The sequence below is a fragment of the Protomyctophum bolini genome (genome assembly GCF_963924005.1).
Source record: "Protomyctophum bolini genome assembly, chromosome: 4".
Classification (NCBI taxonomy): domain Eukaryota; kingdom Metazoa; phylum Chordata; class Actinopteri; order Myctophiformes; family Myctophidae; genus Protomyctophum; species Protomyctophum bolini.
The window spans coordinates 35,486,847-35,631,025 of NC_137865.1; the positions used below are offsets into that span (position 1 = coordinate 35,486,847).

The 144,179-nt window shown below is 42.3% G+C and overlaps 9 protein-coding genes across 14 annotated transcripts in view; 5 read left to right on the plus strand and 4 right to left on the minus strand.

The window, feature by feature from the left end:
• Positions 1 to 10,156: 10,156 nt before the first annotated feature.
• On the plus strand, positions 10,157 to 27,189 carry stra6 (signaling receptor and transporter of retinol STRA6; the record flags this gene model as incomplete). The annotated part of the gene is made up of 17 exons (XM_080762189.1): positions 10,157 to 10,224; positions 11,843 to 11,909; positions 13,208 to 13,290; positions 13,430 to 13,563; positions 14,699 to 14,865; positions 16,514 to 16,639; positions 18,083 to 18,150; positions 19,153 to 19,229; positions 19,333 to 19,394; positions 19,663 to 19,825; positions 20,216 to 20,291; positions 22,113 to 22,246; positions 22,756 to 22,873; positions 23,209 to 23,310; positions 23,566 to 23,729; positions 24,962 to 25,099; positions 26,966 to 27,189. The coding sequence occupies 17 exons, from the start codon at positions 10,157 to 10,159 to the stop codon at positions 27,187 to 27,189; spliced, it is 1,971 nt and encodes a 656-aa protein (XP_080618315.1).
• A 2,099-nt stretch (positions 27,190 to 29,288) lies between these two features.
• islr2 (immunoglobulin superfamily containing leucine-rich repeat 2) lies at positions 29,289 to 31,642 on the minus strand (the record flags this gene model as incomplete). The annotated part of the gene is made up of 1 exon (XM_080761887.1): positions 29,289 to 31,642. One exon carries the CDS (start codon positions 31,640 to 31,642, stop codon positions 29,459 to 29,461), a length of 2,184 nt encoding a protein of 727 aa, XP_080618013.1. The 3' UTR covers positions 29,289 to 29,458.
• Positions 31,643 to 39,266: 7,624 nt separating this feature from the next.
• Positions 39,267 to 58,418, minus strand: sema7a (semaphorin 7A (JohnMiltonHagen blood group)). Its single transcript, XM_080761888.1, has 14 exons — positions 58,166 to 58,418; positions 56,437 to 56,576; positions 54,026 to 54,067; positions 53,832 to 53,927; positions 53,407 to 53,509; positions 53,104 to 53,214; positions 52,735 to 52,877; positions 49,371 to 49,552; positions 48,704 to 48,812; positions 46,932 to 47,127; positions 45,212 to 45,324; positions 44,390 to 44,535; positions 42,742 to 42,812; positions 39,267 to 42,641 (listed from the first exon to the last, which is right to left on the minus strand). Exons 1-14 carry the CDS (start codon positions 58,293 to 58,295, stop codon positions 42,211 to 42,213), a joined length of 2,013 nt encoding a protein of 670 aa, XP_080618014.1. The 5' UTR covers positions 58,296 to 58,418; the 3' UTR covers positions 39,267 to 42,210.
• A 1,912-nt stretch (positions 58,419 to 60,330) lies between these two features.
• commd4 (COMM domain containing 4) lies at positions 60,331 to 66,497 on the plus strand. Its single transcript, XM_080761916.1, has 8 exons — positions 60,331 to 60,384; positions 60,637 to 60,708; positions 60,830 to 60,895; positions 62,702 to 62,741; positions 62,987 to 63,106; positions 64,250 to 64,330; positions 64,559 to 64,735; positions 65,001 to 66,497. Exons 1-8 carry the CDS (start codon positions 60,382 to 60,384, stop codon positions 65,039 to 65,041), a joined length of 600 nt encoding a protein of 199 aa, XP_080618042.1. The 5' UTR covers positions 60,331 to 60,381; the 3' UTR covers positions 65,042 to 66,497.
• A 118-nt stretch (positions 66,498 to 66,615) lies between these two features.
• On the plus strand, positions 66,616 to 72,475 carry neil1 (nei-like DNA glycosylase 1). Of its 4 annotated transcripts, none has more exons than XM_080761902.1 (11): positions 66,616 to 66,703; positions 67,621 to 67,836; positions 68,272 to 68,545; positions 69,070 to 69,189; positions 69,707 to 69,818; positions 69,934 to 70,030; positions 70,931 to 71,052; positions 71,399 to 71,426; positions 71,517 to 71,587; positions 71,695 to 71,890; positions 72,026 to 72,475. In XM_080761902.1, the coding sequence occupies exons 2-11, from the start codon at positions 67,644 to 67,646 to the stop codon at positions 72,070 to 72,072; spliced, it is 1,260 nt and encodes a 419-aa protein (XP_080618028.1). In that variant the 5' UTR covers positions 66,616 to 66,703; positions 67,621 to 67,643; the 3' UTR covers positions 72,073 to 72,475. The 4 variants fall into 4 exon arrangements, with proteins under 4 accessions (XP_080618028.1, XP_080618025.1, XP_080618026.1 ...); XM_080761899.1 differs by lacking the exon at positions 66,616 to 66,703 and adding an exon at positions 67,038 to 67,127; XM_080761900.1 differs by lacking the exon at positions 66,616 to 66,703 and adding an exon at positions 67,057 to 67,131.
• Positions 72,476 to 72,599: 124 nt separating this feature from the next.
• Positions 72,600 to 99,149, minus strand: man2c1 (mannosidase, alpha, class 2C, member 1). Its single transcript, XM_080761884.1, has 26 exons — positions 98,960 to 99,149; positions 98,445 to 98,570; positions 97,984 to 98,107; positions 97,194 to 97,264; positions 89,594 to 89,771; positions 83,029 to 83,218; positions 82,813 to 82,919; positions 82,517 to 82,627; positions 81,880 to 81,972; positions 81,425 to 81,541; positions 81,244 to 81,339; positions 80,998 to 81,143; positions 80,386 to 80,509; positions 79,738 to 79,859; positions 79,214 to 79,299; positions 78,294 to 78,449; positions 77,836 to 77,915; positions 76,857 to 76,951; positions 76,272 to 76,376; positions 75,876 to 76,032; positions 75,182 to 75,325; positions 74,879 to 74,988; positions 74,652 to 74,731; positions 73,652 to 73,794; positions 72,884 to 72,987; positions 72,600 to 72,769 (listed from the first exon to the last, which is right to left on the minus strand). Exons 1-26 carry the CDS (start codon positions 99,070 to 99,072, stop codon positions 72,658 to 72,660), a joined length of 3,090 nt encoding a protein of 1,029 aa, XP_080618010.1. The 5' UTR covers positions 99,073 to 99,149; the 3' UTR covers positions 72,600 to 72,657.
• Positions 99,150 to 116,540: 17,391 nt separating this feature from the next.
• Positions 116,541 to 131,416, minus strand: ca12 (carbonic anhydrase XII). Its single transcript, XM_080761898.1, has 9 exons — positions 131,285 to 131,416; positions 130,508 to 130,528; positions 126,502 to 126,681; positions 124,016 to 124,158; positions 121,329 to 121,424; positions 121,164 to 121,227; positions 120,621 to 120,778; positions 118,187 to 118,313; positions 116,541 to 117,442 (listed from the first exon to the last, which is right to left on the minus strand). The coding sequence occupies exons 1-9, from the start codon at positions 131,346 to 131,348 to the stop codon at positions 116,742 to 116,744; spliced, it is 1,554 nt and encodes a 517-aa protein (XP_080618024.1). The 5' UTR covers positions 131,349 to 131,416; the 3' UTR covers positions 116,541 to 116,741.
• Positions 131,417 to 133,494: 2,078 nt separating this feature from the next.
• LOC308314334 (inter-alpha-trypsin inhibitor) overlaps positions 133,495 to 144,179 on the plus strand; it is a 114,061-nt gene continuing 103,376 nt past the window's right edge. The window contains exons 1-6 of one of the 2 annotated variants that reach the window (XR_013963959.1): positions 133,495 to 133,613; positions 135,421 to 135,612; positions 136,862 to 137,038; positions 137,277 to 137,321; positions 138,477 to 138,555; positions 138,731 to 139,127. Coding sequence is in view for 1 of the 2 variants with exons in the window: in XM_080761915.1 (XP_080618041.1) it covers positions 133,547 to 133,613; positions 135,421 to 135,612; positions 136,862 to 137,038; positions 137,277 to 137,321; positions 138,477 to 138,555; positions 138,731 to 138,821 (651 nt within the window). In the remaining variant the exon portion in view is untranslated. Of the gene's footprint in view, positions 133,614 to 135,420; positions 135,613 to 136,861; positions 137,039 to 137,276; positions 137,322 to 138,476; positions 138,556 to 138,730; positions 139,767 to 144,179 lie in introns of those variants that run through there. The other variant, XM_080761915.1, reaches the window with a different exon arrangement.
• Positions 141,474 to 144,179, plus strand: part of usp3 (ubiquitin specific peptidase 3) — a 22,119-nt gene continuing 19,413 nt past the window's right edge. For both annotated transcript variants that reach the window (XM_080761889.1, XM_080761890.1), the window contains exon 1: positions 141,474 to 141,852. In XM_080761889.1, coding sequence (XP_080618015.1) covers positions 141,759 to 141,852 — 94 coding nt within the window. In that variant the 5' untranslated portion in view covers positions 141,474 to 141,758. The remainder of the gene's footprint in view (positions 141,853 to 144,179) is intronic.

A 144,179-nucleotide genomic window follows, 5' to 3' on the forward strand; every position in this document is an offset into this window, starting at 1 on the left:
TAAGGAAATTAAGAACACTTTATATTCATCAAAGTTGGTGTTGTTGATTTATATATTGTCAGTTACTTGCATGAGAGGGGGGAGAGGTGGTGGAGCTAGTCGCTTTAGCAGACAGTTTGAGAGGGGGAGAGGTGGTGGAGTTAGCTGTTTTAGCAGACAGTTTAAGAGTCCAATGGAGCTAAGAAGAGGTTTGTCCAAAGCACATTTTACAGTACGGAAAAGTACAGTACAGTACAGTACAGTACAGTACAGTACAGTACAGTACAGTACAGTACAGTACAGTACAGTACAGTACAGTACAGTACACTGGCCACCTGGATGGCGTGGCGCGGCGCTAGAGTGAGCCCGGCCAAAGGCCGGTCGAATTCTAGTTCTCTTTATTCACAGTAACTGAGCTACTACTATGGGGCGGTGTTGTGAGTTTTCTCCATGCTGTCTGAATGGCAGCCTCTGGTGGACAGTTCCCATTCTTTGCATCCCCAATGAGACACATGTGCCATCACACCACTTAACTCATTAGCCAATGACAGTCCGGGTATGCCATATAACCAGTCACTCACTACACAGTCCTCACTCAGTTTCCAGCTTTCACATGCAGCTCTCACTGAGTCTACTCTTCAACTCAACTCCAACCCAGGCAGCCATGCGTACTTGAACTATAAACCATGGCTCATGGCTTAATGGAGAAATAAAACTGCCATTCTGTTGAAACTTACTTTGGTGTCACAAATCCTCTCTCTGACCGGAGAAACTTGGGTGATCAGCTCATATCCAACCATGGCAGATACAAACAAATAATATTTAATAATTAATATAGGTGAAAGGAAAACATTTGCTTCTATACCATATGAAATAAAGTGAAATACTATTAAGATTGCATGGAAAATGCTTCTGAACATTAATGACACCGTAAATCTAAATCGTTGTATTGATGAACTAAAAGCAATTGGTTTTGATAGCATCTGTTCGTGGATGACTCTGCTCTGCTTGTCCAAGTCACGTCATGCTGGATTCTATGGAATCCAAATGACTTAAATCAGACTGATAACTTTAATCTATGAGATTGGCAATTTTTGCTGCATTACTTGTGCCATATTGTCAAGTACAATTTCAACTTAGATAAACATAAATCAAAACTGTCCATATCGGCCGACCTGCGGATGGCCGATATTAGGTAATATTGGATAACCGTGGGTGAAATAATGCACAAAATATCAGGGTACAGTATAGAATCCCATGTGCTTCCCTGCGCTGCTCGCGGTTGGCAGATGATGCGGTTAATATAATTAAGATTATATAATTAATGCGGTTGAATAACGGGCGGATAATGAATTTGTGGTTGCGGGTGACAAACTCCATCCGCAGGTCTCTAGTCCATATTAATCAATGTGTGAGACAGGTGTACAGTATACTATCCAGTAAGATGAATGCAAATATACACAATGGACAGAATTCTTGCACACTGTAAGTGTAAGGCCAGTCTACAGTGTAGCTCCAGTTGTCGACAGAGATAAGCAGTTCTTGTCAGGTTAATGTCCATGTTTTCCAGAACGAACATGCACATATCTATAGGTTACGAATGTATTTAAGTAATACGAGCGAAGTGACTCCAATTAGTTGTAAATGAGTGTTACAAGGCTCATTGATTATGAGTGACACAGGCAGCATGGAAGACGACGGCAAGGGAAGATTACCACAGTAATTACTCCCATTAGACCAGAAGGCCCACATCTGGGATGATTGATGTAACTTCAACAAACATGAATAACACAACTTCAAATGTAAAAATTGCCTGTTGGAAGTTCTCAGTTCAGCTTTTAGTTATCCACATTAACCTTGGCATCCCTATTTGTTGTGAGCTTGTAGCTATTTTTATTTTTTTTAAATAGCTTGTGTATGGTTTCAATGCAAGTAGTAATGAAGAAACTGAAAATATGGTAAACCTTAATACAAATATAGTATGGCACTGCAATGTGCAAAACCCACATTGCGCTCACTGTAGCTAAAACAAATGATCTGTCGTCAAGCATGCAGAATAGAGGAGGATTTAACGTACTCACTTTCTTGTATGGAAAGGGCTCTGGAGTTTGGGTGAGAGAGAACTGGTTGCATGTGGCTGTGTTATGGGTGTACTGGTCTGGAGTTGAGGACACGTTGCCCTCTGGACTGGATGGAAGGTTTACACTGGAGTGCTCCGTCTCAATGCCAACAGTAGGAAGCTAAAGACGGGAGAAGAGTATAAGCAACAGTTCATAACACCAAAAATATACACTCATTCAACATTTATAGAACCGCCTCTCCTTGATATAATATCTTGGCCTAAACTTTCAGAGAGCATAATAGCAAAAACATTTTATTATGTGTGAACTTTTGTACCATATTAAAGCAACAAACTACCGTACCTGCTCCAATTGTGTTTGAGGTAGGTATCGTGTGGATGTCTTAGTGCACGTTGGTGTGGAACAATCTGACCCCAAACTCGGTGCAGGTCCAGGAGGTCCCTCAGCGGTTGCTTTAAAGAGATTGTGACATAGAAAAAGGTTTTCTGAGCTCAATTGCACCCCAAAAAAATCTGAACTTTTAAGTCGATTTTCTGTGGACTGTGAGGACTGTGAATCCCGAATTTTCCAGCAGATTTTTGCCTTTTTTCATTGCAGCTCAAAAGGCTTCGAAACACACAGAGAAAAACCCCAGACCACAGCAAATACACTGAATGTTCAAAGTTCGGGTTGTGTGGGTGTAATTGAGATCATAAAACCTAAAAGAAAAACATAAAAAATATTATAAATTAATGTCACGAAACCTTTACTATGGACGCCTCCCGAGAGTGGAGCCACATGGGTAGCACAGCGAGGGTCCCTTGAGAAGGGTCTGGCCTCATGGAAGGACACAGTGTACGCCAGCCGACCACAGTGCATGGACAGATAGTCATTGTGCACGCGCAGCAGCGCCATCACTCCACTGTACTGGTACAGCTCTTCGGCCTGACCGACAAACAGGTTGATGCGTGGGGTGTTGGTTCGTGGGTAGATGGCAAAGAATCCCTCGCCAGCTTTGGTACCGTGCCCTGCCGTGTTGTCTGACTCTCTCACGCGCAATGCCTCGACCTTTAGACGAACGTCGTGGTCTTGGTCGTTCTTACAGAAACCTGCCGGACCGGAGGAAAACACGTTGGTCAGACTAAATCGCACAAAAGGCATCTTTGGGCAGGTTAGTCATTTCATTGTTATTCATCTTTTTTAGTCGCAGGGCTGTGAGGAAAAGAAAACATAATTTTAACCAATCTGTATGACAGCATGGTATGTTATAACTTGCACATCTGCAGTGGTTGGAGGTGGTCTCCATACTCTTCCGTTGAGAAATGTAGACCCTAGTGTTAAGTAGGACTGCCTGAAGTTCATAAGTGAATACATCTTCTGGCCTCCCACACTGGAGATCCAGGTTCAAATCCCAGATGGGACGATGAAATGTACAGATTTCATTTCATTCTTCAATAAAACAAAAATAGTGTGAAGTGAGGGGCGCTCTTATCATCATCATACATCACATTCTGTTCAGCATCACATTCAGCCACAAAGCACAAACGCACAAAGCTGGGCCACTCGAATCATCACAAAATTTGTAAATGTGGTACTGAGCGCTCTGGTGGGCGCCCTATGCCCTGCCTCGACATGGTAAAGAGGATTAAAGTAAGTAAGTCAGCTCCCAACAAGCCAAATTACGTCATGATGACGTCATCCAGTGACGTTCAGGACTAGGCCAGATCACAGCCCATATGGGGATGATCTTTATGTCATTTCCAGGACATCTTCACCATAATATAGTTATATAATATAGCTTATTCTGGGCCTGATCTGGCCTCGATCGGACTCTGAATCTCTGATTCATCCAGGCATGTCCATCTTAGTGGGCAGAATTTATGTTGGTTGAAATCAGGTGATATTCTGGACCATATCTGACTAGTATAATGTGTTATTCTCCATACCTTTGGGTAAAGTGAAGACAAATCTATTGTTGATGCAGGTGCAGACCTCATTGGGTCCGGTCTGCTCGATGGGGTCTGTGCGTCCACAGTTGGTCTGGAGGACGTGTCCATCGCTGACTCGAAGCTGGACACCCTCGCCACAGTCGCCCAGCAGGGGGTTCTCCACAGTGAGGACCAGAACATACCGGCCCACGCGATTGAACTGGACATTCACCACTTCAAATTCAAAGTCAAGCTCCGTCTCCTCTACCTTCATGCGACTCCTCAGCATTTTAACAAAGCGTGTGTGTGTGTGTTTGTGTCGGGTGGGGGGGGATTTGCGATAAGTGAAATATGTCGGAATAAGGGGCCGATATGACTGCAAGTGTTCTCTGTTCACAGAGTTTGTTTATGTTGCTGTGAGCTACCACAGTGCCAATCCCTCTTTCAGATGAAATGTCAACATTGATGAGCGGCACCAATGACTGCCTTGGCTATAAAGGTTGACAAATAGTATCAATAGCCTATACTGTGTTTTGGATCTAACGTGTGTGTGTGTGTGTGTGTGTGTGTGTGTGTGTGTGTGTGTGTGTGTGTGTGTGTGTGTGTGTGTGTGATACTGTATAAACCTAGTAGGTAAGGTTACTATAATACTTAGTTAAATTATAATGTTAATATTCAAAAGTATCATAGATCCTGGGCTTAAATGAAGAAGACAGGTGCATCTTGTAATACTGTTAATTCATAGATAAGGGTCACAGATCCTGGACTTAAATTAAACTAGACTACATTCCTAAGTGTCTCCTCCCCCCCCCCCCCCCCACACACACACACACACACGCACACACACACACACACACACACACAATCTGCATGCACCAGCAGTTTTTATGGTGCTGGAGGCTGGAATAAGAAGATAGAGGCAGGTCAAAGTCCCACACATTGCAAACTAGCTGGGGTGTTCTGATCAGATAATACAAAGCCATGTTTGTTGCTGACAATTTTTGTTTTGTTTATGTATTGTCCGTTTCCAAAGTGGGTGTTTACTGTTTACACACAGTAAACACACATACACCACCACGCGCATTATTGGCCTACTTCATAAAACAAGAGAATTTCTAACCTGTGATAAAGAGTTCGAGACGACAGACGAGATCGAGAGGTTCCTCCAAGGCATGAGGTAGGCTGTTTTTCCTGTCAGAACTTTTATGGAATCCGTGAGGAAGGGGGGAAATGTAGGCTTTAAGTATACTATACTTCATGTTGTCCAGATGTCCTGTACAAGCAGCCTACTATACAACATGTACATGTACTGTATAGTAGCCTATACACCAGTGGTTCTCAAACTTTTTCACGTCAAGGACCCCCAAATTGACATTTATTAGCCTGTGGACCCCCATTTGTATGGGTCTATAGGAGTCACTTTCAACCGTTTTCATTTCAAGGACCCCCATGCAGTTTGACATGCATTAACCTATGGACTCCCATTCCAAAGGCATTTTATTTATGGGACCCCATTTATATTGTAAAATCAATGTTAATTTTTAACTCTGAGTTACAGACCCATATAAGGGTCCATTTGGTTCCTATACTATCATTCAGCTGCAGGAGACCCCCTGGAACTCCCTCTAGAGGGCGTTATTCCATGGGGTCCCCTGCAGCTTGGGTCCCCTGCACCTTACAAGGATTTATGTCCGCGTTCTATCATTTCAATACGAAAACAAAGAAATGGGTCAGCCCGGTCCGGTTCGGATTGGGCTGACCCAGGGGGGTCCGAGAGGGGCTACAAACACACGTGTTGGTCGGTGAGTTGCTCAATCATTGGAACGTTTAAAAAATATATGTTCAACTGAAAAGACTTTCCGTCGATTTACTCCAGTTTTTGTTCCTATTTAGAAGTCAAAAGAAAATGCTTAACTATAACGTCGAAATGATCCGAGTATTATTATGAGCGTAACGTTCAGCCAAAAGCATTTATAGAATGATTTGAATGAATGGTAGCTACTCAGCACCGCCAGCGACTCTGCATTTGCATGATCGGGCCAAACCAAAATGACAGCAGGTCCTGTATGACGTTCCACCGACGGGACAACAGAACAGAGACATAATCTAAACATTGGTTGGAGTTCCCTTTGATACTCACCTGCTGCGTTCTTGTGTGTGTGTGTGTGTGTGTGTGTGTGTGTGTGTGTGTGGGCCGAGTGGTTGAAAAGCTCCATTGTCGTAGCCAGGACAGATCCATTTCAACTTCAAAGGCCTGCATTTAGCATATCATGTCGCTATAAAACCTTAACCAAGTAGATCACGTTCCCCCATAGATAATGACAACGTTTGGTTGCTTGCAGCAGAACGCTTTCAATCCCCATGGTCAGGGCATAGACTGTAAAAAATATGGACAAAGCGTTCCCCGGGTCTAACGTGAACGTAAAATGAAGCCTGAAATCCCTTGCACTGTAAGTCGCCATCTTTTGAGCCCAGTTTGGCCATTGGCTGGCCCAGACAACGAGGCGGGACTTCCCCCCTTCTTCTTCGTTGGTTTTTATTTTGACTCGAGTGGGTGGGGAATCCCGTTCATGAACTGTAACGGTAGCCACGCCCCTCAGAACATGCGCGACTTTATGGTCATTTCTTTTATAAATGGGGCCATCATTTTCCAAAAAGAATATTATGACATTAGAAATGAGACTTTAAACTAGTGACTGGAAGCGAAAAGTATTCATGACCATGTTTATTAAGGTAATACAGTCTAGGTGAAGTTGGGCCCAAATACATGGACTTCTATGGGGCTATGGGTTTTTTTGAGCCCAATGATAGCGCCACAACAGGCCATTATATGAACTTTCATTTCCTTAGTGGCTTCACAAAAAATCTGTCTGACTGACTGCCCCCCTGGGTCAGGGACATAAATAATCCTAGCTAGCTAAACACAACATTGAATCGTTCCAAATATCCAGTGGTTCCCAAAGTGGCGTCCGGGACCCCTAGAGGTCCTTGAGAGAGTTCCAGCGGGGTCCTCTCCCCAGCTAAATGATATATAGAAACCAAATGGACCCATATGGGTCTGTAACTCGGAGAGTGTAGGCCTACTACAAATGGAACCAAATGTACTCACCAGAGTTAAATTAACTTAAATGCCATGAAATGGGGGCCTGTACTCCGTAGCGTAATGCAGGTCAAACCTGCAGGTCCTTGAAATGAAGAGAATCACTGCTAGTGCCATAAAATTAAAATTCTTCTCTTATGGGGGTCCTTGGCATATTTTCTAATGGGGGTCCGCTAATGAGTGTCAATTTGGGGGTCCTTGACCCCCAAAGTGTTGCTTGATCAAGTGGATGATCAATTGGATAGACTGATGCTGCTGGAGCAGCATCAGTCTTTCTTTACCACAGTTTGGAACAGCAGTGGTTCTCAAACTTTTTCATGTCAGGGAAAAGTATTTGGCTGTGGACCCCCATCTGAAAGATGTTAGGACCCCATACAAGGCTTCTCTTATCATCGTCTTATCGTATATGACGTAAAATTGTCCATTCATTGTCAATGGGAATTTAATGTTTGTATAGGACAAAGTTTGTGAACATGCCGTAAAAGCTGGATATAGGAGGGACAAGCACCCCTCAAAAATATATTCAAACATTCAAAGAATGTCAAGATTGTTTTGAAAATGATGACCCTGGTTGATACTTTGAGAACGTACCACCATAATAATCCATAATATAACTCTGAGAGTGTACAAATGAAACCAAATGAACTCGTTAGGGACCATTTGGTTCCAGTTGTACACTCTCAGGGTTACAGCCACATCAGTGTCCATTTGGTTCCTATTCTTCCTAACTATATCCATCATTTGTCTGGGGACCCCCTGGAACCCACTCAAGGACCCCTGGGAGTCCCCAGACCTCTGTTGGTCCCCAGGCCTTGTTGTTAAAATGTATGATGGCAGCCAGTAGGCTATAGTGTTTAGATTTGTAAGTATGTCAATAATCCAATTAAGAGTAGGCAGCCTACGTTCTATTATGACAAGGAACGTGCTTCATACATTTACTTTCAAGTAAATGTATCTCATCTAACCACCAGCAGCAATGTCAAAACCTGATACAAGGGAACTGACTGGCAGTGGTACAATCAAACTGCCGTCGTCCATGATGTAATTATAAGTCTTCAAAGCATTCTTTGTTCATCGACCCCAATATTTTTGCAAGGCCACCTTTTCTTTTCTTTGGGAACACATTCGATTTGGGGGGCTCAAGATAGTGTTTTCTCAGGAGTTTTAGAAGTAGGATTTTTTGTTTCCTTTTTTTTTCTTTCTTTAACAAACTCTTGACTTTAATCCCATCATAATGAGTGTAAACTGACATGGAGGCCGGATTGCAAAAGGTGTGTGTGTGTGTGTGTGTGTGTGTGTGTGTGTGTGTGTGTGTGTGTGTGTGTGTGTGTGTGTGTGTGTGTGTGTGTGTGTGTGTGTGTGTGCGGGCATGCGTGCGTTCGTCTCTCTGTGCGTGCGTGCATCTCTCTGTGCGTGCGTCTCTCTTCGTGCGTGCGTGCGTTCGTTATGTTTATGCACTGTCAAATAGGTCTACATCGATTCTAAGGTAACGATACACTTGTATAGACAACATACCCTTTGCTCATATACTGTGCACAAATGTAATTACATAAATCTCGGTGGTTGAACAAAAAATGCATTTTGAGGACCTTTGCGTGCACGCTGTGCGGCCCCCCACAAACAATCACTACAGTTGTGGCCCCCGGCCTAATCTAGTTGAATACCCCTGCCGTAGGACCTGATCTGGAGTTTTTGGGTCTGACCCTTGACTTCAACTTTCCTCTATAAAGCACCCATACAGGGTCAAGTTCTCCCTTGACTGGGTGCTCATATGAAATGTCTAGATTTTGCATTCTTTAAAGGTGATTTTGCATTCATGCATCTGTGTGCATCATCATATTGTTAATCTACTTGTTGTGAATGCATTTCATTTATTCTTTGAGCATTCCGTTGAAAATATGGGTTTGTTTTGTGTACTGTATATGGCCCTCAATTATGATGCTGTAAATCGATGTTATTTTACATTGATCAAATCTATGGGCTTAAATAAGTCTGTGTCTGAGTGTTAAAACAATGTTGTCTAGGATGAACCTGTCAAGATCTAATTCTTGATAAAAAAATTATTTGCCACCATTCCCCAAACATCCACACATTTAAGATGACACACCAACAAAGTTAGAAAAGTTTTTGAAGCATTTGAAGCTAATCCTAAAATATATACACACACACACCACAAGCTTGTTATCTTAATTGTTTTATCAGCTGAAAACAAAGTACTGCGCTGATTTCACTCTTCCTTGATCGTTATCGAGATGAAGGTGCAGAGTTACATAGTTATGGATACATACTGTGTGTGTCTACATATTCATTATGATCTCATCTGCATTGCAGAGGCGTGGAGTTTGGTTCCACAATGCAGGAGGTGGGACACATTTAGGCTCTGCAGTGGCAACCTTTCGTAGAGATAACCATGCTAGGAACAACCATAGAATTTCCCTGTTGTCACTGATCTGATTGGCTGTCCCTGTCCCGTCCAGGCAGCAACCCACACCATCCTAGCTGGGGGGAGGGGGGTTATAAGTCTAAAACACCTCGCCCCCCTCTCACCACCAGCCACAGGTCCAAATAACTTTACATCTAATCCCTGGGTGTAAAGCTTCAGGTGGCCCAGCAGATTGGCTACTACAAACACTGAATATTTCTCTCTCTCTCTCTCTCTCTCTCTCTCTCTCTCTCTCTCTCTCTCTCTCCAGTGTGGTTGTAATCCTCATCTGAAAAAGTTGGGCCCTGAAGTGTGTGTGTGTGTGTGTGTGTGTGTGTGTGAGAGAGAGAGAGAGAGAGGGGGTGGCACGCTGCAGCCAGGACTTGTCACATCACTCTCAGCTCCGCAGTGGGACCAGGGCCACCTGAATACAGCCTGAGAGCCAGGAGAGTGAGAGAGAGAGCTGAGGGAGAGGAGACCAGACACCAGACAGGGGGGACAAAGACAACCACCACCACCACACGAGGCACTTGTAGCTCAACTTGGGAGAAAGGTTTTCCCCCTTCCTTCCTTCAGGAAGACCACACCACTTGAAGAGTTTGGGGGACCACCGGTGAACAGTGTCTTATTCTCGTCATAAGGATCTGTTTGAATTAGAGACTGCACGATGGGGGACACTATAAAAGACTATGAGTACCCCGATCTAGAGCCATACCCACCCAGAGTTCAGATTGAGTAAGTATACACATACACTTTAACCATGTTCGCTTTCTTAGTTTGATGAGGATGTTTGTGTGTTCTGCCTTTGATCTCCTTCCCTAATCCCTATTTACTTAAGTGGCATACATATTCAAGCACTCATAAAAGTTTGTATGACCTCTACACAGTGGATTGAATATAGCTGCAAGGCTAAAGCCCAAGACCGCCAACCATGAGACATAAGCGGTACACAGTGTATGCAGTGTGTAGACGTAACAGTGCTTGTTAAATCTGCTGTTATGTCTTAACATTTGTAGTGGGATAATGGATTTACAGAGGGATGAAGGGGCAAACCAGTACTGTAGCATATACAGTACCTATTCATACTATGGGATCAACGATATATTGTATTTGAAACTACAACTAAGCCAAACTATTCAATATGGATGTATTCAAAGGCCATTCTTATTTACGACTGGAATGCTTTTTTTTGTCAGAAATGAAATCATTTTGTTAACAGAAATGCAGTACTAAACTAGATATTAGTCCAGATAATTAAAAAAAGGCCAGTGAACAATGTCCAGTATTACATTCCCTTGGATAACATACTGTAATTCAGGGCTGCTGGGCCCATCCCACAACACAAACAGCCAGACAGACACCATGAAGGGTTTCCACTGTAAGTCTTCCTGGATCCATCTAGTCTGCCTCTCTCTGCTATAAGAAAAAGCTTGGTGCTCCAATTTCATTGGCTTGAAAAGGGGGTCAGATATGATAATGGGGAGATTATGACAACGTTTTAAACACATCAAGTTATTATCAGGCACATCGTTCGTGGCACCGGTTAACATTTACATTTTACTGCTGCACCTCCTTCCTATAGCCAGAATGTTCAATATGTCCTGAGAATTCCGAGATTATATGATGCTCTGAATTATACAGAGCTGTAAATGTGCTAAATGGCTCAGGTTGCTGCCATAGTGTGTTCTATCGTTCGGAGTGCCAAGTTATGAATGAACCCAATGTTTGGACAGCTAAGACACTGCTGTGAAAAATGTAATGACATCCATGCAAGAAGCTGCCAACTACACACGCCCATAGGCTACATAGGGTAAGAAGAAAAAGGCACCATGCGTTGGTGCATGTCACACAACAATAGACTTTGTCGAACAACTGTATATCATGAGACTTGTAATTACTATCCCACCAGCATGCTTTCCAACTCCTCTGGTGTATGTATGGGAAGTTGGGAACATGAGTGTACAGTCTGTACACACATTTGTTGTTTTCCTGTGTCACGTTGAAACCAATCTGGTTTAAATACAAATCTCTGCTATACAAAGAGAGAGAGAGAGAGAGCTATACAAAGCCAGTGGCAAAGTTTCCAGTTGGAAGTGAGTGGTTCACAGAGGAGTGGGTTTGTGTTCCATGAGCCATGTGCCTTGTAGCTACACTCAAGCAGCTTATCATTGTTTGGTGCATAGTTTCATTATATATTCCACTGTTAGGTTATTAGTTTACGTATGATTCATGATGACTATTTTTATGTATTTTATGTATTGCCAAGTTTTTGTTCTTGAATACTGTAAATTAAGAGCGTCTGCTAAATGTTGAAATTGTAAATTGGTGGTTTTTCTTCTTTCTTTTTCTCCAGAGAAATTCTACCTTGTGACCCCACTGCCAATGACAGGCTCTACCATATATGTATCTCGGCAATATCTGTGAGTCCCTTCTCGTATTGTTAGCCCGGATTTGGCTGTCCTGTCACCCTCTGTCATTTATTCATGGTGTGTGTGTGTGTGTGTGTGTGTGTGTGTGTGTGTGTGTGGTAGCCTACCAAGCCATGTCATTCTAATGTTAATCATGTCGTCATCGTGATTAGATTTTGATTTAGATTAGGTTAGATTTTATCATTGAGATAATGAAATACATGACTGTAACACTCCTTTTCTTTGTTTAATTACTTGATATAATCCGGATTATATAGAGAAAATAATGTGCAGTCGCTCCGTGCATAAACTAATTCTGAACAAAGTGACCTGCTGTGGAGTGTTGGCAAAGTAGTCAAAGCAAAAAATTGTCGAACTCAGCTAATATTTCATACAATAAAGCCCATTGCCTTCAACAATAGACAGTATGCTGCACATACCAGTAGTATGTTATGTCAATGTGCTTGTTTAGCTATATATATAGCTAAATAAATACTGAAACCAGATATAATCATTAGGGAAGGTGCATGCATGTACTATGTGTACTATATGTAAAATCTTAATTCTGACTTTCCAGCCATTCAGTTGCAAAAAAAAGAAGATGTTTGAGCTATATAGTAGTACAGCCAATGTGAAAAACGCAGTGAAAAACTGTCGGTTTAAAAAGATTCTTTGTAATTGGCCCATGTCATTGCATGGGTATTTCTCCAGCAGTGTGTTTCCTAAACTGATTTATGTCAATCATTCAGATCGGATCCAAGGAGAGCTCTCTAATGAAGAGAATCAGGGTTTAGTCTTCTGTGGCATGACCTCCCCTCCCTTTGTTTTGGGCCTGAACCAGTCTTATGCCTAATTTATGCTTTGTCATATGAAGGCATGCTGAAAATAGCCCATGCACAAGCTCACAAGTCGCATTATTGTGACCTTGTAGATTGGCTAGTTTCAGCGTTTCTGTGACACCATTGTACGATGAAACACAAATCCGTCTTGAGCCAGACTGAACCCTGGAGTGTGTTAACTTCACTATACTACGCAGGGTACTTTGTTCTGGGGCAGAAGGCGGCTATATAGGGCCAGTCAATCTAAGCTAAAAAGGGGCCTGACCCAAAATCATAATTGTTCAAGGTTTTGTATGATCCTTAGTTGGGGTTGAACGTTGGGCTACCATTGACAACCTATATAAGCATTAGTTTTGCACGAAAAACACAAGTCCAAATGTGATGATGACCTCATCACATTTGTGATGGTGGCTATGGCTGTTTTTAGCCGAAGGAGTGTTGGGTTTAACCGAGGTATCTCTTGTGTTCTAGCTCGTAGTCATGCTGGTCCTAGCGATCTTAGCCAGACGCATGAAGCTGTCAGATGGACAGAAAGGATTTCCAGGTTTACTTAGGTGAGGCGGTGTCTTAATTTCCACCTATTTTTCTCCAAAATTCACTTTGATCAGTTGTGCTCTATAATAAAAATGTCTATCGAATGTGTAGTTGGTAGTATGTATACTCTAAATACTTGATGTTGCTTTGAATCCTCAGTCCTGTAAACTTTTTGGACCATACCCAGCACAAGGGCCTGGCAGTAGCGGTGTTTGGAGTTCTCTTCTGCAAACTGTGTGGCCTAGTGATGTCACCAAACCCCCTCCCTTTCATCACAGACTCCCAGAACAAACGTGAGGAGGTCATCTTTGTTCTTTTTGAGTGATGCTAGTCACTCCTATAGACAGCTATGTGTGTTCCTGTGTCTGTCCCTGTGTTTGTGTTTCTCTGTCTGTCCGAGTACGGAAATAGCATTTGTGCAGCCTAAAGCCCAAACCACACCAAAGGGTCGGGTTGGGACAAAACATTTTTTTCAGGTAGACCACACCAATGCAACTCATTGAGGTGCGGGTCTGATCTTTTTTTTTGTACATTCTTGCCATAAGCAACCTTTCACAGCATGAGGAAATCCCCCTTATCTTGTATTTCTTTTAGCTTGCATTACCTTGCGTTATTGGTTATTGTTTATTAGCTTAAACCTTATTTAGTTGTAATGGTGTAAACAGTAATAGTTTTGTGTTTTAATTTTATGATGGTGTATACTTAATGTAAAATGTAAAGCTTTTCACGGACCACCCAAGTCTGGGAAACGTTGCTCATTTTGTGAGACACTGTTCAATAAAATGTATCATATGAATGTGATTCACCACCGGCCCCTTTTGAAGAGGTGGGCATGAGTCCAAAAGCAATGTTTGGTTGACAGCAGACTGAACAATACACTATATATCAGGTGCCACACACTGATCCATCATTACAAGAGCCGTATAAGCAACTGGTCTTACTTAAAGAATATTTTGTTTCTATTATACTTACTGTTGTAGGGCCTGGACTGTTTGACTGGACCTTCTTTCAATCATTTTTTCCCTCTTTTTTTTCCCAGACTGGACTATTTATTTAGTTTATTCTGAAATTAAATTGCATACAATCTCCAAACTGTGAAAACAGTGTTCTCAATAGTCAGAGATATGACTGTTACATAGCGTTTGAACTATAGTCTACATTTTTACTCGCGACCCATAAAAACGTGTCCATGACCCATATATGGGTCCCGAGTCCCGACACACATTTATTTTTAAAAGGTGTCTCCAGTTGTGTGTGTGTGTGTGTGTGTGTGTGTGTGTGGGTGGCGGTGGTGGGAGGGGAGTAATAAGTATATTTGGATGTGAAGTGAAGTGGATAATAGTCTACAGATTCCAAGCAGTACTTAATATATTAGATGTGTACACACATTACTCTGATTCCTAACACATTCCTCTGTTGTATTTGCAGAGAATTGGATGATTCTGGCTGTGATATACTACCCCGTGCTCTACTACCCTCTCCTGGCATGTGGCACCTTACGTAATAAAGTTGGCTATGTCCTTGGTAGCCTGTTATCGTGGACGCATTTCATTGTACTGGTCTGGCAAAAAATCGACTGCCCAAAGACACCTCAGGTAAGCATGGTTTGCATTATTTTGTGTAACAGATTACTCGCATATCGCACTCGGTAGCTGTAGGGCGATAATGTGTGCTTTATGGGAGTGGAGTCCCGGGCTCCCCCAGAGTTGGTGTCGAAGTGTCCTTGTCTTGAGCAATTGCTCCCTGCAAGTTGGTGCTGCCATCGGTGTGTGAATGGGTGAATGTAATGCACAATCTATAAAGCGCTTTGGATAAAAGCGCTATATAAATGCACCATTTGTATGTACCACATACTATATAGTGCATTAACTCTTAGAGTAAAATGTTTCAGCCTCTTTAATGTAAGTGCCGATTCATACTCCTATTTTAGAGCCGAATAAAAGTCGGTTCGGCGCTGTAGAGCCTACAATGTGACGTCATTTTGGGTTCGGGGGGCGGGTACCGTCCTAAAGTCGCCTCTTCGGTGCTACTGAAATTTTCTGACGAGCCGAAATCATTTCGGCACTACAGCGCCAAAACAGCGGTAAAATAGGAGTATGAATCGGCCCTAACACTGACAGTTTCCTGTCAGCATACTCCCCCTGTTTAGAGGGCTACCTAGCTCTCTGAAGTCTCTGTAGTGTCTCATTTTGTCCCGCCTTCAGGGATTATTGCAAAGACAACCGCCGGTTTGTTCTCGTCTGGACACCCGTTGACGCGAGACCAAAGCCGGGTCTGTGTGATATGCGGGAGATGTGATCATAATAGAAGAGTGCAAGGCTGTCTGTATGGATTCACGGTCACATGATTTCATCTTCACAGCTCACGTCTTCTAGCTTAGCTGCCCTTAGACTTTGCACAGGTGCTGTATTGTGTGGATGTTTTAAGCCGTGAATGCTCATGACTGACTTGAAACAATCGGCTCTGTAGTTTTGTCTTAATAGAGGGGGTTTGTCACAGTTAATCTCTTTAGTGTCTTTTCAGTGAAAGCCTTGTCGTTGTGCCATGGTCTTCTCCTGGTGCTAAACCCCCTGGGGCACCCTGTTGGTCCTACTTTTGTACTGATGGGCAGTGGTGTACTTATTAAGTGAAAGTATACTATAAATACTGCAATATAGAAATACTTTGTTACAAGTAGAAGTCCGGAATCCAAAATGTACTTGAGTACAAAATGTTAAACAGCAAGGAGTATGGTGCAGAAGGAGAGGCCAACTGAAAAAAATCTGAATATTTTTCTCTCGTTATATCAATGAAAATGCGCTAGCAACCCGTCGGTTGGATTAGTTATGACGTTCCCACACGTCGTACGGTCTAAATGGGTTAATGATTTCATCTGCTTCTCTCCCTGGCGATTAAGAAATTGCTCAATGATGAGAACCACGTGGGAATGGCATGGGTCGGTCCAGTGTGGATCTCGGACTTCCTGTGGCCATTGTCTTAAGACGTCAGTCGTTGACTCCAATGTGACTCCAATTTTGTGCAACGTTTAAGCCTGATCAGAGCCCCCATTGACTTCCATTATAAAATAGTTAAATATATTCAATAGGGGAAAAGGTACTTCTGTGGCCTACAGGCAGCATGCATACAAAGTTTGGCAGTGATTGGGCCAGTGGCGGCTTGCAAGATTAGCTTCGTGGACTGACACAGACAGACAGACGGACACTCTCATAGATGGATGAAGATTTCCTATATTTCTCTTTGCAGATCCACAAATACTACTCGCTTTTCTCCAGTCTGCCTCAGATAGCCTGCCTAGCATTCCTTAGCTTCCAATATCCACTGGCTTTATTCAAGGGCTTGAAGGGCACAGAGGACAACTCTGGCAAAGAGGTGAGTGTTTGAGTTGAGTGTATGCTTGTTTGTCGAGAAGAGAAAAGGAGGAACCCATGTACTATACATGCACAATTGCACAATTGTTAATTTTGCTACCTTTGATATTAAAAATCACACCTGAGTGAGGGGCGCTCTTAAACCATTTAGGACAAAAATTGCCGATTTGCTCGTCTACATATGACGTAAATTCTCTATTCATTGTTAATGGCATTTAATGTTTGTGTTATGACAACAATCTACACTAATAGCTGAATATAGCCCCTCAAAAAATGATAAGTGGTTATTCTTGGGCAAGTTATAGTCGTACAATGAATAGCGAAAATCCTTGCCTTGTGAGCTTGTAGATCTGCCATTTTTGAAGATTTCGAGGGGGGGGGCATAATGTCATGCCCAAAATGGGAATAAAAGTTGTTAAAATGCACTGACTCGTAAAGAAAATAATGAAAAGGCACAACAATTCTTGTCTGATTCTGTGCACATGAGAAACCGTCATAAGCAGCCAGTTAAGCACTAAGCTTACCGTGCTGGTGTGCTCACACCAGCTAGGCAGAAGGAGAGTGAGCTCCAGAGCAGCATACCAGGCAGTGGCCTAATCATTTTAAGCAGATTTCATGTAATTGGTTTACGTTATGCACCCGACCAGATTACAAAAAAAAGGTTATGTTGTTTTCACTCTTATGTAGGCACAATGCAGTGTTTATTTCATGCTAATCTCTGCATGGTTGTGACAAAACTGTGGTGAGGCGATTTTTGTCTCGTATGGGAATGGGATTGATTCATACCCTGCCCCTGCTCACTCACAGCTGAAGACATAATCCTTACACCACCAGCCTTACGATGTTCACATTTTGGCAACTCATTCAACAATGAGTAAATTATGAAATGCTAACCCTTTTTTTTATGACCAGACCAGATTATCATCACACCACAGAGCATACAGTGTTTTACACGTTGTAAGCCATAGTTTTACATAAACACCTCACACACGTCCTCCAATACCATGATGCCTCCATGATTTTTACTATTTTTAAAAACATTAAAATTGTCTACATCAACACGTGAGCTTGTAGCTTGAGCTTGAACTATTCAAAAATGTGTTTCAATATAGTAAAAAAAGGCAAAGAATTTTAGGGATAAGGGGTTTAGCACTGACGAAAATAGGGCCCAAAATGTTTATTCCATAAGCCTATTTCAGAACAAATATTTGAGACGAAAATAAACCGCTTTAGCCTGATTTAAACTTTGTCGTATGACATTGTCGTGCGCTGAAAATAGCCAACGTACAAGCTCACAACACGTCACATCCGCATGCGCTGTGAGCTTGTAGGTCTATTCTCGTCGTGTGACAACGTTATACGAAAACGAGCATACATTTAAGCATTATGACATCCCAGCAGTCTGAACTAGCCTTTACTGTTCCTATTGTTTCTTATTTGCTAGGATCTAAACAGCAGCTACTATAAAGACTACGTGAAAACAATCCTTAAGAAGAAGCCAGTTAACATCAGGTGAGAATACATTTTCAGATGGATTGTTGTCACACATTACATTACACCAACACTGTCCATGGTGAAACACATCTTGAGGTTCATCAAACTTGTTCTAATGGTCAGCTACTATTTAACTAGGCCAAGTTATGTCAGTAAACCGCACTTTAAAAAAATATATAGTTTGATTAATATTTGTAAGTGTACTAGGTCACCAAACAAAGCGCAGGGAAGACATTTCTAATAGACATAGACACTCCGTGACACTGTTATAGGAGCAGGGGTTTCCCATATACAGGGAACTATCCACTGTTCAGATACAATCAACAAGGGTTTCCACATGATTGCCTGCATAATAATGCAAATAAAATGAAATCCACTTGACTTAAACCAGTCACTTGCCAGTTACCACTGGAAAAGAGGAAAGTGGTGTTATCTAAAAAGAAAAGAACGATCGATATATTAATATATTGAGTGTATGTACTGTATATATATATCAGAAAAGTATTTTTTAAATCAAACTGTATGTACTGTATATTTTCGCATAATTATATGAATACTAGTATTATTATATTACAAAAGCCCAGTCAGATGGTTGGTTGATTTTTTAGGTTTCTTTGACAGTAGTGGGAATGTCTTTGTGCAGACCAATAATTAATGCATTAGTCTGCACGTCTAACACTCATGAATGGATCTTGCAGCAGATTGTCCCTGGAATGCAAATAGCCTGTCAGTGATGCAAACGCCATTGAAAATTAATTTCCTGATGCCATCATGGTGAATGGGTGCTAGGAAAGACATTGTTTCCATCCTGCTTTTGGGGGTTACCTGGGCGTGCAACATATTGAGTAGACATGGGGGGGGGGGATGGAAATAGATTAGGATGTCCAAAGGAATATGGGAGGAAGCTCTTGTATCCTGTTGAGTGCCTTACTCTCAATCATCATAGATCCAGTGAAATGTGAGATGAAGCTTATGTTTTAACCATAAACCAGTATAAGTAATTAAGTATTTCCTCCTCAGGTCTAGCACAGAGAAACCTACACTTGCTGAGAGGATAAAGGATGCAGTGAAGCCCTATATTTATACACCAGAAGAGGGTGAATATGTCTCCTGTGTATTTTCTTTATTTTCTTTACATTAGCTGATGATGGTTTATTTGTCACCTTCCAAATCTCACACACAACTTGTTTTACCCACCAGTTTTCCGGTTTCCACTGAAGTTGGCAATATCTGCTGTTGTGTCATTTATCGCTGTATACCAGGTAGTAACATAATCTATTATTGTAGATTAGATTGTGAAGTTTAGTGGTACTGTAAACTGAAATAGTTGGAATACGTAATATCAGTGTCTTGTAATCCCATGTGACATGGGCCACTTGTGTGGTATGACATTAAATCATTCATCCATCCATACATACATCCATTCATATAGCATAATCCACACGTATGCACTGTTTCCTGTAGTAAAGGAGAAGAAAGAGTATGCAGTTGTCATACACATTCAAACTAAAATGAACGTCCCTCTCTTAGATGGCGCTCCTGCTGCTTTTGGCAGTGGTGCCAACCCTCCAGATCGCCCGCATGGGAGTCACAGAAGAAATTGCCTACTTGCTTCAAGGTTTTAGGATCAATCTGTCTCCAGACAATGCGGAAGTGGTCCGGATAGTGGTCCACTATATGTGGTGTGTGGAAGGTGAGTGGATGCCGGGAATCGAGCCATTCATCGATGGGGATGTACACAGCTCGTATTGATCACTTACTGAATTAATTGGAATTTCTGTTACTTCGGTGGTAATATCACATCCGAGTCCAGTTTCACTTGCCGTCTCAGACAAGCTGTCTCCGCGGGCATTTCCCCAGTACAATTATCAGACCATGCTGATTAATAACCCATATTTTCTTTAAACAAGGTCAAAGGCAAGCTGGATTAGTTGAGCTCAGCAATACGGGCCACTGATTCACATCATGCTTTGTTCACATAGGATGGACTCTTGGTCAGCAGAAACAGATTTCTGCTGATTGAGCTGAATGTCAATAACTGAGTAAACAGCCTATGTGGTGTTCTGTCGTATTGTTTTCGCAGTGTGTTATATCTCCGCCATGACCCTGGCCTGCCTAGTGAACCTGGCTATGCTCATGCGATCCATGGTTCTGCATCGGTAAGTTTCACAATAAAAGCCTTCATCTGCCTATTGCCCCCAGGCAGATTAAGTCTGCGGCTAACCAACCAGGACCCAGTATGCAAATATGGGGCGTAATAAATATTCTGCTGGTTGGGTTTGTGGGCTATGAGCTGACCACCCAAGTATCCCCGGTCAGAGAGAGTATGTGACACCAAGGTATACCTATTCTCAACAAGGTCAGGTTTATTATCTCCTTAATCCATGGTTTCTACAAGCAAGATATAAGAAATGGAATACATAGCTATAGCATGACAATAAAGTAGATCAAATATAGTTCAGAATATGGCAACAGAATGGGTACGTATCAACAGGTAGACTGGGCATTTATACATATGTGAACAATCATAGTAGGCAAGGTGAACATAGCATAGAATACATTAATTCAATACAGAACATAAAGGCTTACTTTGGTCAAGTACACATGGCTGGAGTAATGGGTAGACTCAGTGAGGTCTGCAGGTGCTGCATGTTGCCTGTGTGAAGGCTGGAGACTGAGTGAGGAGTGTGGTGTGAGTTGCTGGTTATATGTGGCACACCTAGACTGTGATTGGCTAATGAGTTGAGTGGTGTAATGGCAAACACATGTGTGATTGTGGATGCAGGGAAAGGGGAGTGTCCACCAGAGGCTGCCAGTAAGACAGCATGCAGATAATTCACAACAGGGCGGGACATTGCAGAAAACAAATCTAAAAACTGAGAGGGACGAGACTAATATCCACGCAATGATATTAGTATCGCTATGCGAGGCTACAATAGAACAGTATGACTGCCTCTATACTCTTTCTATATTCTTTTTTGTAGTAAATCCTATAGATAGTGTGGCAAAAAGAAATACCCTGTGTCTTCTGTGTATTTAGAGCCAGGAAAGGGTCACCAGCATCTGATGTCATTGGGCGTACCTTTATATGCAGTTTGCACACTAAGTACACAGAAGACAAATTTTGTGCCTTACTAGTCTCATCAGAACAAAATGGAGTTACCGGTAGGTCCAAAATCGGTAAAGGTTCCATTTAATACTGTATCTCTCTTTGAGTAATGACACAGATTGCAGTTAATGTCACGCAAAGAGTTGCATACTGTAATTACCCAGAGAAGAACATTGACTGCAGGAAGAATGTAAATGGTTATGTAAATGGTTATTTAATTTGTTACCCTAATGATGCCTTATTGAAAGGAATTAGTTTCTTAATTGAGTATTCAGTTGAGTTGCCATTTATACTTGTTCCTTCTTAATTTGTCACCTAATTGTGCTAGCCTGGCACTGCCAGACTGATCATGTGGGATCACTCACACATGCCCCACGTTGGACGTGATCCCGTTATGATCAGTCTACTGTAGCAGGATTTACAGGCATTCACATTTGTTTTTCTCATGATCGGCCGATACCGATACAACCAATACTGATCTTGTGCGTAATGGGCAAATTTGAACATTTCCAAAATTATTATGTCAAACCCCCATATCAAAATTGTTCCTGTGTGTGTGGGGAGTAAGTTGTTTAGGCCTGTCACAAAGATGCAAAATGATATATCTGATTTTACTTTTATACCACTTAAATGGTGTAAAAGGTTTCTCCAGATAGGGTGGGATGCACAGTGCACACACAGGTTAGGTTAGGGTTTGAAGTAGATTGTCGGTCTAATTGGACCAATAGTATGTCGGAAGTTCGGAACTAAAGCCTGTACACGATAGGGTAAATCACCGTTCGACTCATTTGGAGTGAATATCGGCCGATCATCGATCTGTGGCTAATCTACAGTCTAATCTACAGTCATAGTAATGTTGATGTTCCCCCAGGTCAAACCTGAGGAGCCTGTACAGAGGAGACATCTATAACGTGTACAACTGCCAGAGGAGTATCAGGCCGTCCCGCCCTGCTCTGGTCTGCTGGATGGGATACACCAGCTTCACGGCAGCACACTTCTGCTTCGGTACTTGTGACTTAAAACACAATCTGTGCTGAAACGAGAAAATCTCGTTAATAGCTACTGTACCCCACTGTGCCAAAATGAGATTAGATTAAAATTGGATTAAAACATAAATAAAATATTTATATAATATTATATAAAAGATTTTTTTAAATTATTGAATGTGATTTCTTTTTTTCATCCGACGTGCACACGCCCGTGCTTATTTGCTGTTTTTCTGCTCTATCCCAGTCAATCTGGGATGTTTTGGACCTTAGAAAACCTGAAAACAAGCTAAACTAATGATGCTACCACCGCAGGTTGCTAATATTGTATCCATAGGAGACCATAACAGCTATGGATTGCTGCACTTCCTGGTTAGTCAGATGGCTGCTCCTCTTCTTTGTTTTTTCACTGATTTCTCTGACACTGGTGCCACATTTTCCCTAGAGGGTGCTTGTAATGTGTTAACAGGGGGGGTTCATGTACTCATGTATTCAAGGGCTGGAACTGAAAGTTGGTCTCCCCTACAGGCATGATCATCCAGACCATGGTGTTCTTTCTCTGTCTACTGATCGCTGTCTTCTCCATCATCATGCCCATCTTGCATGGACAGAATCTTATGCTCTTGAAGATGCTGTGGAGCATGTGGTGGGTGCTCGAGCACACTCATCTTTGCTTGTCAACATTCTGCATGGCTAAGACCCTCATTTACAATCTAATAAGTCTGGACTGAATTGCGTTTTGTCTGACCTGGTGTGCATTGAAGTGTGCAGGCCTACTAATTGATGCTGCTTGTGATATCTTGACTGTTGTTTTTCTGAACCCACAGCCTTGCTAATTTCAATATCTAAACTCCATTCTATAATATCCTCTGCTCAGTAACCACTGTGGCCTCTCATATTATCTTCTCATTATGGAATTTGTGTTTTGGAGTAACCTTTTCTTCTCACCATTGATGTGTGATTGTGTATCTGTTGTCTCAGGCCCTTCTGGTTGATGCTGCTTTTAGCAGTATTGATTCAACACATCTCTGCCAGGTTTTGCTTCATTAAAAAGACAGCAGGCACACGCGATCTAGACAACAGGTAAAACTGCTACTGTACTGTACTGGATCTTTTAAATTCAGTTTTATGATGCTTTTATTGAAGTATACTATTTTTGTAAGCTTTTGTAAATAGGTGACTGCACCGTCGAAAGGATGGCTGGGTGGGAATGATCATCAGTAGGTTGACTCAAAGAGATGATTAACTTTTGGGTTTCAAAGGTTACGGTTACCGATTATGCTTAATCGTAAGAGGGTGTTGCGGAGCGAATGTGAGTCTAACCTGAATTATTTGCAGGGGAGTGCTGTTTCTACTGACCTACCTGCTGTTTCCGGTCAATGTTCTGATTGGGGTGCTGCTGGGAGTATGGCGCATGGTCATCACAGCACTGTTCAACATCGTCCATTTGGGCCGCACAGATATCAGTCTGATGAACCGCAATGTGGAGGTATTTGACCCAGGTGAGCACATATCCGTCTGAACCGCCCCAGTGAGCTAGCTGTTGTGTCACCTGTGTGGCCACACAATAATTGTTTGGCCACACACTTGCCAAAAGAACAGTTGGAACATGGAAATGGCTTTTATAGCTTTCTTCAGCTTTCTTGTATAGCTGTGTGGCCCGCATTCTCACCCTGAGAATCGAGCGTCAATGTTTTTTTCCCCGATCACGTGATCCAAACGTGTGACGTGTCACAGATGTCCTACGGAAACCATGTATGTCTTAAAAGTTATCAAAAAACGGCGAATAAAACAAAAGTTGCGAATGTCGTGATCCGCAGGGAGAGATCTTTTTATCAATTAGTCAGGAATGTCGTGATCTGCAGGGTATGTGTTAATATAAGTCAGAAGAAGCAGGCTTCACACCGCTTGGCAGACACAGGTGTTCTCAAAAATATATTTTTTGAGGGGTGCGTAAACACAAACATTGAAGATAAAAGTGTGCAAACACAAACATTGAAGACAGTGAGGACACAAATTGTGATTGGCCGGAATGAGATGATGCATGATGATGTATGATGATAAAAGCGCCCCTCACTTCACTTTATTTTTTTATAAAGAACTGTTTGGTTCCATTTTGAACCTTTGAGAATACTGTGAGATAGTATATCACCATATACAGTAGAAATGTTTTTGAATGCTTCACCATCACCATATAGTAATGCTTAAGTGTGCATCTCATGATGGATTCCAGTGCCTAATTAATGGATTTTAGTTTTCTTTATCATAAAGAATTACATGTAGATATTGACCTGAAGTATACAGGTCAGAACACTATTTCACCTACAGTATGTTTATTTTTCCACCTTGTTAATTATCTGTATTTTATCTCCATTGCTGCAGATACAATGCTTTCAGATCATCGTGCAAAGCAAAGCACTTTACTATAAATGTATGTTTCTCTAATGAGCCCACTTAGAGGCCAGAAATCACATCCACTTTAACAGACTATAGAAGCTTGTTAAAACAAACCCTTTATGATCTCTATACAATACAGTACAATACATACGTGCACAACGATTACAAAAATGGTTGCAGCTATGAGACATCTTTTGTTTGGGAAAGGAAGAGATGAGATTGAAAAAACAATCATGGCTATTAGGTGTGATTGCCTCTGAGGCAGGCCTGGGTGAAATCCCCTCGTGCTTATTGCTTTTGCCCAGTCAGTGATTCCCCACCCTCTGTGTTTCCGCAGCCTACCGCTGTTATGCTCATTATCTGAAGATTGAGGTGAGCCAGTCTCATCCTGTGATGAAGGCCTTCTGTGGGATGCTGCTCCAGTGTGCCGGCCAGGGGGGCAACGCTGCACTTAGCGGGCGGGACGCAGAGGAAGGTTAGTACGCCTAGGTAGATGTACTGTACAGTAGGAATTATACATTTATAATAGAAATGTATACATCTCCATAATTACAGGTTTGTAAAGACTGTAGAATTGTAAATGTTTTTATTAGATTAGTCAATGGAATCAACCAAAAGTATTTGGGGAAAAAAGGAAAGTGTGTGTGTGTGTGTGTGTGTGTGTGTGTGTGTGTGTGTGTGTGTGTGTGTGTGTGTGTGTGTGTGTGTGTGTGTGGGTGTGGGTGGAGGGGGGGTTATACTGCATAATCTTTATTCAAATAACAGGGCTGTGACACCTTTAATTTCTCCTGAGGTGTTAAGAATTCAAACAGACTGACAGGTCACTCAATACATAATAAGATCATGAACACTGTCTTTGCACGTAGAGAAGGAATGGGATTTCAGTGGCTGTGATTTAATTAGTCTGTGAAAATTGAGTCTTCATATGGAATCATTTACAATCCTACTGCTGGCCTCAATCAGACCTGTCTTTGACTAATGGGCCATCCTTATGGTGATGGCTGTATTTAGAGCTCAGCCACTGTGAAAGGCAGTGTTATTTTTACGTAGAAGTGCTTGTTTTTGTATAGGCTTACAACATGTCACAATTGTAGATCGGCTATTTTCAGTGAAGAGATTTGGCTTAGGCTAGATGGAGAAGGGGGGTTATGTGGTTAATGTACAGAGGGAAACAATCGTGATTTGCTAATTGGTAGCCTACTCTAGATAAGTCTTGTGGGTCAACGTGGTTGTTGAATTCCATGATAAGGGCATTCCATGTGAGGGTAAATGGCCACGGTGTCACTAGATGATGTATGGTCACTGGAGGCTCTACCACATAGAGGGATTTGCAAATGCTTTAGTATTCACACAGCATAGTGGAAACCAGCTGCCTGTAATAGGCCTGGAATAAAATAAAATAAAGAAACCAATTGGTGTTATTACTTGTTTGCAACTTTGCATCTAAAGAACAATGCATTGATTATCAGTAATCTCTTGAATTATGAAGATCGGGCATAGAATAGCTGATTCCAGATTAGCTTCTTGAGTCTAATTGACCGTTTCATATTCATGTGGCACACAGGGCTTAAGCTTTCAGTGTGTCTAATGGCAAGAAAACCCATTCTGGGCGGGAACCCCTTTTGGTGTTCTAACCCTTCTGGACGAGAACTCCTCTTGGGGTTCTTTACAGTATTCAAAAATGTTTGACGCTATATAAATATCTGAATTTTTCCAGAAAACTTAGGTTAGGATTTAGAATCATTTTTAGAATCGGCCTCAGTCCAAAATGGGTTAATTAATATGCTCCAAACCACACTGAGGATTATAATGGGATTGCTTCATCTTATTACTCTGTGAAGTAACTGCTGTACCCTTCCTTATCTACAACACTCTCCTTAGATAAGGAAAGACTATTTATATGAACTCTGGTATTCTAGGGCCAATATTTGGCAAGAATTGCAGATCTACAAGCTCAAGATACATTGTGTTGCGACGTGTTTTGAGCTTGGATCGGCTAGTTTCATCAAATGTTTGCATGGTGTAGAGAGAAAGGAAATCACTTGTGTGAAGTTAGGGGCACTCTTATCATCATACATCACATTCCGGCCAATCACTTTTGGCGTAAAATCATCGCTGGGCATAGGAGGGGCTAGCGCCCCTCAAAAAGGAGGGGGCCCAGTATAGACCCCTAGGGGACTCTGGTCAACTATGTAGTGGTTTTAATGTGCTGATCATGAGACTATAGATTTTGGTATTGCCATGATTGCTAACTCACACAGCCCTCGTTATGAAGTCTTGTGACGTGAATGTGTCTGCCAGAAAGACCTCAGTGCTGACGTGGCATTCTGAACGTTCTTAGGGATCCAGCTGGTCCAAAAGGAGAAGAAGCTGAACAAAGTGTCCCACGCTAAGAGGGCTCGTGGACACTGGCAGCTCCTGTACACCCTGGTCAGCAACCCGTCGCTGGTGGGCACCAGGAAGCACTTCCAGCAGCGCCACTGCACCACAGAGAGCATTCTCAACGGGAGCCTCACCAAGAAGGAGGCAGGAAGCAAGGAGACGGAGGCTGCAGTCAGTGACTGAACCTGACGCTGACACACCTCCTCCGGCTGTTAAGGATTGTGTCTCTCGCGAGCAAAGGCTCTCCCGGTTTATGTTTTTTTTTGACAAATGAGTCTGACATATATCAATTGTCTGGCACATTTGTAGCTCGGTGCCTCAATAGAGTCCAATTTACTGTGCATTTACTGCATGCGATATCTATCCTGTGCAGCCTATATCCAACCAAGTGTTGCATTGCATTGTGTATGATAGCCAGGAGCTCTAGTCCAGCAGGCAGGCTGGTGTGGCACTGAACTGTCTAACCATTTCCGTGAGGTTAGATTGTGACTATTTATGAATGTACAGAATGTAATGTTTGACTGTTTTTGTGAGAATTGCTATTAAATGTTTCACTTATTCTGTGTAATTGACTTTAAACAACCTGAACCAGACAAATAAAGCCCATGGCGTTGTTTTATTTGTAGGACTTTATCTTCCAAAAAGAGAGAGAGAGAGAGAGAGAGAGAGAGAGAAAAAGGTGTGTGGTTTCTTTCTTGTTTAGTTGTGAAAATGAATGCCAAGCATCCACACAGGATCCTCTTAATTGTGTTATATCCACATGTCATGGTTTATTTCTACATTTCAGTCCTTTTGGGTGAAACATATGAATGTTGTAGTAATTCTATGAAAATAAGACTTAAAATATATTTTCAATTAAAATGATTGTATAAATTCCCATTGCCTACTCTCGTTTGATTTCTGTTCTCCAAATGTGGCAACTGTGTGACGACGGCTTTCAAGTGACATTTGATTGGACAAAAATAATATTGTGATTGAACAACGTATACTAATCGTCGTGATTAACAATGTAACGATTGCAAATGAATGCATCGATGCGTCTAAAAATATATAAAAACGTAATTGTGTAGGCATTATCATAAACTAAGAATAAACCAAGCCAGTAATTTAGGATATGATTTAGTCTAATTATAGGGTAGGCTCTCTTATTGTATTTAATTTAAAACAAACCACCATTTGCACAAACGAATGTTTGCACAAACGAATGTTTGTGCAAAACGATATGTTGCGTTTAACATATAGGCTATCAAAGCAGCGTCTGTGGCTCTCATACTCAGCCCTTTTGTGTGAATTGTGCAGTAATGTAACAAGCCAATTCCAACAACTAGGCTGTAGCCTTTGTCATAAACATAGCCTACATTTAATTGACCGATGAACAATGAGAAATAAAAACTTCACCTTTAGGCCTACCTGTTTTATTAATTCCACGTACATAAAATTATATAAAAAATCTTGAAAGCTCACGTTCAGTTGATCACAAAAACTGACTATACATAAAATTACAGGACAGTGAAGCCTCCTTTCTTGATACTTCATAGACTTTTTACAATAGTAAAAAAAAACAATCCACATGGCTATATAAGCTACATCACATTAAGATCTAAAGACTACACTAATAAACCACGTGAAAATGTGACATGCCATGGACAAATCTCCGAAAGAGAAAAGACACTTTCAGAATAATTGTAAAAAGCGAAATCAGGCCTGGGCCTATATAGCAAGCACCCGTTGAGCTGAGAGGTTAAAGTCACACATTTTAAAGCCCTACATTACATTTAACAACAGCTGGTAATAAATTGACCTGGTATTCCTCAAAGCACCGGCACAGCACATTCCGTTAAACAAGTAAAAGTGTGTCTTGTCTTTTCTTATAATTTCTTTCTTTCTTCGGATATACGGGGCATTGGGAACGGACGGACCGACAGGCTGCAATGCGCTGTCCAGCATCACAGCCTCCTGAAACTGACACGGTGTTATCATTGATATACCAAGACCCACACAACAGGCAACAACATATAGGATGTTTTCTCGGTTAGAAAAAACAACCCAACAACGTAGAAACCTGTGCTTAAATTGATATTTTGAGGGTTTGATAAAAATGTATAAACGTGCTTTAATAAACCGGTTGTTTTGAGGTCTGACAAAACATGTAGAAAGCTGTGCTTACGGTAAATAAGGCTACATCTTGAGGAATGTCACCAGGTTTGATCTATAACATGTCTCACAGTCTCTCTACAAAGAAACATTTCCGAATCCCCGTCATTGCCGGAGTATATAGGCCTATATAGGCTACCTTCTGACTTGAGGTAACACAATTAGGCTTGTTTATCCTTTTTTTTCTCGCAGGAATACCTTTTTAAAAGTGTGTAATAATGAGAAATGTTGGCTATTTAAAAGTATTATACAATAACGATATGATCCACGCGCGCCGACGTACGTCAAACTCGATCGTTCAGCGACTCGGGTGCTTGTAGTTGCCGTTGATCTCCTCAGATATGTTCACCGCCTCGGCTCCCAGCGGTAACCTGTCGCTGTACTCTGAGCCCATCTCGAACTCCTCGTTGTTGGTTTTCGATGAAGAACTGGGGATGGCTTCCGTTTCAACGCTGCCCTCTATCTCTCCCTCCTCATCCTCGTCTTCCTCTCCCTCGGCCAGCCGTCCTACCCCCTCCCCCTCCTCTCCCAGCTCACTGGGGTTGAAAGTTTTTTCAGACTCCACAAAAGACGCCCTATGATCCCCAAAATCCCCGGCCATTTGTTTCTCCAGCTGATCCGGATTCTGGGCCTTCATGAACAGCTTGTACGTCTTTCCCTGATACTTGTACAACAAATGGCAGCAGGTGGCCCCCAGCAAGGGAACGGTGGCCAACGCCAGCAAGAAAGTGCTGACGACCACGATGATCAGCAGAGAGGGGATTCTCTTTCTGGTCGTGAAGACAACCTGAACTTGGCAATCCTGCCCCCCGTAGGTGAAACAGAGGGTGTAATTGGTGCCGGGCTGCAGACCATGAAAGCGATAGGCATTCACTCCCTCTTCTATCTTGGACCACTGCACCCTAGAGTGTCCATTGCCCGTGTCAACACAGAGATACAGCATATCTATGGGTGCTTCTTTCTTTGGTGTGGTTTGTATTAACTTGAACAGCTCCTTGTACACCGTTTCCAGGTTTTGTTGGCTTTGCGTGTGACTGATGTGGAGGTTATCCTTGCTACTTGGAAGCTTGAGTGGATTGAGTTGCACTTTAGCTTCCGTTTCTGACACCTCCAGTGCGATGACGCCAAAGTCAAATGTGTACTGCTTGAGGTTGTTCACGCTTTGGTTAAACGCGTGGTTGGAGATGTATTCATTTCCATCGTTGACGCCACAGCTGCTGGGTGAGTTGTCTGCAGGTGACCCGTCACCGGCCTGCCCTGTGGCATTGTGTTTGCCCAGTGAACCAGTACCGATCTTGAGCTTGTCTTCAGACTTAATGACATTGTTTTTGGAGGTTTTGGGCCCCACAGGCTTGTGAACCGATGGGGTAATGTCAGACTTGTGAACTGATGGGTTAATCTCTGCCGTATCCAGTATTGAGTTGGTGGCATGTTTCTGGGTACCAGCCAGTGCTACTTTGACACTACCATTCGCCCTCCCTACTTCGTTGACCGCAGAGCAGCTATAGTTTCCATCTTCCTTTTTGCTCATACGAGGAATAATTAGGGTGCCATTTTGAAAGACAAGGAATCGACCATTGGTGGTTTTGTCATTGATGGGTGCATCACTTCTCTCGGTAATAAAAGGCAAGGTGAACAGAATTTCTTCATTTCCCGTTTTGACTTCCCAAGTGACTTCAGGTCGCGGCGCTCCGTTGGTCTCACAGTTCAATGTGACCATGGATCCCTCATAGAGCTCAGTGTTCTCAATGTTAGGCTGGTAGGTTATAGTGGCAACAGGAACCTTGCATTCCAGTCTAGTCTTGGTAACCATGGCACCCTTCAGCTGCTCCGGGGCCTCACACAGAATGGATTCCTGGTCAGGAACGGAGATCTTGGTTGTCGTAATCCAATCTCTCAGCCACTGAAGGTTGCAGGAGCAGGTGAACGGATTGTTAAATATCTGAAGGTGAGACATGGAGGAGAGGGCGTCGAATGTGCCCTGCACAATGACGGTGAACCTGTTGTTGTTGATGCGCAGGGACCTCAGTTCTGTGAGAGTGGAAAAGGCATCTTTGGGCAGGTTAGTCATTTCATTGTTGTTCATCTTTAGGAGTTGCAGGGCCGTGAGGTTGTACAGGTCCTCCCATGGAAAATCGACAATGTTGTTGTGGCTCAAATCCAGATTGCGCAGCTGGATCAGCGGAGCCAAGGTGTCCCTTTCCACGGTGACTATCTGATTGTGGGCCATCCAGAGAGAAGTCGTCTGGGTGACACTGATGAAGGTTTTGGCTTTTAGAAATGTGATCTTGTTGGCAGAAAGACTGAAGGTGGTCACGTTGGGGGGGAAGCCTGTGGTGGGAACCACCAGCAGGTCTTTGTAAGCACAGTCAGCAAACTGGTGGGAATATTTATCCGTGCAGACACATGGAGAAGGGCAGCAATGGACAACGCCAACCATAGTAGTCCACAAGGCAAGGAGCTGCAGAATCCTTGACGCCATTTTCAGCACCTGCAAGATGATTGCAACACAAAGATAGATGGGTTGTTGTCAGCCATGTCATGTGCTTTGTCAAGGGTTCATAGACATAGTCCACAGTGTTCAAATGGACTATGAATTGTGAACTTAACATTTCTGTCAATGGAAATATGTATCAGTGAGGACATGCAACAGCAAGATATGCAGTTTGATGCAATGCCATGTTATACAAACAAAACGGTCTATACTGTAACATGAGGACAACTGTTGTTGTTATTGCCTATCAGGTCATTTCAATGTAAGTGTCCTGGTGGGATACATTTCAAATGAATACCGAATTGACAATGTGTTGTGTCTTTGGTGCTTGTATGACTGGCACAAACACACACACACACGCACGCACGCACACACACACACACACACACACACACACACACACACACACACACACACACAGTGTGTGGTTGGTATATATATATATATATATATATATATATATATACATATATAATACAGGTTTTAACGACTTTGCAATGCGGAAATACAGCAATAGGTTATAATTTAGAGTCAGCAATTCTAAACTGCGCTTGTTGCCAGCGCGCGCCGCGCCGGACGCTGTCCGTGGTACTAGGGCTAGGTATAGTCTATACTGAAATCGCTGGGTTTGCAGGTACAAAAACTAATCTGTGATATTTTACATAAGAAAATCCTAACAGAGTCCAGCCTATAACATACTAAACATAGCCTATAAATGCAGTAAATAATTTGATGATTTATTTTTCTTCTGAGCAATATAGACTTCCTAAATTGCGACTAAATTGAAATTTACCCCCTTAAAAGATGATCTGATTAGGCATGGTTGTCATAACATAACTCCATAATAATTACCTAGACATATTGAATTGTCTTACCTGTCCAATGTCAATTTCCAATCCCGGTGCTTTTAAGAAAATCACTCTCTTGGGGCACAACAAAGTCGTCTGAAATAAAAGTTCAAGTTTAATGGTCGAAAAAGATTATGTCCTCGAATAATTTCAGTCCTTTTGCGCGACTTTTGAGCACCACGACAGTGCTGGTGATGATGGGCGGTGGAGGAAACATTTTTCTCCGGTGGGTAAAAAAAAAACCTGTGCAATCCGACGCCTCTTTTCCTGTCTCCATCCACTGCGCGTTCACGCGTCTGCGGAGCAGCTGAGAGTGGAGTGGAGGGATTGTGCACGCGCAGCCTCTCCCATCTCACTCACTCAACTCACTATTAAAGATACAGAAGCTCTGAGTCTGGGCTGCTCTGCTCTCCAGTCTCCACCCTCAAAGAAAATTCATAATTCGCAACCCCTTGTGTTTTATTTATTACAATGTCGACCTAATCTTTGATCTCATTCGCTTTGGGAGCTTTAAGAAAGAAAAAAAAATGTTTTTGTTGGATCCATTCCATCCGACCGAGTGTTTTCCAACGTCATGTGGCAAATATTTGAAGTTTCTGTGAGGAGTAGTCTGTTATCTTTTGATGCACAAAGACTTGCAGCCATAAGATAAATTAAGTGGAACCCGGTGAGATGAAATTTGACCGGGCGCATATAATGACTTTAGGCTGAGCATTTGGACATACTTTTAAAATGCAACGAAATTGGATGATATTTGGTTATTGTGTTTTAGACTAAAGATTCAGAAAAGGGCTTGGTTTGGTAACTTGGATTCATTATCAGCTAGGATAAACTTCAGTCAATGAGCAGAGGATGTCGATGGCTTTCATATTGTTTCATAAAAGAAAAATACTATAACTTGTCAGTGATTTTATTTAATTAGTCTGCATCCTAAAAACAAACCTTCACAAACTGCAGTCTTCCCTTCTCATTTTTTTTTACTCTGTAATAATACTATAGCTATTTATAAAAAATAACTTCATATAGGCTGTTGCGTTGAAGTGGGAACCAACTAAACTAATAACTATTAACCTCAATCTTCTGTTGAAATACTGCCATCATCTGGTAGGCCGACATACCCACAATCTCTCTATCTGTGCGTGTGTGTGTGTGTGTGTGTGTGTGTGTGTGTGTGTGTGTGTGTGTGTGTGTGTGTGTGTGTCTTGCAGCGCACTATGCTTGTCCTCGTATGACTTGCATAGCCACAGCCCAGTTGTGTGTTCTAATAGCAAAAGTGCATAGACTACAGAGTAATAATGCCCAATGAATCTCTCTCTCTCCAAATGTGAACTATAGAATAAAGATAGCCAACATTACAAATATAGTAGGCAAAAACGAATACAGTAGGCAATACAGACAAGTAGAGATACTACATTTAAATTAAATACAAATTGCAATGTGTTTTGCAATTTTAGTTTAACTGATTAAGTGATCATTGAAATGCTCGTTTGATATTCTTTTAAATCTCTCGCTCTCTCTCTTTAAATTATATTGGGCGAGAGTGACATCTACAGTACATAGCATGCAATTACACTGCTTACACGTAGGAAAGGCATATGCTGCTGTTGTAATTAATGTTCTAGATGTCAAAGCAATCTCTAGTAATAATGTGATTATTATTTTAGCAGCCTATACTAAAACAGGATACAGAGGCCCAGGTGAGGTGAGGATCAGCTGGCTCCTATTGCCAAAATCATAGGTTTAATGAAAGATTCAGGGAGTCTTCTATCCATGCAGCAGTCACTATAGGCTTGTTAATGAATGCTGCAATATTCTTCAAATTATTCATTGCATCTGGCAATTACTTATGCGTATTGATGAGTGTTTACTATATACTGTTAACATATTGTTTGCACATTTATTGTATTGTTAGTATTTTTATAGAACCTGTTGACTTGTTCCAATGGAACATGCAATGCATGTTCATATATTTCAATGATTCTGCCTGGTGGTCTTTGTTGTGTATATTAAATGTCTTTATTAAATGTGGCAAAGTAGTTTCTCCTTTGAGGATCAATAAACGTCATTCAAGAACAAAACATCAGGTTCAGGGTTTTGTTTCAGTACCAAGAAAGTTTTGGGTTGCTTCCAACGTTCTTTCCTTTCAAAGTAGAAGGACAAGCACAAGGGAAACCAACAGGAAACAACTGTAGCCTACTAGAACTACAGAAAAACCCCCCAAAACATCATAGGTTCTCAAGGACTGTTGCACATATTATGCTGCAGACAAGAATGGCATGGTCATGGTTCAGAGCCAAGATTGTAAACTACGCAGTGGTGCCATCAAGACATTGATTTCTCAGTGCTGCTGATAGTGAGGAAGTGGTTAATGAAATTTCAAAAGAAATGCCACTTGAAGGGGAAAAAGAAGACCATAATGGTGGGGGGTATAATTAACCACATGGTGAGATCAGACCAATGACATTCTTTAGATCTGATGTTGACTGCTTTGAGTTCTTTGGATGGCATATCTCTGCTGTCGGGAAGAAACCACCTAACTCCAAAATGTTCATTTTTCAGGAAATGAAAAATATAAAATTTTCAGGAAATTAAGAAAACCTTATATTTTGAAAACAAAGCAATACTGCCTCATCAAAGTTGGTGTTGTGACTTTATATATTGTAGACAGTTTGAGGGTCAAATGGAGTTAAGTTTTGTCCAAAGCGTTTTTTTACTACTTTCCATTGGTTCAATATTTTCTAAACAACACACAGACATAAAGGGTGTTCAATAGCACTGGTTTATGATTTATGCATAAATACTTATGCATACATATATTTATTTATGATTTACTAAACTAAATATGTCGATATTTGACTCAACAAATGATCAGTTTTTTGTGCGCATAGTTTACAATACCCTGATTTTGTGTCGTTTTATGTTGTTTTTCGTTTGGTTTCGTTAGTTTTCTTTTTTATTCTCTGTCAATTGTTTTGTATTCTATGTTTAGAGTATATATTGCTGTCTTTAGGACCCTCTCGAAAACTTGATACTGTATCTCAATATCTCAATAAAATAGTCTTTGTTCCTTTTATTCTCTCTCTCTCTCTCTCAGAAATCTTAGACTACTAAACTGTCTGTTATTTATTTTGTTTATAATTTTGGTGTCAGCATGTTGGCACTGGAAATAGGCCTACTCTGTGTTCTTTCAATAATCCCATAAGGGACGGGCTGTGTCTGTCGAGGCACTCACACACGAAAATACAATTATTCAGCCATTGATTCATTCATTCATAGAGCTTGGGTCAAATTTCACTCTGTCTTGCCTGACCTGGGTCACTACAGCAAATGACTCATGGAGAGTCAGCATGACCACATACAGAATCATCAACTTCCTGTCACTGACTATAGGCAACTGTTACACACCGTTAACACAACCCATATATCTTCACTACTAGCTTAGCTCTGGTCCATAGCGTTAAGGGCTTCTCTAACGCTATGGACCAGAGCTAGTACTAGCTTAAGGCTGACTCAGCCTCCATTTGACTCAACTGATGAGCTGGTATGTATGGTGTGGGTGGAGGTCAAGACATACTTTGGTGATGTGTTCACTATGTCACACGTTGCCATGCTGAGAGACCAGGGGAGCATACATAGTTAACATACTACAAGTATGTGGCCTTATTGCCTTACTGTAACCTAAACAGTTTGGGAGAAAAACGTGTTATACAACTCCATTTTGCTACTTTCGGGAGAAACCAAACCTAAAAGTAAAGGAAAAATCACACCCTTGTGAAGTGAGTGTAACATTTTCCATTAATTGTTAATGGGAATTTAACATGATCAAGGAACTAAACTACCCCGGTCTTATAGACCTGTCATTGAGTTGGAAGATGGTGAAAATCTATTCAGTTTCATTCCAAATTGTTCATAATTACAGTTATGGATCACATTGAGGAGCCTATGAATCACATACAGCATAGTTGTTGAGGAAAATAGACCACATTGGAAACAAGCCCTCAGGGTTTTTTGTGTTATCCTTTTAGCATTATTGTATAGCCTAATAACTGTATCTCTGTACTTTTTGCAACTGTTAATAAAGTCACTCACCAACAGGAAGCTCATGAATTTAAAATACAAATCAATGTCATCTACTGTAAGCTTATTATGACAAAAGATTCTCAGTATTAAAAACAAAATAGATGAGCTAAACCCTATGGCAACCAAAAAGTGCAGTTTTTACTTATAGCAACTCACCATGACACATCTGTTTTTACTGATCAACATCACCCCGATCACTGATTGGTCTAGATGTTGGGTGGGAGGTCCCCTTAAGGCAGGGATGTCAAACTCAAATACACAGTGGGCCAAAATAAAGAAATTGGTACAAGTCGAGGGCCGGACTGTGTTTCAACACACATTTTTGGGGAGAGGGGTAGCTGAAAGTTGACCACAAGTGATATACTTTCACTGCTGATCAATAGTGAAGAGAAGACGCATGCTTGCGCATGGCCTTGAGTTTGACATATATGCCTTAAGGGCTATTCATCATACTCCAGTTTTAGGTGGTAACGGTGGTTAGTAAAATCAGGGAGATGTGTGGGGGTGAGCGGTGAGTCTCTTATCACCGCGGCATGATATAATGTTGTAGTTTTCGGTGGTCACCTTATCACCTAAAGTATGAGTATGAAGGCCTTTAGTTGGTTGCACATCTGAACCGGAGGGAGTATGATGGCCTCGACTCACCGTTTAGGACTTTAGCTGATAAGGCTATGGCCCACACTTGAGTATGAATGGGCCTTTATACTGCTACATTCCATTGCGTTATGCCTGAAAGTCTATAAGCTTGAAATAAACTATGATGTTTGCAGTTTTGACTGTGCAGATTGGAGATTTCGGCCTTTTTACACTCATGTATTTGACTTAAAAATACACTTACATGGCCTGGGCCGGCCGAGCGGTCCATGCAGGCACCTAGGCTGGTAATCCGGGTTCGAGTTCGAGGCCCGATCCCGACGACCTTTGCTGCGTGTCTTACCCCCCCCCCCCATCTCTCTCCTCCCCTTTCCTATCAAACTACTGTTAATCTATCAATACAGGCAAAAGGCCCGAAAAAAAAAACACTTACATGACTTACTTACACTTACATATATTCTTTAAACCCCCGGGGGTCTATTAAAGGTCCCGTCTACACCAAATCTCTTTGTTAAAAAATAGCCGATCTACAAGCTCAACATGACACGTTGTGAGCTTGTAGTTCAGCTATGTTTTGCCAAATATTCACAAGGGTTCATAATATATGGTTGGTTGTGTAGCCCAAACCAAAACAAGATAGATTGGATGTATATCTCATTCAACCAGCGTTTCCCGATTCAACCATTCCTCTATTGGGCTAGCCGGCATCCCCCGCCTCACACACCAGATGAGCGGAGAACACAGGAGATGGACATTAAGACACCCCTTGCAAGTTGCATGGCCTCGTAGCACCGCCATGCAGACTCCCATCTATAGAGCCAGTTTCATGCAGACAGTCCTGCCCACCCAGACAACCAAACCAGTAGTAATATCAAGAAGAAAACACTGCAGCTGTGGATCAGTGCAGAGTCAGACAATGTCCCACCTACTGGAATGTGCCGAAAAATGAAAACTTAAAAAAAGAAGAAAAAAAGAGAAACTTTACAAAAAAGAGAACAAAAATAAATAAACGTGAAAAAAGAAGGTATGTGTGTGTCAGACTGCCACAACAGCTGCGTTCGCTTCCCGCGTTCACGCGTCTTACTTGTTAACTACAGTATAGTACTTTTTCTTTCATTTTTGCTGTTTAAAATACGTTAATCCTTCAGCTAATATAAAATATACTCTCCCACCCAAATTCCCCACCAATAATAACTTTAAATTATCCTTTTTTTCTCCACTTTCAGCCCCATTAGTGAGCAAGGGCTATAAGGATAGCAAATCATTAAAACCGTAAAGTCATGTTTTTTTAAACGGGTGTAAAAGAATACACCCGTTTCTGTCATTTGAAGATCCAGCAAATGTCATTTTGTGTAAAGCCCACTGATAAAGTGTAACCATGAATTGACCCATGCTACAGGTCAGAAACAGGGCCGTTTTCATGGCATGTTTTCCCAAAACATCCAATGGACACGCCTGGTATTAAGCCAGTTCTAACAGGATAGGGAAATGATGTAAGTTCACATGCATGCAACGCAATTTCACTCCACCCTTTCCTGCACCCTCTGGTCCATTACCAGTGATCGCTGCAGGGCATTTTCTGTACTCCTGCCTATCCTCTAGGCGGGCAGAGGTTCCCAACCACTGGTACGCGGGACATGTCCCACTGGTACGTGAGAAAGGAATCCCAAGTTTTCCCGAACGTGAATCTATAACCGTGCGTCACCAGGATGATATAGTCACTGACAATGATAGAACATTATGTTGTGAATGTGATATAATTGCGAATGCAATGAGCAGAAAATGTTGTTATTGCAATTTACGAGCTGCGTTCGCTTCCCGTGTTCGCACGTGTTACTTGTAGCAGCGGGTAGGCTACTTGAGGCCAGTCAACTGTCTTTCGTGTTTTGGTACGATGATGCGTGACCGCAACGCACAACCCCACCCCCCAGTCAGGAACAGTCAGCCGGTTCATGGAAATAGAAAGGTTGGGCACTAGGTCTAGGGCAGAGAGTATAGGCAAGTAAATAACAGTCAACCATGTTTGGGCTTCAGAATAGCTATAATAATGTGTACCGTAATTACACCAATCACAAAGTCGGTTATTATAATTATAATAATAATAATGGATTTTATTTATAATGCACTTTACATTCCATTCTCAAAGTGCTACAGTTGGCAAATGCATGAAACAAAAAGAAACATCAGATGACTATGAACGCCTAACGAATGAAAACAAAACATTCAAAAAATGAGGGCATAGAGCCTAGAGGTAGTTACACAGGATATCTGGTCTTCTGTCTAAAAATAAATGTTTAATGATTTATTTGATATAAATATTATATAAATCTACCATGTGAGCTCATCTTCAAAAAGGTGCAAGTGTGCAAGTTTAGGAAGTGTGAAGTGTTGAACTTACAGTATGTCTCTGGACTAGATGAAGTAGTTAAAGGGCCACTTCACCCCTTTTGCAACCAGATCTTATTTTAATGATGTTTGAGAGTCAAGAAACACTTTCCTGAGATTTTTACATGGGTAATTTGTGTTTTTAGATATTTCAAGTGTCCATGGGCTCCATGTATAATGTCATGGACACAGGGTTCACTTCCTGAACTACAATACCCATACTGATTTGGTCCTTCCTGGACTACATGTTAGTAAGACAGCCCTCCCCCTCTCCACAAGGTGGGGTAAATGCACCAAAGGATCATGGTCATTGTGGTAACCGAGCAATCCAGTCAAACACAGACTACATCATTTTTCTGGCCATAAATTGTGCTACTCTTATCTACTACAAATACTATTAACATTGAGTGACTGGAGTTTCTTCCATACGGTGAAATGTCCCTTTAATTGTTTTGTTGTGTGCTTAATTTGCAGTGCCGAGTATGGATAATTAAACATAAATTTGTCTATAGTTTCAGTCAATTGTTCCATCACAGCCCACACACCTGCATAGACACCTGCTGCAAACACTCAATCAAGCAAATCTCCTCAATTACATAACCCGTCACTCTGCAGGAGTGGATACTATCATCATCTCCGTACCGGCAGGTGACACTCATCTCATACTACTAGAAGGCCTATTCATACTCCGGTTTTAGGTGATAAGGTGACCACCGAAACGGCGGTTAGTAAAAACAGAGAGATGTGTTGAGGTCAGCGGTGAGTCACGTATAGCGTAACGTGACGTCATGTTGTAGTTTTTGGTGGTCACTTTATCACCTAAAACTGGAGTATGAATAGGCCTTTAGATTCAGTCCTCTACCTCTAAACCTTCTCCACCCTTTGTAACCGCCCTCCAGTGAAGCTTACCGTCACCTAAGACATCATTGATGTTAGAAGCTCTTTCTCCACTCTTCCCACTAACAAATTGTCTAACTCATCTAATGTTAACTTACCCTAAGTCTTCATGCCTTCCCCCTTCTGAATTCCCTTCACTGGCTACCAGCATCCACTTTAAAACACTGGTGTTGACCCAAGGGAAACAAGGGCATAGCACCCAGTTGTCTTCCGGACATGATCCACCCCACACACTAACAGTACACGGTCAATCAGCTAACACAGGACGCCTGTCTGTCCCTTCCCTATACGACACCATGACCATAGTTGCCAACACTAAAGCGACTCTTAACCCTCCGTATAGCTCCCAAGCTGTGTTATTGTGATCCACCCCACTCTTTCCACACACTTTAAATATACCGCAGATCAGCTAACACAGGACATTTGTCTGTCTCTCGCCCTGGCCAACACTGCAATCATCCTAGACTCCTCTCCCTCCTTGCTCGGAGCTGTGGAATGAATGACCTCCCTGCCTCCGACGGCCTGAGTCAGTGCTGCACATCCACTGACTCATAAATCTACTGAAGTCTGAAAACTCACCCTTCAGACTCTATACCTCAACCTCTAGCTTTCCTCCATAGACGCTAGTTATACTGTAGATTGCAGACTTATGTTAGTTACTTGTTCACATACAGTATGCTATTTATGTTGTTTAGAGGGACACATACTGTTTGCTGCCTGGTCTTACGCGTCTTACTTGTTAACTACAGTATAGTACTTTTTCTTTCATTTTTGCTGTTTAAAATACGTTAATCCTTCAGCTAATATAAAATATACTCTCCCACCCAAATTCCCCACCAATAATAACTTTAAATTATCCTTTTTTTCTCCACTTTCAGCCCCATTAGTGAGCAAGGGCTATAAGGATAGCAAATCATTAAAACCGTAAAGTCATGTTTTTTTAAACGGGTGTAAAAGAATACACCCGTTTCTGTCATTTGAAGACACTAAAGCGACTCTTAACCCTCCGTATAGCTCCCAAGCTGTGTTATTGTGATCCACCCCACTCTTTCCACACACTTTAAATATACCGCAGATCAGCTAACACAGGACATTTGTCTGTCTCTCGCCCTGGCCAACACTGCAATCATCCTAGACTCCTCTCCCTCCTTGCTCGGAGCTGTGGAATGAATGACCTCCCTGCCTCCGACGGCCTGAGTCAGTGCTGCACATCCACTGACTCATAAATCTACTGAAGTCTGAAAACTCACCCTTCAGACTCTATACCTCAACCTCTAGCTTTCCTCCATAGACGCTAGTTATACTGTAGATTGCAGACTTATGTTAGTTACTTGTTCACATACAGTATGCTATTTATGTTGTTTAGAGGGACACATACTGTTTGCTGCCTGGTCCACAGATGTGAAGTATGTTATTTAGATTGCATGTTTATTAGACAGATGCTATGTTTGATGTTTACTCGGTATCCCACAATCGTTTTCATTGCACTCTATTTACTTCAGTTCATGCTACTTAGCTAAGAGCATCTGTTAATATTTCAATTGTTAAAGGAAGCCAAGTGCTTGAAGATTGCCGGAGTTGAGGGACTCAGACCTGTATGTGGATTTCCTGCAGTCCAACCCATGCCCTGGCCCCGGAAGCGCCTGTAAGGACTCAGTGCACACATGTCAGAACTTCATTAGGATGTATTTAATGATGTGTAGAGAGTCAGGGGTGTTACGGTGATACAGATGTTCATTCCAAAAAAGGATACTATTTGAAAAGCTGTGACACAGTAACTGCAGTTGCTACACACATGACCCATCCCATTGGAGGCACACGTCCCACACCATTACCTTCGGGCACACTCCTTTCGTTCTCAATGCTGATGGTTGTGCGTGGGCTGCTTTGCATTGCGAGCTGATATTCCTTTACCACTTTGGTGTACTGTCTCTCTGTGGACACACACTGGTAGTTCCCGTAGTTCTCCTGTGTCATAGCAGGGATGAGGTGCAGGCAGTCGGACTGCATTTGCTGACAGGGGCTGCTCTGGTCCTGGTGATTCCACGTGTATTGGGCGTGGTACGAGTCTATTGGACAAGACAGATAGAACGGGACGCCCAAGGGAACAGAATGGACTGCCCTCAAAACCCCCTGCATGGCTGAAGCACTCTCCCGCCTGGTCCTGTTTGTTTTCTTTGAATCTAGAGGGAAAGAGGATAACCAAATGGAGAGATTTGGACAGCTGTTCCACACTTATAATCTGTTGGCATGATAATAATGCTTGTAATCTTTATAGTTTACCTCCTACTGCTGCAGTGTTAGGACAGGAGGAGATATTAATTTGGACTCCAGGGATATTTTGAATAGCCCCTCTGTAAACAACAGCAGCATTGTTAATATGTTTCAAACAATTCTGGTTCGACAAGAACTACATTTAAAGCAGCATTAATACTATTTCAGTATATAGTGGTGGAGAGAAGGAAACAACATGAAGGGATCCTTGGCAGTGTCTTCTTTTGCTTCACCACAGGGTAATCTAATGATTAGATGACCCTTTACAGTTTCCCACTAGATTCTAGTGGGAAACTGTCTGGAAATAGAAAGCCATCTTATCACGTTTGTCTTCCGTGGGGCCTGCAGCTTCAAGGCTATAATATTCCCACATGACAGCTCCACTTGATGTCCCACACTGACCCATGCAAAATGCAATTTAACTGCTGCTTCGCTACAAGATTAGCATTTTGTGTCATTTGACAATCTTCCAACTCGCAAAGACTTCACTTTTTAACACGCTGTAACATATTAATAAAATAAAATAAAATAAAAACATATTGACGTAAATAGAAGAAAAAAAAGTCAATATGTTTTATTCTTTACATTTTGGATCGTAATTGGTTTGGGACACCTACAACTTTGATGTAATAGAAAGGGGCAAAAGTGAAGAGACCCATTGCTGCATTCCTCCCTCCCTGACATTTCCTGTCTCATTCCACTGCTGTAATTGTACTATAAAGGCTTGAAAATGCCCAGGAAATAGTGACTAATCAGCAAACACATCAGTATTGGCTGATTCTAGTTGTTTTTTGATTAATCAGCATCAGTCCGATTGTCTTTACAGATAAACGAGCCCAGAGTAACAGCTTGAACAGATCTGCAAGCTCACAATATGAAATATAAAGGTATTAAATTTAAAATTGACTACTGATCATAACACATTTTATTCAGAATGAGATCATATCGACATTGGTAATATCGGTTTTTGGCCATAACACCAATTAATTATATCGGATATTGATATCGGCCAAAATGTCTCATCGGCACATCCCTACCAGGAAATAACCAATATGTGTCAGAGTAATAATTTATTAATTCCATTAAGTTGTCTTAAAGCTCGTTTAGCCTTCACCCCTGGACAGTAAATCAACATGTTACAGTAAGTCATTGTGTCAAGACCAGCAGCTCGCAGCTGCTGTTGAGAGAAAGCTAAATGTTTTTAGCACAATAACCCATTCACAGAGAACAGCGCTCTACTCTCTCCCTCCCATGTCTGGAGGAAGGGAGATAACAGGTTCCCACTTCTCCTTACTTCTCACCTAAAACGGCTCACTATTGTGCATTGTGTTTTTCATAACAAAAACAGTCTGTAGAAACAGAGAAATATCAGACACTATATTTAAGAATAATATTCTTAGATTATTATTACTCATGGGTGCATTTGACTATTTTAGAACTGGACAATGAAAAGCAACCTTGATTGACAGTGGCGGGAGAGCAGGGGGATGAAATTCAGCAAATACTATGGCCGGCCGGAGAATAGAACCAGCAACTTGATGACCAGAGCATTGCAACTCCCTGGTATACTCCCTACGCATTCAGCTATGGACTCACCACTACATACAATATGATGCATGAATCCATATAGGCTCTGAAATTCAATTGTTCTACTTACGGGACTGTAGGTTTGCATCCTAACTCAGTCCAGGCACAGTAAGGGTCACGGGCCAGGACACACGCTTCACAGGAACTGTTATAGTCTTCACATCGCTGGAGGTCCAATATGGAGATTTTCTCTCGGAAGCCCACTATTAGCTTTTTCTGTATGCAATAGCAAAACGGAAAGTAAAAATATATCAAAAGAAAACAATTCTAAATCACAATTTGAGATGCTGCATTTTTACATCAAATCACAAGACAAACATTTGACAAGTAATGATAATTCCACTATCATAATTATTATTTATAATTATACTTTTAATATGCTGGCTGCAATCAGTCAGTTTTAGTTTCAGACTAATGAGAACGTATTGCTTATTTTACTGTCCAATGACATGAAATGGCACAAGGGACGGACCCCCCAAAAATCTGCGCACGCTTTCTGGGGTTTGAGCCCCTGCCCCCTCAGTGCTCTCTGCACAGCCATGTGTCATTGTGTGTCACAACAGAGCTCGATCAGAGAGAGGGAGGGAGTGGGAGGGAGAAAGGGATGGAAGTTATGTGTGAGGTCAGAAAAAGGGCTCAAGCATCGCTACAGAGAGAGACAGGGAGAGTAGAGAAGGTGAGGGAGAGAAGGAGCTTGTGAGCCTCTATTTCACCCATGTAATAACCCAGCCAATGCTGGGTACTGAAACCCGACCACGTTGATCAACAAGCTGCAAAGTGACAATAATCCACAGGCAAGCTGATATTTTTCTGCTTATTAGATGACAAAACACTAATACACTATAATGTATAAACTACTATTGATCACCCTTTACTGTAATGATATTTGTACCTTTTTGGAGTCAAGTGTCATCGACTGAATGGCTGAGTGGTTGGAGAGTTCCGTTTCAGCGATGATAAAAGGTTCAGATCCATCCTCTAGCACTTTGTGGATCTTCCCCGAGTCTGTGTGGTGACGACAGTGTGAATAGTTTGAACAGTGAATAGTTCATGCCATTAGATTGTTTCTGTTTGATTTTAAACAGATATATTTATATATTCTCAGTCCATTGTTCTCAACATCCTCTGACCCTGGGATAAAATCGACTACTATAATAACTAGAACTGCACTCTGTCGAGTGCATACTTGCTTGTTGCACACTAGTAGGCCATGAATGGCCAACTAGTGCGCAAGCAGAGCGCGCAAGTATACTTTCGACCACTATAAACTGTCAAATCTCAGTATCTCTGTGTCTAATTATTAGATGTAACTATTTGCTACATACCTACTTTATGCATGTAAAAAACTAGTATTATTAAGTATGGTTCAAGTTTCTATCTATAAAAGAAATAGTTTTATCGATTTAGAAATATTCTGGATCCCTTTTTAGTTTATAAAAGAAAAATAAATCATTGATATGTGATGAAAAAGAAAGGTATATAAACTGAATTAAAAGATGTTATCACGTATACAGTATAATTATTTTTTTATTTATTGTAAATTGTCAATTGTTTTAAATGTATTTCATCTTGGACTATAGTGATATTAATACTAAATCATGATCAGAGTAATAGGTGTCTCTAACTTCAATTTCTGTATTTGTTAAAATATACATGATCTAAAATACTTCCATAATCTGTAGTTGGATTTGTGATTGTTTAAAGCCTAATCTTGACATGAAGGTATTTATACTTCTACCTTTCTCACTATATTGGTCTTCATTGAAATCTCCCATTATCATAATTGCAGAAGTCGGAGATGATAGATACTTTACCATGTTTTCGAGAAATGTGTTTAATTTCGAAAGGTCTGTTTTAGGTGATCTGTACGTCATTACGTCACCATCGAAAACCAATTACACTCTGGCATTGGGTCCTTTAATCCACATATTTCTTACGTCATCATTGAGAGCTAGTTATACATATACACACCATGTAATCTGGTCCCAGCAAATCAGGCACAATTTGCTGGGACGGTGCATACGCATCAAAAGTGGCGGGTTGGCTGGGACGGTGCATACGAGCCGGGTGAAATTATTACTTGCGCGCTCTGCTTGCGCAAGTAACTAGAAATGCACTCTGTCGAGGTGCCAACTTTGCCTTGCACACAAGTAGGCCACATGGCCTACTTGTGCGCAAGTACTGCTACTAACTAATGTCTATTACAACTGCTTTTCTAAACCCTTTAGACCGTTATTGACCTTATAACAAACTTGAAACGTACCTTAGTTACGTGGCCATCAACGGCCAATAAGGGACCACCATTCGAGCGACGCCACCAATAATACACCCCTGATTGGCCAAGGGGATTCACAATCCCCGATTGGCCGAGGCAGTCACCGACATACAGTACGCAGCCGAAAACAGTACGCAGCCGAAAACAGTACGCAGCCGAAAACAGTACTTGCGCGCTCTGCTTGCGCAAGTAATAATAAAATGGAAAACACCTAATTTATACTTCATTGTATGACAGTTACACAAAAATAACAAAATTAAATGAGTATCATTGTCTATCAATGAAGTATAAATGAGGCTTCTGGGCCACTGAAGCAGACTATCCATCCATGACATACCGGTGGCAAGGAGCAGGACATTGTAAGTCCTCTGGTCTGCAGCCTGTACCCTATCCACCACTATCTTGGTATAGTTGTAGTTGTTTTTGTAGAATGGAGCATGATGGTGTAATGGGTGGATCCAGTCACTCATCTCTGGGTGATCCTTCACAACGTTCACGGTGGCCAGCGACAAGCCCCCGCTGTTTTTCATACACTGCGAGCAGACAAACGGACATGAGGAACTTTTTTCAAGTTCACAATATCCACCAAACCGGGAACCCATTCTGTGTTTTTGCCTCTGGGGGAAAACACCTTTTATTTGTGTTAAACAGGAACTTGATGTTTCTGTATTTATTCCTACTAACAACACTACATGGGAGAGATGCGTCATTGAGGGGTCAGAAACTGAGCACTCAGGCGCTAGTCAAGCAGAGCTGTAGTGTGACAAGTGGTTGTTTTAAATACATTGTATATATCCATTGTACGGCTCACTAATATTCACAGTAAGAAAGTAATAGCCAGCACTCCAAAGTCCTTCTGGTACTTTTAGTTCATATACACCCGGACAGTTGCAGCATACAAGGACACGTTTCTCTGTGAAGCCTTCCTTATCGACTGATCGTATGTCGGAGTGATGGCTATTACTGTAAAATAAAGGTTAAACCCTGAAAAATAAAAGAAAATAGCAGTGGTTGTCTACAAAATACAATACCACATGATTAAAAGATTAGGTTAAAGTCCTACTATTTGTCACAAAATATGTCGGATGATGATGTATATATCCTGTAAAGAAACTATTTATCATAAACCGATTTAATAGCCAGATTGATACGGTCGTGAGTCACCGCAGTGGGGACAGCAACATGTTTGTTTTCCGACGCTGTCGAGTGACGGGGCTGATGGCCAATCAGCTGCTGTGACCGGATTTCCAAACGACGCTGTAGGCAGAGACTCCAGACCTGAATCGCCAGAACATATTTTCTTAATGGGCGTGGCTAGCGATTCAGGGCGGGAGCCAGGCTATCATACATGTGTATGCGAAATTTGTTCTCCGCATTTAGACCAATCTCTTGGAGTGGTGAGCCACAGCCATGCCACACCCAGGAATCATTTTTGTAGTTGATCTAACCCCCAAACCAACCATTTGATGCTGACTCTGAGTGGCAACCATTTTTTACAGTCTTTGGTATGACCCGGCCGGGGATCGAACCCCGACCTCCCAGTTTCAGGGCAGACACTCTAACCACAAGGCCACTGAGCTGATGATCTTAAAGACACTGTGCACAAACAGTTCACAAACTGAGAGCAGACTGCAGTCATAACAGTAGACAACGAATCGGTACCCAAGGCTATTCTAACGGTAACACAGACCAAACAAAATGTGGTTTGAGATGGGTGGAGATAAACAATTTGTACAAATCCAAATCTCAACCGCCTCCTTGTACAGACGTTATGGAGCCCACCACAGTTTTATCATGGAAAGATGGAAACAACTGAGATTGGCGAGATACGTTGGAGAGCAAAACATAAAACCATTTAAAAACACATCATTAGTAGTAACTCTATTTGACATACAATTACAACTGTCTCAACAGAGGTACAGTTGAAAATCTAGCCGAGCTTAACATGTAAATGTGTACACTAGCTGTTGCTAGGATACAACTGCTCTCATGGAGAAGAAACAAGCACATTTTCTACAGTTACTCCCATCTATCAAAACATTTTCCAGCACACCCATTGTAGTTAGTCATACATTCACATTAAAAACAAAAGAAAAGAAGATGACTTACAGTTCCTGGCCGAGGGTTTGGAATCTCCTTATCATAACCCTTGAAGGTTGACTTGTCAAATATTTCTTCAATGTCTGCAATGGAGTAGATGCAAAGTGCTGTGGAGTTCCTAGAAAGAAATGGAGATGAAGTTAGACAGTTCAGCGTTTTCCATGATAGCATAACAAATCTGTTTATTAGCTACTGTTGCTTTATTTTGTCACCCTTATAACCCTGCAACTTGTCATTGAACAAAACTAGTTAAGTGTTAGAAATAAATGTTTCAGCCCATTCAGAACCCAATTGACTTACATTATAAAATTTGAAACTATTTCAAAGAGTATAAAACATAAGTGAAAAGAGATTAGTGGTGGAGATGCTTCTGTCGCCTACTGGTAGTGAGCACAAGAGATTTGGCCGTGATCAGTCCAGCTGCGAGATTAGCTCCAGAGACACACAGACAAGACAGGTAGACAGACCCTCTTCTAGATGGCTTGCCTCTGAGGTGCTATGCCTATGCCATAAGAAAAAATCTGACCCGTCTGAAGTGAGTGGTACTGTGCTGTACTGCACTGGTCTCTCTCTGTGTGTGTGTGTGTGTGTGTGTGTGTGTGGACTAAAGTGTTAATGGTCATATTAAGTGTTGATACTTGGTTGCCAATCAAACAGGGCAGGAGGAACGACTAACCAGCTGCTTGTGAAAAGAGCGTAGACCTTGGTCTTACGCCAGTCTTCTTCAGCGTGCTGCACGTAGATATCCTGAAGACGGTTGAAATAGAGTGGCTCATCTGGAAAGCCACACACAAGCCGGGCCTTCAGGAAAGAGGTCCACATGTTCTGGAAGAATCTCTTTGAACCACCTTCATCCACCTGCAATCATTTAAGTTGGTCAATTAAGAGTTTGGTTTCCAATTTTCATGTAGATACACATGCAACAGTTCTGATCAGTAGGATCGGTTCAGACAGGAAATCTAGAACATACATGGACAACTGGCGGCCCGGGGACCACATGCGGCCCCCACCTTCACTCAATTCGTTATCAGTGATTTCTGCTGTTCCAAATAATTACCGGTAATTACTTCAGTCTATTAGTAGCTTAATGACTATTAACATTTTATTGTCTTTTTTATGTCCAATGTATTTGAATTTAGTTCATGAAGTTAAACATAACTATAACTAAATGCATTTGAAATTGAATAAAAAGTTTACTTTTCAGGATTTCAATTCAAAAATAGCAAAAAAAGAATTCAGCATTTAAATTCAAATATGGCAAATAGCTGATTTACAATTTAGGCATTTAGCATACGCTCTTAATCCAGAGCGATTTACATTAAGCAAGAACAAAAAGCATGGCAATACATCACATACATAAAGTAGTTATCATTAACATGCGTAAGTTACGAACATAACGTGGAATATAATTAAACTATACATAATATACTATACATATACTATAAAGTGCTATGTCTACATAAAATGCAATTCTAGTGCAGTCTACGTAACGTGCTATAAGTCTGTATAAAATGCTATCTAAGTCTACATAAATTGCTTATCTGAGGGGCTAGGGTAAGTGCTACGGGCCATGATGGAGTCTGAAAAGTTGGGTTTTCAGACTACGGCGGAAAGTCTACAAGTTCAAAATGCGTCGCAGAGCGACGAGAGCTTGTAGATCGTCTATTTTTGCTCTGACAGAAATATGCAATGTGGCCCTCTGGAGTGAGTGTGGAAATAATAGTGGCCCTCTCCATCGTCAAAGTTGCCCACCCCTGATCTAGAACAAACTAACCACTGAGAAGGCTAGTATAGTCTTGGTATGTCCAGAAGCCATGGGTATCCATGCCAGATAAAACATAAAACACAGCCGCACTGTTAAAGGTCTCCTTGGAAAAGGACTCAGCTAGGTAAATAGCTACAATGCTGTGCTAGCTGTTCTAACACAGCCCTCACCATTCCACATGATGCCTCCTGACGATGTGATGATGTGTATAGTGTGAGTACAGGTGGTTGGACTGCAAATGGCTGAAGTCACATTGACTTTGGCCTGCATCAAGGCATGGGCCCCTGCACTGTCATGGTTCTGTCCGGTATTTTTCTCCAGTTCCGACACACCCCAACCAGTCTGTTTGGCCTCCTCCCCTCTGGGAGACGTTTTAGGAACCTTGGTTCCAAGTCCAGCAGACTTAGAAACAGCTTCTTCCCCTCCACTGTCATCTACCTAAACTCCTCATCCACTCCTCTCCCTCCCCCAGTGTCAGCCCCCCTCCCCCCAATAGTCTATAGCACTATGTGGACTCGTGCGATATGGCCACTGGACTTGTGGAGTATGGTCTCTGGACCTTAGTCTAGCACTCTGTGCATTGGGCCACGTGCAATAAGGGCTACGTGCAATACGGACAGATCATGTTTTTCTTCCTTCTCATATCATTATTTATATTATTTATTTAAATAACTACTGTTACAACTGTATTAATGTATCCTCCTTACTGACTGTTTGCACTATTGGTGAGATGCGAAAATACTTTGCTGTGCTGTACATGTACTGTACATTGACAATAAATTGAATCTCATCATCTCATCTCACACGTTGGTAGGGCCGACCAATGGAGTGATTTATGTATGGTCTCACAGAATAGATTTACGTTTGGGAGCGTTTTGTTTTGCATTTGGTTGTCTGGGTAGTACTAAATGTCAAATGTTCTACTGCATCCACCCGTCTATGTTTCCAGTTCTTCCTGATTCTTTGTTCCTAGTTCCATGCCAGGTTCCATAATTTAAAGCAGTCATACCGCCTCGGCCTCTGTCTGCACTTGGGTGACCCCGCTTTGGGCTTGACACGCCCACTCTGGACAGAGACTAACCATCGGGTTCTCATGGCCTGAGGCTGTCATTACATACACCTGCTGCATTTACCATCTCTTCTTTCTCAGCGCAGTCAGTGTAATAAATAATTCATTTGAGTGGCCATAAAAAATGCACAAGGTGAAAACAAAGAGATGAAACGCATGAATAGTGGCTGATTAGAGTCTAAACAGAAAACTGCTTGGCAATGGGGTTTCACTGTATGTTCTCAACGTCTTCAAATACTGTAGAGCGGAAATGAAAGAAATGCAATGACAAACATGCAAAGCTACAGTGTTACATTGAGGGATGTCTTATAGATTAGCTCAGTGAAATACGTGTTAAAATGTCAGTAGGCATTTTGTAGTAGATATTGTATGGTTATTATTTTTAATGTAATATTTCATAATTTTCTGCATTTTTCCAGATTTGTTCAACTTCAAAACAATGCTGGTTTCATATTACAGTGTGTACTGTAAATCAGTCGTTCTCAAAGTGGGGTCCGGGGACCCCCAGGGGTCCTTGAGGGAGTTCCAGGGTGTTCCCAGCTGAATGATACTTTGGAACAAAATGGACCCTTGTGGGTCTGTAACTCTAAAATAAAAAATTCGACTAATCTAATATACGGCAACCTTCCCCGCGTTTCTTCACTAGTCTGATCCAGAAGAACACAGTTTGTTCCTGCCTCAAACCAGACCAGAGGTAGAAAACTGTCGTTCCCTGATGTCATCGCTAGGGACACATGCATCAGTAAGCAGGAACTGGGGATGGCAATGAGGAACCGGGAAGTCTGGCATAGCATTGTGAAATCCATGATCTCGACAGCGGTCGAAAAATGTTGATGACATGCAAATGGTTTGAGAACAACTGCTGTAAATATCTATGGCCTGTGTTCTGCACTTACTGTGCATACACATTTTACTTTTCACCTTACTTAAGTAGTTACACTGTGTTCTTATTGTGCCTACAAAAGTCCATATCACAAGTAATGTCCTTACACCACCTTACTTAACGAGATTGAGACCGTTATCGGGCAGGCTATTTGTGCTGAAGTTAAGAAGCTTAATCTCTCAGCAGGGGACACTTCACTCCGTCTGCTTACCGTAGGTGAGCATTGAATTCCTTTCCCAGCAATAACAACCAGGTCACTGGCCTCATTAATCTGTGGTGTGTTCGTGACAGTGTGTACAGTTGTTTGTGAATGTGTACAGTACCTTACAGACTCTGGCCACTCTAGAAATCCACGGGTCAGCTTCTGGACTGCTGTCAGAGTTCTTCTCACGGAAAAATACATAGATCTTTTCGTTGTCTGGGTCGTCCTCCCGCTTCACCCAGGAGGCAGAGATGAAGGTGGGCTCTGTGAGAAGAGAGAAAGTTAATTTAATAACTTAAAGCCTATATACCTACATTACCTAGTCCCCCGGCCTACCTAGCCCCCCCCCCCCCCCCCCCCCCCCAACAACACCTAACACCATGCCCTACCAAGTATTCCATTTCAAGTCAGTACATTGGCAAACTTGATATGAGCCGCAATTACCTCAGGATGGGAAAGTATGATTCTTTATGATTATGTGAACACTCACCTGACACCCACTTTTCATACATCCAGACATTGGTTCTACCTCCTGCTTTCCTTCTGAACTGTAGGGAGCTCCCATCACTATCCAAGGGTGCTGCTGCATATAAGTCTCCCTCTAAGAATAGCACAGACATTACATGGATAAAAGCTCACAGTTTCCATAATGTAGTATCTCTCTGTGTTATTGCACTAGCTAGTCTCTACTTCATGGCTCACAGTGGTTATGTAACACTGCCAGACTTAAATATGCTTTTCTAAATCTAAACAACACATATCAACATTATGCAAGAAACTGTATTTCACATACCTACTATGAGAGACAGTGAGTTATGTGTGTAAACATAGGGAGATATTCCAGTTCCCTCATAGCTTTCTATTATCTCCTGTGACTGATTGTTCATCTGGGAAAACTGCAAAGATGAAGATTAACATCATAGGAAATCCCATAGAATTGAGGGAGCAATGAGCATACAGTGTATTGTATGACAGCAGAACACAACAATTAAAATGTTACACCCAGACACTTTAAATTTAAATGAATGCTACAGCTACAGCTACACTACAGCTTCACGCCCCAAAAAACCACATAAGCCCCTATAAGTCCTGTTTTTGATGACTAGGCCACCACACAAACCAATGTAGATTAAATAAAACGTGAACACATGGTAGACAGATTTCTAGTATCTCTGTGCATAAAACTTCGTAAGTACTGTATGGCGTATGCACACTCACCAGCTTCCAACACTGTGGCGTGTGGCCATTAGTTCCACAGACAAAAAGACTGTCCTGGAACCTCTGAATAACTGTGATGACATTTTGATGTGGGCCCTGCAATATAGAGTCTGTTATCAACAGTACTGCTGTAGAATGCATGCTGCAAATAAAAAGGTATGTATAATTCTACACATCATTCTCTATTTACTAACCTCTGAACCCTCCTGTGTGTCAGTTGTTTTCAGCAAGAATTCCTGCAGGGGAAAGAAATGTTATTGTCCTTTAAATTCAATTTAATACCACTTCAGGTTAAATGAGGTCTCTCAAAAGAAGAAGAAGAAAAGGATTCCTCAAAGCTGTCAAGAAGCAGCTGAACCATCCATCCATCCAAAATCCACATTCCCATGCCCCAGTGCCCAAACAACACTTTTTCCCCCCTTTTTTCTGACCAAGGAATGTCTGGTATAGCTGGACGAAAATTCTCTCATTCAGGCTAAGAGAGAAATTCTCTTTTGTACCAAATGTTATATATGCTCCACCACATAATTATCGGAAATGGGTGCAAAGAGTTGTATGAGCAGAAAACAACAATCATATTGGTCAGGGATAAATTCTGTCAAGGTCAATGGTAGTCCGTTAGTCTGACAATGCTTTGTTTTCATGTGACTAAGCATCCATGGGAGGAGAAAGAATCTGAAAAATGTGAATCAACATGGCCATAGATTTCTGAAATAGAACTACATCTCCTCCGTCCTCTGACTCCTACACCCTGAAACAAGTCATACAAACAAACCGAACTTACCCAAGCTCAAGTTGGGTTTGTTTGTATTATATAAGATCAGCCAAAGACTTTGCCCACAATTTACAAAATAGATGTAACCTGCACAGACTAATTAATCTTCAATTTCCGATTGTAGTTTGGAAATTAACCCTAATGAGCCTACCTCATTTCCACTTGTGGAATAAAAATCACCCCCGTGTGAACTGAGTGGTGCAACCCCCCCCCCCTCTCTCTCATTAGCAGGCAACAGTGCAGCACTATCCCTCTCTGTTTCTGGCACAACAGCGCCCCTACTGGTACTCATAGTCATATACTGGTGCTCATTAACCAACACATAGGCGGACACACAGACACATAGGTGAACACAGACATTGCAAAATCAGACCTGTCTGAACTGAGGGGTGCTGTTGGGGTGTCGGACTATTGGCTGTCCGACTATGTAGTATGTACTGCACTGTGCTGTGCTCTGTGATGGTGTTACACTAAAAACTCAGCGTCCCATCAAGTGTGAAGCTCAACAGCGCCACTTTGTCATCTTTTGGTACAGACATACAAAGGGACACACATTGCTGTTCCTTGGAGTGGACTGCACCACTCAAAAATGTGATGGAAACTACACAGTAGTATCTGTGGTCTTCATGGCCTGTTTGTGTTAGGCATCAGCTGCCGTTGACAAGCCTTGTGGTGCTGCTGGAGCTTTATTCCACTCCAGACTACCTATTCATTGTGTTTCACACAATAGCATAACAGACGACAACCTGTTACAAAACACTGCTACTTATTGCAAGTCTATAAACTACAGTCAGATTTGTACACATACATACATATCAATGACAGACACCAAACAGGCAATATACTGTAGGATTATGTGCTACCACTTAATACAATAGACTAGTAAAGCTTTTTAAAGCACCTAAAAGTAGATTATTTTAAGAGTAGTAAAGTACTCATTTTTGTTATGTGTGATGTCCTGAAAGCGGTTATCTGGTGTATGACTGAATGTCACTTGGTTCTCATTGCGTAGAGTAGACCTTCCAAGCGAAGGGATGTTGTTTTGTCTGTTTATTTTGTTTGTTTTTGAGGAAGGGCATGATTGCTTTCCTTCCTATTTTGGAAATGGATTTCCAATTTCCATAGATTTGTTCTAACACATTTTATTAATTGTAATTAGGGGTGCTGAACCTCTATTGTTTTTATGCTTATTCTTTTTCCTTCTGCCAAGGTTCAGTTCATCACAAAATGTGCCAAACATGTCAACATACTATCAGTACAACTGTATACAACCTGAAAAATATCCTCAATGTTTCATTCAAATCAACCACTAGGGTCATTACAAATGCAAGAAATGTGTGGCTGAACACAAATCAAATTATAAATAGAACATTTTTGTCCAATCATTAAAAAAACTCAAGGGTATATGTTTCATAACAGGGTTGACCCATGTGTGTACAGTGCACTCATTTTGTCAGCTTAATTAAACACATTATCAATCATGCACATGGAACTAATGTGCATGATTGATGAATGTGTTTAATTAAGCTGACAAAATGGGTTTAAATTTGAAAAGTAGGGTCTGATGGCATTGCTGAAAAGGTGCATGGCATAGCACAGATCTGGCTGTAAATTACGAGTAGGAGAAGAATAGAGAAGAAATAAAAAAACAATAGGGTTTCAATCCTTCAGGCCTGAAGCCCTATATATTGAATAAGACAAAACACTGTATTTTAATTGGAGTGGCAAGTGAATGACAAAGCAGCGAAGTTTAGAAATTAATGAATTGAAGTTGAGAATAAAAAACGGGTACATGAAATAAAGCACACAGAGTTATCTGAAGTGACCTACCTCAATAATACTATTGTTATCCACGTCGATTTTTAACACAAAGTCAGTCCCTCCCACATACAGTTCATCAGAATCCTCTGGTTGGAAGAAGACGCTATGGTTCTGAGTGCTGGGATATGGCAGCTGACCATTGATTCTGTCTGGAAAGAGACATTATTAGGCTATTAGTTTCCGTGAGATAGTTGGACATAATAGTCTGTGTTTGTGAGCAATTTTGGAAGACAAGTTGATCTGTGCCAGTAAGTAATTACTGTGTATGGTCAGCAGCACGCATAGCCCCTCTCGGAACCCTACATAAAGCTTTTATGAAATTTGGACTTTAAGCTTTAGGGTAGGGTCCCTGGTCATGCTAAGATTTTCCAATGCGATTGTTGGAACGCGGATATAAAAAACTCAACATATCTTCGATCGGCGCGCTATCACCGCGCTTTTTATTGTGTTCGTTTACGAATGTGCGAACTATAAGTACCTTACATACCTCTGATCAAATCTCCTGTGTCACGGAAGCCGTTAAGTATTTTTAATCCATGTTTGATTAAAAATGTCGCTTTGATTTCTTCTTGTTTATTTACCGTTTATTGTACCGCCTCCCGGTTGGCTTTGCGGGCTATGTCCCTGCCTCTGATCTGCTCCGTCATAGCTGTAGCACCACTAGCTAGCCAGATAGGCGGTACAATGAGGTGTCAATAAACAAGGTAGGAAGAAGCGACATTTTTAATCAATCATGGATTAAAAATACTTAACGGCTTCCGCGACACAGGAGATGTGTCGGTATGGTATGTAAGGTACTTATAGTTCGCACATTCGTATGTCAATACATGAATAAACATGGTAAAAGCGCGCAGAAGTCCGTCTCATGGCGTGTTTACATTGTATTTGTTTGTGCGTAACTGGCGACAGCCCAGCGTGAAGCAGGACCCAATGGGTAAAGTAAACAAAGTATCAGAAACTTTACTACATTCGGGTTCTGCTTGCGGGGCTACAGCACGCATAGATCAACTGCACCGTCTCAGAATGAGTGGATTTCTTTTCGAATTGACTTCAGATAATGGCCATATGTATGTGATGGCTCAATGTCAACAAAGTCATATAGTAATAGTATTGCAATGCTTATTCACAGAATCTGTCCAAAATGGCTCTTTGGATGCAAAGAAAATATATTTTAATTACAAAGTGCAAAAAGCCTAAAGCATCGAGAGCCTACAGTCATAGTTACTTTGCAGATTTAAGTCTTCCCATATCTACAGCTCTTTAGAAAACATAAATTAGGCTACATGTTCAGGTCAGGATATCAATTTCATCCAAGAAGGAGCGATATCTGATATAGCATGCCATACAGGATAAACAAGTGCAATTGGATGATTAAATAAATGAGCAGAACAATTTGGAATTGGAAACTGATTATTTTTTAAAGCTGGACAAACAACAAAATTGTCAGAATATAGCTTTAATTTAACAAAACACTTTGTTTTGATTTTATTAAAACATATCACTTTAATACACCACCTTTAAGTGATACTACAAATCATACAAAAATGTATAAATTATGATGTAGGACAGGTTAAACTACCCCAGCAGCAAAGTAATTAAAATCAAATCAAACCTTTGCCAGCTGGCAGCTGCTGCATAGTGTATTTCTACATAAATAATAATCTGAAAACTTTTTACACCACACTACTTGACTGATTATTTTTCAAACAACCCACAGCAGCATGCAGGCAGAGTTTACCTTGGTTTAACAGCAACCTGGGAATATCCTTCTCTCCGAGACTGGGTGGTGTAGGCCTATCTCTGAATCCATCACAAAGCTTTGAATGAAAATACCAACAAATAAGATAAATGACAATGAATGGTTTCATTTTTCCCCCTCTTGCTTGTGGTGGTCATTGTGCCATTTTCGTGTGTGTTTCCAGCCACGGCGAGATGTGTACGTGAATCATAGACTTCAAGTTACTGTGAAAGTCAAAGGTACTACAGTACAGTACTCACTGGCTGTAGTCAGTGACTAATCACTCAGTGTGGTGTAGTCAGGGTGTAGTGGCTGGATTGTGGATTCGCTGGAAACTCTGAGCCGCTTTGGAAGTGTTGCCATGTCCGCTTATTATAAGCGACTTTGAACTTATTTTTCTGTAAAGTAGCTTGTAAATATTGGTGATTTTGGGTTGCGGTTTTTTGGGTCTTGTTCCTAAAGTGTATACCGGTAGTTGCTGATTTGGGCTTGTTTCCTAGCTAATGTCCTTTAAACCAGTGATTCTCTTTTTTTTTAACAACTTTTTTATTGTAAAAAGGAACAATACAAAACATGAAATAGAAACAATAAAAACATCTCCCACCCGCCCTGAGGGGAGAATTATAGAGTTAAGCACAATTCAATGTGTGTAACAATAGCATTAATAATAATAATAATAATTCGAAACTGGCCCCCGTAAAATCTGAATCCCCCACCCACCCCGGCCTTTCCCCCCCTCACTGTATATGTTTCTTTTCCCTTTTTACCTCAGCCGAGGAGGAGGCTCCTCTATGATGATTCCCTGTTTTGACTATATAGTTGTGTATATTCGTACGTCTCTAAATGTTTTGATGAATTGAAAATGGTGGGCCCCATTGTAAACAAGTGTAATGCTTTATGGTGTCGTCCACTCAGTTGTTCAATTTATTTGTATTGAGTTGTACTTGAAATGTACTGTAATTCTGCAAACTGTTAATAAATAATGAATCAATAATAATAATTACAAATATAAAGTAAGAAAAATATGTATAGAGGGAAAAAATGGGTAGAGAAAAGAAGGTAGAACAAAAATCAATCAATCTCAGTGAGAGAGTTGATATATGCAAGAAATGGGTCCCAGGTTCTGTGGAAACCCTTCAAGGGGCCTTACCTCTTTGACTGTAAGTTTTATTTTCTCTAAATGAAGAAATGATGACAGGTCTTTTAACAGGATGTTGTAGCAATATACTCCCCGGTCTAGCTATAAGAGAAGCAAATGCAACCGGATCTTTCTGGTATTGAATCTGCCTACTGCAGGAGACACACCAAAAAGATCAATGGACAGTGATCGACGGACAGGGTATCAAAGAAAGATGTAGGAAAAAAGGAAAAAAGCTTTAAGCAGAGAAAAAAGTATGTGTGCTGTCTGCAGGGGAATGATGCTCAGCTTGGCCCTAGTAGTGTAATGAATCCTGTGGAGTGTGGACTACTTTGAATTGAACTAAACACATACAGGCACAGCCGCAGGAAGAGTAAATACTGGAGGACTGTCTACTGTCTAGTGCCTTTCTCCCCAAATCCTCCCCCGGCGCAGTCCTAAATTCTCTTTCCCATGTATACTTCAACAATCCAAAAAAGTGTAGGATGTTTGGGAAGAAACAAGAGAACTATAAATTGAATAAATGTTATTCGAAGAATCTGAAGAGGCCATTAAAGTCTCTAAGATGTTTTTACTACAGGGGTAGGAAAGGACGTAAAGTGGGTGCTGGCAAAGTTGAAAAAAAACGGAACAGACTTGTTGATACAGATTTGTTGTATAGTAGCAATACCTCCCAAAGAACTGAAAATTCCCTCACTAAAAGAGACCTTCTCCTTCCAACTTGCTGTAGGTCGTGTCTAAGGTAGAGGGTAAAAACAAATGGTTGTTACAAATAAAATAGGTAACAAACAAACCAGTGATTCTCACACATTTTCATGTCAAGGACCTTCAGATTAATGTATTTGTCCAATTAAGGATCCTACATCTAAAAATATGTTGTGCCAGGAACCGCATACAAGATTTGTGTTAAAATATCTCATTTTTCCAATAGCCTAGTCAGGCTTCTTTTGGGCTTGTTTTCATGGACCTGCTCGCTTATTGCTCTCTCACAATCCGGCAACACTGAACGTGGTGTCTCTCGTGACTATCGCGATACGATAGGTCGTTGACGGAGCAACAACAATAACAGAACACAACTATGGTAAAGTTATTCATTTTTACTGTTTGCTTTCTTCAGTACAAAGTTGTCATACTAACTATTCCCAGTCGCCTTTATGTATAGCTTTCATATAATGTGGTTATATGCATGTAATGCGTTAATTGACCTCGTTTCGATTCAAACAACGATTCTGAATACAGACAGACCAATTAAGTTAGCGAGTTTAGCTATGCTAATAATAATAATGCTTATAATAACATAACACTTAAAACGCTACGTTTCGTCTGTTCTTAGCGGTTCCGTTTCTGTGGAGATTTGGATTGCCCAGACTGGGTGCTCGCCGAAATAAGCACATTGGCGAAGATAGTAAGTACTAGTCTCTAGTAAATGCATTGCTAACGTTAGCTAGCTGCTACAATAAATGAAGCACATAATGATATACTTTCCCTGATCAAAAACACTTTCACATCTCTGCGTTGCCTTGCAGTCAAGTGTGAAGATGAAGCTCCTCTGCGCTCAAGTACTGAAAGATCTACTCGGAGAGGGCATTGATGTGAGTTCAATGATTTGCCTGATGCAGGACCACAATTAGCCGCAATTGCAACTCTAGATTTTGCATATAATGGGATCTAGAGTTGCAAATTGTGGCTTGACCACAATGAATGAATGAATTCATTTTATTTATATTTATTACAATAGAAACAACAAGCCCTTGCAAGACCGTGTGTAATCATTTTAGCTCGTAGATGTTCGACACTACGAGAGGCTTTATTTCTCTGAGGATAGAGGACGGACACCAGCTGAGCACTTAGGGCTCCGAACATGTAAAATATAAGGTGCTTACCCTGATGTCCCAAATGTTAGAGAGGCCTGCGGCGTGCTTGTGTAATGTATTAGTCCGTAGTTTTCAATAAAGAAGGGTTTTAATCCCGTATCTGGCCGAACGCCATTTTCCCCTCATAGTTTACTTCTTGTTTACGTTGAGCGTAATTCCGTCTTTCACCGGATGTGCCCCCTCACTACCGCCATCTATGGCCAGTGGGAACTTCAGATAGGATCGGCCACAAACGGGTTTAAAACACTTCTTTATTGAAAACTACGGACTAATACTGTTAAACAAAGTTAATCACAGCCCCAGCATTGTAGACCACCACTGTAATAGCACCACACTGACGAGGGAAATCAAAAGCATGGAGACGGACACAGACAGCTTAGGTTCACAGCTCCACAGGACGCTGTCTTCACAGCAAGTGAGGCTTTTTATTGAACACACCCAAATCAGTGAAATCACATACACGCCCACCGCAGGTGGCACTGATCAGTGTTCAATTACTCATAAACAAGCATCAAAACAATTTTGAATCCCACCAATGTTTGGTGGGATTCATAATGAGTTATGACGTGTCCTGCACAGCCATAGCCGTGGGAACTACTTTACACTATGGGGGGCTGCGTTCTCATGCACGCGCAAAGCGCGTGCATGGGAGAAAAAAATGCGCGTGCACATGTTAAAATGTGCGTGCACGTGCAAAGAATGACCTTTTTTTTCTCCCAACGGCGCCGGTGCGCCGCATAACAATGACAATATCATCCCTTAATTTATAAGACTACATATAGATCTGATCATGACCAGACATACAGTGACAAAAATGTATATAGAACAACACAACCACAGGTATGGCTGGCGGCGGTGGCTGTGGTGGATCCACATCGTTGTTGATGTTGGCGGCATATATTCTTTCCATTCAAATAAAAAAATATATAAAATACAAACAATTCCAAACAATTCCCCTACAAACCACTGGGGGTGCTACAGCCCCCTCAGCACCCCTACTTCCCACGGCTATGTGCACAGCTCTACCCCTTAGTATATATTAATAGAGACGGCACCTGGAGGAAACCCTGAGGCGAAATGGACATAGTGGCCGACTTTGGTATTGCAGCTCGAGCCAGCGCTGGTCCGTTGACTATCATTGCGCACGTTCACGTTATGGGGCAATGATACGTGAACGATGTTTCATGCGTGAACGCGTGCAATGATAGTCAACGGACCAGCGCGTTCACGATTTGGCCCAATCCATCCCAGAATGCACTCTGTTCCTACCCGGAAGGTGGAGTAACATCGCCTCATGCTCTTTTGAGCAACTTAATGCAAGTGGAGGAGAAATCTGGTGCCGTCTCTATTAATATATATACTCTAAGCTCTATCCTCAGGGAAATAAAGCCTTAGACTCTAGTCTCGTGGATTGAAAATGCCGAAATCGATAAAATACATCTATGAGAGTCTAAATCCTAGGCTAAGTCATATAATATTAAGATGTCGCGCACCTAATGTTTAATTGTCATACTTCTCTTTCAGTATGATAAAGTTGCAAAACTTACTGCAGATGCCAAGTTTGGTAAGAGAATTTGATTCTACTTGATGTTGCACTGTTAAAACTAAGGGACGATTGAACTTAATTGCACAAAACGGTTTTTGCCTCTGGCTATATACACTGTATATTGCTTTTCTTCTAAATTTGAATTGTGTGTGGCTGCAGCTAGACTGGACACTGTCCACCCTTTCACAATAGCAATGCACTGCAGCACTAGCATGTTTCTTTTATTTCTATGCCTTACGTTTATGTTGTAAATGTATTTTAAGAGAGTGGAGACATCAAAGCCAGTGTTGCAGTGCTCAGCTTCATTCTGTCCAGTGCAGCAAAGCATGATGTTGACAGTGAATCCCTTTCCAGTGAGCTGCAGCAGCTTGGTCTGCCTAAAGGTGGGTCCCACACTTTCTACTTGCCTGTGAAGATTTGAGAGGTCTCGTATGTCTATGCTACTACAGGTTGTTTTCAGATGGTGCTCACTTGACAGGCGAGACCAGTTGAAGAGTTATGCTACAAGGCAGGGTTTGGTAAGGCAGACAGGAGGGCTGTTTGACCCAGGGAGAAATAATCCTGCACAATTGGGGTCAGTTTGGCAGAAGTTTCTAGAGTTTCTTGGTGGGGAAAAAAAGCCCCTTTTAGTGAAAAGTACCTAACCCAAGTTATAGAGGGTCAAGGGTCGGGCTTCACCAGAAACGGGGTCTCTTGGTTAAAGTGTTGTACACTCACTGCCGATGCAACATGGTTGTGATGGACAATGGACACTGTTGACATTGTTGAGAAGAATTGCACGAGAAGCATGTTTTCAGGACTCATCTCCAGACAAAACACAGACAATTCCTAGAAAGGGGCATGCTTATTTTGAAGGGCAGCTCAGAATGATTACGTTTTTCAATGTCTCATTGTCTGTATTTGTGAATTGTGAATGTGACATTGTACACCGCGTGAAAGGCGACTCCCTTCATTTTCCCCATCAATTAGACTATGGTGAGCCGCCACAGTCTCATTTGTCCTGCCACAGTTTCATAATGAATGTTGTTGCTGTGTACGTCATTCAACTTTATTGTCAAATAAATCACAGGTTTACACATCTAAACAAGTGGGTGAAATTCTTTATTTTATTATTATTATTATTTTAATATCTTATTTTAAGATATTGTTTGGGGCTTTTTTCCTTTATTGATAGATTACAGTAGTTTGACAGGAAAGGGGGAGAGAGATGGGGGGGGGGGGACATGCAGCAGTCGTCGGGATCGGGACTTGAACCCGCTACATGCTGTCAGGCTGGATTACCTTCTGCCTTTATTGATAGTATCAAGTGAACACTGAAAGGAAAGGGGGGGAGAGAGAAGGAGGGAGACATGCAGGTCGTCATGAACGGGATTCAAACACACAACGCACTATCAGGCTAAAGTGGCATGCGCCTGGAGCACTTGGCCAGCGGGCGCCCCACGTGTGTGTGTGTGTATATGAGAGAGATGAATATTCATTGGGCATTATTACTCATCATTACTATGTATATGCATTTTTGCTATTAGAACACACAACTGGGCTGTGCAAGTCATACGAGGACAAGCATAGTGCGCTGCAAGACAAACTGAGAGAGACAAGCTTGAGACGTAAGTATCTCCCCCCACTTCAACCTGTCACATCATTACTAATGACAAGTACCCCCCACACACACTTCAACCTGTCACATCATCACTAATGACAAGTAACCCCTCTACCCCCCCCTACACACACACACACACACACACACACACACACACACACTTTAACCTGTTGCTGTTTTGACAAGGACTTTCATAATGACGGTGAGGACACCACTTTGCTATGTTGTGTTTCAGTTGGCCGTCTAGAGGCAGTTTCCTGGCGGGTGGACTACACGCTGAGCTCCAGTGAGCTGAGGGAAGTGAACAAACCGACGGTGCAGCTTAAACTGCAGGCGCAAGGTGCAGAGTCAGGCTCCACTGAAACCACTGTTGTCTCCATTTCTGCTGACAAGTTCAGAGTCTTGCTGACAGGTTAGTTCTGTGTTTTGTTAAAACTGATGAACAATTATTGTCAAAACAAAATAAAGAATACAAGAACCGCCGCACCGAGCGGTCTGTGTGAGGTCGGCAGGAAAAAAACCAGGGCGAGATGGATAATGGGCGACGGTACCTGATACTGCTGATAGATCTCTGATTATCTGGGTATGCAAGACTAGACCAGTGGATCAGTAAAGGTTGTTACAGCCAGTTACAGGTTTATGCCTAATGACAGTTTTTCCTTTGTGTTTTTTTACAGAGCTGAAGCAAGCCCAAGCTATGATGAATGCACTACAATGAAGTATGCACATCAACTGGTGGATACATGTTATTGTGACTGTGACTGAATCTGAATGGTATCTCACAACCAGAGATACAGATAGACTTCTTAAAGTGCCATATTTATTTGTCAGTGATTCCTAACCCTGCCTGATCTCAGGGGCCCCTGCCATATTAAATAAAGAAAAGGGCTCCTGCTGCTTTATCTCAAAACATAACCCCATTGCAAAATTATTCTGTGACATAGCTACCCAAGTAATTATTGAAATGGACCGGATCAGAATGTTTGTAAACAAACAGATATTTCTGGGTAGGAGTATCTGTGGATGTTTTCTCAATATAAAATAGTGTCCAGAACATTACCTATCTAGTTTGTCAAGGTTTGGATATATATATATATATATTTAAATAATACATTACTAATAATGATATCAGTATCCTGTTCTTCCATAAGTAAGCGATAATGTAAGGCTGGGTGGTCATTGTTGATAGATAAATCACAGACAGGGTGATTAACCCATTCAGGACAGGAACCCCTGTTGGTGTTTTAAGCATTATGTTATACTTTAGCTATTGAAAAATAGCAGATCTACAAGCCCACTCGGTGCTGCGCTACGGTTGTAGATCTGCTATTTCTTTTTAAATTGTGAAAATGTGCCGAAAATCTTTGAATATATTCTTTCACAGTGAACGTTTTTAGCTCAAATCTTTGCTTCCTGTAACAACATATTTTCAGATGGGGGTCGTTGGCCAATTACATATATTTTTGGGGGTCCTTGACATGAAAATGTCACGACTGACTGACTGACTGACTGCATTTGTAGAATCGGCCTTCTGGTCTAAATGGGTTCATCTATAAACAATGACCACCCAGCCATACATTATCCTGCTTATTACACAGCTACTTAATACACAAATTAATAAATTGACCCAAAAGTGACAACAAAACAAAGTTATTTCCTTGCTTACGGTAATGAAAGTATTCCAAGTTGGAATTGAGTGTTAATCAAATGGAATCAAATTTCTGGTACTGCATCGTCTATTTCTGTCTTCAAATGTTTTCAAAAACAAAGCATTGTTTAGTTAAAATACTGTGTGTTTACATGGCTGTCATATTGGGTACAGCATAAAATCCAAGCAGCGTAGCCAGGTGCTCCTGAGGCTTTGATTAGACAGCGGTCTGTTATAGAGCGGAGCGTTCTGTTATCAATAAATAACACACTGCTGAATTCAGCGATTGACCAATAAGAATCAAGCATTCAACCAAGCCGTGTAATGGATGGTTAATGAATAATACTTGAGGGGACTGTTTCCTGGGATATTCCATGCAAAGTATTGAAGCAAAGGTGTTGTGGACCAGGTTTGTAAATATCGTATGCTATATGTTGAAGTTGACTTGTAATCATTATATTAATTATATTAATTAATAATTGACTTAACAAGATCCTATTTGCTTTATAAATAAAAATGCTTGAAAGCTGACATTAATTATTCTTTGTTCCCAGTCGTTTTTTGATTGATTGAATTTATTTTATTCCACAGTATGCAGAATGGGTCATTCTGCATTTTGGGTCAATACAAAAACGTACTTTGTGGACGAACCATATGATTAAGCACTGATACTTGTTTACAACAGGGTCCATCTGTTTCAATTAATCAGAAAACAGAGATCATCATATAAATGTAAAAGGTTAAAACATATACAGTATGAGTATGGGGAGAAGGGGGGGGGGTCAGTCTTAATTTACAGGGGCCAGTTTCGTTCAATCTCAATCAACACAATGCCTACAAATCCCATAATTGCACTCTTGAGTTATTTCACTCTGATGTTTCCAGCGGATGCACTTTTTGAAACGGCGTTGTTTCAGCCTATATTGGCATATTAGTTTAGACTGGGAATTGGGGACAGGTTGCGTTGCATTTTGCTCATCCGGCCTGTGTCTAGAGCGGACATGGTGCATGGATGCGCCTATGTATGCGTACAAAGGACCGGAATCACCGGATACAGTAGGCGGGCTGCTGTTGTGTTGTGTGGAGCGTTACCTAAAACATGTTTATTAACAATCACACGTGAAGTCTTTTCGTGGAGCTTGCCGTGTTTGTTTCTGTGAGTCAACGTCAACCAACCGCAGCATGCATTGCAAACAAGTCTCTGACCCAACCATTTATCTTTGTTCACCGTGGTATTATACGAGATCCTTTATTGTATCTGTGTTATAGCCTAGCCTAGCCCCTTTCGGGACCCTTGTTTACCTTTTCTGTACCAAATACAGAAAAGGTCAACAACAAGCCTATCCAAGAGCACAAGATCAAATTAAAATGTAACATTGATGGAATACTTTTATCAGTTTACAAATAGCAGTATAGTGCTAAAATGATAACAGCCCTGCGGCTGGAGGCTTGTTTCCTTCCATTGTGGTCCTGTGTATTCAATTCAGACATTGTACAGTAAACAGTTGGGGTTAATGGACCAGCATATCGAACACAAAGCATTATTTTATTGTATTGTTTTATTTCTTTACCACCGTACGTTACTATTAAATGTCACCACTTTATTTTTCCTTTCCCTTTTTAATATTTAAACAAGTGTGTTCTTATAGGAGCTGCTGCGGGCTGCAGCACAATGCCTGAAGGACCAGAACTCCACTTGGCAAGCCTTTTTGTAAATAGAATGTGTGAAGGAGTAGTTTTCACAGGACCGGTCAGGAAGTCTGAGGTCAGCAAGAGTCCCGAGGTGCCCTTCACTTGCGACGAGTACCGCATCAAAGCCACGTCCAGAGGCAAGGAAGTGATGCTCACACTGACCCCTATGAAAGGTACACCAGAGAGTTCAACAAACCATGTGCAACCCAGATTCGGCACAAAACTCATTTAGCTCCTATGACACCAAAATGTGGAACGCCCTACCAACAGTCATTAATAAGAATCCTTCAAAACCACTCTCAAAGAGCACGTACGGACGGCTGCAATTCTAAACCGGCCCCCGTAAAAAAGTCTTGAGTCCCCCCCCCCCCCCACCCCCTACTGTATATTATCTTTTAGCTCCTTTTATAATGCGATTTCCAGTTTTTTTGTTATATAGAAGTGTATATTTGTACGTCTCTAAATGTTCCGATTAATTGAAAATGGTAGACCCTATTGTTAACAAGTGTAATGCTTTATAGTTTATGGTGTCGTCCACAGTTAACAGTTTTTGCACTGAGTTGTGCTATTCTGCATACTGTTAATACATATTTCAATCAATCAATCAGATGATGACAAAGCATGCAGCAGAGTTGAGGCCGGGCAGGCTGACCACTGCCAGCCCATCATGGACATCGTCTTCCGTTTCGGGATGTCGGGCTTTTTTCGCTTCACCGCCGAAGACGAGCTCCCCAAGCACGCCCACCTGCGATTCTACTCCAAAGAGCAGCCCAGCAGAGTGCTGAGCTTTGTGGACGCACGTAGGTTCGGTGGCTGGCAGCCCAATGGGGCCTGGCAGCCTGGCAGAGGACCCTGCGTCATGTTTGAGAACAAAGGCTTCAGGTTGGTAGTAGTCAGTGGAGGTAGGTTGGAATTAAATGATGGGCCGCAGATTAGATAAAACTTCAGAGTGTCTTTAGATTTGTATTCCAAATTACCATGGGTCTTGAGTTTCTTTATTGCTGCAGTGTTTGTGAATATCAGCAGCTGACAGGAAATACAATTGGAATCAAACTATTCCGTAGCAATGTAATTCCTCCCTGCCAAGGTCTATAATGAGTGACGGTCATTATAATAGATTTGTTGGTTGTATTACTGGTTCTGTTACTTATCCTCTTTCAACCTGGTGTCGTCCCTATTTTTTGGGCATGTCATTATAGGTGAAAACAAACATTTCAGACATTTTCCAAAAGTAAAACAGTTCTTAAGCAATGGTGAAAAATAGAAAATAGCATATCTATGAGCTCAAAACATGTCACATTGCAAAGCATTGTGAACTTGAAGATCTGTTGTGTATGACGAAGTGTATTGGGTAAATCATTGGCTCCACGGCCTCCACCAAGGTTTGACTTTGTGTATTTCCGCAGAGAGAACGTCTTGACACACCTATCGGACCGTGCCTTTGACAGGCCCATCTGCGAAGTTCTGCTGAATCAAAAGTATTTCAATGGCATCGGCAACTACTTGAGGGCAGAGATTCTTTTCAGGTAATTGTAGAAAACTCATAACTGCTTTTCTTCTCTGAACAATTGTTCAATTGTTTAGAATAGATCACTGTTTCCCAGTGGGTCCCTTTATTTTTAGTTTACTATATTTAGTTTTTCATTATTATAATGAAAAGCAACATTTTGCATGAATTAAAAACAAAATTCCAACGATTTTTCAGTAATTTCATGAAGAAATCAAAGAAGAAATTCCATAAATAGTCGTGAAAATAATCAGATCTATAAGCTCACAATGAGCTTGTAGATATGCTATTTTCATTATTTTGGGTCCCGGGCAAACGTCTAATCGCTTTTTTGAGGGTCTTGAGCTAAAAGGTTTACTGGCTTAGATGGTGATTCAAACTCAGCTCTGAAATTAATGACATTCCATAGTGTTTTTCCCTCCTACAACAATCATGGGAGGCAATGATTAGAACACACACACATTGGGGAAAAAAACAATAGGGTGTTTACTTTTGAAAGAATAGAGCCTCAATTTCTCTTCCTTCCTTCCTGACAGGCTAAATATACCACCATTTGTGCTGGCGCGGAAGGTGCTGGAGGGCCTTAACAGGTCAGAGGAAGTCTTTGAGAGTGAGACGGCTATTAAGGATCAACTCATAGACATGAAGGTGAAATACCACCTTTGATCCAGAGAAGCTCAAAATGTACGATTATCTGATCTTGAGAGGCAACTCCATTCATTGTGCTTTTTCTAACAGCACCACTTTGTATCCTGATCAATAGACCTGTGACGGCACCACAAGGAAGAATGTGAAAGTGGAGGCTGCTGCCGACCTGCTAACTCTGTGTCACACAGTTCCTCTGGAGGTGGTCAACTTAGGTAGGCAATATTGTGTTTGCTGTCTTGTCTTCTATGACAGTGTTTCCCATGTGTTGGTGCTAAGGACCCCCAAATTGACACTAATGACCCCCAGTTTGACATGTATTAGGCTACGGACCCCCCATTTTATGGCATTTCTATCTCTGGGACCCCAATTTATATTGTGACATTTTTGTACCGATCCATGGGTACGTTTTGGTTCCTAACTATTCATCATAGCTGGGGGACCCCCCGGAACTCCCTGAAGGACCCCACTTTGGGAACCTCTGGTCTATGGAGGCGTGTTTACCATGCAGAGTAAAAAAAAAGAACATGCCTTGTGGGTTGAAACCGGCGTACACACCATATCAGCTGAGTAAGCCTCAGTAATTCATTTCACTCCTATGCCACTAAAATGTGGAACGCAATACCAACAGCCATTAAGACATTTGAATCCCTTGACTCCTTCAAAACCGGTCTCAAAGAGCACCTACGGACGGCTGCAATTCTAAACTTGCCCCTGTGTAAATAAAGTCTGAGTCGCCCCCACACCCTGTTTTTTTCCCAACACTACTTGTTTTTCCCTTTTTAACTTTCTTTATATGATGATTTCCTGTTTTTATAGAAGTTTATATTTGTACGTCTCTAAATAATGTTCTGATGAATTGAAAACGCTGGATGGACCCTGTTGTAAAGTGTAATGCTTAATCATGGTGTCGTCCACAGTTAACAGTTTTTGTATTGACTTGTTTGAAATGTACCCAATCTGCATACTGTGAAATAAACATTTCAATCAATGACTGTGTTTTGGGTAGCATGTCTAGCATAAGTTGTAACACAGTTTTGAATAAATATTTCTGTCTTTGAAGTGCATGCATGAGTTTCTTTTGACACATTCCTTTGTGATTTAAACGTTCTAAGGTGGAAAGGGCTATGATCCCGAGAAGACAGATCACTCTGACTTTAAGGCATGGCTGAAATGTTACTACGTGGATGGGATGACATCTATCAGAGACCACAATGGAAGAACTATGTGGTTCAGTGTAAGTATGCTAGCAGGCAATGTTTACTTTAACCCACCTCGTAACACTGACATTTCCAGGTCCTAACATACAGCAGGGCAGCATTCCTTTTCGGGTATACGATTCCTCCGAGGTGGAAAGCCTGGTGCAGCTTACATAAAAATCTATTACCTGACACAAATGCTAACTGTACTTTGTTTTATATGTTACAGTAGGTATTTTATTATGACTGCATAATAAGAGTTATTCTTATTGTATTACTATTGCAGATGGATTTGTCATTAATGAGTCGTGTAAGGAAAATATACAGAACAAATTTAGATTGTTTTATGTTGCTCGACACTAAAACCCACTGTCTCAATTGCAGGGTGATCCTGGGCCCATGGTACCTAAGGGTAAGGAATAGTTTGTATTGAATAAAAAAGAATGTGACTAGGCCATCTTGTTCTTGCATGACTGAACAAATGTCTGGTATTGTCCCACAGATTCAAAATCACCCAAAGCAAAAAAGAGAGCAAAGAAAGACGATGATGATGATTACAAAGGCAAGAAAAAGGTATATATAAAATAAAATAAAACACACACAATTTTCATCCTGTACACTACAGTGGTAATGACTCAAACACACTAAAATACAATAGTTTTGATTTTTTTTTTCTTTAGGTGGTCAAAAGCCATTCTGACCGCATAAAAAAGGAAAAGCAAGTAAAACTGGAACCAGTAGTACCAAAGCAGCTAAAGAAAGAAATGGATTCAAAGAGACTGAAGTCTGGACATAAAGGCCGGTTAGTTAATACAACTGGGGACAAAAACAGCCTGGCCGCACGTAGCAGGAAAAGCAGCAGTGCAGAGACACCAAGTGAGTAATGTGGGTGGTGATCCATATTTTTTAATTCAAGTCTAGGAATACGTGAAGCAGAATATTAATGAATGGACTTGCTGGTAGATCTGTACTGTTGTAGAGGTGTAACTCGAGTCCTTTTTTTTTTTGCAGTTCCACAGAGGCGGAGTGGGAGAGTGAGCAGACTAAGCACACAATAACCACATTAATGATGGCGCAAAACTACTGTATGGGACCAGTTTTGTATTGTTTTATACAGACATACATTTTGTTTTAGAAAACAGAATATACTAGTGTACAGTATATGAAACTATACCATTAAAATCAAATACATGTTGATGTTAAGTGTCTAGCTGAACAGGTATTGTACATTATATACTATTGTACTGTATATAACTACTGTATACAATATCAAAGATATCAATGTCCAAGAGCATCTGTCTCTTGGATACAAAATTCTTCAGCCTGCCATGAACGATTTTCAAGTTAACCCATTTAGGACTGAGTCAGATTCTAAAAAATATAATATTCTGAAAAACTTCAAATATTTATTCAACAAATTACAAAAATCAGCAACAAGACCCCCAATACGGGTTCCTGTCCAGAAGGGTAAAACTCCCAAAAAGGGGTTCCTGTCCAAAACCACACGTGTCATGATTCATTGAGACATATAGGAACAGAGTTACCTTCATATACTTAATTTCAATCATACTATTCTTTTAATTTGATTCTAATAAAGCATTTTGCAGGAATGAAAATCTAGAACAGGAGGGATGCTACTTCACTTACAGGCAGAGAAGCAGAGACACAATTTGAAAGGGAGTGAAGCTCAACATTATGCCACCGTTGGTCATTTTTGCTGGCCGAGTAGCATCCACACGCTCCAGAAGATCACAACTAGGATGGAATGGAAAGGCAGATTCAATATCATCTCATGATATAATAATAAAATGTAAGAAAAAACATTGCTTGACGCAAACTACAGGTAGCCTAAATGGTGGAAATACTCACTGCCAGGCTTCTTGGACAGGGAGGGAAGTGCAGAGAGTTGCTGTCACGCTGCTTCCATGTGACTCGTACAGGCGGACAACCAGTGAATCCTTTCTGTCCTCAGCCTGCGTAGGGGAAATAAATCAGCATCAGGGAATAACTTCACATAGTTCGGGAATATTATCAGAATAATGTCAAATCTGGAAATAAAATTCTTACCAAAAATCTTCTTTTTGTAAAGGTACTAACATATCCCACATTGGTTTCTATTCAACCACCCTAGGGGAACTTTTGACAGATGCTGAAAGTTGGGGTACCATTTTAGAACCAATAAGGCGAAATGTTCTACATTTCATTATGCTTTAAGTAGCATGTGAAACGTGTCAAACTAGGGGGTTTTTATGATTGTGAATCCATTCCAAGCATTAGTTTTGCACGAAAAACACTCCCTGGGCTAAAAACGTCTATAGCCGTCATCACAAATGAGGTCAGCACATTTGGGCTGATGTGGCTATGGCCGAATTTAGCCCAAGGAGTGTTTTTCGTGCAAAACTAATGCATGGAATGGGTTAAAAAAAACTACTTTGACACGTCACATGCTACTTAAAAGTATAATGAAATGTAGAACATTTTGCCATATATTGGTTGTTGATGGTACCCCAACTTTCAGCAGCTGTCAAAAATTCACATTGGTGAAGAAGATTCTTGGTAATAAATGTATTCCCAGATTTGATTAATATCCCCTGACAAACAGGTTTGAGTGGAAAGCTGAGAGTGGGAGCATATTACCGGTTTAATCGTTTCAAGGATGACCGCTGAAGCGCTGACAGAGAAGGCACTCCACGGTGCAGTGTGTGGGAAGCACTCGATCAGCCTCAGAGGGTAGTTGAGGTTATATGCACACTGGATAACGGATGCGTCCTGGAAAGTACCTGTCACTCACAGCACACATGAAGTCAAATCTCTGTTTTTCACCATTCACACAAAGCTCTAATTCAGTGTTGATTTTGACAGCAAATTGTGATTTTAGTTTTAGTCATAGTCTTTTGAATAGTTTTCATTTAGTTTCAGTCACATTTTAGTCATCTGGAATGTTTTAGTGTTAGTTTGGTTTTAGTCGACTAAATATAAGATATATTTATTTTTTAAATATTTTTTATCCCACGATTTTGTAACCCATTTTTCACCCCTGTGTCAATCATCTAATGTGATCCTGGGCTCTACACACCCTCCACCAACCTAGTCCCCATATATGGGGGACAAGGAGAGAGCAACGGACTTGAACTCATGCTTCCTTCATGCCTGAGTGTCCCAAGTTGCTCCTTTACACCTGACAGGGGGGAGTTTCCCTGGTTGGACGTAGCGCGTGGAAGGAACACGTTATTCCAACCAGTTCCTTACCCCTCCATCAGGCTAAATATAAGATTTTAGTTGACTAAATCAACTGTAGATTTAATGTAAATGTAAAATAATGTGGCGGGACTTGATGCCGTCTTAATGGCTGATTTTACACTTCTACAATCTACAAGCTCACAGCTATTTTCAGCATTCAACAAGTGTAAAATGACTTGTCTTTTACTTATACTGGATCTCTTGTCCACTAGTCCCTTCCTAATATTTTAGTGTAGATTTTATTTGTCGACAAACTTGTCAATAATATTTAGTTTTAGTCATCATAGGCATAGCTTAGTTTTCATATAGTTTCCATTTCGTTTTTCGTCAGCGAACATTTTTCGTCCCGGTATTATTAGACGGAATCAACACTGCTCTAATCACATTTGAAACCCACCTGTATGGGGCATGACGGCATACGTGAAATGATGTACCCCCATGTCTGCGTTGGCATCTGGGGCCTTTGGAGCTCTAAGTCTGTGAGTGAGAGAGACATTCACAGTAAAGTCTCATACTTGCCCTGGTTGAACAAAACAGATTTCTGGTGAGCGACACCGTTGTAGCTGAGCTAGTTGTGAGGATTCATATTTTGTGATGGTGGTTGTACGTAACAATAATACTCACAGTGATAACGTCATAGTGTTCTTATGAACAGAGTAGCCATATTTGCAGTCGTTCAGCAGAGCAACGCCAAAGCCGTGTTCCGACAGGTCGGCCCACTTGTGACTCCAGACCTAAGAATTTAAACAAGACTGCATGTATTAAATACTTAGACAGTCACACCCTTTCATGTTTTGTACAGCTTGACATTCTCACTGCTATTACTTTCACATCACATCACATAATTTCATATAAAGTATGTAATACTTAACAAACCAAAACGTCTTTGTCTAAATACTGTATAGATGAAAGTCAATTGTACTATACCTCAAACCTGGCCCAGTCCCAGGATGTGTTCATGTGTGTGGGTCTCTGCAGGTGGCCAAACTGGATCTCGTATGTAGCGTTGGGGCTGCGTACTCGCACTGGGAATTCCACCTTGAGGAACTTATGCGACTCTGCCCATTCCACCTGGAATTTTGATTGATAAAACAGTTTAGTTAAAATGCTATGCTAACGCCAGGGTTCCCACACATTTTCACCACCGAATTTCCAAAACATTTCCTGAATATTTAACCCAATTTCCAGGCCTATATAACAATAAATGCACAATAATGCGTATCTTACTTACTCCTATGTGCATTGCACAAAGACAGGTAGTGTAGCAAAAATAAAGCATAGAATTAATATAGAATGGTATAATTCCATTCCAAATTTCATGTCAACCTTTTTGCTATACCTATCCTAAGGCATAGGATTATGCGACTGCAGCATGTTGTGAGCTTTTAGATCTGTCAATTTCCTCACATACCGGTACACATTAGGCTGAAATCACGCAGACTGTTCGGCGAAAAATGCATATTCGAATACATTTTCCAGGACCTTTGATAAATTCCAAACCTTTTCCAGGACTGGAAAATGTTTTTTCTAATTTCAAAATATTTCCAGAAATGTTTTTCAGCAATGATTGTGTTGATATACAGTACCTTACAAGTACATAAGTGGAACAAGAATGGCACACCTGTGTGTTGAACTTGATGAAAGGACTCATGGCGTCCAACACAATCTCCTGAGTGATGGTGCTCTTGTCACTGATCCTGAGAGTAAAGCTGACACTGCCCTTTAGTCCACCTGCGGACACCACCTTGACAGGCTGCGATACCTCCAACACTGGCTTCCTGTGGGGTCAACACAGCTGCTGAGCTTATGTTGTGCTTAAAATAATCAAACTGAGCTGATGAAAATACGTTGTATTTCATTGATACATTGAATATGCTACAAGTGAGTTTGTTATTTCCTATCCAGCTTTGCCAACAAAAGTTAAAATTTTTGATTAATATAATATAGATGAAAATGCAGTTAGTTGTATTTTAGAAAGAAAACAAAGGAAGGTGAAAGTAATGTTTGTAGCAGAGACCTCGTCTGAAGATGGTAGTCCATTACGTCCCAAGCATCCCAGTACAAGGGGACATCATCAAACATGACAAACTGGTTTCCTTGGCAGCCGTCAGAGACGGCCTCTCTGAAAGCAACAAGTGGCAAGAGGAAGCAAGTCAACAACTGTGTGTGTGTACTGTGATCATCGATTAAAGCAAAAATAAAATCTCACGACTGAAAAATGTTGCTAGGCCAAGTCCTAATGTCATTTGTAATGTAAAATGTAATTTGTGAAACAGCGTGAAAGGAGCCACCATACACTAGCGCCGTGTGTCCTTACACACTTAACACACAATATGTACAATTATGTTGTTTTTGTAGCCATACAACTAACCAGTTGAAGAAATTGCAGATTGAGGCATTAATGATTGCGGTTACGAAACATCTGAGATCATTAGGGTTTTCTGGAAGACTGAAATAACTTTTATTTTTTGTGCAAAACATTTCTATAGAAGACATGCTGACTTCTATGGAATCCAAACTGAAATCAGTCGCTGCGACTGAGAAATCCATGTGTAATGTACTGCAGACTACACAGCCCTTCCCAATGTTGTGTGGATCCTACCGATTTTCCTTGATCAGATATAGACGTGCCAAGCTTCCATCCTTGTTAACGATGGCTTGTAAAATCCCATTCTCCATGAGGACAGTACCGTCTGCCTGCAATATTAGAAGAGGCCTGGAGTCACGCAACTTCAATAATGCCATAGCAGTTTGAATAAAATGTCATATATGCACTACAGCAGTGGTTCTCAAAATGTTTCATGTCAGACCCCCAATTATTATGTTTTTATTTTTTATCGCACGATTTTGCAACCCATTTTTTTCAAACAGTGTCAATTATCTAATGTAATCCTGGGCGCTACACTTCCTCTGCCAACCTGGGGAGGGCAGCGGACTGACCTCATGCTTCCTTCAATGCATGAGGAGCACAAGCTGCTTCTTTTCACCTGACAGGGTGGAGTTTTCCCGGTTGGACGTAGCGCGTGGAAGAAACACGTTATTCAAACCATTTCCTTTCCCCTCCATCAGACGCCCCGGCTGGCCAGGGGGAGGTAGTTCAGAGACCAGGATTACTGCATCTTTTTTGTGAGGGTACCTACCTTAGGAGACACGGGGAGAACATGCAAACTCCACACAGACAGACCCTTTCGCCAACCACGCCTCGGGTATGGGCACTGATGACGCGGAGGAGAGAGCACGCCCCAAGTGCCCAGCTGGAATCGAACCCAGGACCTTCTAGCTGTGAGGCGACAGCACTACCGACTGTGCCACCGTGCCCCCAAGGACCCCCAAATTGATATATACGGTATTTGGCCATGGAACCCCGTCTAAAAATGTTTATGTGCCAGGAAACCCCAGAAGAGATTTGTTAAAAAATGTCATCCAAAAAATAAACGCTGTTAATGTTGCCTTGTTGTGTTTGTGAATAGCCAACATATGGATAAAATGGTTAAAATGATTGTGATGCTAGGGACCCCCTGGAATCCCCCCCAAGGACCCCACTTTGAGAACCAATGCACTACAGTAGGCCTATAGCATACCTGCACAGTGACAGAGACCGGAATCACAGGTTGTGTGTCTTCGACCATGGTCAAACCAACACTAGGAACTTTCACCAGAGCTGCAATACCATGTAGTGTGTCAGACAACAAGATGTGGTAAATAAAATGAATGTAAAATAAATTGTGCATTTTATCAAAAGCGCTTTGTGCATTCGTGCAGATTGTGCATTACATTCACCAATTCATACACAGATGGCGGAGGAAACCATACAAGGCACCAAACCTGCACATCGGGAGCAATTACGGGTTCAGTCTTGCTCAAGGACACTTCAACACTAACTCTGGGTGAGCGTGGGTTCGAACTGGTAACCTCACGGTTCCCATCCGGCCATTCTACTGGCCACTCTACCCCTGAGTCACAGCCGGCCGCCCTGTGTGGATTTGAAAGCTCAAAGCACCACCGAAAAATACCTAATGTAACAAAATGTGTGATGTACCGAGACGAGGTTGTCCGGTGGCATCTTGAAGCTGTATGACTTCATTGCGCTCCCATGGCAGTGCATTAAACACGGCTGTGGAGTGGCCCTGCTGTTCCCTTGGCCCCAGAGATTTACAGGCATCTTGCAGGAGCTGGCCACCGTCTCTACGGATGTCTGAGAGAAAAAGAGACCAGATTCTACAAATGTATTGTAAATCATGACAGTTTTCTGAAAAACCTATATTTCTATACCAGTGGTTCTCAAACAATTTCATGTCAAGGACCCCCACAATTATATGTAATTGGCCGTGGACCCCCATCTGAAAATATTTTGTTTCAGGGAGTCAGGGAGTCAGGGACCCCCCCCCCCAGAAGCAAAGATAGGAGTTAAAAACATATGCTGTGAAAGAATATATATCCAAATATTTTCACACTTTCACGATTTTTCAAAATAGCAGATCTACAAGCTCGTAGCGCGGCACTCGGTGCAACACTATGAGTTTGTAGATATGCTATTTTTCAACAGGTAAAGTTTAAGAGTGGTTAAAAACTAACGTGACACAGATGCATTCCAGGTCTTAATGAGTTAAACACTGTTAAAAAGAATGGTCCTTCTGTACACCTAGTACCTACATGTACGTCAAAGACAGGCAGTAGTCAATGGATGAAAAAAGTGGATCCGGCACACCGTCTTCACTTACATAGTATTTATTGAGAATACAATACCTGATGACGGTCAGCGTCATCAATCGTAATGTTGCATTCTCATTGTCTCAATAAATACTATGGTTGTGAAGTGAAGACGGTGTACGCCGTACGGGATTTCCCCTTTTTTCATGCATTTCTTTTAAACCCTAAGATGGCTGCAGTGCGGCACAATTTTACTGTGGTGAATATATATACACCGGTACACACTGGAACACAAATGATTCAGAGTACCTTGGTAATAAGCGAGTGCATCGTCCACAACCATCTCTATACAGCTGCCAGGAATCACATCATGGAACTGGTTTAGAAGAAGCAGCCTGCAAGACAGAGCATACCATAGAAACCATGCCCATCAGACCATCTAAACCCACTTTTTCTTAGCCAAGTGGTGTTGATTTCGTCGACTATAATACTATGACAAAAAATGTTCTTCGACTGCCTTTTTTCACTAACGAAAACTAAATATATTGACAATTTTGTAAAATAAAAACTAGACTGAAATGTTGGGAAGGGACTAGTGGACAAGAGATCCAGTAGAAGTCATTTTACACTTGGTTGCATGCTGACAATAGTCGATCTACAAGCTGTATAACGTGTCGCGCTGCAAGTGTAAAATCAATCATTATGACAGCATCAAGGCCCGCCAAAATACATTTCAGTCGACTAAATCAACTGTGAATTATTTATTCAAAAGACTATGACTAAACTAAAAATCTAAAATGTACTGTCAAGATCAACAATAATTGTATGTGTACCTCCAGAGCTCCTGTAGCCGCTTTGCAGGGTACTGGAAGGCCTTGTCCTTCCACATGGCCAAGCTGCTGGCTACCTCAATGTCGTGGAGTAATACCTCACACTGGCGGTTCCCAAGCTTTATCTGGGAAAAAAGCGGTTTTAGCAGCTATATAGCACCGCAGTCTCACCCCCGACGAGCGGCACGGAAGAGAATTTACAATAGACGTTTCAGAAAGCTCACGCTTGTCACCATGAAAGTGGGTGGGACTGCGAGCTAATTCTTTTGAATACACACCATTTAGTCTTAGTCCTATTTTAGTCATCTGACATCGTTTAGTCTTAGTCTAGTCTTAGTCAACTAAATATAAAAATCTTAGTCTTTAGTCTTAAGTCAACAAAATTGGGGGGATGGATCATTCCAAAAGTCAAAAGTCGAACAATTTTGTCACACACGTTACAGCAGTGAAATTTGTTCTCATTTGACCCATCTCTTGGATCGGTGAGATGCAGCCGCACCGCGCTCGGGAATCATTCGATTAATTGGTTTGATTTCCACAGCTTAGGTTCCACAGAGTATAGGTTGCAATTTGTAGTGTCAATAATAACATTTTTAGGGCTGAAGACAGTGAGTGGAATATTAGCATTGAGGGTTGAAATCAAAGACCTACCTGTGCCTGTGTGGTGTAGGTTCCATTGTGCAGCTCTAAGAAGAGTTCTCCAACCCATGTACACAGCAACGCTGAGTCAGCATGGAGTTGAGAGAACAGCCTGTCAGGACTGGACATCTGCACTCTGGGGAATAGCGGTGCAACAGTTCATTGAAATGAGCGTTGCGCCCGTCACAGACATGCACAAAGCAGGTCCAGTCACTAAACTCAGTGCAGTTGCTGCCGGCCGTTCATTGCCTCAGCATCACATTCTCATTCACATGGTTCGCTTCATCCAATCACACACTCATTCCATCTTCATACCGGCTATTTAAACTGAAAGTTTGCACTGCTCATCCTGCTTGCTTGCTGCTGCACACTGATACTGCTGCGCTGCTGTCTGCTTAAACTTTTGCTGCTCAACCTCCTCCACCCCAGCTACTATCTGTCGCTTTGGATCTGCCGTTTAGGTACGGGGGATTCGGAGTCCCTATGGTTGGGACTGATGCGCACCTAAAAAGCAGATCCAATTCATCGACAAACTATAATAAATATATTACTCATTTTATATTCCAAAGACTACAAAATCTAAGTTTCCTGCCAAAAAATAAATAAATCACCACAGGAAGTGACCTGGGAAGTCCATCGGTATCCTGGACGCGGCGCAGTCTGTCCAGCATCACCTGCGTGGGTCCACCTCCGCCATCTCCGAAACCAAACAGAGCTGCGCTGTGATTGGCTCGGCCTTTGTCCTTGTTGTTCTTCACCGTGTTTACCAGCTGGGGAAAAGAGAGAATGACGAACGTGAGCCATAATATGACCGTTTCCCTCAAACATGTAACACTCAAAACCACGTGTTGCCAGAGAAGGCTCACTCACTTCCTCAACCTTGCCCATCATTCCGTACGAATTTCCTGGCGGGAAATGAGTCAGTACCTGGGAGCCATCCAGACCCTCCCAGAAAAATGTATTGTGCTGCAAAAAGGAAAATATAATTTGGAAATTTTACGTATTATTTATTTACTGACATTGGTGCTGCCGGTTGTGGTGTGTGACTTACGGGGAATACGTTAACGAGGTTCCAGCTGAGCTTCTGTGTCAGGAAGCGAGAGATGCCGCTGCCCTGCATGATCTGAGGAAGCTGGGCAGAGTAGCCGAAGGTATCTGGTAGCCAGAACTAACGAGGAGGACAAGGACAATTACTGTACAATAGGGCTGGGTAATACAGACAAATATTAAACATTTATTTACCTCAATATCGGTATTGTGACGATAATATATACAGTATATGTTAAAAGTTCAAAATTTGAAAATGTGACACGTTATTTATTACAATATCCATCTGTTTACATTCTCTGTGAATGAAACAAGCGTTGTGATTGATCAAAAGATATCGTATCCGGGGGAAATACATCTGACGGATGTTCCGGCTAGACACTTCCGGCTATGCACGCCTTAGGTTGTGACCAGGCTTTTCTCTTGGCAGATGAGTAAAGCTGGGGGACCGAGGCTAACCTCTTTGCAGTAGATCCCAAACTCTTGATGAAAGAACCGCTGGCCTTCCAGGAACTGCCTGACCATGGATTCACCTGAGGGAAGGTTCCCGTCCTGATAACAAACAATTCCTCCTTATATACACAATAATAACAATAGCGAGGGTTAATAACCTATTAAGCACTATATACAACATTGTATGACATAATAGCAGAAATAGCCAATCTACAAGGTCATGACACACGAGCGAGCTTATAGATAAGCTATTTATTTTATTTTTACGATTTTGTAACCCATTTTTCAACCCTGTGTCAATCATCTAATGTGATCCTGGGCTCTACACACCCTCCACCAACCTAGTCCCCATATATGGGGGACACAGGGAGAGCAACGGACTTGAAAATGCATGGCTTTTGAAGATCTATGCTTGTTAAATGCTTGGCAGCCAAGTCTATACAATAATGATGATAATGCCACACTATTAGCTATTGTAGCACCACAGTGGGCTTCACACGAGTGTGAATTTTATTTAAATTACTTTGAAAACATTAGAGAATGTGCTCAAAATAGAGATGGCAGGGTTTAAAGTGGTTAAAAGGTCCAGAACCGTAAAGCACAGTAAAGTAACATATAGTGATTTCATAGGTTGTATACTTGCCATTTCAACCCATGTGCCTCCAACCGGGATGAATTGGCCCTTCTTGACGTAATGCTGAATCTGTGAGTAAAGTCCTGGGTACCAGCTTTTCACCCACTGGAACTGCTGAGCCTGGGTGAACATTGGCAATTACCATAATTTTATTTTTAGCCCTGGTTTTAACTTGCTCAACCACTCGCAATGCAATAATCTATCTTTATTTCAATAACCTATCAATATTGCAATAATCTATCGTTATTGCAATACACTATCGTTATTGCAATAACCTATTGTTGCATTGTGGACTGTACAATTACCTGAGAGCAAGTAAACACAAACTCTGGATTCTTCTCCATAAGGCGGATCACTGTCACCCAACTTCGACCGCATTTGCGAATGGTCTCCTCGTAAGGCCAAAGCCAGGCTGTGGATATATAGGGTGATTTATTTACTCATTCTTCTAAAGTGAGTCAAGTGACCACATGACATGACATGTATATGTAGATCTTCCCAATGAAGTGAGACATTGAGACCTGAGTCTATGTGGCAGTGGCCCATTGCGTGGATGTTGTGCTGGCTCTGTCCGTTGCGCTGGCTGAAGAACTTGTGGGCCAGACCGTGTGCTTTGGGAAAAGATGTGGGATCCACCGGGTCACACAGGTTGACCATCTCATTGACGGTGAAAAGTGCCTGGTAGCCACGTTGCTCTCCTTCACCCAGTTGCTGAGACAGAGACGGGCAGGACAAAGTGTGTTATGGAAATCAATATATGTCCATCCGGGTGAATGTATATCTTAGAAGTTTATTCAGAAGAACAGCAACAAGCAAACAACATCTCTCAGTCCAGCAGGCCTCAGCCTGGATCCATTACATTCTCCCTCAGTTCCATCTCTCTCTCGTCGTCTTCCTCCCACCAGTCTCTCGAGCTCCCCTCTAGGTCCTTTCTTATACCCCAATACAAACGCTGTCTTGGCTATTGCCCCTCCTCCTGAGACAGGAACTACCTAGTGATACCTATTCAGGCCCAGCAGGGTCTCCTGGCTAACAATAGGTGTGACATAGCCTTTTACATACAACTTAATTTGATTGAGACAGGCTTTAAGGCCAAGGTGTCGTTGCTCACAGACACGACCAGACAGATTAGCATGGAACCATATACTATAGCCTATTAAGACATTTGAGTCTTCATATTTCCCACGACATTCCCCCATTTCGACAATCTTGTCGATATAGAAATATATTTTGACAATTTTGTCGACATTACAGAAATATGAAATAAAACGAGTTACATACAGGCATTAAGATTACATACAAACAAATACATGCCTAAAATCATAATTCAAAATTAAGTTCACGAGAATACATAATTGAATATGGACAAAATAAAACATAAAATTAACATTCATTTTCTAAAAGGGAACATATCAAATACTGGCCACATATTTGACTGTCGAAAACCCCGAAATCAATGCAGGTCATAATAATAATACAACAGTCCAACAATTTGGACTATGATAAGAAGCACAAAGATAAAACATTAATGAATTCATTCTTATTCTCACAATACAGTTATGGAACGATTCACCTGAAAAACATAATTACTCTATTAAATGTACCTTAAATTTACATTTGATCACCTATGTGAATACATACAACATTAGCGTCTGACCATGCAAGTAGAACATGTAACATATATGGACAGGCATCCCGCAGGTTTATTTTTGTATTGGTATATTCCATATATACCTAATCACAAAGATAACAGACACTGATAAACGGCTTGAAAGTCCACAATTCCATACACCTCTATCAGATGTCTAATATTTTAACCAAGCCAGGCTGCAAAAGTCCATAATTCCATACACCTCTATAGGTTATAATTTTTAAAAGCAGCCATTTCCCATGTCTATGCATTGACACTGTCCTTTACTGCGACTGTCACTCCAAGTTAACTCTTATGTTCTCCTTTCTAAATAGACAATGGTCATATACTGTATATTCACAAAACATGGATCCTTTGACATAAATCAACCCATAAGTTAATATAATATATGTCAACCAAAAAGGATCAAATCAACACCACGTAATAGAATACATGCAAATGCTCACTCAAAACTTAAAATACAATAGGCTACTCTATTAAATATTCAAAATGCTAAATAGAATCAATTCCCTTCAAAAAGTCAAAAGCCTACAGTATGTGCACAAGAAAGGGTTCTGGACATGACAAATGAACATCTGCAGTTTGTTCATTCAACATGGTCCAGAAAAATCCACTCATGTGACACACAAATTATTTATTATCTACCTTACAATTTCAATGTAATTTTATTCTCAAATTTTATTCTCTGTTCCCCCCACTCTCACTTACATACACAAGTGTCTGTGAGTGAGAGTATATTTCCAACATAGCAAAAATAGCAGATCATGTATTGAGATTTTAAATTGCTCACTGGTAAATTTGAAAAACACTGATCCAGCAGGATAAGATCTTAGTATTTTTACATTGCTTACTATTAACTAGTACCTACATTTGAAAACTGGGACTGGTGTCACATGGGTTGGTGGAGTGACAATGGTTTGATTTGAATCTCTATAGCTTACCCGTCCCTACACCTACACTACAGGCCCAGTCCTTTGAAATACAGCCTGGTCAAAAGACCACGGCTGCCGGTTGAATTTGATTAGACATATAGCCACAGGTGAGACCCCCCCAAGGTGCCATTATCTACTTTTGTTTCATTTGGAAACTTGACTTACCTATATTTAAACATAAAACTATTTGTGACATCATTTATTTTTACATTTTTACTTTGTAAGCTATTTCCTCCTAATTGTAATGTGACATAATTAATTATAGCCTGAAAATACAGATTAACATTAATCCAACATATTATGCTAGTGCTGTGAAACAAATATATGGATATCAAATTTAATACTGCGTTGTCACTTGGAAATGAGTTACTTAAAACAAAACACTTGTGGAATACTTCCACGCTAGTCTCAAATGTCTTAATGATCAATAACATTAATCAGCTTAATTATGGTGAGCTTGTTTTGAAAGGCTCTTGTCAAGTTGCATGCACCGTTTAAAACACAGAAGATCCCTGCAATGAGTCATAAAGACAAAACAATTAAAATATATATGTATATATAAACCAAAAAGGATCCATTTGACTGCCTTTGTACTATTAACACTAACATTACATTTTTTCATTTTTAAGGAACGCATATTTTGAATGCTTTAGCATCACAAGAAAGATTTTGACAATGCTTAATAAAGGCTTGAATCCGTGGCACACACATCCTTTTGTCAAAATGTCATCTCACTTGCTAGAAGTGAGGGCGCTAGACAGGTTCAAATGTACTGGTCTGGTATTGTTGTTGTATTAGAATGGAAAACAACAAAAATGTTGGCATTTACCTCCCTTGGGTTTATTTCCTGACTGCTTGTGTGGGCAGTTGTGACGGATATGATCCCCGCTACCACAGTTGTAGCAAAGTTTCCATCGTCTTCTCTCTCGGTCTTGCTTCTGCCTTTGATGAAAACGCCATCCATCTTGCCTTTCGTGATTCCTGCACTGTTGTTGTTGCTGGAAATGCATCTGTCGTGCTGGAACCTGCTTTTGTGGAACCAGCTCCTTGTAGACTGGCGTCTGTGGTGTTGTCATTGCATGCCCCTCATAGTACATCAGTTGTGCTGTTTCCAGCTCCTTCTTCCGCGTGTCTTCCTGTGTGATCGCGTGTCGTTCAGCGTGTTTTGCATGTGCCCAGACAGGGTCCAACTTCATACTCTCCCAGCCTATGCATGATGTCATGACTCTGTCATGAATTGATGGCGACAATCCATGTACCAAAACAAATTTTAATAGGTGGTTGTATGCTGCAGTATCATGGGTCAGGCCAGCATGCCTGTTGAAACATTGCTCCATCCTCGTTCTGTAGATGTCACAGCTTTCATTATGTTCCTGCTTAATGGAATGGATTTTTTTCCAATCTGTACGGACTGGGTAGGCCTCCCTTATTCTCGAGAAGAGGCCATGTGCATTCTGTAACTGTCCTGTGACAATTTCCTTCCTTGGTATATTTACATCAAAATCGCCTTTCAGGTGTAGCCATTTCAGTTTGAAAACTTTGCGAAACACTGTTTCCAACTCTGTTGCGGATGGCTGATACATCGATATTAAATCCAACACGGATGTACACCAGCGTTCCACATTTTCGGTCGGACATGGAAGATCCTCCACAATTCCACTTAATTCTTCTGGGGTCCAGTTGTGTCGGACCTGGACTGTTTCAGAGTAAGCATCACAGATTTCCTCTGCAGCTTCAGCAGGATTTGCAGGATACGACAATAATGGAAATGTCTGATGTGGCCCAGCTTGGCTGCGTGTCACAATTTTGTGGTTGGTTTGGTGCGAAGGCTCCACCTGAGGGTTGTCATGGATAAGGGGACCACCGTCGACTGTTCCCTGCTTTGTGTTGCCATCCGTGATGGGGAAGACCGCTGCTGTTGCTAACTGCAAAGCTGCTTCATATAGTGCCTTCACTTGATCGAGTTGCACTGCCCGTGGCTGGGCTGCTGGCAGTACCGGAGTGGCACTGTCTGCTTGTCGTTTGATCTCCCCCCTGGAGTGTCGTGGGGAGCTCGCCTGCCAGTCTGCAGGGCCCCTGGGGCTTGCTGTTCGTCTGTCACCTCCATGTAAACTGTCTCTGTGGCTGTGCGCAGCCTCTGCCTTGTCCTGCAGGTCACCCAAGTCGAGGATCAGATGTGCCTCCTTCATCAGAATTTCACTCAATTGTGTTTCTATAGCATGCATAGATTGTCTCTGTGTCCTTAATTTACTGGTCAAGTCCTCTTTCAGGTACCGTACCCGTTCCAGCTCCCTCTTAACAGAGCGTTTAGTGTCGCTGTCGTCTGGCCGTTGCTCTGATGTCCTCATGTCTCCGCTGTCATGAACTTTCACCTCAGCCTCATAAACCATCGACTGTAACCATTCGGCTACTGGATCACTGACATTGAGGCCTTCCTTACAGAACATATCTAATACTGATAATTCAGTCTTGCGTTTGAGTCTCCGCTCATTCGTTTTCTGATCTGCTCTGTATCCATGCACAAGAACCCTTATAATGTTAATGACTTCTGCATCAAAAGTACCCTCCAGAGGCCATGGTCTGTCAATGTCTGGCCAACGCTCGTTAAATTTCTTTGAAATCTTCAAAATATCCTTGCATGAAACTGAATATTTCTCTTGGACAATGTCCACTGGGATTATCCCTGTTTCCATCATATCTACTAAATAGTAAATAATCTAGACACTAGACACTAAACTTTCACACAGTCACACTGTGATACACTCATGCTGTGTCTCCTCTCACTCAGTCACAGACATGCACTAATTTGCATACTGTCCCCACAGAATGAGTACAAACTCACTTCAAGGAAAACTCTTCCAGCTCTATTTCCCTCCAGCTCATAACTTTATCATGTGCACAAGGATTTGCAGTGTGTACATCTCCGTCTTCCAGTCTGGAGCCATCACAACTAACTTGCAATTGTGTGGTTGTCTAACTTTTGTAGGGCTGTGACAAACTTCCCCAGGGTTCTACTCAACTTATCCTGTAGAGAAAGTACTGTGGCTTCAATCTGTTTCCTTGTCCTTTGTTTCTCTTCGAACTGTCCATTTCGCTTATAACTCAACTTGCCTCCCATTGTCCTCCTAGGTATGGTTGCAAAAACATCTACTTCACCTTCATGTCTTTATTTCAGTCCTTGTGGTTGTGTCGCCGTAGTATGGTTAGTTTCCCTTTTGCTTGATTTGTCTTCCATCTTCTCGAACTGTTCCTCCAAAAATCGTCAAAAAGATTTGTTAGTCCTGAGGTTCACTTGAATGGAGTTATCCGCTTCAGCAGAGTAATCCAGTCCCATCTGGGGTGCCAAATTGTTATGGAAATCAATATATGTCCATCCGGGTGAATGTATATCTTAGAAGTTTATTCAGAAGAACAGCAACAAGCAAACAACATCTCTCAGTCCAGCAGGCCTCAGCCTGGATCCATTACATTCTCCCTCAGTTCCATCTCTCTCTCGTCGTCTTCCTCCCACCAGTCTCTCGAGCTCCCCTCTAGGTCCTTTCTTATACCCCAATACAAACGCTGTCTTGGCTATTGCCCCTCCTCCTGAGACAGGAACTACCTAGTGATACCTATTCAGGCCCAGCAGGGTCTCCTGGCTAACAATAGGTGTGACATAGCCTTTTACATACAACTTAATTTGATTGAGACAGGCTTTAAGGCCAAGGTGTCGTTGCTCACAGACACGACCAGACAGATTAGCATGGAACCATATACTATAGCCTATTAAGACATTTGAGTCTTCATATTTCCCACGACAAGTGTCAGCGTAAGTTTAGTCTTGGCAGTCATACAGTTAAAGTGTCCATAAAAGTGTCATGACCTAATTTCTGACTTAACCAAGCATCTCGTCTCTCGATATTAACGCTTCTGGAACATTTATGCCTCATCCGGGACAACGCCGGGACACCGCTCCACACGTCCCAAACTCTTCTCCCTTCTGGCTCCAAAACTATGGAATGCACTTCCCATTGCAATCAGAACTACAGATTCACTCCCAGTCTTCCACCGCAGTCTGAAAACGCACCTCAGAGTCAGACTCCATCTTAGCCCATAGCACTTTCCGTAGTACTTGCCCTAGCCTCGACCTCCTACAGGGCAGGCGTATGCAAAGACTCAATTTATGTAACTTAGACAGCATTTTATGTACTTAGATGGCAGTTTATGTAAACATAGCACTATATAGTATGCATAGTTTCATTTTATAGATATTCCACTGTCACGTTCTTAGCTTACGTATGATTCATCATGATAACGACTTTGTATGATGTATTGCCATGCTTTTTGTTCTTGCTTAATGTAAATCGCTCTGGATTAAGAGCATCTGCTAAATGCCTAAATTGTAAATTGTCATCTGCTGGGTACTCTAGCAGTATAGACCCCTGTGGGACCCTGGTCAACGTATAACTAACGGTTTTAAATGGTTAAATGTATCATTATATGCCACAATATCTCTGAATTTACCTTCACGATATCAACCAGCATCTCAAAGTCAGTCAGCAGCTCCCTCACGTCGTGGTTGAATACCACTAGCTCTGCCTTCTGGACAGAATACTTCTTGTTTGGGTCTGGGGCTGCTATCATGGACCCTTGACCCGCTCCAAAAAGACCATTGCAGGCCAGTTCCACGTAGAGGGTGATCCTAAAGACCAAGAAACGACATTGAAAAATATGCGTTAGTGGTTGAGTGAGTTGAGCGTTTCATTTAGTTAGAAATATTAAGTGAGGGGCATCATACATCATCACATTCTGGCCATTCACTGTTGGCGTCCTCACTTTTTGAAGGGCGCTAGCCCCTCCTATATACAGCTTTTTGTCCTTAACTCGTGTCACATTTGCCATTGACACATTTGCCATTGACAATTACGTCATGTGTCTGAACAAATCGGCTTTTTGTGGCAACACAACACTAATGATGAGAAGGGCAGGGGTATGAGAAGGGCAGGGGTAGCACCACTGTCTGTCATCATCGATGAAAGGAGAAGGAGAATGGCTGGACACGTACTCCGACTGCCAAGAGAGAGACCGGCAAGTGTGGCAATGGACTTGATGCCAGAAGGTGGAAAGAGGAAGAGAGGGAGGCCAAAGAAGACATGGAGACAGACAGCGAAGGAAGATCTAAGTGAGATGGGTGTCAGCTGGCACGGAGCAAGAAGGGTCGCCAGAGACCGGAGTAAATGGAGAGGACTCGTCGCCCAATGTTCCAATAGGAACGGGAGGAACTAAGTCTAAGTAAGTCAACACTAAATGCCATTGACAATGAAAGTAGAATTTACGTCATATGTAGCAAATAGGCTATTTTTTCCTAACACAAACATTAAATGCTATTGACAATGAATTGTCATATGTGGACAAATCTACTTTTCTAAACACAGTGCAACTGTTTTAAATCAGCTCAGGGCTTATATATACAGTACACACATATGTATGTATATTGTGGGGTCTCGAGAGCGACACCCCGCGATGGTAAGTGCGTTGCCAGGGCAACCAGACACGCTGTCAGACAGAAGAAGCCTCGGGCCGTTAGGAACGCCCTCGGCCGTGTGATAGGGAATATATACGTCCCGAATCTCCTCCTCCGCCAGCTGGAGCTGATGGAGCGACCGCACCCAAATCAGCAAGCGGCCACACCCGTCATATAAAAAGGAAGACTCAGTCTACGTCTGACAGCGGCTGGTTCACACACATATGCTCACGGAGGCACGCACGGCACACCGTCGGGGGGTAAGACACACACCCACCTCCACCGAACACACATTCATGTGAATAGCGCTGCATGTCTTAACTGTCATTCTCCTCTCATCACAGGCTTTTAGGAACGGTCCAGGAAATGTCCGAGGGACAGAGACACTCGGACTGTATGAGTAAAATATAGAGACGGGAGTTCCAAGTCCGCATATCGCGCGGCGGGAGGGTGGCAGCCCCGCCACAGTGACAGCGACAAGGACACTACCCAAAATAAGGTCGGAAAGAAACCTATAATTCTTGAGTCTACTATTGAGACCTGTCTAGCGAACAGGCGCTCATTATATACGCCAGGGCTGCAAAACGGCTAGTGCTCTCTTGGAGCTGGAACCCGCTAGGGGAGAAGACCCGCTACAGTTAAAGATAAAGACCGATGACGTCACGAAGCAAGGCAGCGCCGTCACCTCTTATCGTTATTAAAACCACAGCCCTCCAGTGAGGAGCGAGCTATCAGAGACTGTACAAACCTGAGTTGAAATCTAATCTTCTGTTCTCATCCTTCTCCAGGCTGGCGACGACGCCTGTGAAACTTAAATTGTATGGAATATAATTTATGCTGAACCTACGTGGGGTTTATCCTGCATGCATTCTGTATACTTTGCTGCTAAACAAATAAAGAGCCGTTTGAAACTGCTGCAATCCCCTGTTCCGCCTGCTCCTTGACCACTGAGACTCCACAAGTGGTGGAGAAGGTGGGTACATCAGGTCCTAACCACCGCCTACCATGGAAGCAGCAGCAGCCTTAAACGCCCTGGTGAAGAGCAGCACGGACCTCCAGACGTGCATGCGGGAGGTACTGCGCAGACTGGACAGAGACGCACCGGCCACCAGAACACCGGCAGCGGTGCTCACCAAGCAAACACCCGACGACGACATCGAGGCTTTCCTAGAAGTATTTGAACGCTCCGCCACCCGGGAGAGATGGCCACTGGCCGACTGGGGAGGCATTGTAGCGCCCTACCTGTTTGGACCGGCACAACAAGCATGGCGAGACCTCACCGCCAGAGACGCGCTCGACTACGGAAAGCTAAAAGCCGCCATCCTGTCCAGCCTGGGGTACAGCCTTCCCGCCAGAGCACACAGGTTCCACCAGTGGGAGTTCCGCATGGCGCAGCCGGCGCGCACCCAGTTCGCCGACCTGTGCAGACTCACACAGAACTGGCTCACCACAGGAGAAGACGTCCCACTCCTCGATCGAATAGTGGTCGACCGCGGCATGAGAGCCTTGCCCCCCGACGCAAAGAAAATAGCGGTACACGCCTGCCCCACAACCGTTGAAGAGCTAGTCACCCTGGTAGAGAACTATCAGGTGGGCACCCAGATGTTGCAAACATCTAAAAGTGAACCAGCCAAGGCCGACAACCGACCAGGGCGGGACCGCCGCCGTCAGACCCAGGCGGCCCCCACGCCCAAACCCCGTACGAACCCACCTTCAGAACGGGGCCAGTCCAGGAGGTGCTATGTCTGTGGGCAGGAAGACCACCTATCCTGGGCGTGCCCAGACCGGGCACGGGACCCAGATGTCTCCATGGCCTCAGCCGCCAGTCTGGTAAGCTCCAGACCGTGCCTACATTCGGGGAGCTCGACCCAGTGCCAAGCAGCCCTGCCGGTCCGGGTGGATGGGACCGACACACATGCCCTGGTGGATTCCGGCAGTGTGGTGACGCTGGTGAGAGGAGACCTGGTAACCAGCGGTGGACCCGAGACGATGCCGGTCAGCTGTGTGCACGGCGACCTACGCCGCTACCCCGTGGCCCATATACACATACAGACCCCCCGAGGCAGCGTGACTGTCCCCGCCGGAGTAGTTCCGGACCTCCCCGTCCCCCTCCTGATCGGCACAGACTGCCCACTCTTCGACAAATACTGGGCACCGGGCCTCCGTCCCCCACAGCAGAAGAAAGGGAGAAGACGCCGGCCCAGACCAGAGACAAAAGGACACCGCGCTTGCCCCGCCCTCGGGGAACCCGCAGCAGAGCCTGCATCACCGGCGACGACCGCCGCCTCCGACGAGACCGGCCCAGGCAAACCCCACACCTCGGAGGAAGAGACCCCACCACTGGACGAGGACCCCTTCGTCAACTTCCCCCAGGTGGAGGGACCGCCCACACGGCTACAAGGAGAGTTTGCCACAGCCCAGTGGACGGACCCGAATCTCGCCGGCGCACGGCGAAACCTCACCAGTGTAGAAGGGAAGCAGTGCGATGGGGTGAGTGAAACAAACTTTCCTCATTTTCTAGTACGAAATGGCCTACTTTATCGTGCCGTCAAAGATAAAGTGGGCGCTGTAATTGAGCAATTACTCGTACCTAAATCTCATGTATTACGCGTGTTGTATTTGGCACACTCACACCAGCTAGGCGCTCATTTAGCAGTACAAAAGACATATGATCGCATATTGGCTCGGTTCTACTGGCCGGGAATAAAAAGAGGGGTGGAGGAGTTCTGCAAGTCATGCGAGGAATGCCAACTCACGGCCCCACGGGGGGTCGTGCACAGCCCACTCATTCCCATGCCTATTATCGGTGTCCCGTTCTCGTGCATAGCCATGGATATAGTGGGACCCCTACCCAAGTCGGCGCGCGGGCACCGATATATCCTGGTTATCCTCGATTATGCCACACGATATCCCGAGGCTATACCCCTACGGGTGGCCAATGCAAAAACAGTCTCTCACGAGCTCATGATGCTCTTTAGTAGAGTAGGCTTAGTGGATGAAATTCTGACTGACCAGGGCACATGCTTCGTCTCGCGCATTATCAAAGCACTGTATAGCTGGCTGAAAGTGAAACAAATACGCACCTCGGCCTACCACCCCCAGACAGACGGGTTGGTAGAACGATTTAATCACACGCTGAAGAAAATGTTAAAACGGGTGGCTGAAGAGGACGGACGAGACTGGGACCGCCTCATCCCATATGTCCTGTTTGCCATACGAGAAGTACCCCAGGCATCCACAGGCTTCTCCCCATTTGAGCTCCTGTATGGGAGACAGCCGCGCGGATTATTAGATATCGCCAAGGAGACGTGGGAGAGCCAACCCTCCCCTCTGCGAAGCATCATCGAACATGTAGAAATACTACAGGCGCGCGCCAAGCGCATCTGGCCACTCGTAAGACAGCATATGGCAGACGCACAGGCCGCCCAAAGTAGAGTATATAACAAAGGCGCACAAGTGCGAGAATTCAAGCCAGGGGACCAGGTCCTCGTTCTTGTGCCCACCACAGAATGTAAATTCCTAGCCCGCTGGAAGGGGCCCTATGAGATTGTGAAGAAACTCAGCCCGGTCAACTACCGAGTGGCCCAACCAGGGAGGAGGCGGGGCCATCAGGTATACCATATAAACATTCTGAAAAAGTGGTTTCCGGCGATAACCGTCCCATTACCTGCGCTGTTAACCCGCCTCCCTCCCCAGACCCCGCCAGCTGCTGTAGGAGAGGGTTTGGCCCCTCAGCAGCAACAGGATATCCGAGAGCTCCTAGACCGGAACCGAGATGTCTTCTCCGAACTACCCGGACGCACCGCGGTAGTACAGCACGACATCGATACGACCCCTGGTAAGGTAGTCAGGTTACGGCCGTATAGGATCCCGGAAGCACGTAGGCGGGCCATACAAGAGGAAGTGAAGAAAATGCTCGAACTGGACGTCATAGAAGAGTCACACAGCCCCTGGTCGAGCCCCATAGTTATCGTGCCAAAACCAGATGGAAGCTTACGCTTCTGTAATGATTTTAGGAAACTAAACGAGATATCACAGTTTGACGCTTACCCCATGGCGCGCGTAGACAAACTAATTGAACGGCTAGGCCCCGCTAGACATATCAGTACCTTAGATCTGACTAAAGGATATTGGCAAGTTGGCCTCACAGAGCGAGCCAAACCAAAAACAGCATTTACCACCCCAGACGGGCTGTTCCAATATAAAGTCATGCCCTTCGGGGTACACGGAGCCCCGGCCACCTTTCAACGGTTAATGGACAAGGTCCTTAGACCCCATAGTGCCTATGCGGCAGCATATTTGGACGATGTTATCATCCATAGCGCCACCTGGCGGCAACACCTGGAAAGGTTAGATGCGGTACTGAACGCCCTGCGCCAGGCGGGCCTCGCTGTTAACGCCAAGAAGAGCCGAATCGCCTGGAGCGAAACAGACTATCTAGGCTACACCATTGGACGAGGCTGCATCAAGCCACAAGAGAGAAAAATAGAGAGAATACAAAACTGGCCCCGACCCGCCACAAAAAAACAAGTGAAGTCTTTTCTCGGCCTGGTAGCATATTACCAAAAATTCGTAAAAGATTTCGCCACCATAGCAAGCCCGTTGCACGATCTCACAAAAAAAAGTCTACCCCACCACGTAAGATGGACCGAGGAAACAGAGAGCGCATTTCAAGCGTTGAAAGACGCTCTCTGTGGAAGCCCAGTGTTGATAACGCCTAACTTTAACACCCCTTTCGTCCTCCACACAGACGCATCAAACACAGGAGTGGGCGCTGTCCTGGCCCAGACGCTAGAGGGAGACGAACACCCAGTCACGTTCATAAGTAGAAAGTTGCTCAAACACGAGAGAAACTACTCCACATTGGAGAAAGAGTGCCTCGCAGTAAAGTGGGCAATCCACCACCTACGTTACTATCTGTGGGGGCGGAGGTTCACCTTAGTAACAGACCACGCGCCACTCAAGTGGATGTCCACAAACAAAGATCGGAACGAGCGGGTCACCCGGTGGTTCCTAGAACTACAGAACTACACATTCACGGTAGAACACCGACCCGGTAAGGACATGCGCCACGCGGATGCGATGTCCCGAATGTATGAAGAAGAGGAGGAAAATAAAGACCCTCGCCGAAGCAAGGATCTTAGGGGGGGAGTGTGTGGGGTCTCGAGAGCGACACCCCGCGATGGTAAGTGCGTTGCCAGGGCAACCAGACACGCTGTCAGACAGAAGAAGCCTCGGGCCGTTAGGAACGCCCTCGGCCGTGTGATAGGGAATATATACGTCCCGAATCTCCTCCTCCGCCAGCTGGAGCTGATGGAGCGACCGCACCCAAATCAGCAAGCGGCCACACCCGTCATATAAAAAGGAAGACTCAGTCTACGTCTGACAGCGGCTGGTTCACACACATATGCTCACGGAGGCACGCACGGCACACCGTCGGGGGGTAAGACACACACCCACCTCCACCGAACACACATTCATGTGAATAGCGCTGCATGTCTTAACTGTCATTCTCCTCTCATCACAGGCTTTTAGGAACGGTCCAGGAAATGTCCGAGGGACAGAGACACTCGGACTGTATGAGTAAAATATAGAGACGGGAGTTCCAAGTCCGCATATCGCGCGGCGGGAGGGTGGCAGCCCCGCCACAGTGACAGCGACAAGGACACTACCCAAAATAAGGTCGGAAAGAAACCTATAATTCTTGAGTCTACTATTGAGACCTGTCTAGCGAACAGGCGCTCATTATATACGCCAGGGCTGCAAAACGGCTAGTGCTCTCTTGGAGCTGGAACCCGCTAGGGGAGAAGACCCGCTACAGTTAAAGATAAAGACCGATGACGTCACAAAGCAAGGCAGCGCCGTCACCTCTTATCGTTATTAAAACCACAGCCCTCCAGTGAGGAGCGAGCTATCAGAGACTGTACAAACCTGAGTTGAAATCTAATCTTCTGTTCTCATCCTTCTCCAGGCTGGCGACGACGCCTGTGAAACTTAAATTGTATGGAATATAATTTATGCTGAACCTACGTGGGGTTTATCCTGCATGCATTCTGTATACTTTGCTGCTAAACAAATAAAGAGCCGTTTGAAACTGCTGCAATCCCCTGTTCCGCCTGCTCCTTGACCACTGAGACTCCACAATATATATATATATACATACACATGCCATTCTGTACTTAATGAGGACCATATCCTCAATAATTTTACTTTATACAGTATGTGTACATACACAAGACATTAACCACTTAAGCCCTATTGTATACAGATATTTCAATATATCACATCGTGCACACATTTGTAGATATTACATTTTTGCCTATAATGGCCAAAAATAAATCTGAATATTCTTATCTCGCCCCGTATCATTGAGGATGCGCTATGACGTACAGACACGTTCAAGGCTACAATCGTTTCTAATCCTTATGACGGTCTCATACGTCGTATGTAAAAATTGTGTTAAACAACATTACATTTAAAAAAATAAGTAAACTCACTTTGCCACTCGATTTGCCTCTCACTTTATGCATGCACCTCTATCGCCAAAATGGGGACACAAGGGGGAAAGTGGTTCGAAAATCATCAAATCAACCGACTGACCTGTGTGGCTCCTCGTCTGTCAGACACTCGGTCAGGATGTAGCTGGTCTTTTCTCCTTCTTTAGTTAGCCCCTACAATGACATATGTTACACACAGCTAGGTGAGATTCAGAATAGGAGAACGGTGAAATAAAATCACACCAGCGTGAAGTAAGTGGTGCAACTACGTGTGGGGGTCCCCGGAACTTCCAGACCCGCAGGAACGTGTTCAGGGTGCCGGTCCGGCGGGCAGCCCCGCGTCCGAAACGGTTGAGAAATGACAGTTACAATGTACTGTACTGATACACCTGAAATCATCATACAGTTAATATGTACCGTATGTGTGTGTTAGGGACACTTGGTTTTGAAACCCAACCAAATGCTATTTTCGTGCTCAGACACAGGTAGCCAGCTAGCCAAGCAGCCAGAAACACAAAGCTACTTAATGAAGTGGTTGCACCACTTAAAAATAACCGGAACGCTCGCCCCAAACCACACACTCTGCCATTATTTGTTTTGCAGACCGCTCGCCCCCAGCGGTTCTTGTATTCGTTGTACTGAGGTTAAGGTTAGGAATACGTTTAGCGTTAGGCCTAGTTTTACTGAGGTTACTTTTAGGAATAAAGGTCCCTGCACACGTTTTCGGATTTGTAGCTGTGTTTTTCCGTCACTGGGTGAAAAAACTGGGTTGCAAAATCGTGGGATAAAAATTAGAGATAAAAATTATACAAAAAAATGAAAGAAAACACAGATGCGTCCTTGGGTCTAAATGGGCTAAACCTCGGCTTGAATATCACTGCGGTTGTTATTACCTGAACAGGCTGTTCCTCTCTCCAAACCATCGCCTCCCCATCGCTCTCCCACCGAAGATGAACCTCCTTCCCTCGCCAGGACTCTGGGATCGACATGGTCACTTTGAACCAGCAGGTCCACCATCTGATGTAGACATATCAATCACAGCTTCAGATGAATGAGCATTATTGTTTATTGCCGATATCACATTCGTATTTACAAAGCAAGGCTATAAAAAAAGGCTATAAAAAAAAGTTTATTTGATGATGAGCAAGGCAAATAAATAACAGGTCCTGTTATTTATTTGCCTTGCTCATCATCAAATAAACTATTAAATTTTTCACCAAAGACGGAGTGCCTTAGATTATTTTCTTTTCAAGTCTGCAATTCACATTTTGACAAGCATTGTCACTAACAGATCCCTGCAGCGCTTCCATTCCTCTATTTCTAAATACATACACCATACGTAGTACTAACTTACGTAGGCCCAAAAGGGTCGCCAACTTTATATGGTGCAAAGCTCTGCTTGGCAGCCTCCGTGAATGGAATACGTGTGGGTGACAGGAATGAGGTGAGACATTCCAGTGGATAAGAGTCTCCATAGAGTCTGTAGAGGAAAACCAAAATGATTGATACTACTAGATACTAGATAGATAGATAGATAGATAGATAGATAGATAGATAGATAGATAGATAGATAGATAGATAGATAGATAGATAGATAGATAGATAGATAGATAGATAGATACTATCTATATGGGTAGATGGATAAACAGATAATTGCACACACATACTATGCATCAGCCGTCCTACATTTTAAACATCAGTTTGCAGTTAAAGCTGTGTGATCACAGCCTACACTATACACAGCCAGAGTAAACACTATGATTATTAATTTGCATATAACATGTGCATATTTGCATGCACAAGTCAAGGAATAAATGGATGGGTGGATGAATGATGGATAAATTAAATGAATGGATGACAATGAATTACCGTCCTCTGAGATTGCAGTCTGTGAAATAAATATCAGATATGAATTTCTCTGCTCTTTCTAGAAGAGTCCGTCTGTTCTTCAGTACAGGCTGCTGCTGCTGCTGGTGGTGCATGTTGCATTTATTTATACCTAAACACAACACAATTAACTCAATCACTAAACACACACAGACACAGAACACAGAAGCGGTCAACTCAACTTCTACTGCACAAAGTCCACAAGACCCGGAAGTACAACTCAGTGTTGTTGTACTTACAGGTACTGGCCGCTAGATGTCAGCAGATCCAATGATGGTGATACCAACTCGTCACCTCTGTGTGTGTGGTTGTCAAATAATTCATAACTGTTAGGTCTGCTCCCAGACTACCGCGGACTAGTAAACAGTAAACACAAAAGTCTAGTTTTGCGATACAAATACATTTTGATTGATTGATTGATTGATTGATTGATTGATTGATTGATTGATTGATTGATTGATTGATTGATTGATTGAAATATGTATTAACAGTTTGCAGAATTACAGTACATTTCAAGCACAAACTCAATACAAAGACCCAATTAAGCATTACACTTGTTTACAAGAGGGTCCACCATGTTCAATTCATCAAAACATTTAGAGACGTACAAATAGACACTTAATATAGTCAAAGAACAGAACAGGAATTCATCATAAAGGAGGTAAAAAGGGAAAAGAAACATATACTATAAATAAATTCATTATCATTATCATTAAAACGTCAATACAGTAAACTTGACCCTTCACCTTTCACTCTGGTCTTTGATTAATTGATTGAAAACTTTATGAACAGTTTGCAAAAAAAAGACAAGCACAGAATGTACAGTTACAAAAGGATGCTAAAAGCCAAAGGATTAAACCCAAGAAAACACTAGCCTATATGACTTGTTTATTCAATTTGTCAAAGCATTTTTTTTTTTTTAAGATAGTTTTGGGGGCTCCTTTCTGCCTTTATAGATAGTTCACACTGTTCAGTAAGCTGACAGGAAAGGGGGAGAGAGATGGGGAGTGACATGCAACAAAGGTTGCCGTGATCGGGAGCCTATAGGTGCCCAGACCGCTAGGTTGGCCTGGGCCTCATTGAAGCATTTAATGAAATACATCACATGAATGATTAGTAATCAAAAAGAAAAATATGTAGGCCTACATTAAACAGTTGGGGGGCATTTATTGATCGTGATAGGCTTGGACTTTTTACAAGGGCCAGTTCCATCTGCTCTTTTGTCCCTCTAGCTACACTACCTATTTGCCAAACATATTATAGCCCATCCGAACTTGTATATGCAGCAATCATGGTACAGTCATCAGCATTTGACACAAGTCAAAGAACTCCTTTCAGAGTTCTTTCAACAATAACTGGATGAGAACCTGGATGGTTGGATGGATGGATGGATGGATGGGTTAATTTGCCATGTATGGTCATTCCATGGTCAAAAGCTTTGTCCATGAAATCATTACAGTATTGAGACATTTCAAATTCAACCCACAGAAATTACAAGAGGATTAAGCTCAACCTGGATGCCAATGACTTGCACATTCATGTTTAGAGAACTAACCAGACCACATCTTCCCTGATCTATATCAGCCACCTCCTGCTGGCAGCACTTTGAGATAGATAGCAATATGACAGTCATCAATGTTGTGAAACTCTACTGTACTCTACTCTAGTACGGTAGATGGTAGCCTTGCAGTACCCAAGCTTTTATTTTTGTTACATAGTAAGTAGTAAGTAAGTAATTTTTTATTTATAGAGCACCTTTCGAAACAAAGTTACAAAGTGCTGTACAACAGGTAAAATAATCATGTTAAAACAAGGGCACGAAACAAACAGTAGAAGGTAAAACATTAAAATGCAACAAATCAAGCAAAAAATATATATCATAAAATAAAGTGCTGGCAAAATAAATACGTTTTTAACGTATTTATTTCGCCAGCACTTTATTTTATGATATATATAGATGGTCACTGCATGATATGTCCTTCTAGGTGTATTATACATGGAAATTACCGGTAACACTATGACTACATACAACAGGAATCCCAGTGGGAAACTAAAACTTGGCAGTTACTAAAAGTTTGACCAACATTCATACTACTCATCCAATAAAGACACTGGGGAACTTCATTTGATCAACATTTGACATTCATCAGAGTCATGTTTACGGATCCATTTGCTCCAGTGTCTGTTTCTGGGTTGGTTAGTCCTTCCAAATTGAAGTTACCCAGGCGAAAATGTCTTTATTGATCCATTGCGTTTGTGAAGAATCTCGCTGAAGCACCAATGTGTCTCTTCTACATTAATACTATCCACTTGAAATGAGAATTGATGACCTCTCTTATATAGGCTGTCCAAAGCTTATGACCTGTTGTACAAAACCTTAATGATCTTCTTTTATGGATTCCTTTTTGTCATTCAGGGAAGAGAAACAGTCGATGCCAGAAGTTCATCTGTGACTGTGACCGGACAGCTGCCACATGTTTCGCCAGTGCAGGATACAATAGGAAGTATATGTGAAATTTCCCCAGGCCCTCTATAAATAATCAATGAACAGAGACACCATTCATTCTGAAATGTCTTCTTCTTAATAAATAAAAACTAGGGGTTACGTATGTAACCAAAGTTATATAACAGCGAGCAAGGCTGCTCACTTATGGGAGTTTGCGCCCCCTAGCGTAAACACAGAAGCATTATATAAACTCACAGACAATTTTGGCTGGGACTTTGAGACGTGATGACGTTGAGAACCGCCCACCGGTGCGCTAGTATAAAAGCGCGTCAACGTCCCTTAGTCTCCATTCGATAACAATTGTTCTCTTCTCAAGCAACAAGAAGGGAATCCTAGTGAGCAGCCTTGCTCGCTGTTATATAACTTTGGTTACATACGTAACCCCTAGTTATATTAATCAGCTTAGCAAGGCTGCTCACTTATGGGAGACTTTATTAACTCCCTTATTGTCATCGCGAAGTCTGGACCCTTAGGGCCCGTACCATCTGTGAGCAAGGACCACAGTACGTCCCCAAAAGGACTACTGCCCCTCCTTGGGAAAGCCAACCAGGCTCAGGTCTGTCATAAGCGCCTAAGAGGAGCCGACAGAACAACCAGCTCAGCACCCTGGAGAAGACCAATGTCCCCCCAGGGAGCCGAGTCACTCCACTAACTGGAGGCCACGCTCAGGACCGCATGCGCCATCGGCGCTGCTGTCACATCCAGCCTATAGAAGGTGGCAAAAGTGGAAGACGATGCCCAACTTGCAGCGGAACAAACATCCTGAACAGAGACCCCCCTACAGAGGGCCCAGGATGACGCCATACCCCTCGTGGAATGCGCCTTCAACCCTATGGGAGGCACCATATTCCTACCAGAGTAAGCCCGCTCTATAGCCTCCACGATCCACTGGGAAAGCCTAATCTTCGAGATAGGCAGTCCCACAGTCTTGGGATCCCAGGAGACAAACAGCTGTGTAGTCTTCCTTGTCGCCTTAGTTTTGTCCGAATACAACCTCAATGCCCTCACCGGACAGAGGTTATGCCTCCTCCTCTCCTCCTCAGAGGCAAAGGGGGGCGGACAGAACGCCACCAGGTCCATCGGTACCGGGGTAGCCAGGCGGTTCTTAGGTAAAAACGCCGGATTGGTCTTCATGACCACCCTAGCATCCCCATTAAACCTCATGCATTCCGCACTCGTGGACAACGCATGGATATCACCGACCCTCTTAGCGGTCACCAAAGCTATTAACAACGCTGTCTTCAGCGACAATAGCTTCATACTCAACTCCTCCAAGGGCTCAAACGGTGGTCGGGACAGAGAGTCCAGAACCAAAGCAAGGTCCCATGAAGGAACCAAAGACTTAGTCACCGGAAGGAGACGACTAGCTCCCTTCATGAACTGGCGTACCAGCGGGAGCTGGCCCACCGTCTTGTCCTCAAAACCGATGTGGCAGGCAGAGATAGCAGCCAGATACACCTTGACAGTACTAAAGGCTCTGCCTTTATCCAAGAGGTCCTGGAGGAACGACAGAACGACCCTCACTGGCGCTTGAAAAGGCACCACTTGAGCTGGTGAACACCAGTCCTCAAACAATCGCCATCTCAAATCATAGGCGTCCCTGGTCGACTGCGCCCTCGCACACTGAATAGTGTTGATGACGCTCTGGGGAAGACCCTCCGCGCCAAGATTCAGCCTTTCACGGGCCAGGCCCAGAGGTCTAGATCTTCCGGCCGCGGGTGGAATATCTCGCCCCCCGCCTGAGTCAATAGGTCCCTGCATACTGGAAGCTGCCAGGGCCGATCGTACAGGAGAGGGACAATGTCTGACCTCCAAGAGCCCCATCCTGGGGCCACTAGGATCACCGACAGGCACTGCGTCCTCACCCTCTCCAGTGTGGGAAGGATGAGAGACAGCGGGGGAAAGGCGTAAAGAAGGCCCCGGGGCCAACGGTGCGCCAAGGCATCCAAGCCCAGCGGCGCCGTCCCTGCTATGGAGAAAAACAGAGGACACTTGCTGTTTTCTTCCGACGCAAACAGATCCACTCGTGGCTCGCCGAACCTCTCCCATATCTGCTTGGCCACTGTCTTGTGCAGCGACCAAGCCGCGTAGAGGTGCCGGCCCCTGTACAACAGATCCGCTCCCGTGTTCAGGAGTCCCGGAACATGGGAGGCCCTGACCGACAGAAGGTGCTCGTCGCACCATAACGTCAGTCTGTGTGCTAGCGCATGCAGTTTGGTGGACCTTAGTCCCCCCTGCTTGTTGATATAGCACATCATCGTCGTGTTGTCCGTCCTGACCAGGACATGGGAACCGCTGATGAAATGTTCGAAGTGCTGCAAAGCCAACATCACTGCCATCAGCTCCAGGTAATTTATGTGTAGTCGCAGAGACGACTCTGAGTCCGCATAAATTTGCCAATCGTCCACGTACATTGCTATCCGAACGCCCCGTTGACGTAGCGGAGCGACGGCTGCTTGCGTACCTTTCACAAAAGTCCTCGGACTCAGTGACAGTCCGAACGGAAGGACCAGATATTCGTATATCTGTCCCCTGAAGCCGAACCGTAGGAATTTCCTGTGTGGCGGGTAGATGGGGATGTGGAAATACGCGTCTCTGAGATCGAGAGTAGTATACCAGTCCCCTCGACGCATCATACGCAGCAGAGCCTTGCTCGTGAGCATTTTGAAGCGAAACACCTTCAAATAGCCGTTCAGAGCCCGTAGGTCTAGAATGGGCCGCATGCCCCCCCCTTCTTTTTCACGAGAAAGTAGCGGGAGTAAAACCCGGTGTTGCTCTGCTCCGCCGACACCACACGTATAGCCTTTTTCTCCAACAGAGATGTTACCTCGTCTTGGAGAATTTCGGCTGCCTGACCACTCGCTTGCGAGCAGAGAACGCTCCCACAGGTGGGAGGTCTTCTGGCAAACTGTAGTTTGTAACCTTTCGAAATGGTGTTCAACACCCAAGGATGAGCACCACAACGATTCCACTCCTGTAGACACAGCGCCAGAGGGGTCGAAGCCAGCTCCGAGCCGTTTTGTGGCGGAGCGGCGCAGCGTACGGTCGGAACTCGGGTCTTGAGCCTCTGTTCTGCCGTACGGACCCTGGGCTCTGGTGCCGTGTCCGAGGTGGTTACACTTGCATTTCGGCCGACAGCCACAGGCCCCCTTGGAGGCCCGGGCCGTGGGCCCAACCCCTTGAGTTTCAAATGTCGACCCACGAGACCGGCTTTCAGTAGAGAACACTGCTTTATTAAAGAAAGTGGTGGTACAGAAAACCTTGGAGAGACATTTATTAACAAACAAGTCTTCTTCCTGTCTGCGTGGAGAGCGTCCTGCATGAGGCCCGTGGCCGCTATGTTGCGCTTTAGAGAAACTCGGGGACGGGTGGGGGAGACAGTGTCCGGTGTCCCCCCTTGGGGCGGGTCTGGTTATTTCGGCTCCCCGCCGGGTGGTCCACCCTTCCTGGCATTGCGGGGGCCGCCGGCCGGAGACGCCGAGGGGCGTCTAGGCCTGTCGCCCTTCCTGCGGGTGCGCGGTGGACGGGAGGACGAGGCCGCTGCTGGCGGAGCCCTCTGACCTGCAGGGAACTTGGGCCCCGAGAAGGTGCTCGTCCTGGACCTGGAACGATCGTCCCTTTCCTCGGGGCGGTCGTAGGACGGCCTGTAGGGCGGAGCCTGTTTGGGCCGTGCTCTGGACGCCGGGAGGCAGGCGCCGATGACCTCCGTGTCGGTCTTCGTTTGCCCGTCGCGGGAGCGCATCTCTTCGAGCATGGACGCGAAGAGCGTTGAGGTGGAGACCTTCTGCTTTAGCGGGTTGCGTCCCACCTTGGGGGACAGCTCCAGCCACCTGGCCCTCTCGAGGACCAGAAGCCTCGCCATGGTCCCGCCCACCATCTCAGTCTGGGCCTGAGTGAGACGGAGGAGCTCGAGGTGCAGGCGCCTCAACTCAGCCATGTGCTCGGGGGTAGGTGTGTCACCCGCCTCGAGCAGGACATGGGACGCTGACCCTTGCAGAAGGGTCGCAGCGTTCAGCGCTCTGGCCGCAGTCGAGGCGCACTTGTACGCTGCCTTATTCATCTTGGAATCGTCCTTGTCCGAAGGCAAGGAGAAGTCCGGGTCCTCGTGGAAGACGTTGGGATTAACGCCCATGAGCCATCCGGCGAAGGACTTGTCCATGGGAGGCATGGCCTCGAGGCCTGCTTCCCGTTGACCCGCGCAGTCCAGCAGCTTCATGCCTCCGGTCAGAGAGGCGGAGGCTGAGTAAGGCTGTTTCCAAGACATCATGAGGGATTTCAGAAACCCGTCATCGATGGGGATCTCAGCCTTGATCTGGGACTTCACTGGGTTGCCCTGAATCCTCTTGCGGAACTGCTCGCATAGGGTGTCCTTAGACACCGGAGGTTCGAGGCTGGCCGGCCAGACCAGTCCACAGCGGATTGTGGCCTTCTTGAAGAGGTCGACTATGTCTGTGTTATCATAGTGGAGCTCTGGTTCGGCCGGAGCAACTGGGGCCATCGGAGCTATAGCGGCGTCGGCCGGTGCAACCGTAGCAGTGCTTGGTGTCGCGATGGGGGCGGCGACGTCGGCCAACTGAACGGCCTTGACGACTGGAGGCGGGACCGCCATTTCGGTGTCGCTCTCGCCGTCGCTCTCCTCGTTATCCTCCTCCTCTCCAGAGGTGTAGGAGGATGCTGAGTCCTGAGATGAGGACTCGTCGGAGTCCATCTCAGCGTCGCGCTCTGGGAGAGCTTGTACCCGGCCCGCGTCGTCGTCTGCAAGGATGACGACGTCAGGGGCGTCGGAGAGCGGCGCCTCCATGTAGCGGTTAGGGTCAGCTGCCTCCCTAGAGGCTTCCTGACGCTGGGCCTCGTCCTCTTTCCCCTGTGCGTGGGCGTCCCGTTGGGTTCGGTACGCCCTGTGGGCGCGCTTCTGCCTGCTACGCTTCAGAAAGTCGGAAAAGGTGAAGCAATGCGGGCATCGCTCCGGGTTTTCCATCGCTTCCACAGCATGGCCATAGCCCAGGCAGTAGAGACACTCGTCATGCAAGTCGTCATGGGCGAGCAGGCCCTTGCAGGTCTTGCACGCCCTTTGCATGCACTGGCTGTGAGCGTCCGCCCGGGCGTGGCGGCGTTGGCGACGGGTCGTGGTCTCTGCCATCACACGAGGCTAGGAAGCACGTGGAAACGAAGAGCAGAGTTAAAAGCAGCCACGTAGGTGGAGGCTTCGTGGGCGAACACGTTACAGGCAAGGCTCGCTGGTTCATATAACCCTGGTTACAACAGTAACTGCGAGTTTAATCAACCAGTTTCACAAGGCTGCGCGAACACGTTACAGGCAGGGCTCGCTGGTTCATATAACGCTGGTTACAACAGTAACCGCGAGTTTAATCAACCAGTTTCACAAGGCTGCGCGTTTCAGATCACCACGCTGCCGCGGGCTCGAAAGGCCGCGGGACGTTGTATGTGGAGGCCGAGTAAAGAGCTATTATTAGCTGTTAATGCAGGCCGTCAACACAAACGTGAGAGCTAAACAGAAATATTACTATATGCTGTTCAGAATACCGCGCCGCCACTAGAAGGGCCGCGGGGCGTTGTATGTGGAGGCCGAAAAAAGCGCTATTATTAGCTGCTAATGCAGGCCGTCAACACTAACGTGAGAGCTAAACAGAGATATTACTATATGCTGTTCAGAATACCACGCCGTCACGGGCTTCGGGGCCGCGGGACGTGCGTGTGCTGTGTCGGCTACACTAGCTGTTAAAGCAGGCCGTCGACACAGACGTGAGAGCTAAGCAGAAATATTACTATATATTGTGCAGCTCACCACGCTGTCACGGGCTTCGAGGCCGCGGTACGTGCGTGTGTTGTGTCGGCTATAGCAGGCTAATGGTAGCAGCCACCGATGCCGGCACACGTGTGGAAACTAGCAAAGGGTCGAGACCGTTTCTAGCCCGTCACACGTCCGGGACCTTAAGTCACCGAAGTTTGTGTGGAAGCAAAAACACGCTGTTGCTAGCCGTGTCAAAGACCGTCACACGGGTAAAGAAACTTAGCAGGGCTCGAGCCACCACACAAGTTACATTACCCACCAAGTTATTATTAACCTTGGTTTATGGAAAAAGGACTTACCGTTTTTCTTTACTTCTCGAAGCCTCTAGGAAAGCAGTTTCCGCGGTACCGAGAAGTTTTCTCGTCCTTGTGGAAATAACTCAGATGCTAAACCTTAGGGAGACTTCGCTTGCGCTGTGTTACACACATGAGAAGAAACAAATGAATGGAGACTAAGGGACGTTGACGCGCTTTTATACTAGCGCACCGGTGGGCGGTTCTCAACGTCATCACGTCTCAAAGTCCCAGCCAAAATTGTCTGTGAGTTTATATAATGCTTCTGTGTTTACGCTAGGGGGCGCAAACTCCCATAAGTGAGCAGCCTTGCTAAGCTGATTAATATAACTCACATGCAGTCATATCGGTGTTATTGTTTTACTATACATGTGTGTTGAAAACTCTTAGATATGCACCAAAGGTCACTTCACTGACTGAAATCTAGTTTATCTGGTGTAACAGCCGTTGGCTGTATTTGTTATTGTGTTTGATTAGTAGCCTAGTGATAAATATATATAGGGCTAATGCTATTATCTATATATATGTATTAGTAGGCTTGCTTAGCTGTACTAGGTTATAGGGACGCCTATTATTTTGCTTGGTACTGTGTGTTGCTTCTAAGTTCTCAGTTCTGTCCCCTGCAGATGATGAGTGATGTGTCCCTAATGAGCTGCCACCTTGAGAGGAGGGCCTGATTGGCCCTTACTTGGATTCTATTGGCTAATCAGTCCTGTGGGCTGTGGCACCTTGGAGGCGTAGCTACCTGGACCCATAAAGCTCAGTCCCTGCCTGGACTCTGAGGTCACATTCTCACCTAATACTTCGGTAGACTTGATGCGAATGGGCGGAGCGATTCTTGCATATTTAATTTGCTGCGGTTTGCCTTCACACTGTCATCCGCAGCAATTGGAAACGCAGCAGGGGGGACCTTTATCAATGTGTTCCATTAATAAACTAGCCTACACAGTGAAATATATGGTGATAAATTATACTCATAATGTGTCATGCCGTCTGGGACGGGACTGGACTATGAATGTGTGTGTGAATGTAATGCACATCTATGCACATCTATAAAAGTGCCTTGGATAAAGGTGCTATAAAAATGCACCATATTCTGATGGCACACCTGTTGGGATATGGTGACATGTTAGGCCGGATTGGCCTTTTTAATGTTTTTCTGATTGTGTCCTATATATTTAGCTTTTTTAATGTATGAATATTCAACAATACATTTACTGTAGACAGAACTACAAACGGACAATTAGAACTGCACTTCCCATAAGTGTGAATAAGAGCATATACTGACATTACTAGTCAGTACTACTGAATACATTGATTGCATAGAGGACACTGGCACCATTTACAAGTGGGCAGGACAATTTTGTCCAAATTGTTTTCCGTTCCCTGGGGCAATAATATCATGTGTGGTGATCTTCTCCCAGAATTGTTTTTGACATGAATTCTGCTCATTTCCTCAACAATAAACTTTAGCATTATCGTAATGTAATAAGAGTTAAATAAAATACAATAATAAATACATATATATAGCCCTTTATATTTCTGTAATAATCAAAGACGCTTTACAAAAAACTGAAACAAAATAAAAACCACTATGATTAAGAGGGATTTGGATTAGGTAGGGTTTTGAGTGTGGTTTTAAACATGGCGAGGGTGATAGAAATGTTTTTATTTTTTGTAAAAGTATTCCATAATTCTAAGATTTATTAAACCACTGAACCCCATAGATCAAGTCAAGTAAGAACTCCATAGATGTATTTGTGTATTACTGTATTGTGCTGAACAAGATCAAGGCTTTATGATTTACTAAAGGTTCGTTGACTTCGTTCAGGCAGCCACGCGTCGCGGCCCTCACATATCTAGAACTCGGCCGGGCCACTATGGGCCTAGGCTACGTGGCATCCCAGTAGACAATTTGTTCATGGTTATGTCTGTGTCATAGTGACATGTCATGCTTGTATACAGCCTTATTGGGTTAGTTTATGGTTATGTCTGAGTCCTAATAACGTGGCTGTAGTCTGCCAGCTGGTCGTCCCGCGGCCCGCCAGTGCTCCCAGTAGTCAATTTTAATATGACATGGTAAGGAAATAAAAAAACACTCCAGTTTTAACACCATGATACTTTAATCTCAGATTCTGCGTGAAAGTTATTGTAAACATGTACAGTTATGTAACACCTTAACAATACTACAGTGGCACACTGGCACTTTACCAAGTCACAAATAACTGTGAACGAGGCAAGTTATAAACGCATGATCCACACAAACAGATAGATCTCACGGCCATCTCATTTTTATTTCAAGCCTTGTTTTTAAGCGATTTACACTTCGTCACACGATGGTGTCGCCGGCCGAAGACAGCTGATCTACAAGCTGACAAGTTGACAACACAATTAAGCATTTATAGTGTTTTGTTTTTCTGCTGGGATGATTGTGACACTATGCAAGCCGACATTACATCAATGTAAGATAAGACCACAAGCGGCAATGGGCAGACGACATGGTCTGTGTCGGGGGCCTGGTAAATGACGCAGTGTGGGAGAATATTAAAAGCCACCACTACAACTTAATTATGGGGAAATAGTCACCCAGTAATTATTTTCACTAGTACTAGTACATTATTTAGTCTACCTTTCATAACAACCAGTGGGAAGAGAGACCAGACCCATTGGCATTTCCTCATTTTACGAATTTCTTCAAACTTCCCCCATGAAACTAACCAATAAATAATGTATCTGTTTATTTGGCTCAGTTATGTCTTTCTAATAAGGTCTTAACATGCCTAACATACATGTGCATGCAAGGATCTGTAGCCATAAATGTAGTTTCAAAGAATGGCACAATTCATCTCAAGGACCCACAGACTCCCATTTGATAACCAAATAATTAAACAACTGGTTCCAATTGTACACTCTCCATTTGGATCCCTGGTGGTCCCCGGAACAGACATTGATAACCAGTGTGGAAATATAGTGTGCAGGAAATATAGTGGCCCTCTCCATCGTCAAAGTTGCCCACCCCTGCAGCCCTGCTCTAGTATACTGTACTCTACTGTATGTAGCCTACATCCCGAGAAGGTCAGCAAACTGCCGGGGAGTTTAGTCTTGTGATCGCCATGGCAGAGCGAGGTCAGGGTCCGGGGTCAGCCCACATACTGTACAGCTCAGAGAAACAAAAGCCTTTTTCTCTGCATTATTCACACAGGGAAGGAACAGTGTGGTTCTGGGCATTGTAGGGAGGCTAAGCGCCCTTTTATTATAAAAATCCATAGAGCAGCTCTAAGTACAGGGTTGGTTGAAGCATGTTGTGGCATAGCCCATCCCTCTCTCGGGCCACCCTACCATCAGTGGGATGTCTGTCGACTCTTTATCCCCCCTATTGTTTGGACTGCGGTTGCACTTTCCACCATGTCTGGACAGCAGAAGGGCACAGAGGCCAAACACGGTCAAACTTGACCTGAGAATCATCTGTTGCCATTTCAAACCTGCCATGCATGCATGTCAGCGTTCTCTCCTTGCTTCTGTGTGTGAGAAACGCAACACACCATGTCGGATGAATGAGGAGGACTTTAGAGGGGACAGCAGCTGTTCCTTCCTATACTCAAAGGAAATAGCCACACAGCATAAAAAACACCCTCTTCAATTTGCCCACAGCATGCAGGCGACTGTGTTCTTCCTACCAACCAAAACAGCAAATCGAAAAACAACTGTGTAAGTGCAATGTGACTGGGGAAAAATACAGCAACAACAGTTTTGCTTTCCAAAATGTGTGAGTTGCACGCAAACTTTACCTTCTGCACTGGCTATATGCTATTGCTATCGTGGACATCCACACGGCCCCATACAACAGAACACATGCAACACAAGACAATGGTTTAGCTGGGGTTTGGAAGGTTCTGGTTCAGGTTTTACAGGGCTCTTTCCTGTGCGGGTTCCGGCTTAGAATGGTGTTCTTCCAGTACGAACGACAAGCTACTACACCGGTGAGCCATACTCGTCTTTCTCTCTGATGTTGTACCTGACATCATTGTTTTTCTCTTGGTGGGCGCCAGATCTGAGGATAAACATGCAAGTATACTTGTCATTCCACTGTTATTTATGAAAATGTTGTATGTGCAGTGCATTAATTGCAGCCATCAGCCTTCAGAACAGTTTCTAACCTTAAACCAGAAAAAATATTTAAATAACGCTAGCCTGATGTTCCTATTTTAGGAATGTCATCGGTAGGTGGGATAGGTGGGATTATTTTGTTTATAGGGCTTAATTAGTTAAAGCACACTGAACCTTTGCCTAAATAAACATAAGAATAGCCTGAAATAAAAATGTACTATCAATGAATCAAAAGGAAATCCCCCAAAATACCCCTACTGTATACTATCATGCTACAGTACATGACTAAAGTGGCAAAGCCCAAACCACACCAAAGGGTCGGGTTGAGACACAACAGTTTTAAGGTAAACCACACCATTGCAACGAGTTCAGGGCCGGATTAACACCTGAGGGCCCCTGGGCACTGAAGCTCGAAGGGCCCCCCTTCACATGCACATGTACATCTTTGTGCACGCGCATATTGCCCCCCCCCCCCCCCCCCCCCCCACACAATTGCACTTTTCAGCTGCCTTCTCACCAACAATAAAACATTTATCTTTTTAGACACCATTTATTTCATTCGGATTAGCAGGGAAATTCTGTGGAGCTAAAAAATAACCCCTGGTTGCCCATATGGTAGATCCGGCCCTGAATGAGTTGCATTGGTGTGGTCTACCTTAAAAACGGTTTTGTCCCAACCCGACCCTTTGGTGTGGTTTGGGCTGTTTACTACTGCATGAAGTAAAACAAGCTGTGAGTCCTGAACAAATTATGGTTTAGAGGCAAGAACAAAACGTACACAGCAATATCAGATTATCGCTCAAGCACCAGTACATCAAATTGTTTGCTCTCTTTAAATGTCCCTTGCTCTGACTGTAATGTTTATTATTACACATGATCAGAGGGGGGGGGGGGACTTGCTCTCAATTTAATCCATACCCTTGTGTGACTAAGAGTGGTGCAAGTAAATCTGGTCCTATTAAATCCAACTAATAAATGCACTATATCCCTATAAACATTACCAGAAGTCTTAAAAGCCATAAAATGTAGGCTGCTGAAATTCCAGCAAGTCATTGTTTATACAATGATTGAACCAGATGGAGTAGTGGAACCTTTTCCTGTAGCATCCACTGATGCACAACAAGACAACACGTACTGGATGACAAATGTATGTCTTAAAGTTGAAGATTCCCCTCTTAACCCTTATAGTAGCTGTAAGTGTGATCATTGGCAAAAGCATCGCATGTAAGTAACTATAGCTTCGGCTACGTTGAAAATAAGAGCTTAATTGCCCTCAACTTACTCCAGAGTATAAAGGTGATGATGATGTGGTCATTTCATTATATACTGTAGATATTCCACTGTTAGATGGATGTTAGGTTCATAGCTTACGTATGATTTATTTATTTATTTGATGTACTACCATGCATGTTTTTGTTCTTGCAGCTTACTGTAAATCACTCTGGATTAAGAGCATCTGCTAAATGCCTAAATTGTAATTTATTTTATACGGTGAACATAAGAAAGGCTCCCAGTTCCATGTTCCTCAGCTATACGCTCTCTCCTATAGGGTCTTATGTTCCCAGGGTCCTAATTGTTTCCCAAGGTGGGAACGTGACAGAGATGTTCTCCAGCTCTGTATTCGGGTTAATATGACATGGTTGTGCTGTTCTGCATGGCTGGGATTTGGCAGCAGACACGAGCCCGCAGGCCAAGTTAGGAACATAATCACAGACTATGCTGAATACTGTAGAACACTCCCTCTTGTGTGACATCTCTTACTTACTGTACCTGTATCACTGCTGCCCTCTAAGTTTCTGAATTTTTTAAGGGCGCTAGCCCCTCCTATATATCCAGCTTTTAGTGTACAAACTTTGTCCTACACAAACATTAATTTCCCATTGACAATGAATATTGCCAAAGAGTATTTTTCACCATAGTGTCTGAGCAAATAGGCATAGACAGTGTCTATTTTACGTCATGATGATGTACGATGATATAGAGCGCCCCTCACTTCACACGGATGTGATATATATTTACTTAATAGAAAATAAAACATGCACTGCGGTCTACACATCACAGATAGAAACTATCTAAACTATGAAGTTCAAATAGTCTAGGCTACTTAAACTCACGTTTTTTGGTTAGTTTATTGCTGATTATCAGCATTAACAGCACTTATTTATCTGTTTTAACTAAACTGTAGATTGTATTTGTAACCGTTATGATAGTGGGATGTTTCCTTTAACTTACCTGTATTTCTTTAATAGACCGCATGTTAAAGAGACAATGACAACAAGTCCCAGGGCTGAAGCCATCACTATAGGGACCAGTACACCTGTAAAGCATGGAAGCAATACTAATAAGGACAACAAGGGGAACTGAAATAATGGGCTATATGCATGCAGAATAACTCTTCCTACTTCTGGGCCGCTTCCATAATTCCTTCACAGGTGTTACCGATGATAGGCCTACTAATTAAGGTTCTGTTCCATTTAGTGTGCAGTGGTTCTCAAACATTTTAATAGGACCCCCATAATTCTGGAAGTGTACAAATGGAACCAAATGGAACCTTGCAGGTCCATTTGGTTCCATTTGTAGTACACTCTCACACACATACGGGGCCATTTGGATAGCAGAGTGTTTCAACTTTCCAGTGAGCCAACATGCACAATAGCAGCACCCAGCTGACTCTGGTTGACCAGAATGGAACAGAGCCATCATTAGTATCATCGGTAACCCCTGTGAAGGAAGTATGGAAGTCTTACAGAATATAATAGAGACGTCACTGGATTTATCCTCCCATCCACTTGCATTGAGTTGCTCACTCAGCGCATGAGGCGATTTCACCCCTTCCATTGGGATAGTGTATGATTGTGTAGCCTACCTATTTGTGCACAAGTGACTGAGTTTTTAATGGGACAGACTTGGAGAAGAACAGTCAACAAACACAAGCCAAACCAAAATCCACATGCACGGCACGCTTCAAACATTTCAGTGGTTATACAAATTATGTGTTAACACATTTTTTGTTCTTTGGTTTAGGGGTTTTTACAAAACAAACGTGTCAGTTTAATTATAGCTGGAGAAAGTGTGTTGGTCATAATTCACCAGACAGATGACAGCAATTGGTCTTGTATATTTTACTATCATCTGTGCTCAAAGCTGTGTGCATATTCAATATTCATATTTCCACACTGCGTGACACAGTTGTTATTGCTGGAGGAAACTGATAACACAAAGATAAAAATTAGAGAAGTATGACTTCGTGTTGACATATTGTTTGTCCAGAAGAAGGTCTGGTGGGTAGGTAGGTAGCTAGGTAGGTATACACGTGGGAAGGTATATAGGTAGGTAGGTAGGTAGGTAGGTGGATGGGTACTGTAGGTAGGTAGTTAGGTAGGTTGACTGTAGGTATGTTCTTGTAATCTGGGGTTTTGTGCTTGAATGTTACTTGGTACTTGATAAAGACAAGCATGTTTTAGTAGCCTACAGTCCAGTGTGCATTATGGTAAAACTGACATTATTGGCCAGTATACCTAAGAGGAAGCTGGAGTCATCATGAGTGAAGGAACGGGCGACATGCTGAAGGTATACAGACAGATTAGAGCCCGACCGATATATCGCATTATTTGACTTATTTGATAACATCAGTATCAGCAATAGTTGTGTCCAAATTTGAACCACTTACAACTTGGTGTCCCTATTTTGGGCACAAAGAAAATTTTCGAAAAGATCCGGAATCAAAATTTTAACAATAGCCAATGCGACAGTAAAATTATTTTTATTTAGCCCTTTTTTATTACAAAAAATATCGGCTAAACATCCGTAATCGGTGGTCTATAAGACTCTCCAACATTGGGAATGGTGTTGAATGTAAGAATCTGGCATTGGTCGGGCTCTAATAACACAGACAGTAAAGATGTAAAATACACGCAAGAGTAACATACCAAGGTTCATCCAAGAAAGGTCATCTGAGTTGCAGAAAAAGAGAGAAGAGTGAAAATGTAAATGAAATTTCACAACGGAAAAGACATCACACACTGTCATACTTATGACACACTAGATGAGGATAGTGTCAGAATGAGTCACATTGAACAAATAATACTATTGGCGTAGTAAGTGCAAGTTAATCATCAGTAAGTCACCAAGGTCAGTTCTTTAAAAGGTAGCGGCTGAATTTTTCCACTCAAAATAATTACATTTATATTTTTTATGCAACAAAATAGGTTTGTTGACTGACAACCAGTTTCACACCTCCCTCTATCACCTCAGTCTCTTCTCAAACATGCTTTGCACCTGGTATAGAAAGGTATTGAAAAAGAGCTGCCATGTTTGCTTCACACATAATTCCTTTATTCAGAAAACAGCGCACATCTTGCAGTGTTACTTATTTTAAAAGGCATTTAGACGAGCGGCACAATTGTGAAACCAGAGGTCTTTAAACGCTTCAGCTTTCTCAATTCCAATGGTTTACTATAGCTGCCTTGTCCATTGTCCGAGACCATTACTATTCCCTATGCCAGAATTCCTCTGCCATAGAACAAACGTTTGCATAGTAACCATTTTCCTTGCAGGTCTCTGGTCTCTGTGTGCATTACATGTAACTCCACGTATACAGATTTCCAGGCAAAAGACAATAATGCTTAAAACAGTTCTGCCCTCATCATGGGCATCACGGTCCATTTAAAGTAAAGTGTTTAGCAATGCAAAGCTCTCCAAAGAGACAAAATGTCCATTTTGAGACGTTTCCTCATTCATCATTCTTACAACAAATATCTTCCTGAGTATCTATCATTTCTTGTGCCTTCGCCGGAATAGATTTCCACTGTAAATGTAGTAAATCAACAATAACGAACAACGATGTGCATGTACTACAAACAATAATTTAATGTAAAATAATTTGTTAAAAAGGTATCATCAGGCGATGACAGTTTGATCAGGAGAAGTTTTGGCTACAGTACAATGTGTTCATCAGTCTTTCATTCTGGAACACATTGTCATCTGCTGGGGAATGTAACAAAACCATGCTTTAGGGCTATGCACAATATGTTGTCTGCAAGTTCTCTAGTCTTCCACCTCCATAGGCAGGATCCAGGTAAATTGAGCACCCTGGGTCTTCCCGGGAAGAGTGCCAGGATGGAATCCTTGATTCTTTGCTAGTGGTGACAGAGGTTCGTACTTTGTCAGTGGTGGGAGAGGTTCATACTTTGACTGTGGCACAGGTTGCTTCATTCCTTGGGGGAACTTCCTCAGCCCCATGGTGGCTCTTGTCAGAGAGCGTTCCAATTCAGTAGCCTCGTCTGTCGGCCGGTCGCGGAGAATGAGTCTGACGGTGGAGAGGGCGAGATCTGATTTACACTCCAGGTAACTCTTGAGGTTGAGCTCAGGGAATATGGCATCTCTGAGAGCCTGAACCAACTCGCTCTCACTGTGAGACCTCCTCAGCTGACGCATGATTTCCTGCTCCACTGAGACGTAGCAGAGCGTGTCCTCCGTCAGCCCCGACATTCCCACGTAGCGGTTACTCGGGCTCTTCTTGTGCAGCGAGGGGTTCAACCACTGTTGTTGTTGTTTGGGCTTGGCCGGGGTGCCGAAGTACAGGCTGTTTTTGTTGCTAGTGGCGGGGGGATTCGCTGCAGCCTGCGGTAGGAGCCTGTAGAGCCCCTCGTCAGCCAGGTCTGCCAGGTCACCCACCAGCAGCTGCTGAATGATTCGCTTCCTCACCAGTGGAGATGTAACTGTAAGAGGACCGTGCAGTCCTCTGCCTGCATCGGACACAAAGCCAATCACAACTTGTTAAACAACCCAGCTCGAAGGATATTCTCACGCTATACAGTGTGCCTTTGGACCTACAGGCCCAGCATGCATGAAGCATTGCTGGTACAGTGAAAGGACAGAGCTGTCTCCTGCTGAGCACCACTCGTCAAGAAAGCCAGAAGAGCAAAAGGTTGCTCCGCCGCGTGTCAGTACAGATCTGCCATTAGAGAATCAGAATCAGCCCTGTAAAGTGGAAGCTCTGAAGAAGAGGAGAACATGCAGATTCTTGTCATACCACAGCGTATGGTATATTTACGTCCACACAGCCGGTAAGCCAGCGTTGACTAAAATCAGGCCTTTGAGGACAGATTTATGTGCTGAGTATCTCATTATGGAAAAAGGCATTTGTGCTGTGTTGAGGGACGGCATACTATCCAACAAGAACATCCATGTCAATCAACTCTCAAATGGTTATGAATAACATGAAGGTAACAGCTTGACCACAAGCAGGTGATAATGTACAAGCAGAAGCCAGTGCCAGACAGTGTTTTCCCAGCAGAGGACAGGAGGATTAACAACAACAACTCATCTGCGTTCATAAGCCATTTCAATGCAGCACGGATGCTATGCCATTTCATCACATACGTATGGTAAATTCTACCCCATAAATGGTAAAATGGTGCATTTATATAGCGCCTTTAAGGCGCTCAAACAATAGGCCACACCAAACCCATTGTCCAGACCATACTTACCGTCCTTAAAGGAGACCAGGACAAGGCGGTGGTCAGTGAGCTGCGGTTTCCTGAAGTTGCCATTCAGGGGTACTGGAGCGGAGTCTTGGACATGGGAGGAGTACATGGCAGTTGCTAGGCTCATAAACTAGGGAGACACAACAAAACAAACCACATTAGACACTGAGATTTTCCACAGCTAGAAGGCATTACAATGTAATTCTTTGCAACGACCTATTCCTGAGGATCTAAGGCTAGCAAAATCTTAAATCTTTTAAAATCACTTAATCTGAAAACATACTTTTATATCAAGTCCTTTCCTTAATTTTAGATATTGTCACTTTTAATGTCTTTTTGCTATTTTTGAGTGGTGCAACCACTCCAAGGAACAGCAATGTCCGTGTTCACCTATCTATGTGACGTTAATGAGCACCAGTATATGACTGCTGTTGTGCCAGAAACAGAGAGAGGGCTGCACTGTTGCCTGCTAATGAGAGAGAGAGAGAGAGGTGTGTGTGTGTGTGTGTGTGTGTGTGTGTGTGTGTGTGTGTGTGTGTGTGGGGGGAATTAAAAGATTTCAGTGCACTGTGCCTACACATGTCGCGACCGCAGGTCGCGACATGTGTAGGCACAATGCAAGGAATAAATGCATTCGCCATGTATCCGAAGGAAGTCTGATCCAATCACTTTTAGATTTCTCCAGTTTAATCCTGAGTTTAAGTTTTTTAGTGTTCAAGATCTAATTTTAGGCATGTTTAAGCCTCGAGGAAAATCCGTGTTGAGGTTCTTAATCCACTGTTTTTCATTAAAACGTCTTTGTCCTACTGTCCAGTTAGGATTGTGTTGAAGTCCAGTGCATTTTAGAGCTCCAATGCCGTGCGCCATGAAATGTTGCACCAATCTTGTGGTTGTCTTTTTGGCATTGTTAATATTGTATCTGTGTCGTCCCAGCCTAGTACCTATTGTTTTACCTGTCTCTCCGACATATTGTAAACCACATTTTTCACATGTGATTCAATAAATGCAGTTGCTGGTTCTGGCTGTTATTTGTTGTTTAATCTCCAAGACGCGTTTTGTGGTTCTATTTTTTACTAATTGTTTGGGTTTGAAGTATTCTGGTCCCTGGCGTGCTGGTGTGTTGATTTCTTTTAGCTTGCTGTGTACTAGATAATCTTTAAGGTTTTTATTTTTTCTGTAGGCCGATATAATTTTATAATCTTTTAGAAGATCGTCTGTTCGGTTCTCAAAATTCCTTTTTATTCTGTTGTTGGCTAGTGTCAGTGTGCTCTGTGTTGAATAACTGGTTATCAGGGCCAATTTGGGGCCTGTATCTCGCACTTTTATTTCTAAGAAGGTTTTTTGGGCTTTCCGGAGGAAGGTCCTAGTGTATCCTCTTAGTCTGAGGGCATTAAATAGAGTTTTACAAGCTATTTTGAAATCACTTCTTTGCGTGCAAATCCTATGGAATCTTAGTAGTTGTGATTTGACTATTCCTGTGTAGGAGTGTGTCGGGTGGAATGACGTTTTGTGTAATAGGGCGTGAGTGTCTGTTTCTTTAAAGAATACTTTTAAGTCTAGTTTCCCATTTGTGTTAAAGTTTGGGCCCTTGAAGATTGTTACATCAAGAAAGTCAATCCTTTCTGTGTGTGTCACATATTTTATCGTTATGGATCTATGATGGCTATTTAAAACATCAATAAATTCCTGGAATTCTTCTTGGCTATGTTCCCATATTCCAAATATATCATCTAGAAATCTATAGTAATGTGTCGGTTTAATTCTGCATTTTTCTAGTGCGGTCTGTTCCCATATGCTCATGTAAATGTTTGCATAAGATGGTGCAAATCTCTTTCCCATGGCCGTGCCTTTGATTTGTAAATAGAATTTGTTGTTAAAGGAAAAATCATTCTGGGTTAGATTTAAGTCTAGTAATTGGAGTATTTCCTCCTCTGGTCGACTTGTGTCTGGGTATTTACTAAAGACTTCCCTGACTGCTTGTAGTCCTGATTCTGTTTCAATGTTTGTGTAGAGGCTGTCTATATCTATTGAAAATAGAAGGGCCTCCTTTCCTACTTTAATAGCTTTAATTTTGTCCACAAAATCGTAAGTGTCTTTTATAAAACTGGGGTGTTTTATCGACAGTGGGTTCAGGAAATATTCAATAAACTCTGCTGTCTGATACGTCTCGCTGCCACAGTCCGACACAATTGGTCTCCCGGGTGGAATTTCATATGGTATTGTCCATGAATCCGGGCTTTTGTGTATTTTTGGTAAAAGATAAAATATCCTAGCCCGTGGGCATATTAAGTATTGATGTTGTTTGGCGTTTATGTGCCTTTTGGGGGGGGGGGGGGGGGGGGGGGTAGAGTTGCACCACTCAGTTCACACGGGTGTGATTTTTACTTAATGTATTGTATACTATATGCACTTTATATTCACAGTGGTGGTCAAATACCTGTCTGTGGGAGATGGTTATATGATTCTTGAACACGGTCCACAGCACGCTAGGGTAACAAGGAGGTGTCGTCAGTGAGCCGGCGTAGCGGTAGTATTCATCCAGAAGTGCAGGCAGCAGTGCTCTGATGTTGAAACCTGCCACCTTCACTCTCTGATCTGCCAGTTGACAGTGTTGTGGGTGACATGAGGCATACAGCAGTGATGCTGAGGGTTGAATGCTGATCGACTCATATGAAGGCTAATGCAGGGGTTCTCAACGTTTTGGGCTGAGGCTATGGCCATGTCTCGACCCCCCACGCTGCGCCCCCCTTCCCCACCCCCAATACAAAATTACCCCTACAATAACCTTAATAATAAAGAAAATACATCATAAATAAATACGGAAACCATTAAGGAAAGTTTATGCATGTAATATGTGTACTATGTAAACTCATAGTTTCCATTTTCCAGCTATTCAGTTGAAAAAAATATATATATATATAATAAACCGTATACTGGGTATACGATACGATACAGTATGCATGTGAATTGTTAAGCTTACCTCTGTATTTGATACCATTGATGAACCTCAGGAACTTCTCAAAGGATGGATTGAACTCGCCAACCTGTGTAGGAGGCACTGTTAGAGGGATGTGTTCTCAATGCATTATGAACCGAGTTCACTCTACGTCCCGTCCCGTCCCGTCCCCCCCCCCCCAGCACTCACCTCAATCAGGACTCCCAGCACTGCCAGGCCATCAGATTTGTCCATTGCCATGGAAATATTGTGGTACTTGTCCGAATTATAGTGCACAACATGCATCTGTGAATGTAAAGGGAAACAAATCAACCCCAAGTTCATTTTAAAGTTCTTTCAGTAAGAGCTTAATCTCAAAGATATCTCTGATACTGTATCTTTAGCTCACATTATTCTCTCCGCTTTAAAGACTTTATAAACAGCTTCTTGCAAAGTGTTGCACTAAACATAGCATGTTTTGCACATATACTCTGAGTGTTAATTGGATTTGGAAGTGACATAGTTGGCAATATCACGTTAAATTATTAGCATACTGGTGAGAAGTCGATCTGGAAATGAAATGAAAAGAACACATAGAAAACAGTGGAACTGCACAGTAACATTCTTAGTGTTAGCTTGTTGGTTTTCTTTCGTACCCTCTTTTTGGGATGGTATATACTCCAGTGGGTGGTCTATCACAATTTACGACAAGAGTAGATAATGCATAAGTACTGTATTTCATGTACCACCACAAAGGCAGGCAAGTAGACTATAGGCATGCACGTGGCGATGAGATGGTATTTATGGACTAGCTACAGTATGCTCTGTCCATGGGGAAAAAGGGGGACAATTCCACAATTTATGGGAAATGTTCAATTTTCCGCCATTCCTTCCAATACAACATGTCATCAAGGGAAGTAGGAGACTGTGGTTCTGGAGCCTGGAGACAGTTGAAAGGATGCACACGCTCTACGTGTCCACTGACAAACGCAGGTCAAACCACAATGCTTTAAATGTGGTTCCTCTACAGCAGGACCATGATCCCTATAACTGGCCACATGTCGGCTGAGGCACTAGCGCCTTAGATAGCACTTTATGTAGACTTAATTTTAAATATAGCACTTTATATAGACTTAGAGAGTATTTTAAACAGACTTATAGCATGTTACGTAGACAGCACTAGAATTGCATTTTATGTAGTCATAGCACTTTATAGTACACATGTATAATATATATAATATAATATAGTATAGTATGTATAGTTTACATAGATACTCCACTGTTACGTTCTTAGCTTACGCATGTTTCATGATAACTACTTTTTATATATGTGATGTATGCCATACTTTTTGTTATTGCTTAATGTAAATCACTCTGGATTAAGAGCGTCTGCTAAATGCCTAAATTGTAAAATTGTATGTTGTAACATGCCTCTCCCCGCGGTGATTCAAATTAAATGCAAAATTATAGATAAAAATGCACATTTTATTTTTATCACTATCCGTGATATGTGGCAGCGTTCTTTCCAGAAGTCTTATTTCCAAGTATCAAAAGTAAAATGCAGCAAACTGCATGACTCATCCTGTTGTGCATGGATTGTCTACTGAGCTTGACACGTGAAATAGGACAGAGAAGGATCAAGTCATTTTAAGAGGCGGTTGAAAACCCCAAACATATTAATAATCTAATACTCTAATCGAATGCCGAAAAAAATCATGTAAGAAGGTAAAAAGGGAAAAGAAACATATACAGGGAGGGGAAAGGGGGTTTCAGATTTTACGGGGGCCATGCCGTTTCGAATTGCGGCCGTCCGTAGGTGCCCTTTGAAAGCGGTTTTGAAGGGGAGCGAATGGAATTAGTCCCTTGAGCGAATTCATTTAGTCCCTTGTTTGTGCCAAATCTGGGTTGCACATGCTATGTCTCTGGTGTTGTGGGTGTGAACTATCTTCTTTGGCCTATAAGGTTACACGCCTCTTTAATTAGAATGAATCATGGCTTCAAACGTTTTATACAGTACAAGCATTCAATTATACTATAAAGATGCAAGATAAGAGGTTTCTGTATTTGGATGCTACTGCTTCAACTGCACATCTGCCACGAGACTGAAATATGTAGACAGGCAACTCTTAAAACCTATTTATACTGTGCCGCGAGACAGTGTTTCATAGTGAAAATAGCCGATCAAAAATATCACAACATGTCACGTCGTTTGACTCTGAAGATGTCACATATACTGCAGTCATCAGACTATCAAACAATTTGTCTACATCTCCAAAGCAATGTGATTATACCAGCTCTCAAGAATGAACAGTCCTGTGTCCTACCTGCCAGTCCTTGCAGGAATTGCCCCGGCCAGCCTCCGACGAGAGGCCGGCCTCTCGTCGGAGAGGCCAGCAGTGGAAATACAGTGGAAATAACAGTACAGTGGAACACTACAGTGGAAATAAAGCCTCCAAACAGACTCGACGGCAGCACAAGAGATGCTACATTCCATCCCAGAGGACTTATGCACCAGTACATGGCTGGCGGCATCCTGGAAGCAGGAGTGGGAGTCTGCTGGGCCCTCCTGTATCCACTGCTACATCTGTAACCCGGATGATGGTATTGAAGGAGAGGACCTACCACACCGGCAATGGACCCTACCGCCTACACACTGGAGTCGGCTGCTCCAAATCAACAAAGTGGGGCTTGACAGTGTGCGAGTGTGGTGAGCCTGAGCAGTCTGCCGAACACATAATTAACACCTGCCCCCTGTACAGACCACCTTCGGAGGCCGGCCTCTTCCACGTGGGACCAGAGACAAGGGGGCGTGGCTACTCGATACTGAGTTGGACATTTGACGATGCTACACAAAAGAAGTAGAAGAAGAATAGACAGTGATGTTTAATGCTGGTTACCTCTGCTGCAAACTGGTGGCCCTTGACTGTGTGCTCAGAGCCAGCCGGCCTGTTGGAGGAACCCCAGTGGAAATGGAGCTGGGCTGCGGTGTAACGATGAGGCAGACCAGAGATATACATCCTGGAGGGAAGGGACAATTGCACTGTGGAGAGAGACAATAGGTATAATCAACTAGAAAAGCAGTTCCTGCAGAAACTGTGCGGGCTCGCTGAAAACCTGCAATGTATATGATGTACAGTAGAAATTTCTCTAATCCAGTGATGATGGATGGTGACATATTCACTGCCGCCCCAAGGAAGCAGCAGAGGTTTGAATGCATTGTCTTGTTTGAACTAGGGGCTCTATTTCCGTTTTAGCTTTCTAAACACTATTTGGGGATTTAGAATTGGAGAAGGGGCGTTCCCGCACTAAAGTGGCTATTTTGGTCACCTGTCTAAATCCCTAAAACACCTCTGCTACCCGTTACATTATGCTTGTGGTTTGGGCGTTACAATAATGAAACCAATCACCGTGTCACATGCAATTGCCTTTAAGAGATCCCTGGACCCTTATCCGTTGTCCGTTATGCCCAGTTCTATATTGCTTCATATATGCTCACTTCCACAAAGTATGTGGAAGTAGTTAGATGCCAAAAAAGGTGTCTGTGGAGAATTAGTGTTAGACCTACCGTGCAACTCAAGGTTCCGTTTTTTGAGGGGCACTATCGCCCCTCCAATGCATGGCTTTCCGAACTTACGTCAGGCTAGTAGACAAGTCTAATGTTTGTCAAGAGCCTAATTATAAATGTCCTGTCCCAGCCAAAGTCTATGGATTTTAATGTAAATATAATTTATGCCAGCCGAGTCTATGGACTTTAATATTTGTTTAGGGTAAAGTATCACAATGTCAGACGTCATCTTGCTGATATAAATACATTTTGTAATATATTTATTTCATTTTTCACAGACATGAGAACATCAACGTGCCCCCAAAACTCTGGGCGCCCCTCACTTCACATAAGTGTTATTTTTAGATGTAGTGGCCTGTCCCCTGCCTATATGCTCAACAGTAAAATTGCTGTCTCTGCATATTTTAGGGACACAAGTCACACTGATAATACCACTCAGCTGATGGCAGACATACTGTACGCATAAGCATTTGTCTGGTCTGCACAGTTGATGGCAGGTGACGAAACAGTGAATGCTGGTAGGTGCCAATTTATCTCTGCTGATGTCACAGCCATTGTAATGCTCTGACGAACATAGGGCATGACATATTAGCCTGTAGATGCCATTTTAAAACAGGAAATGCACTCTGTCGAGGTGCCAACGCACGCTCTGCTTGCGCAAGTAATTACTTATACGTAGCAGTTTACGTAGCACCATGGCCCCTCGACAAACCTCAAGCAAGAGGTAACAGTTTTTGTCTGTTGTGCTGCAGTCTACCCAACTTTGACACACAGCATTATTCTCTGTTCAAATAAAGCATAATGATACAATGCGAAGAATAAACACTTTCTTGTTCCCAAGTAATTCAAATAAATAGGGCTTCTGTGGTGTGTGGGTATTGTTTGCTGTCTATTGTTTGTACCATAAGCTATATTTAGATGTAGCAGTTATGTTAAAGTGTGTGTTAAAAATAGATACCGTATTGAAAAACTAAAACTGATACAGAGTCAATTTTTTTGTGACACACCAGACACTGTAAGGCCACTGACTAGTCTCTGCTTTCCGAGACTAAACATGGTGCGCTTACTTTGGGTCAAAGGCCAGCAAAGATAATAAGAGTTATTACCGAAAATTGCTGCAGCTGATGCAGAAAGTGGAGCCTCCTATAATTTTCTTTATGTTGACCCAGGAATTAGGCCACTAAGACAATGAAGCAGTTCTCAGGCAATTATCTGGTCCAAACCTAATATGAGTGTGTGTTAAGTCCAGTTTCATGGTTTTACTGAATATTCAATAATGCTCACTTAATGTACAGAACGTGTAACGAACGTGTAACGATATAGAAACATTGAAATATCGATTTTATTTTATTTTAAATCGAAGTATATCGATATGTAAACAGTAAATATCGTATTGCATCATTTGACTTTGTATCGTATCATTTCGCAATGGAAATTATCAATTTAATCAATACTAAGTACTTAAATGTATTCTCTGTGTTCATGTCAAGGTACGGGTTCATCCATACTGTATGTGTTCAAATATAATGTCTATGTATTTGCCAGAGAATCACTGTGTTTACTTATTTATATCCATAATAATTAATGTAACCCTTAAAAAACCTGCACTATCCACAAGTTTCACACAAATTTAACGTATTTGCTAAATGGTTACTGTATCGGTTACTGTATCGATTTCAAAATTTCGCCATAATGAACCAATATCGTCCATGTATCGTATCGTCAACCATGTATCGTGATACGTATCGTATCGCTGTTAAAATGTACCGTTACACCCCTAGTTGTGATGCATTTCATGGATCAAATTGTGTGACTTACTTGAATGTCCATTGTTTCCCAGAGTAAGTTCCTCATAGGCTGACAGGTTGTAGTTGTGAGGCTCGATGGGTCTCAACGTCGGGTCAAACCTTAGCAGCTCTGTCTTGATGTCTATTGGAGACTGGAATGCTCCTCCACAGAAAGGGTAATGCTTTGGCCAATGGTGCTCTCCTTCTGGCCCTGCAGTATAGTACCAATGACAAAACAATTACCAAAATAAAACTGTACTTGTTACTACCAAAATGCAAGGGATGCACACGCAGATTAGACACACCAACGGACCGACATGCGGAAACAACGGCCGGACATGCGCTGCTCCCGTGCTTGCGGTTAGGGTTAGGTTAGGGTTTGAGGTAGGTTGACAAGTACCTCTTGGTATACAAGTACCTTTACTGCAAAGCATTTAAATGGATGTATAAATTGATGTTTCTGATTATTGAGGGAGCTCACCCCTCCTATAAACAGCTATAGTGTAGATTCTTAACACAAACATTAAATGCCATTGACAATGAATGGAGATTTTCATATGTGTCTGAACAAATCGGCTGTCGGTATGTCGGTGGAAACCCTTGGCCAATAAGGGACCACCATTCTTGGTAACTAAGGTATGTTTCACGGCCCTCCCTTCACACGGGAGTGATATTTTTCCTATCTATATAAAAAAGGATCACGTTGTTGAATGCATGCTAATGGGGCTAACCAATGAGAATTTCTCTCTCTTTCCTAATGAGAGGTTACAATAAAGCACTCAACGCAACACCAAAAATGGCCACTGTTGCAGATGCAGTTGCGCACTTTATGGGACCTCTGCTCGTAAGCGCTGTCTTTGGCCAAGGAAAGAGTGCCTGAAGGAGAGAGAACAGTGCACAGCGGTCCTGGAAATCAGAGAAAGGAAATACTCATTGCAAATTGATTTAGAGAAGAAAAACAAATCAGGAAGCTATTTATGTGTGTGATATTTAAATTTGGCGAGTTGACAAAAGAATGAGGCTGCATGCATACTGGGCGTTTCTGCTAGATACTGTAGATGCTGCCTTCCAGTAGAAACTAAGAATGTCCCTGTAGAACAGTGCCAACCCTCAACAGTTATCTGAATAGACAAAGACAAAGTGTGCTGAATGTAGCTGTGTGTTCACATCACTGTTACGTTATGACAGTTTGCCCATTCAGCGTCCATTTAAGGAATCCACCATTCAGCATATGCCAGATGAATATCATTAAGCAAGCATGAATGATACAGATGACGTCCCCCCACCACCACCACCTCTGTCACATAACAGAGAGAGATTTGAATTCATTCTACATGACATGCTGAAAGGCACCAAGAGAATTATGTGAGTGTGAAGTCACTGCATACAGTTTGCTCAAGGGAAAAGCTCAAAGTTCAAGCTGGGCAAAGTATTCCCTATAATAAGAAACTTAAGTTATTCTTATGGCTATAATTACCCCAGTGTCCAGTTCATTTGCTGTTTTAATTAGAGCCAACATGCCCTCTCGTAATCACGCCAGTGGCCTGTGGTGGCCCTCAAGTGTCCTTTAGCACAGCTTGACTGCTTGTAGTTTTTTTTTAACCTTGGCATTCTGTTATGTAAATTCAGCAAGAGTCCATCCAGATTTGTGTAATATACCACTGGTTCTGAAACACTGGGTCGAGACCCATTTGTGGGTCACAGACCAATTTGTATGGGTTTTCTTTTACTTGCAGTTGAAAAAATATATATATTTCAAACGATTTAGTTTTTTAAATATATTATTATTTTTAAATTGTATACATTTTAAAACAACCAAACAGACAAATCTAAGACATTCCATAAATAAAAATAATAATAATTATGAAGTGGTGAAAATAGCCGATCTACAAGCTCACAACGTGCCGCAAAGCGACACGTTTTGAGCTTGTAGTTCTGCTATTTCTACTAGTTTGGGTCCCGTTTGAGCAAATGTCTAATCTCTCTTTTGGGTCTTGAGCTGAAACGTTTGGGAACCACTGGTGTATACCATCATGCAGCTAGTGTCCTCCCACAGAGTGCTCGAGGTGAGGATGCCCCCGTCAGGCCTGTAAACTGCTGTGGACATCTCTGTGTGCTTTGATTGTTTGTAAGTAAAAATGAGAAAAAGGGCGCACACTCGTAGCCACGATGCTGTATATTTATTATTATCCAACGTTTCGACCTTTCGGCCTTCTTCAGGGAATGATTGTTTGTAACCAGTAATTAAATCTTCCACATTGCACTCAAGAACTGTATCCCATCCAGGACGGGAACCCCTTTTGGTGTTTTAAGTAGTATGTTATACTTTAGCTATTTTGAAAAATCGTAAAAATGTGAAAAATAATGGCGCACATATTTGAATATTCTTTCAGAGCTAACGTTTCTAACTCAAATCTTTGCTTCTGGGGGGAGGGGTCCCCTGGAAAAACATATTTTCAGATGGGGGTCGGCAGCCAAATACAGATCATTCTGTATTTTGAACATCACTGAAACATATAGGTTTTCAGAAAACTTTTTTTTTATTTTGGAAATGATGTCATATGGAAGTCACGTCTATGGACTTAATAATGTAAAAAAAAAAACAGCATCCCACATGACACCATGGGGCAGCCAAGTCTACAGACTGTTTAGAGTACTTTAAAGAAGCATATGGTACGATGTTTGTTAAAATAAGTGAGACGCCCCTCGCTTCACACAAGTGGGATTTTCTTTAGCATAAAATTTCAAATCATTCATATTCGTCTTAATTGTGCAACACAACTTCACATCTTAAACAGTGCAGTGGATTAGGATATAAACAATATTTAACAAAATAATTAATTTAGGGACAATTGCACAATGATTGTATTTCTCTATTAATTCCGTCTAACATGGTGTCCCTGGGGACAGGTGTAGCCAACAGGCTGTTGAAAACCAGTGACACATCAAGTGGTCGTCTCTGGTGCCTTTGTTTATGTAAGAGCTTGTCATGGTATGGTTCAAGAAGCCGTTCACATACAACCTTTAAGCCACAAAGCCAACGGCAGGCAAGGCAACCACTTATGAAATGGTGTAATTGCAGAGCTCTCTACAGTCTAGTGTTGCACTTAAATTATGCTCTGCATGTCGTACGACGGCGTCACGTGGCTTGCGCTGTTGTACGACAACATAGAAATCAGGCTTTTACCACTTGAACCCCAGCATCCCTATTCTGATGTTGTGAGCTTGTAGACCGGCTAACTTGGTCAAAGTGAGGTGGTGGCAGTATTCCGTGCTGTCTAATTGCATTGTGTCATAGGAAGGCGAAACAATGGTTTTTAAAACTCATCAGATTTGCCAACCTCTGCAGGCTATATGCACTAACAATGCTATGACTCCGTTTTTGGCCATGCAACTACAGGTCAGGATTGCCTCTAAATTATCTCTAATTCTCAATTTATATATTTTGTTTTGGGTGGAATATACTAGGTCTGACTCACAGACAAACAAATACAAGTTAACTATGGTTACTGTTCTTTTTAACAAGGCATTTGCCTATAGTTGGACTTTTAGATGCCCTGTGTGCTTTTAACCTTTTAGCATGTATAGGTGACCAGGTCTAGGTGACCATGTATAGGTGACTTATTCTTCTTTTAGTCCTTTTAAATACTGCATTTTTCCTCTCTTGATGTATAGCACTTTGAGATGTGTTTCAAACGTACTGAGTTATAAATAAAATGTATTATTATTATTATATTAATAATTGTAATAATAATAATAATAATAATAATAATTATTATTATTATAATAATAATAATAATTATTATTATTATTATTATTACCCTTTCAGCCTTTCTGTCTTTGTGTGTGTGTGTGTGTGTGTGTGTGTGTGTGTGTGTGTGTGTGTGTGTGTGTGTGTGTGTGTGTGTGTGTGTGTGTGTGTGTGTATGTGTGTGTGTGTGTGTGTGTGTGTGTGTGTGTGGAGGGGGTGAACAAATTAATAGGCTAATATGTGTAGAAATACAAAATGTTGAGGAAAACAGTTAGAGGTAACTGACCATTGTATGTCCATTTGTGACCTGAAACAGAGAGAAAGTTAACATGAATGACGAGTGCTTCACCATTCAGTATGAATGTGACATGCACGTGCACAAAATAACAAGGATGCCAATTGTTTAGACTAAACAGTAAACACACAAGTGAAACTTTAATTAGGTGATGTTTTTAAATGAAATTACAATAATTGTGTTTAGGTTGTAGTAGCCTACACATGTCAGCAGGCAAGTTATCATTCTCTAGAAGAGTCTATATACACCATGCTCAATAAACAGCCTGAGCCAATTGAGTTTGATATTGACATTCATATTGAAATTTCTGTTTTTACACATTTGTAATTTATACTTTCCAATTAAACTACCCTAATTGTTGTGTTTGAAATTGATTTACATTTTTGACATTAACACCTTAGGCCTAAATTAATAGACTTAAATAAATATTTTATATGCATATCAAATGCTTAATTTCTACACAATACTGTACATGCTATACATTGAATGCATACATGTGTCCATGGAGGGATGCATCAAGGTATAGCTAAACATAAACAATATGAGGAGATAAATAATATGAAGTTCAGAACTTCAAGCCACTTTCACCCTACTTTCATCCCTGCACCCACTGTCTATTAAAATAATGTTCTTGAAAACAACACACACCAAAAGAAGAAGACAAAGATTTGGTTATCTGAAAGAGTATGCCTATGCATTAGCTGTCTGTAACTAAACAATTAATGGTGCTTTTGGCCTTCCAAGAAAAGCTCAAAAGGTTCTTCTTACCATGCAAGACAGCGAAGAAAGTCAGTTGGAGGACAACGGTGGGCGTGAGGCTCAGAATCTGCATGTTTGGAGCTGAGCTTGATCTTCAAAGACAGCCACACTTGTGTCCTCCTCCTGCCTCCTTCCTCAAAGTCGGCTTTTATAGTAGAGTCTTGACATGACAGCAGACAGCTTCCTTGTAGCTCTTTACTGACGTCAGAGCCATAACAAACCAGCCTCCTGGAGTCGTGAACAGGAGTTACCACCGGTCGGAGAGGAGAGTGACAGCTCAACATAACGCTCACCGCATCCTTGCGAAGTCAGTCCAAGTCACTCATTATAGCGCAACCTCAAAGAGCGGTCAGTGTGCGACTGCAGTGCACCGCTCTACCATGAAACATGCACCATTAGGACAGCTACAGGACAGCTGGACGCGCCTCTTGAGTCTTGACTGAACCTCTCCAGTGAATTACCGTAACCATTTTCCCGTTTTCAGAAAGTGTGTGGTAGACAATTCAACTTGTCGATTAGCCTACTGCTACCTGCTACTGCATTTGCCGAAGTAGGCAAGTAGTTCTAAACCGATCAGGGACCCACAGGAGGGGGGGGGGGGGGAAGAAAGAAAGAGACCATGAGGCTACTGCTGCACTGCATCAAAAGTAATCAACAAACTGTTTAGTTTACACAAACACTCAAAGCTGGACATATAGGAGGGGCTAGCGCCCCTCAAACACTGGTAAAACATTGGCCAAATTGTCAAATAATAGGCTATATAAGAAAGGCAAAAACTATGTGAAAATAGACAATATCTACAAGCTCAAGGCATTGTGAGCTTGAAGATCAGCTATTTTCCACAATATTTACAATATTTAACCAAGTTAAACTTTGCAGCTGGATCTCATTATTATAATCAGATAGCATACTAAATTCAAATCTCTCATGATGAGTCAATAAGCAGGCTAGCTGAAACAACCAAATAGCATGTAAATAGTCTCTCAGTCTTTTTAAAACTATACTTCAGTTGAACCCTATCCAAAAGGTTATTTTGTTAGTGCATATCGACGCCTCTATGTGTTCAAAGAAAAGGGACAAACGTATTATCTATTCTGTGCTGACCTGTGCATCATGCCATTTAAATCTTTGGCACTTAATGGGACAAACACAGAAAGCCTGCACCTAGATATATACTGGCTGTATCACAGCAAAATCCAGTGTTATTTCTATGTGGAAAGTGTAATAATTGAACTGCAAGAGTCAATTCTTCAGAGTTATAACAATCTATAGTTGTGTACAGCAGAGGTTCTCAAATATTTTATTTTTATTTCAGAGCACCAATGTAAATAATGTCTTTGTCTATGGTATCCCAGAATTACATTGGTAGCCTACTTTACAGCACTTACATTTATGACATATTACGCTACGTAAATAAATATGTAAATATTTCCCCCTAATATACTGCATGTCACGAGGAAATCTTTAGAGAATATATGTTTCCATTATAGGAATTAGGATATAGATTGAAAATAACTTTGTGTTAAACCCCAGCATCCTTATTCTGAGGGGGGCATTCGCCAAAAATAGCAAGCTTGTAGATCTGTTATTTTTGGCAAAGTGGTTTCACAGAGTGAAAGGTCAAGTTCACTATGTCTTGACGGTTTAAAATGGTTAAATGTCTGAAAATACACATGAACAATAATAACATGAATCCAACTCGACGGTGATGTCAAACAATCGTCTATTTTCGTAAAGAGGCTTTTGGTATAGGCTACTGTAGACTGAAAAAAATTATAAAAAATGGGCTTGAGGAGGAGGTATCGGTTCTAGGCTTCTCTGATAAGTCTGGCAGGCTCCTTGAGTGATTGACAGGACTCTGTGAGACATTTTCCGGGCTTAGCATGACATTTGTCTGGGCATCGTGTGACAATTTTGTGAGAGGGGCCTGTTTTGTGCAAAATGCCACAAATCATGAATGAACCGTGTTCACAAAATACTTTTCGTCCAAAACTCACACAATTGGCACACATTATGTGATACGAGTCATGTGATCAAGAATAAGATCAGACTTATTACATTCCAATTGGCTATTACTGACTTACAAATTTGCGGGCCCTGGGTAGCCAAACTGGTCTGGTGGAGCTCTGCGGTCCGATCCTCATTTGGTACTCGGAAAAAAAAACACTTTCTGTTGCCTGGGTCCAAAGGTTAATGATGACAAGGACCAACCCCATAGGCCTACTTTACAACTGTCCCTATCACTCCACGGACAGCCACAAGAGAAGCAACATGAAACATTTTCTATTTTTTGGGATTGCTTTTGCAATTTTCCACAACATCTACTCAGATATTCCAGGTACAGTATATGAACAATATTTTATTCTTCCTTAAATTATTAAGTTAAATATACTACTCATTTCAAATGAGGTTGTATAGATGTTAAATCAATCTTAAGGGTGTGTTCATTCAGTTTCGTTGAAACTTCTACAATGAGAAAAACCTTCTGCAACATAAAGCCTCAATATAGCCTACATCAAGATCAGATCAAGGTTACACGTCTGTCATTCATACTGTTTTTAAATTTTTATTTGGATTGGATTTTAATGTATTTTTGAGCAATTAAGAATGACCTGCCCCATACACCCCATGACTCTGCGCTAGTCATCGCTCTGTGGTGCCAACAAAAAATTGGCATATTTTGTTAATGGTGATTAATCATGATTAATTATTAATCTGTAATTAATTTGATTATTATTGTTGTTAAATACAAGGATTTTTCTTTAACATGTAGTGCCATGGCAACACACAAGAGAAAGACAGATTTCAAAGAGGATGAGGAAGAACTCTTTTTGTAAATTAATGCAAATAGAGAACATCACAATTGTTTTTAAATAAATATTTTAACTTGCTGTTGATTTTTATATTTTAAAATCAGGATCTTGATATTCAAATACAGTCCAGGTTGCCTTCTAGAATCTTCATCACAACATCTATACTATAGGTTAACTGTAATTTCATCATGTGCTCCAGGTGTAACTATAACACCTAATGACAAGGACACCAGTTAAAATCCATTGGCTTAGTGGTACTGGGGGTCTCTGATTTAACACCAGTGGGTGTTGATCTATTGAAGATTCTGACCTTCAAAGTACATAATTTTTGTTTTGATTGTATTGCTGTATTGTTGTTTTGTTCTTTCTGCTTTGGCAATGTAAACGTATGTTTTCTCATGCCAATAAAGCCCTTTGAATTGAAATTGAATTGGGTGTTAAGTCCTAGGGAGTAGGCATCCATTACAAAGCTTTTTCCCCCCATTGACAGTAGCCTATTGTCAAGCAGGAACTTGCACCTAAAGCCAACAATAACTGCCTCTAGCCAGGGGTAGACATGAGCAAAGAAGTAAGAACGTGTATTGTAGGTCTAATATCCCCGTGATGCTATTTACTCATTGTTAATGATTGTGCAAAACCGACTCCATAATTTCCTGTCTACGTCTTCTCAACACTGACATCACTGCTGACTTAGCTATAGCCTAGCCTGATTGTTCTGTGCATAATGGAGTAAATACTGCTGCTGTCCTCACCTCATCACTGGAAAACGTAACAACATTATAATTACAGAAAGCCCGGACCCCTCCGTCACTTCCCCCCCCAAAGTATTATGGTAGGGAAGTTTAAGCTTATTTTACTATGCAGGGGAGAAACTATACTGGCCTTCTGCGGAATCTATAAAGGGCGGGAGAGCTGCATGAAACAGAACCATAAATGACACATTTTACTGCAGCCATAAAAAGAAGGAGTGGGTCTCAGGCGATGAAGCTGGTTAAACATTAGTCATGTGAACAGAGATATCTCTTGATGATTTTGCTCTGAATCATACAGTTGTGTATAGTGTATCATAAATGTGTATAGGGTTCATTTTCAGCTATGTATTTCCAGTAAAATCTAGAGCATCAAAAAAGCTAAAATGAACACTCTCGATTTGACTGTGTGACATGCACTGACCCACTATTTAAAAAATGCAAACACTTTAATATTCCACTTTCAATGTTCCCTCAATATTCTCTCCTGAATACATTTCCACTGTATGCAGTACAGAGTACACTTTTGACCTGCAAATAATGTGTAAATAATGTATTTTTTATTCTCTTTATCAATCTACAGATTTGTGTATTTTGGCCAAAGAGGAAGGCACTGGCACAAACATTTCAGTCCCTGTGTATTACGACAAGTCCGCCGACATTTGCTATCCTTTTGTATACAAGGGAGAGGGAGGAAATCTCAATCGATTCGCGAACGAGAGGGAGTGCATAAGAACTTGCTCTGTAAATGCAGAGGCGAAATACCCCATGATTGGTAAGATGACCTTAAGTTAACTCCATAACAACAATCAACAATTCACAACAATTTCACAACAATTTCACAACAATTTCACAACAATTTCACAACAATTTCACAACAATTTCACAACAATAGCAAAAAAGAAGATGAAAAAAAACAAAAACAACTGTACTAATGAAATACTTATACACCTCTAGATAGGCCTACAGTATGCCATGGCTAAAAAAGGGCGTTTTGAAGAAAACATGAAAGGTTGTTAACTCTAATCAGGCACAAATGGCCTGGAATGATCCAAGGAATCTTTGATTGTACGGTTCAAGAGTTATACGCCAAGACATGGAGCAGGCTATTATAGCGCCACCATGAGGCCAATTAGAAACATTTGGGGTGGAGGTTCTTCCTTGGCCCATGCACTGAGAGTGCGCGTGCAAGGATTAGTTATTAGACACACCACACACACACACACACACACACACACACACACACACACACACACACACACACACACACACACACACACACACACACACACACACACACACACACACACACACACACAGACAGACTGACTGACTGACTGACTGACTGACTGACTGACTGACTGACTGACTGACTGACTGACTGACTGACTGACAGGAGCAAAAACATAATCCCTCGCCTTCAGCCATTCCGGCATTCCTCCTGGCGGGGTTAACAATTGAGGACTTTGGAATATGAACCAACTTGAAGCAGACCTTTATTGCCATATAGCCTACTAAAACTATATGAAGGGATCCACAATACCATCTAAGCCACCCTGATAATAATTTATTAAGTGTGTGTGTGTGTGTGTGTGTGTGTGTGTGTGTGTGTGTGTGTGTGTGTGTGTGTGTGTGTGTGTGTGTGTGTGTGTGTGTGTGTGTGTGTGTGTGTGTGTGTGTGCGTGCGTGCGTGCGCGCATGCATTTGTGTGAGAGACATTTTTGCAGGTATCCCTGCTACGAGATGAACATACCACAACTATGCAGTATTTTGGCCTACAGTATTTTAACTGTTAATGATCATGAACATACATTGTGAAATTGTTTGGAAGCAGTGACACATTCCAGCTTCAAGTAATAGCAATATGCCATCAAGTGGTGAAAACCCATCACATTATGTATAATGTTTAGGCCCAAGGGAATTAAGGGGAAGGGAAATGCATTTTGATCATAATTTCATCCTCACTCATCATTAATCCCATAAATGATGAATGTATCCCTTCTATACTCACTCACCAAACACAGAAGCTGCAGCTTGCCACCTGAAAAAGGAATTGGGGGGTTGCACGGGCAACTATTTGCGCTACTACTATGACTCCGTTCATGACAAATGCAAAAAATTCCTTTGGACGGGCTGCTTCGGAAACGGAAACAGATTTTTCGACCAGAATAGCTGCAACGCCACTTGTGCTGGAATCCACGGTGAGCAGACCATTATACAGTATACAGTGTTAGCCTATACTGACCAACCATGATCTATAGCCTCGAAACAGGTCAGTGGGTTTGCAGGGACCAAGGTCTCATACTCATGGTACCCATGGTAAGATGCTTTGGATAATGTCTTTATACTGTATTGATAACTGATTGTTATTCATATATTTTAGAAACTGTCGTGCTTTTTCACATGGAAATATTTATTTATTTTTGTATTTATTCTTAGATGATGGTGATGAACTGGAGGAAGATGAACCAGACACAAATGTTGGTGAGGAGATGCATACAGTTTAAAATAATCTCAATATAAAGCAAACTTTATGGCTGCCGAATATTGGTCCAAGTATCGTCTCTGTCTCACGATTATTTTAAATAGAGAAGTATATTACAATTATGGCTAGTGACGCAGTCCTTGAATTATAATGTTAGGGTTTCAGTTACAAGTTACTCTGATGTGGTTTGGAACACATCTCAACAGTACTGGTGTTACGTGTGGCTATGGATCATGGGACTATCGCCCAGAAGACTTCCCACTGCATGGTGACCAGTCTCGTCTCGTCTCATAACATGAGACGAGACATTCCTCAACTCGGGTTGAGGAACGCATATCTGCCAAGTTCTTCCCATTGTGACTAATGCACTCATTGTCTATAATAATAATAATAGATGCTGAAAACTTTGTAAATGGCTTTCATATTGGTCTGCAATATCAGTTCAATCAAGTTCAATATATAGTTTAGAGTAGACCTATAGCTAGCAAGCTTAATTGTTAGTTACAAGATATTAAATATGAATCAAATATATAATATACTATTTATTTAAAGCAGCACTGTAACTTTCATCTTCTACCACGGATTTGAACCCGGTTTCCTACTCAAGTGCTGAAATGTTTACCACTGAGCTAAAAGAGTTGGCCTACTTGCTTGGGCGATACATTGAATCTTGACCATCAGGTCATGACCTTTGACACGATCTAAATGTCTCAATAGAAGAAAATCCACCCCAATTATAAGTTATAGGCCTATTAGAGATTGGACCAAATTAAAATGCATTCATTAAAAAAGGTTACATAGTGAGGGGGGGTTAATACTAGCAGATAAAACTGTTCATTGGCACACCTAAATCAAACATATTAATTGTATTTGATTATTTATACCAAGGTCAGCCAAGCCTCTTTATCCACCTGTAGTTTCTAAACTTTAGAGTGCAGCAAATCCACACCTTTTAGTCTGGTGTTGAATTACACTTTAAGACCAATTCATAATTAAGGAGTAATAATTGAGTAGTAGAAAACATATGCGATATAGGTATGCATTTTTGACACTCGAGTTACAATTTATGGTGTAGCCAACTAGCCATACATAGTATGGGAATGCTTCTTGTCTGACTGCTGTCAAAAGTTTGTCTCTTGTTTTTATGTTGACAGGACTCATCGCTGGAATTCTGCTTGGAATCATTGGTGCCGTCATCATTGCACTGGTGATCGTCCTGACAGTGAAGTCAAGGTACAAGCGGCCATGTTTCAGTATTCAGGGTTTTCCTTTCAATATAGACAGAATACTACAGTGAAAGCAATACAAAATTAAGGGTAGTAGTTAAAATTTCTCTTTAGTTTCATTTCAATATGCAAAATAATACATTTTGAATAATAACACCTTTTTTCTTTTATTTTTTGCCCAGAAAAGAAAAAAAGGAACCAAAGAAAAGTAAAGAACCCCAGTCAGAGGCAACTTCTCTTCAAGAAGGCGATAAAGGCATAGAATTGGCATAGACCATATAGAATATATGGACACTTTTAATATTCTATGGATTTAGTTGTGTGTGACTAGAGTGCCACTAGTCTTGATACAAAACACTCAAAAGTACCAGTATCAGTGTTGCTATTGATGACACTTGAGTTGATTTTTTTTTATTGTCACGTGTGAAAGTCATCACAAATCAGTACAAACATTGTCTCGCTCAGCAACTGTTTTAGAATGTACATTGGTTGGTGTAAATGATGGCCAAAAACTATATCTCTGCTGTCGGGAAGAATCCAAAATGTTCATTTTTCTGGAAATTAAAGGAGGTGGAGGTAGTTGCTTTTTTTGCAGACAGTTTTGTCCAAAGTGTTTATTAATACTTTCCATCGGTTCAATATTTTCGAAACAACACACAGACGTTAATGGTGTTTAATAGCACTATGTAAAAAAATCCAAAACCTCAAAAATGGAGTTAGGTGGTTTCCTCCAGAGTCCCGACAGCAATAAAATTATGCTTTTTAGTTATAGGCAGATTTGTTCTCTGCACAATGTCCCAATATAGGCTATGAGCAATCCATTTATATAAGGTATGGGCAAACAACTTGAGTACAATATTAATAGTTCACAGTCTTCATTCAAAGATTACAAAGCAAAGTTATAATGTTGTATAACGTGTTATGTTACCCAAGCCCTACTTATTACTACTTTGGCTACTAATTGTAAATATATGATCTATTCTACAGGCTAAAATATCACATCCTGACACATTGTGGGCTTGTACATCTGCTATTTTTGAACGTTACAGTTTTAAAGGGATACATAAAACATTCAAAAACAAAGTTTGTGGATGAAGACTGTGATGTAAGAGTCCACAAATCCCATATATAATTTGTAGACTGTTTGCCTGTTTTCATTGCAGCTCAAAAGGCTTCAGAACTCGCAGAGAAAATACAGACCACATAAAATCCACTGAATGTTCAAAGTTCAGGTTGTGTGTGTGTGTGTGTGTGTGTGTGTGTGTGTGTGTGTGTGTGTGTGTGTGTGTGTGTGTGTGTGTGTAACTGAGGTTATAAAACCTAAAAAAAAAATTAAAATGAAAATGAATATAAAACCTAATAATAGTAATGGGTGAATTGAGACAGAATTGAGACAGTTAAATTCCCTTACAATAATCAGTTTTCATGGGACAACATATAATACTGCTTTGATTTGTGAATGTGTCAATCTTCATACAACATTTTCAGATGATTCTATTTAGATTAGAAATCACAACTTAAAAAAAAAAAAACTGTTATTTCTCATGTTGCAAATACTTGTATTATAATGGGATGTAACAATAAAGAATATTGAATCTTGATGATCTAACCTTAACTGAAATATACACCATTATCAGATCAAAGTCAAAGTCGTAACCGCAGTGAAATTTGTTCTCCGCATTTGACCCATCGAGCCGCAGCGTGCACCGCACTCGGGAATCATTTGTTGATTTGACCCCCAATCCAACCCATTGATGTTGAGTGCCAAGCAGGGAGGCATTGGGTCCCATTTGACAATGACAATCAACAGTGCCGGTTCTAGGCCTTTTGAGGCCCTAGGCAACATATTATACAGAGCCCAAAATGTTTATAAACAAATCACAAATGTTTATAAACAAATCACAAATGTTTATAAACAAATACCAAAATGTTTATAAACAAATCCCAAATCCCTTGGTCCTACCCCCCCGACCATGAGACTTACTACAGGTAAACTGGTAGTGGTCCTACCCCCCCCCCCATGAGACTTACAAATCCCAAATGTTTATAAACAAATCCCAAATGTTTGTAAACAAATCCCAAATGTTTATAAACAAATCCCAAAATGTTTATAAACAAATCACAAATGTTTATAAACAAATCACAAATGTTTATAAACAAATACCAAAATGTTTATAAACAAATCCCAAATCCCTTGGTCCTACCCCCCCCGACCCGTCAATCAACTATTGTCAGGAGGACACAGGAAGTGGTCACAGCATAGAGTGGGTCACAGACCCAATTTTCTTTTGAGGGGTCAAGGAGGTCGGGTTGAGGGGTCAACCGTCAAGTAGCCAATGACAGCAAGGCCCGTTCCTCCGGGCTATGGGATTAAGACACATTTTTGGCCAGGAAGGGAGAAAGGCGAAGCCGGCAAAACCAGCGTTGCCATGTCCGTTTATTATAAGCGATTTATTATAATCTTGTTTTACCTGTAAAGTTTCTTGTACATTTTGGTAGTTATGGTATGGGTTGCGGTTTTTTTGGCTCGTTTACTAATGATGTTTAAACCAGGGTTACATTTTCAAGTCAAGGACCCCCAAATTAATATATATTTGTCTGCAGACCCCCCCCCCCCCCCAATCTGAAAACATATGCCGGGAGGAATCCACATACAAGATTTGTGTATTTTGTTGTTAAAAATGTTGAAAGAATATTCAAAATTTATTCTTCTACAAGCTCACAACGCATCGCTGTAGATCGACTATTTTCAAATAGCACATTTATTTACATGTTTAAAAGGGCGAAGTGAAGTATACTCGTTTCTTTTGGGCTTGTTTTCATAGACCTGGTCGGCTTGTCTCTCTCACACAATCTGGCAACAGTGGGCAAAAAACAAAAACAACGTCATTTCCTTAATGTATGCTACCTAGTACCTAACGCCGTTACATTTACCACTTTCCATTTATCATTTTTATAAATGACCGGAGAGGAAAATAACACGTTTTAATTAAATATATGAATCACATTGGCGCTGGCTATTCCGAATGAACAGCTGCGTGTTTCAGGAGTTAAAAACGTGCTAATAGCACAACAGTTTGTGTGCTAGCTACAGCTCTCTTGTTGGGGTTGACGTTAATCAGTATAATTCACTTTCTGTTTAACTTGGTGTTGTGTTATTATCCATGTTAACTTAAGTCATAGCTCCTGGTTTGTTTAGTTTTTACATTGATGGAGTGCCCTCATCTTAACTCAAATGTGTGTGTTGTTGCCGTCGATTCCTCAAGACTCCCGAATGGCACTCCGTCCTCCTGGTGCTGCAGTGGTAAGAAAATGTGATTTTGTTTTGTGTATCAATTTTGCACCGTGGTTTTATTTAAACCAGTTTCCTATCAAGGCTAGTGTTGTCCCGAGGAAAACAAACAATCCTCGGGAGCTCTGGAAGCTACTAAACAATCAACTAGGCTGCGGTCAGAAACTAAAAACCAGGTTTACAAACAGACATCTTCATCACTGACAAGCTTGATGTAGCCAACTACTTCAACATCTTCTTTACAAACATTGCAACAACGCTGGTTAACAAACTGCCCTCCCACTCTGGGCGTTTGGTGTAGAGCACATCAAAGCCTTCTACAAAAACATAGTTTGTAAAGATGATTCTAAACTGACAATGGTAACAACTGAGGAGGTACTTAAAATACTGAGTGCCCTTCCCTTCAACCCCACAAGGCCACGACATGACAATGATGACAATATTCCCTCCAAAATTCTCAGAGACTCGGCCAACTACTTGAACATCTTCTTTACAAACATAGCAACAGCGCTGGTTAACAAACTGCCCTCCCACTCTGGGCTCTTTGGTGTAGAGCACATTAAAACCTTCTACGATTTTAAACTAGTTATGGTAACAACTGATGAGGTACTTAAGAAATTGAGTGCCCTCCAACCCCACAAGGCCACTGGCCATGACAATATTCCCTCCAAATTTCTCAGACTCAGCCATCTCTATAGCTCCAATCATCACTCACATAATAAACCTATCCATCAAACATGGACAGGTTTAAAACTGGCCAAAGTAACCCCTCTGCACAAGAAAGGGAGCAAATTAGACCCCGGCAACTACCGCCCTATTTCTATTCTTAGCTCCATCTTGGAAGTAATGGAAAAAAAGTCTATGAACAGGTTGAAAAGTATCTTGCCACAAAGAAATTAATGTATGAATTCCAATCTGGCTTCAGAACATCCCACTCCACTGACACATGCCTCCTTTATTCGAGCGACCACATCAAACACGAGGTGGATGCTGGCAAATACTGCGGCATGGTCATTGTATCGGCCATCCTTCACTTTCCAATGTCTATACGTTGTGGCACGTTACTATCACGGGCATGGTGGGAGTGATCCTATACGCAGTACACAGAAAAGATAACAGAGGGTATTTATTGGATAAAGTTTGTAGCAGTTAAATTAATTTACCATGTGATATTCTGTTGCAATTCTGTAGTTCTTCCCTTCTGAGTGCTGGTAGGAACAGTGTGCTCCCATGGTCCTGTGTTCCATCTGAATCACAGCACCTGTGTGCCCTCTAAATACACACCCAGTGCTAGTCAAATCTAAAGCCCGCCACCAAGTGTTACAAAATAATATTGCCAACAAACGAAATGATACACCACTAATGGCTCCTACAGTCATACTGGACCTCCAAAAGGCTTTTGACACCGTGAACGACTCCATACTGCAGGGGTCGGCCTGCGGGCCATTCCCGGCCGTGAGGCGCCCCCTTGTGGCCCCTGGAAGAAAAAAAGAAAAAAAAGTTTGTATGGCTAATGAAAGTTACAGGTATGGTGTGTGCGATAAGAGGGTGTACAAATGGAACAAAATGATCAGGTCCATTTGGTTCCATTTGTACTCTCAGAGTGAAGTTGACATTGATTGAATAAACAAATAAAAGTTATAATAAATTGAGGTCCCAGATATAAATGGCATTAAATGGGGGGTCAGTAGCCTATGCATGTCAAACTGGGCATCCTTCAAATTAAAATGATGAGAAACACTGCTAGAGCACTGCCATATCTTTTCAAATAGGCTCTTGCCCTGAAAAGTAATTTATTTTACACTCACAAGTTAAAGATTTATAAGGGTGCATTTGATTACCAACTCTCCATCATTTCGCTGGAGACCACCTGGAACCCCCTCAAGGACCACTGGTGGTCCCGGACCACTGGTTGAGAACGACTGTTCTACATCTATTCTAAGCTTAAGTAATGAATGAAAAAATAAAAACCCACATTACACATTACATTCAAAGTAATGTAGAGAGAGAGGGCAGGGAGAGCATGGCATTGGGGTAAAATAGTCTTTAATGTTAATTTAAATTGAGATATTATATAAATTGACGTTAAAAAAAGCATAAAATAATAAATAATAAAAAAAATAACATGACATCAGCTTGTGACTGCAACTGTTCGCAGATGACTCAGCACTGCTGGTCTCGGAGCAAACTGCAGGTTGAAAAGGAACTCAGCTCTGAACTCAGTAGAATCTGCCTGGCTCTCTGATAACACCTGGGAAAAGCGGAATCCATTCTATTTGGATCAAATAGTAATCTCAGCAAGGCAGATGGCTTCTTGGTTAGAGTGGGTGACAATATTA

What these genes read in the sequence shown, in the direction of transcription:
- man2c1 (XM_080761884.1), bottom strand. Translation starts at nt 99,072, where the DNA reads ATGCACCACCAGCAGCAGCAGCAGCCTGTACTGAAGAACAGACGGACT. An exon ending in GAGAGGAACAGCCTGTTCAG is followed by an intron (nt 97,265 to 97,983) that starts GTAATAACAACC and finishes ATGTCATTGTAG; the next exon opens with GGGCTAACTAAAGAAGGAGA. An exon ending in TTGTGTTTACTTGCTCTCAG is followed by an intron (nt 82,628 to 82,812) that starts GTAATTGTACAG and finishes ATGTTCACCCAG; the next exon opens with GCTCAGCAGTTCCAGTGGGT.
- sema7a (XM_080761888.1), bottom strand. Translation starts at nt 58,295, where the DNA reads ATGAAACCATTCATTGTCATTTATCTTATTTGTTGGTATTTTCATTCA. An exon ending in CGCCACAGTGTTGGAAGCTG is followed by an intron (nt 53,510 to 53,831) that starts GTGAGTGTGCAT and finishes TCATCTTTGCAG; the next exon opens with TTTTCCCAGATGAACAATCA. An exon ending in TAACACTGCAGCAGTAGGAG is followed by an intron (nt 42,642 to 42,741) that starts GTAAACTATAAA and finishes CTTTCCCTCTAG; the next exon opens with ATTCAAAGAAAACAAACAGG.
- commd4 (XM_080761916.1), top strand. An exon ending in TACTGCAGATGCCAAGTTTG is followed by an intron (nt 62,742 to 62,986) that starts GTAAGAGAATTT and finishes ATGTATTTTAAG; the next exon opens with AGAGTGGAGACATCAAAGCC. An exon ending in GTTCAGAGTCTTGCTGACAG is followed by an intron (nt 64,736 to 65,000) that starts GTTAGTTCTGTG and finishes GTTTTTTTACAG; the next exon opens with AGCTGAAGCAAGCCCAAGCT.
- neil1 (XM_080761902.1), top strand. Translation starts at nt 67,644, where the DNA reads ATGCCTGAAGGACCAGAACTCCACTTGGCAAGCCTTTTTGTAAATAGA. An exon ending in CACACTGACCCCTATGAAAG is followed by an intron (nt 67,837 to 68,271) that starts GTACACCAGAGA and finishes TCAATCAATCAG; the next exon opens with ATGATGACAAAGCATGCAGC. An exon ending in TCTGGAGGTGGTCAACTTAG is followed by an intron (nt 70,031 to 70,930) that starts GTAGGCAATATT and finishes AAACGTTCTAAG; the next exon opens with GTGGAAAGGGCTATGATCCC.
- ca12 (XM_080761898.1), bottom strand. Translation starts at nt 131,348, where the DNA reads ATGCAGATTCTGAGCCTCACGCCCACCGTTGTCCTCCAACTGACTTTC. An exon ending in CAATGGTATCAAATACAGAG is followed by an intron (nt 120,779 to 121,163) that starts GTAAGCTTAACA and finishes GTCAACTGGCAG; the next exon opens with ATCAGAGAGTGAAGGTGGCA. An exon ending in TAACCATCTCCCACAGACAG is followed by an intron (nt 118,314 to 120,620) that starts GTATTTGACCAC and finishes GTGTCTCCCTAG; the next exon opens with TTTATGAGCCTAGCAACTGC.